Raw genomic sequence first — 144,179 nt, forward strand, 5'->3', positions numbered from 1 at the left:
ATAACAATTTAATACCAATTTCCTTTTAGATACACGTATTTTGTTTTTTAAAGACGAAATCGTCGAGATGTAACCTCCGCGGAATGTAATCTCATGTTGACGATTTGATGAAGTGCTTTCTTTCACGTCCGCATTTTCTATCATGTATGGCATGCCAAGTTAACATTTTACATAATTACTACGGATAGTGTAAATAAATTACAGAACTATGAACAATAACATACATAGAAAATCGTAGGACATAAGAAGAAACCACATGAGAATTTTGATATCATATTGCACAGTGGTTAAATAAGCTTTTCAATATTTCTTTAATTAAAATAAAAATTACGACGCCATGAGAGGGCATGGTGTATTCTGTCCGTGACATTCAACCAGAACTAATATTTGTTTTCAATGAAAACTGAAATAAAGATGAAACAAAGCTATCCTACACAATCATATAGCTTGGGTAACTTCAAATAAATATCTGATATTCACGCGGGATAGCGTGCATAATTGGTCAGAATGCATAAAAGGAGCAATTGTTTTTTAGGTCCCTTTTTGGTGGTCTTGTTTAAATTTGAGTGAGACTATATCCTTCAACTTTACGTTCCGCTATATAGATGATGTTCTCTCACTAAATAATACAAAATTTGGTGGCTATGTTGAACGAATCTATCCCATCGATCTAGAGATAAAGGATACTACAGATACAGTTAAGTCTGCCTCATATCTTGACTTACATCTAGAAATTGACAATGAGGGTCGGTTGAAAACAAAACTTTACGACAAAAGAGATGATTTCAGCTTCCCAATTGTGAAATTTCCATTTCTATGTAGCAACATTCCAGCAGCGCCTGCATACGGAGTATATATCTCCCATTTGATACGATATTCCCGGGCTTGTATTTCCTATCATGATTTCCTTGATAGAGGATTGCTGCTCACAAGGAAGCTATTAAACCAAGAGTTCCAAATGGTGAAGTTGAAATTATCCCTTCGTAAATTTTACGGACGCCATCACGAGTTGGTTGACCGTTATGGAATAACCGTTTCACAGATGATATCAGATATGTTCCTTATGTCGTAACTACAATACCCTTCCCTTTTCACGAATGTGACCTACCGAATAAGACTATTTATTGGATTTGTAATAACATAAGCAACACGACGGGTGCCACATGTGGAGCAGGATCTGCTTACCCTTCCGGAGCACCTGAGATCACCCCCAGTTTTTGGTGGGGTTCGTGTTGCTTAGTCTTTAGTTTTCTATGTTGTGTCATCTGTATTTGTCTGTCTGTCTTTTTATTTTTGGCCATGGCGTTGTCAGTTTGTTTTCGATCTAAGAGTTTGACTGTCCCTCTGGTATCTTTCGTCCCTTTTTTACAAGCGACCAACAAAAATGGCTGCTTACTATGAATGAATTATTTATCAGATAACTTTATATTTCTGGTTTTTCGTTTCTTGTGATGGCCCGAGGTTCGTGTTTAATCTGTAGTTACCTGTTTTTATATTTTATTATTGCTGGGTTTTTTTTGTCGCCTCTATATGTTCATGGTGTTGTATGATTTTATTGGTCTTATGATTTTTTATTGCCTCCCCCCCCCCCCCCCCCCTTTCCTTTTGGAGAATTTTTTCTCTTATGTTCAATGACAACACATGCAATCTCTTGTTTCCTGTTTGAAATAGATTCTCTAAATTGCTTTCCGTTATAAATATGCATGAAGTATATGCCACTGGACGTTCGTCAAACATATATCAATCATATCTCCTCTTAAGTTACAGTACAATAATGACTTTTAACATAATTGAATAAATGATTAAATATTTTAAAATCTTTTTAGAAGATATTTACGCATCTATTATTTCACTTTTTGGGAAAAAAGAAAAAAAAAGAATATTTAATATCAAAGAAACACACCATTTTACTACATGAGTTGTTTGTCTCATGATGATGGATGACTGTTTAACGTCTTGTGGCAAGTTAGATGCATATTCTGGACGAGAACATGTAATTTGCGCACATTGCCTCTATACTCTGGTATCTAGGGTATACAAGACATAATCTGGACAAAACACATGGAGTCCAGAATTGATGAGCTTCTCTTGAAGATGCAGCATTTAACCCACATGCCATGGACGAAAGTGGCAGTGAGCAGAGTGTAGTTGAAGAATAGAATATTAATTTTATCACTGTTATGTAGCTGTCACATTGCATTGACGTTTATCTCAGTATTCCTCTTGCTCATCTTTTCGAAACCTATTTGTTTATATCGTACTTTTTGTAACTAAGCAATCTTTGAAAACTCTTAAAAAAAATTTACAGGTTAATATAACATATCCATGAGAAATAATTCACATTTCATTTCACTTTAAAGGAAACAAACATTGTTGAGAGTTGTCTCATTGGCAATCATACCACATCTCCTTTTTATATATAGACGAAAATAATTGATCTTGTATATCATTATAGTTATAGATAATACATTTCTTGAATGGACGCAGCTTACATACACTTACATCGTTACAATCAACGCCAAATAAAAAAAAACCTGATATTCAAGGATTTCTATTAGTTTTAAAATGAATCCATGCACGTCATTCGGTATCTGGGTTGTAAGTTGTCTTCTTTGCAATAATATTCCATCTTCTTTTTTTCATACGGATTGAGGCATGAATCTGTTTAATTTGACCAAATGATAATAAAGATAATAACAAAGTACACTCGAACTTTTTTCGAGATAAGAATGATAGTTGTATGTGGAATACCGGAACACTTTATAACCACGAGCAAGACTAGTTAAGATTACAAGATAAAAGCTAATTAAGAATAAATTGACTATTGTGAAAACCTTAAAAAAGAATTTCAGTTTAAAACTTTAAGGGGCATTAGCTGTCAAATTCATGTTCACTGATTTGACTCAAATTCTCATATTCGACTTATAACATACTAAAACGTATATCCAAATTAAAAAAAAATATAAAATAGACTCGATAATATGTATCAGCATCTCGTGTGTATTTTAGTCTAGACGCCATCTAATTAACCATCGAGGAGACCTTCTGAAGACTGCCGACGGTCATCTTACCCGATATAAACATAAACAAAGATATAAATAGATAGCAAACTCGTGCAATTAGATTTTTTTTAGGTCTGTTTGATTTGATGTTATAGTTAAATCAATATGTTAATAATCGTTTTTACCTGTATAAGAATAAGTTTTTGTAGATCGAATCAGTCAACCAAATGGTTTACCCTTGTTTCACTTCCAATGTTGACATTCTTTTTCTTTTAATACCTGAACAAGCCTAGTTCATGCGTAACTCATCTCTAGCTAAGAGGTTCAATTGAACTTCACATGAATACGGATTTTATGAGGTCAAATTATTCACTTGCAAGTGAATAATTCATTAGCGATGTTTCCTTGCTTATTTTGACAAAACTGAACCAAACTGTCTGTCTTTAACGAGAACACGAATCATAAAATAATAAAAGTATTTGTTCTTTTAAAACGTAATTGATAGAAACATGCAAAAGTCGGATAGATTTAATTGAATTTAGCTAAATCGCTAAATGAAATCGTCCACAATGGACAACTGAGAATGAGTATTCTGTCAAATTTTTGAGTTTTTTAAACTAAGCAGTGGCTATTTTGCCGCCGCCGGCAAGATAGAAAATATGCTATTTTGTCGTCTTTGATTAAAATATCTTAACTAAAACAAGCAAAATAACATATTTCGATAGCAATGACTATTTTGCCGCCGCCGGCAATATAGTGAATTTGTTATTTTGCCGGTTCTTTGTAAAGAGTGAATTTTAATATTTACTTGTGAAAAATACTATGAAAATGTGCATTGTCGACATAAAAGAATCAAATTATTATTCGACATATAGCTGAATAAAATAAGTGTCACAATATTTGAGATACATATAATCGTTTAAAAACATGCATGAGTCCAAGTGAAAATAAGAATTTGTAAAAAGGAATAAAAACAAAAACTATCCATTTGAAGCAATGAAATCATATAAAAAAATGTAGTTGAAATTACTTCTAATATCAGTCTAATGCTACATGTATGCATAAGAATAAAATCTCAGATTTTTAAACAATGCTGTAAAAAAATGAAAGACAAAATCTCATAGCATATCGATTTGATAAAAACGTTATACAGTCTTAAAAAAATCAATCACATAGCTTCAAAATCAAAAATGTTTAAATTAAATTTAGTTTTGAAATAATAGTCAGTTTTGAATTGCATAGCTGTAAACAAATTTTTTTTTACTGGCATGCTGGCTTCACGGCTTGCTTCCGCTTACCGAGAGTTTGCAAAATAGCATATTTTCAATTTTGGCGGCGCCGGCAAAATAGCCACTGCCTTTAATCTATTACTTTGTCTAGTAAAAAGTTCTGGGAAAATATAAAAAGGATTCATTGAAACATTTGAAAGAATTATATTTCAATTTTTACAGATGACTACATATTTCATGCACTTTAGGTAGAATTAGAGATAGCAGTACTATGTAATGTGGTCAGTGACGTATGAATGGCGGTATTATATGAAAATATTGTTCATTTGTGTGTTTAATTCTGAATGTTGCTTTGAGAGTAAGCATGTAATCCTCCGGAATGAGAATGATGTTTATGAGTGCACGTGTGGTTCTGGTGTCTGATGACGTCTGTACAATTATAATGCGTTCTATGATTATTGAAGTACATGTAATGCTGTGTACTGTCTATACACACTGTTTATCTTTATCTGTGTTTTCATCTTTTACTTCTTTACTAGAGATAAAGATACCAAGATATTTTACAGTTGTCAATCTAAATTCCTTCTGCCCAATAGAAGACATTCATTGCTTATGTTTTAAAAACCTTTATTACTTTTGATTTAATCTATGCTATAGAATTATGTTTGTTTACGTAGTCTCTGCAATTCTATTTCGAGAATATCAATACAGAAAACGAGTATTCTGGCCACTTATACAAAATTTAATTGAAGCGCTTATGTGCATCTTAAACCTTAATATTAGTAAGTTTCTGTTAATAGAGTTTAAAAAAAAAAACAAGATATATGGACGAGATTCAAGAAATATTTTGGAAAACAATTCTTGTGGTAAAATGATTATAATATTACTAGAACGTTAATGAAAACAATTTTAACGTTACGCGCAAATGGCTAAAATACCATTGTACCTTAGTCTTTTCTGACGCCCTGGAAAATTATACAAACACAGTTACAAGTCTAATGGTTATCGTTTTATAAACTACACTAGTTAGTGATCCTTCTGCAGTAATTACGTCAATTTCTGAGACAGGGCCGTTTTTAACCCTTCGTGGCTCTACTCCTTTAAACTAACTTGGCCACAAATTGTCAAATAACCAGGCCTGCAAACCAACATGGCCGCCATGGCTAGAATAGAACATAGGGTAAAAATGCAAGTTTTTTCCCTATGTTTTAACATGAGCAAAAATGTTCAGAATGTTGAGCTCTAATGTCCATACATGTCAAAATTGTCAGACGTCTTCTTAAAGGAGTTATTGCCCTTAAACAAATGTTAAATGACAAATTTTACATATTTTTTTTTCATTTTTGCCTATTATCTTAAAAACTATAATAGATATACAGAAAAACATTAAAATGCAAAAATGATAAGCAAGACAAGTTCTACAAATAAGTTCAATTGTCGAAATCGTCAGACGACTCCTTATTAGAGTTATTGCCCTTGAATGACTACTTTTACCAGTTTTTTTTGGCGTTTTTGCCTTACAAATGTATATCTTAAAAATTATAATAGATAGATAGAAACTTTATTAAGCAAAAATGATCAGCAACACACGATCTACAATTAAAACGATATTGAGGAAATCGTCCGACGTCTCCTTGCCCTTTAATAACGATTTTTATCATGTTTTGTTTTACATGATAAAAATTAAAATAGATAAATAGAAACTTTAAATCACAAAAATGACCGATAAGGCAAGATCTACTAACAAGTCACTTGCATACCCTCTTTTGTGTTTTGAGCAAAAACTAGAGAAGATAGAGAGAAACGAAGCAGACCAAATGATCAGCCATACAAGATCAACAAAGGATACAAATTAGTTCATTTTGGTTAGCGTCGCCTGCCGATGTAAAAGTAAAAAAAACATTTACTGATTACCCCTTGATTTATTTCAAACCAGGGCCATTTACAAAAAGTCTATCAATCTTAAAAATTACTTAGATTCATAGTACCTCATCCCAAAGTGTACACTCTTTAGAGTTTTACAATATGATCACCAACTTATAAACGCCTAAAGATAGCTCAAAATCGGGTTTTTTGCAAATTTTTGCTTTTTATTATTTATTCCTCAAACGGATAAGAAGGTCATCATTAACCAAAACAAAATTTGTGTTAGAAGTAAACCTATCAATTGTCTTTCGGACATTAATTAATTTTGCCTATCGACGGCCTTCGATGCAACATTTGACAAAAACATGTAAAAGCAAATTTGTATCTCCAACAGCATGCATGCATGTAACATGTAATGCTGAATCGCATTTTGAGTTTATTGGAAATTTATGTGTAAAAGTATTAAAATAAAGTTGAGAATTGAAATTTGGAATGTGTCAAAGAGACAACAATCCGACCAATGAGCCAAAAACAGACCAAGGCCGCCAATTGGTTTTCAACACAGCGAGACAAATCCGCACCCGGAGGCGGGCTTCAACTGGCACACAAACAAAAATGTGTACTAGTTCAGTAAAAATGGGCATCACACTAACTCCGAAACATATAAACGAACTAAAATTACTAAAAAGATATTTTAAAGATATAATTTAAACTTTTTAATATAACATTTCAAGTATGATAAAGGTACTATGAAAAACACATTTTGGGCCCTGTGAGTGAAAAAAAAAGTTATTGAGAACTAGGCTCTAACCCTTGGCAATTTTGTATTACAATGCCTTCAACAGAAACATATAGCACTGAATAGTATTTTGATTTCAGGCGAATATGTAAAACATTGTTACAATATATAACGTCATCTTCAATTTTCAACATGCAGACCAATTTTAGATTTTGACCCTATTAGTGAAAGTCCAGGGAAAATTGGCCTCGTCACTTTCAAAGACCCCCTCCCTTCCCTTTTCCTAAAAATTGGAGGACAGCCAAATGTTTCTCAAGTGCCTGTGCTTTTGGCTATTTCTGTGGTTGACCTAACTTGCTATCAATAATTAGGTTTCGTTGCTTTACTGCTTGAAAAAAAAAATGGTTAAACAAGTTCACGGTTATGAATGATTGCAATCACGTAAAGTCGAAACCAACAAAATAAACCACCAATTACTGAGGCAAAATAATAAACTGATCAAACTCAATAAGTCTCACAACCTAATGTTTTGTGATTTGCGAAGTCGTAGCAATTTGATCACATATTTATATTTCTATATAAATCAAGTAAGGCGGTACAATAATGTGCCAAGCATCGTGATAGACATCTTCGTTTGGACTGTTTCCTAGTGACTCATAAGATGGCCTACTAAACCTCGACTCTGAGTGTGAACTTTTTTTGAAAATAATCTAAATAACGTTTACATATTACCGTCTTGAATGTTCGTGTAATATGTCTAATATTGGCTGATTGGCCTCAGTCATCATGCAATTCTAAAAATCTTTGCTAACCAACCTTCAAACTTAAAAGTAAAGATCATGCATCCTTAATTGTTCAGATTGATGAAATCTTTTCCATTCGTCGACATAATCTCCGATTTAAAAATACTATTGATCTGATAACCGCTGTGCATAGGCTAGTTTTATTATCAGATAAGTAGTAACCTCCCTTGTTAATGTGATGTTGTAATCAATCGTATTTTTACAATCTTTATATAATATTTTATTGTATTATTTAAATTTGTGATTGATTTAATATTTAAATATAGTAATTTTATATTTTATTATAGATACAAACAAGGAAATTTGAAAGTCTTTGATTCATTATTTACCTTTGTTCAAATCATAAGTCAGGCGGTCTATTCTGTCTACATTAAGTAGTAAATACACCGGGGTATCATTGGCTATCAAAAAGGGTAGGAAAACATTGTATAACGGAAAACGAGAATTAAATAGAGCAAAATGCAGAAATTGAAGGCAAATGTCGATTCTTTTCTTGTTTAGAGAAATAGAAAAACGAAAAACAAATACACTTTTGATATTCATTTAGTTTTTTGAAAAATCAAAAACGAAAAATGAAAACACTTCCGTTTTCCGTTTTGGTTTTCGAGAAATCAAAAATGAAAAACGAAAACACATTTGTTTTTCATTTTGATTTTTAAGAAATCAAAAACGAAAAATGAAAACACTTTCGTTTTTTGTTTTTGATATTTCAAAACGAATGGACGCAAATATACACGGACTGTATAGCGTATACTACCATTTTTATATTAAAAACATTGTGAATTATATCTTTTATATGATTTTTCAATTTCACATGGGGAATGGTGGTATAAAGGGTTGAAAAATAAAGGGTTTTGATAGAATTCTTTACAGAGAAAGATCGAAATTTAAAATTATCCAGAAGTTTATTAAGGATGTACACCTCTGAGGAGCCAAACATTTCTAGAATTAAACTTTTTTCTTAACCTGATTTTTGGGTTTATATCACTGTAAACAAATAATTGTCGAAGAATAAATGATATGGTGGTGCACTTCTGTTTTTGCTACAGCCATTTGAAAGTACCCAATTTTGATGATTTTCCCATTTTTCATAAATTTTTACCCATTTTTGGGCTATTATTATGAAAAAAATCACAGTTTCACAATTTCTAAAGATGAAATGGACCAATCTGAATAGATTTAACTTAAACAAACGGTTTAAGGGTAGGTGTTAATATAAGAAAGTTTTATTAAAGTTTGTTGCTTTTTCGTATCAAATTAACCATGTTGTCAATTTTGTAAATTTGGGATTTTTCTCTTTTTCTAGAACAAAAAGCATATTATTTTAACCTCTTTGTTATAAAATGATTGACAAAATACATATCTAAGAAATTTGAAAAGAAAATATTGATATGGGATGTACATGTATCTGGTAAAATCATTTCTTCTACCCCTCACCCATTTTCTTAACATGTTGACTAATGAGACTGACTTGATTGGTTATAAAATTTGAAAATTTTATTACTCAAAAACTACTTATTGTAAATACATAATTTTTTCATATAGTTAAGTTTGATTATAAATTTTTTTTTAAATTCATTGATATTTTCTACTTGTATCACATGTTTTGGAAAAAATTCCAGAACGAGATTTCAACGAGACTGAAACGTCAGAAGAAAGCATCCTTAAAGTTTTTTTTATAATCCACATACATGTATGGTTAATACCACTACGCGAGTTAACAGTTTCACAGTATTTACTTGCTGTATTAATCCACCATTTTTTACATAAGGAAATCCCTTTACCAAGTCAGGAATATGACAGTTAATTTCAATTCGTTTGATGTGTTTGAACTTTTTTTTCTATCTGTATTTTGACGTATGAGGGTTAGCTACACTAGTGATTATTATTAGTCGACGGTGGCTAAATATGACTTAAAGCATTTTACAATTGAACTTTTATCTGTAGGCAAATGTGTCATTCATTGGGGGTTCTTTAGCCTAATTCTTAGCTGCTGATATTTCATGAACACATGTTAAATCCAGATTCACTTATTGAATGTCATCTCATATCGATTCAATTTTTGAAGGAGGCTACATATAGAAAATTGAAAAATGTACTATTTTAAGATGTGAGATATCAGAGATTTTATTAAAATGTTATCTCCTTATGTATATTAAAATGGCATATACTTATCAATTAATTTGCGTCTTCTCTGACATACTCTTGGTAAACAAACTTTTTCCATACAAAAAGAATTATAATAGGTATTGAGATGAACCAAATGGTCTTCAGTGTTAATGGTAAAGGGCATCAAACCCGATAAAAATCAAAGCATGCACGTACAATTAGACTTTTTTCTTGATTTCAGAAAATCGGTCATACAAAATTTATGAAATGTAGAAAGATTAATTAGTTCATGTGTAGCTGCCGAATTCCAAAGGCTCGTTATTCTTTAATCATTTTTTACCTTCACATCATTTTCCAATTTCTAAGCAACAGAAAACCTATTCAATAAATAATATTCAAATTAAGTCTATCAAGTATTTGCATAAAAAAAAATATATATATATATATATGTTACGAGTTCATAACCTTAACTTGGATCCGTGACGCCTGAAGTAAAAAAAAAAACCGGTTTATGTGGTTGGACATTTTAAAACGTTAACACACGCAAGTTACTTTCTTCTTACATTTTTATTGTTTGATTCTAAAATTATCATCGATAGTAAATTATACTTTGTTTCATCATAATATTGGAAACAAGTTTCCAACGATCATTTTTAAAAGAACAGTCTTGTTCATGATTAGTCTTTCAGTCAATTTCAGACTTATTCAGTACTGTTCTAAAAACTCAAAATCTGTTTAGTCTATGTTCAGCTAGTTCAGTGGTTGTTATTGACCTGTTGAAAGTAACCACATACTGAATTGTCTGTAATGCTACTGAAAGCAAAATGTATAAAACGAACTAGATTTATAACAACGAAATATCTGAAAAATAACTAAATTCTTAACAAGACTTCTAGACAACATATATGTACGTTTCGGCGATAAGTGTATCAACAAGTTGTAGGTATTCCTATGGGCACTAACTACACCCCTTAAATAGCAGATTTATTCCTGTATTGCTATGAATCTCAGTGTATGACCAAACTCAGTAAAGACACGTCATTGTTACATTTGGTTGATACATTCAACAATACCTTCCGTTATCTAGATGATATGTGTTCGTTAAATAATCCAGAGTTCTTTAAATATACTACCGAAATTTACCCAAAAAAATTACTTAATCTAAATCTAACATAAACAGCAGTAGTTGTCTTTTTCTTGATTTGGACATTTCAATCTCTAAAGGAAAACTCCATTCTAAAATTTACGACAAAAGAGACGACTTTTCATTCCCTATTGTTAATTTTCCTTTTTTAGACGGCGATGTTCCTTTGGCTCCATCATTCGGTGTTTATATATCCCAACTCGTTCGTTATGCCCGTGTGTGTAGTGATGTCATAGATTTTAACGAACGTAATCAATGCATCACTGGTAAATTATTAAGTCGGGGATTTCGTTACCATAAATTACGTAGAACTTTTACTAAATTCTTTCATAGATACAAAGATTTGATTAGTAAATGTGGCTGTACTGTATTTCACATCCTAAATTTTACGGTAATATTGTACTTAAAGCGCGGAAATCACTATATGATCCATGTAAACTCATCGAACCTTTAAACAAACTTATTAGTAGGGGTTATCTTACCAATGTTGTAATTAGATCTTTGAATATAGTTTACATTAGCACTAATATCGATTTTGTCATCAGCAAATTAAAACATAACTAAATTTGTATTCTTTTCAAACGGGATGTATAAAGACACACCCACGTTCATTTTGATCCATAAAGAGGTTAACTCCTAATTATCCTACTGCCTGAGGATACATTTATTTTTGGCATTGCACAAGTCATGTCTTCCTTGACAGTCCATTACGTTAAAATACTAAATCCCTGGGATGTGTTTCAGTTGATTTTAGTCTCTGTTGCATGATTTTTTATTATTAATTGTGTTTGGCTTTTAACTAGCTGTCAGTAACTGCAAGTACTCTCAAATTACTATTATTTTTATTATTATTGACTTTATTTCCTCTTATACAGAGATTATGTCATAACATATATACACATTAGGAACAAAACACATAAAAAACACACATTTAGACAGTTCAAAGTATCAAAGGAACATCAAATTAAGCAATTGTGATTGACGCTAATGACCAGCAATTTATCGATAAAAGAGTTTACATGTGTTGTATACATGCTGGACACAAAGTTTTGAGAATATAATATTCTCGTCGTCATCTAGCAGGTATTTAGTGTCACAGGATAGAAGTGTGGCTGTGAATTCTAGAAATGATAGGCTGTCCATATAGACACTAAACTGGATTGGGTTTATGTTTATAATATCTCTGGACATTTCATTTCTATATTCAAGAACAAAATCACATGAGCATAGTATATGTTCTAAAACGTTTGAAAACAGTTTCCCGCATTTTTTACATAGGAGTTGTTCAACTTCAATACGAACAATAGTACACAGGTCAATAATGTACTTTGAAGCAACCATTAAATCTGGATATCTCTTCGCAATTATCCATGCTTTATGTAACTTAATGAGTGGATGGATAAGCTTGAAAAATTTAAAGTAGCTGTTGTTTGAAATCCTTTCTAACCACTTCAATTGTTCAGTCTTGTGAATGTTTTGCGACACTACATTGTTCCAGACAATTTTTGAAAGAAAAGGTCCTAGTTCAATAATATTAACAATATATTGCAAGAGGTTGTACTTAATAAATAGTCTATAAATATCAGGGATGAAATTAAGCTGATTGTCCACACATTTGTATTTAAACTCTAGCAGTATGACCATCATTATCTGCTTTGGTAGGTGAGCTGAATTCAGTCTACATAATCTGCCGAAAAATAAAAGTTTGCATTTGTCAATATAACACTCAATGCAGAGCCATCCAAGAAGGCTGGTACACTTGTCTGATCTGGACCTTTTAGGTAAGCCTTGTACTGCTTTACATACGAATCTGTGAGCTCGTTCGAACAATAATAATTTAGATTTGGTAAGATTGTTCCACAGTTTTTTAACCATATAATGCCTTTGTATAAGCTAATTGGTTTACAATTTTCAAACATGTAGATGTTTTCAAGATAGCCGGATGAACACCAGAGTTCATAACGGAAATAGTAGTTGCACGTTACATCTCACACGCATTCATCGTTTGTTCCATATAATTAAAGCTACTCTCGAAGAGAATACCGACATGTTTAGTTGATTTGACAATTGGTATTTCTGAACCATATAGCGTTACTTTGGCACTTTCCATACAGTAACACATGACTCTTACTGGTCGAAAACTTTAAGACCCAACGCTCACTGAACGACTGACAAATGTTTATAAGGGTTTGCATTCCTTGGGTTGTAGGAGACATCAGGGCTATATCCGCTTGTACAGAACATGCGACACTTATGTCATAGAGAATTGTACCGTATCTCGTTTTGTTAAATTAAATTAGCAAGTCGTTGATAAAAGCTAAGTAAAGAACGGCTGATAACATACCTCCGTGACGTACTCCTCGTTGTAGTTGAAACCATCTCGACAGTTTATTTTTGAATAAGATTGAGCTTTTCATGCCACGATACATTTCGTCAATCAAAAGCCAAAATTTTCCACAAACACTATATTCTTTTGATTTTAGTAGGTGAGCGTCATGCCACATTGAATCAAATGCTTTCATACTGACCATCAGAACAACGATGACTTTACTGTTGCGTTCGATATAGTGTCTAATTACCTTCTGCATAGTGAAAGATGCATGTGTACTGCATAAAAATATCTGATAAGCCATTTGTGTCGGATGAGGTAAAGACACACCCACGTTCATTTTGATCTATAAAGAGGTTAACTCCTAACTATCCTACTGCCTGTTGATACATTTGTTTTTGGCATTGCACAAGTCATGTCTTCTTTGACTGTCCATGACGTTAAAATACTAAATCTCTGGGATGTGTTTTAGTTGATTTTAGTCTCTGATGCATGTTTTTATATTATTATTTGTTATGGCTTTCTATATTGTGATGTTACACTAATGTTTCAGATAAGGGTGAAGGTTTAGTACCATTAAAACGTTTAAACCGATGCAATTGTTTGCACCTGTCCTAGGTCAGGAATCTGATGTTCAGTAGTTGTCGTTTGTTGATGTGGTTCATAAGTGTTTATCGTTTCTCGTTTTTTATATAGATTAGACCGTTGGTTTTCCCGTTTGAATAGTATTATACTAGTAATTTTTGGGGCCCTTTATAGCTTGCTGTTCGGTGTGAGCTAAGGCTCCATTTTGAAGACCGTACTTTGACCTATAATGGTTTACACTTATACATTTTAAATTGGATGGAGAGTTGTCTCATTGGCACTCATATTCTTATATCTAATAACGTTTTTTTTAAATATAGGCTTTCCGGATAATGATAGGACCATAATGATCGCTTTATACTAATAATTGTTGACTGATGATAAACACTTTCAAAGACAGTTTTTTTTAGAGAAATAGAACGTTTAAGATTACTAAACGTTTCCGACTTACTTTCAAACTTGGTTCTCAAATTGCCATTTATAATGAAGTTTACACTTTTACATAATTTAGTTGTAAACGTCTACCGTCTGTAATTTATTCATTGGAATTGCCAATTAGAGATAAAAAGTAGAATACATAATTTGAAAACTTTTTAAAGAAATTTAGCTTTCACCTAATGTTTATTTTTTCTTTTGTTTTTTTAAAACTCCAACCAAGTTAATAAACATATATTTGCTTACAAAAATATAAGAAATTATTAATAATTAAAATCAAATTCTTCGGTTTTGACTAGCACACAGAATGCTTATTATAAAAAAGTAAGTGGTTTTCTTAAAAAGGGAAACAATAATTCAATGATCTGATATACATGATGCGATTGTATGTTTTTTATCTGTACTCCCCCGTGTTCAGAATTAAACATTAACGACAGGATGTCGCGCTCTAGGGCTTTTTTTTTTATTAATAAATTCATTACCTTGCAATTGTAAAAAATACTTGAAGGGGATATACATATAGGTCACATGAACTAGAAGTACCAAACTGTAGGGAAATGTCTTGATAATCTTTAACTGATGTTGTATGAGAGCGAACACTTTTTATAATAGGAAAAATTATCAATCTTTGAAATGGATGACAATTCGGCATAGTTTGTTCAGAATCACAATGAGCTGTGTTTTAGACACAAAATCTGTTTTTATGTGTCAATGCTTTATCTCAAAAAGGCAAAGATCACCTAGAAGATAGTCAGCATACCGTTTATAATTTGGTTTTTAAAACAATACGTTTGATTCTAGTAATTTTCGGTCATTAAATTGAATTTGCTACTCAAGGAATAGATTACCTTAGCTGCATTTTGGCAAAACCTTCAAATTTTTTTCTTTTTTTGACCTTTTGACTTTTTGTTTATTCAAGCGTCACTGATAAGTCTTGTAGACTAAACTTGCATTCCTATTGGAACGAACTGTGCGCCTCTCCTTGCCGACCTCTTCTTATTTGCATATGAATCGGAGTTCCTTCAGACACTTGTTAAAAATAAGAAGATCAAAGAAGCCAGAATTTTTAATTTCACTTTCAGATATATTGATGATGTTCTTTCCATTAACAATCCGAACTTTTCTGATTGGGTTCCATCAAAATATTCCCCAGAACTAGAAATTTAAGAAACAACACGGCTTCCTCCGCCTCATTTTTTAGACTAATACCTCGAATTTGACATACACAATCATCTCAGTACCAGAATTTATGACTAACGAGACGATTTTAATTTTGAAATTATCAATTTCCCCCACCTTAGTAGCAATATACCAACTTCACCTGCATATGGGATATACATTTCCCAACTTATTCGATATTCAAGAGCTTGCAGCTCCTTCTCAGACTTTGTAAAACGTCACCAGAGTCTGAGCAGAAAGTTGATGAACCAAGGGTATGTCAAAGAACGTCTCGTTCTTTTTCTACAAAAGTTCATCGGAAGGTTCCAAGACCTTGTTTATAAATGTTCCGTATCAACTTCACAAATAATACATGATGGTCTTGATGTATAAATTCTGCGTACTGACGTTGCTTATCATCTTAATAACGTGTTATATTGTTCTTTTATTTGTCTTTGTTCTATTATTAATATTACTTTTACTGTTTGGTCTGTTTTCTATGATATCCATTTGACGTGGCTCGGTACTTATACATCCCGTCAATGTGTTTGTATTGTCTTTCATTTTTGCTGGTGTGTTTAAATTTGCTACTCAAGGAATAGATTACCTTAACTGTATTTGGCAAAAACTTTTAGGAATTTTGGTCATCAATGCTCCCCAACACTTTTTGGCCTTTTTCACTTTTGTGGATTCGAACGTCACTGATGAGTCTTTTGTAGACGAAACGCGCGTCTGACGTATATACAAAATTTAGTCCTGGTATCTATGATGAGTTTATTATACGTGTGACTTAATGTGTTTCTTTGGTACATATGACGTGGCTCTGTACTTTTAAAGATCTCCCCATTTTGTTATTGTTCTATTATAATACCATTATGTTATTGTTCTGTTTTAATTTTGAAAATACTTTGAACGATAAAATTATTTTACTCGCGTAATGGTATTAACCATTTGTGGATTCTTAAAAATTCTGAAGATCTTCTGGATAATTTTAAATCTCGGTCTTTTTCTGAAATTAGTTCTAACAAAAACTTTTGATTTTTCAACCCTGTATACCACCATTCCAAGTGTGATATTATAATTTTGAAAATACTTTGAACGACGAAATTATTTTATATTTCTTCCTGTGTGACGTTTACATTTTCTGGCGTCAAACACGCGACTCTACACTAAGAGTAGATGTAAATGCAGTCATAACACTTTAAATATTTCAATCCTATATGGGTTGAATTAAAATACATATATAAGTAAGCAATGAATGTGGTAATTAAATTTGATAGATGCTTTTTGTGCTTCTTTGTTAGTTTGTTTTGAGATTGTGACACAGTGATGACTGCTGTACCCATATTTTGACAATGTTACCTATTATGTCTGTTTTGTTCACGCATCGTTGTAAATATAATGGGATTTGATGCGACTGTTATACAAGTGAGAGGTTTAGTGCTATAAAACCAGGTTCAATCCACCATTTTCTACATTTGAAAATGCCTGTACCAGGTCAGGAACATGACAGTTCTGGTCCATTCGTTTGATGTGTTTTATCATTTGATTTTGCCATTTTATTAGGGACTTCCGTTTTGAATTTTCCTCGGAGTTCAGTATTTTTGTAATTTTACTCTTTTTTTTGGCGTACAATATTTTCTGTACGGTATCTTTGATTAGTTGGTTTGGTTAAACATAGATCAGATGGATCTAGATTTACAACAGACTAACCAGCGTATTCAAGAATATATTAACAAATCAAAGGCGGAAATCAAACAAATGAAAGTAACGGAAATACAAAAGACGTCAGTTAAGAAACTATCTCTATAGGAGCTGAAAGAAACAAAAGAATGCAATAAAACAACACAAAATAAACACACACACACACACACAGTTGAGGAAATGTAATAAAAAAGGGAAACTTATTCAACTCATTTTAAAAAGCGGACGTTGGAACAATGTTAGAAATAATGATCAAGAACTCATACGAATCAATCTTTTTAAAGAACAAAAGGAAATTTTTTAATCTCAAATAAAATTTAGTATACTTGTTGTAGAACAACCTGGCGATTGAACCTTCAAGTTTCTAAAGTGAAAAAAAGACAGTCAATATTACACAGTTGACAAAACTTGTTATAGATTAAACTAAGTAGAGCATCTGTCGCTTCTCAGGCCTTAGATAAAAAGGAGGTGAGGATTTGAATGATATCTGCAAATTATTTTGTTGACCAACAATACACTGTCTGCAAGTAACGAATAATACATTTTATAAGCCTTTGTTTTACTTTAGATCAGCTTTTGTTTTACATTAGAACAAATTATGTTGATTGCAATGTTTTGAAAGTCACCGAGTTCCTTGTACAGTAAACTTAAATAATAATTTATTGACGAGGATATTCACAAATGAACTACATATTTCAATATGATTACATCATTTATATCGAGTATAATCGAACACACAAAGTTGTATATAGAGGTCTGCAGGCATGGGGCGAATTACATTGCAATGTAATGCATTATATTACAATTACTTTGACCAAACCATGCATTATATTACAATTACAATTACATGCATTTATCAAAGTAATGCATTATATTACAATTACTTTTGCAAAGTAATGCCTTGAATTACACATTACATTTGAAAATTTTATTAGTGAATAGAAAAATTAAACATTTTGAAAAACAACTAGAAGTCACAAAAGATTCTAGCATATGCAGTAACTGTTCCATGAATTGAATATAAGTATACATGTAAAAAGTCTATTTAATTTGACTTTTACAATTTTTAATTATTTTAACTTAATGTTGACTTTACTTTTATAAAATATTTTTGTTGTTGTTTTTTTTTTTTAATTTTAAACGAAATATTTAATGACTGTGAATTACTTCCCTAATTATAAAATAAACATAGACCTTAATTAATGAACAATTGTCAAAATGGTGAAAATATTGATTGTTAAACAAACTAATTAGTGTTTTATAACAAAGTTTAATTATCTTTTATTTAAGCAAAACAAAGATATTCTTTGATCTTATGACAACAATACAGCTAATCTTTTCAAATATCAATCTTTTTATGCAGGAAAATGTATGAAATAAGATGAAATAAAGAATATATTTTAATGATTAACATATTCTTAGTTAATCAAGAAATCTTAAATTTGGTTAAGTTAAAACTCCAACAATATGTTAAAGATGTAGTATGTATGTAAAAAAGTAATGACATGTAATGCCATGTAATGCATGAAATTACACAAATTTTTGCTAAAGTAATGCATTATATTACAATTACATGTAATGCACAAATTGCTGCATTACACATTACATGCAATTACTTGGAAAAATGTAATGCATTACTATGCATTACAATTACAAATTTGCATTACCCCATGCCTGGAGGTCTGCTATGATTTTTAAAACTTTCATATGATTCCCCTAAATTATTGCTTTACACATGTCAAATGCATTTCAATTCATAGATTGTCACTTGAAAATTTATCAAGTAGATAAATTAAGTGTCTACTTATGAATTGAATTGTGTTTAGTTACTTGGTGATTTCACTGATCACTACGGAAACCGATCTCTATCTTCCTACACATGAAATATCAAACGAAATGAAGATTACATGGAAGTGGACAGTGTAGTATTCATTTTATACAGGAAAAGTAACTAGATGGTGTTTCATGTTTTAGTAAAAAAGGATGAATAGATAATTTTAGGATATTTGTCTTCACAGCAATTAAACTTCAGACAAAATGAGAAGATAATAACAATAACAAAATACATAGATAAAAAAGATACGTTTAAAAGGTTAACATTACATGCTATTTTACTCATAACCATTGTGAATCGTACATTGTTTCCCTGAGGGTGTCAACAGCTCAGTAGTTTTTTTTTTATCATATAGCTCTTTATCTGTTTTGGTTCTTATACATTCTTGGCTTTCAAATATTAGGCTTTGGGCATCCCTGATTAAGGTATATCCAGAAAATCGATTCGAAAACATGCAATTTATAACGTGTTGTTTTCATTTTTTGTTTGTTCAAGAAACTACATATTAAACAATACAACAGATAATTAAGGAAGTATAATACTGATTCAATTAATCGAATTTTAAAACATTTCGTTTATTAATACTGTTTTTCCTTTCTGAGTTTCTATGACAAATAGGGTGCATTGCATCTTTAAAAGGTTTTATGTCTAAACAAGTTATATTTCCTGATCCGTTTCTAAACAGGAATCATTTATCGCTTACATGGCTATTGTGACGTCATTTTTTAGAAGGTCTGGTACCCAAGGGTCATACAAGTGGGAGGTTAATCTAGCTATCAAACCAGGTTTAACTCACCATATTCGTTGGAAAATGCCTGTACCAAGTCAGGAATATGGCAGTTATTTTTCACTTGTTCCGTTGATTGACAGCGTTTGTTTTTTTGTCATTTTAATGTTATATTTAACATTGCCAGAAAAGCGGGAGATTTGGTTAGCCACAAAACCAGGTTCAACCCACCATTTTTTCTTTAAATATCCTGTACCAAGTGAGGAAAATGGCAATTGTTATATTATAGTTCGTTTCTGTGTGTGTTGCATTTTAGAGTTGAGTTTCTGTTGTGTCGTTGTTCTCTTACATTTGATGTGTTTTCCTCAGTTTTAGTTTGTAACCCGGATTTGTTTTTTTCTCAATCGATTTATGAATTTCGAATAGCGGTATACTACTGTTGTCTTTATTTATGGACTTCCTCGTTTTGAATTTGCCTTGGAGTCGATAATTTTGTTATACTATTTTACCCGATAAAAGGGTCCGTTTCGGGTTTCAGAATTGACAATAATGGGCAAAAATTCAAGATAAAGGGCAGAATAGTTAGAGAATAAAGAAAAATTGACGAAAAAATAAAAATACGAATAAGTTAGTGCTTAAATGTATGAAACGGAATAGTGGGCAAAATTAATAACGAATAAACATGATAAAGAAACATGGAAGACAAAGTTGAAGAGTAAAGAAATGAAGGACATCCATCCAGACCATCTTATAATATATCAACATGTTGATTAATGTTTATTATCATCTTTTTTGTTGCTATAACATAAAACAATGAATGAGGGTCTGGATGGGGATCCCTTATTTCTGAATTCTTTAATTGTTTAGATTATTTTTCTGTATTTATATTTTTTGCCTATTATTCTCTATTCTTTATATGTTTGCCCTATTTTTCTCTATTCCTACTTTTTTTAGCCCTTTATTCTGCAAATTTTACTTATTTTTCTCTATTCTGTAAATCCCATCCAGACCTTCATGAATGAAGACAATAAAATAACTAGAATTACTTATATCAACAATTTAATAAATCAAGCATGGAGACAGTTATTCATTTATTGGTTTCCATATATCTAATTCAGTCTTAAGTATCAATAATTCATTATTAGCATGCACAAAAATGTGTCTGATTAACGTCATCTTTATCAAAGTCATATCAATCGCGTTTTAGTGATGAATTAATAAAATTCCTGCATTATAAATTTCAGTGAACACAATCGCAGAGGCCTCAGCGGTGAAAAGAAAACGTATACAATCCAATAATTTATGTCAGACTAACATACATGGAAATGAGAATAGTTGGAATGTAAAATAAGTATGTAGGTCGATTAAGATAAGCAATATAAAACTTGTTAAATGATAATTTTAAGATATACAAATTGATTAACCAGATAGAAAAACTATGAACGCGATTATTCTTGCAAATCTGTTGATATCGTATATTTATTTTAAAGAAATACATTCAGAATACGGCAATACATTCACTGCTTGTGCATTACTTTCCTTAAAATCTTTTTGGATATAGTTTTGTGAAATTATGGATTAAAATTAAAAAATGAGAACACTTGGCATTTGCTTAGCACATTATTAAACGTAAATAACGCACATTATGCGTACGATACTGCCTACCAAAATATGACTTTTTCTATCTAATTTAATCAATTTGAAAACAAAGTTGTCTTGTTCAACGTACCGCGATGAACCTCGTTATTCTTCATTGGACAATAAATGAATACAAATTATATTAAGATGATAATAATTATGTTAAAAGTTTTTCAAACTGTCTCAAGTGCTCAAGTTATTACTAAACATATATTTCCTATTTATAATTCGCAATTGAAGTTTGTTGAATCATTGAAACCTGGTGTCTACTTAGAAAATGAAAAATATTTGTATATCGTTTGAATAGAACCACATAACACTAAAGACAAATACGTTTCCTGTCAGTCCGTTTTAATAATTGATAATCAAAATAGTCGAAAAGGAAGTTAACAGTACTTAGCTGCTTTTATACATATAAACAGTAAGTAGTATTTGCTATCATACTTTTTAATATGTACAAAAAATCTTTAAATTTACATATTGCATACGATTTACTGTCTCTACGTCAAAATATTTAAATCACGGAGTAGCCAATTAAGCAGAGTATCCTATTAAGATTCTTAAATAACCTGTATCTAATGCCATAATGATTGTTTTGTTTTTCTTCGTTGATCCTGAACACTATATTTTATCGGATACTTAAAAAGACAGTTCATGTATAATTAGGCATTTCTTTGAACATTACGCTTTTTCAACAATTCAACAATGAATTTAAGGAAAACAGCGTGTATTGCTTCTTCTACATGTTTAAATTATGAAGAATGTTGCATGTTAACACATATAGTTGAAGGCAGAAAATGTATTAAGATTTGATGCACCAGCTTAAATAGGCTTATATAAATATTCTTTACTTATAAAACTCACAATAAAGAAAAATTAAAAGTTCAATGAAAAGTTATTGGATTCAACGTATATAAAAGTTAAACTATACCCAGGTTACACATATATACACATGACTATTTCCTAATAGCTCGAAAAAGAACGCCTATTTGTTAGCTTTAAATAAACACTGTGGGATCGTTTTACATGTTTTGAAAATCGAAGGGGGAGATGTAAAAAACTACTACTTATTAAAATGTTGATCTTTTTTATTTTATAAATAATTCAATTAAAATCATATGCAGATCTTATTTACAACTGACGAATGTATTTTCTGCACAAATGTTTTCTTTGTATATATATATATCTTAATCTGTCGTGTTTTTTTTTCATCTGTATGTAACTTGGAAATAAATTCTTAAGAAAAAAGTAAATAAATCTATCCCTACAGTTATTTTGTAACCAGTTCGTTAATCAACTTCCAATCAAATACACCCAGATTCACAAGGTTCTTCCGAATATCCAGATAAATGACAATTTAAGTTTAGATCAATATATGCATTGTCCAAGCAAACACAAAATTGTTACATTGTTCTGAAGCTTTCCAGCTAAATTGATTTATGAATGAGGACTTTTTTTTGTATACTAGTATTTAACAATGTATGTACGCTTCATTAGATAACACCTTATTTAAACGGTCTAAATGTAAAATACTTAGCACCAAGTAATGCAGGTTTGATTGACTGGATCAAAACGCGAAAAGACGACATATTTTGGCAATGTTGATCATCATACATAAATTGGAATACGATGCACTATTTTGAAAACACATTATCATATTTTTGTCATCCGTCATTGACTTTTCAATTAAGCAAATACTCTTATAATAAACAGTACAATGTAGTAAAAAGAGAGAAAATCAGAACCATTGTAAACTACACTTAAAAAAATAGAGAGTAGTTAACAGTCATATATTGCTTTGACGAGAAATTACTAAAATAAAATAATAATTAAGTTTTTATGATTATCGTGGGATATAAATGGAAATATTATATTACATGTATTTAAAGTGTTCTAGGAATTGAACAAAATCTTATCTTCCTGTACAGTTAAAAAATCATAACTTATGAAGTTGATGTATGAAATCTACGTTGAAGTCGTCAATCGATATCAAAGTGTAGTTTCAGATGATATCATTGAGTTTATACTTCATACCGACTTTAAACTATCATAAGTAGCTTCGTGAATTCAATTAAATTGCTTTTTGCTGTTTTGTTTGTACTTGTGATTTTTAATAGGATTTCTATTTTACCATTACTATATGTCGAATTTCGTGTACTGTTTTTTATTGTATCTACTTCCCATTTGTTAGTCCACAGACCGAGTTTAAAAAGGGGAGTACGAATTGATGCACCACGCATCCAGTCGTCTTGCTGTTGGAATATCTTAGATGGTAATTAATGTTAGATGAACACCTTACTTCTTATCACATTCATTTTGTTAAAGAGAACCTCAAATTAATACCTGTCGCGGGTAAAAAAGTTTTGTAAAACAATTATTTAACTATGGCTACCGAACAGTATAACCAGTTTCGAAAAGAGAGAAGACTACGTCTGTTTTTTTGAATTGGGGTATATATAACTCCCGCTTTTTTATATAACTTCAGCAAGTGAAGGTCGATTCATGTGTCCCGTTAAAACGTTCACGCATCTTTGGAATACATATGATAATATCATGCGCAGGTAATTTTGTTCTTATTGACTAGCCCGATGTCATTGAAGTAAAGTTCCTTATGAAAGCTGTCAACCTATATGACTGAAACTTCAAGGTCAAGCATATGCCTACCGCTTTCAACATGTCTTAAAGTGACATTAAATTGTAATATATGCTTTGACTTTGCAGTATGGGTTTTACTCATTGTTGAAGGCCGTACGGTGACCTATAGTTGTTAATTTCTGGATCAGTTGATCTCTTGTGGAGAGTTGTCTCGTTGGCAATCATACCACATCTTCATATTTTTATACTTATCGTGATTTGCAGTTTTGCATGTTAATGTGGATACATTGTTTATGTTCTCATGTGACAACAATCGTAGATACCTAAACTGTTTTGTACATCCACATTATATGGTTTACAAAATTGACAACATCATGAACATGAAGACGAAACTCAAATTATTTGTCTTTGAAATGAATTTGTTTTTGTTTTAAGTAAAATAACATAGCAAGGCTTACAATTCGGTACGTCAGTCGCTCGTTTTGTCTACATAAGACTCGTCAGTTGAGCTGGAATCAAAACAAATATATCATGTACATATTTAATATATATTTAAGATGTATATAATTATCTGCCTACTCGGATAACTTAAAATTATTTAATTTACCATTGGTGATATCTCTTGTACAAACATGTTAGTTTCAAAGAAAATGTTTTAAACGGTACATTACTACTGATAAACTTTTCTTGCGAATTAGTTAGAACACAGACGGGTATTTTTATGTTTTCTTTTTAATTTCCGGTAAATAGTATCCGTGTCACAAAATATCAATTTATACATATTATATAAACAATTAGTTATTTTATGTCAAAGAATGAATGACTCTTAGACAATGTTTTTACAATGCTTTCCCTTCAAGCCGCTCTTTCTCAAACATAAACATGATAACATAATTATGTATTTTAATGGGTTTTGTTTTTAATTTCATCAATTAAACGATATGCATTTGTATTTCGTGTTTTTTGTTTTGCAGGACAATGGTTCTTTTTATTGTGTTTGCATTATGTAGCGTTATTTTAGCTGCACATTCAATTCAAGCGCAGAGTACGGGTAAGATTTTTTGTTTTGTTTTATATCGTTTATATCTAAAAGATGTAAGTCAAATACCATAATTTTGTTCGATATCGTGGATTTATGTTGATAATTGAAGTGTATCGGTATGTAGTCGTGAAATTTTGACTTTCATATATTCGTAGTTAGACTCATTAGTGACGTAGTTCTACAGCTCTAAATGTTGAATGAAGCATGTTACCAGCATGTTACCAGCATGTTACCAGCATGTTACTAGCATGTTACCAGCATGTTACCAGCATGTTACCAGCATGTTACCAGCATGTTACCAGCATGTTACCAGCAAGTAATAATGTACAAAGAAATGGAAGCAAACATTGAACTAAGCCGATTGAATTCATCAATCTTTCTTTCAGGAGATGTAAGGTTGACCAATTCTAAGAGGCTTGAAATTTACTACAGTGGTGAATGGGGTACAGTTTGTGATGATGAGTTTGATGACAACGACGCTAAAATAGCCTGTAAACAACTTGGATACAGGTTTATAAATACTACACTAGAAATAGTCCGCAAATATTTCCCCATATTAAATACTATAAAAATTTAGCGCATACTCGTAGCTCCCGTTTATGCCAGTAGTTCCCGTAACGGATATAATCAGCGGATATAAAAATATATTACTTTTGTCAAAAGAAACAAAAAGGGTTTTGAAATAGGATTAACGTATTGTGTATCACTTCATGCAAATGGCAGAGTAAAAATATGTAATCTGTTGTAGCAAATACGTGTACTGCTTCATTGTGCAATTTTACAAAGATTTTAGAAAATGCCTTTTTGTGTTCATCTGTCTTCAAAAGTTGACACTAAAGAAATTAGGAAAACAATATTATCTCTCTCTTGCCTTTTTTAAATCTACTGTACCTTTTTAGCTCACCGGGGCCCGAAGGGCCCCATGTGAGCTTATGCCATCACTTGGCGTTCGTCGTCGTCTGTCGTCTGTCGTCGTCTGTCATCGTCGTCTGTCGTCGTCGTCTGTCGTCGTCTGTCGTCGTAAACTATTTAAAAAATCTTCTTCTCTGAAACTACTGGGCCAAATACCTTCAAACTTTAACTAAATGTTCCTTAGGGTATTTAGTTTATAAATTGTATCCGAAGTTTTGATCCATCGACAAACATGGCCGCCATGGCTAAAAATAGAACATAGGGGTCAAATGCAGATTTTGGCATATATCTCAAAAACTAAAGCTTTTAGAGCAAATGTGACATTTGGTAAAATTGTTCAATTGGTCAAGATCTATCAGCTCTGAAATTTTCAGACGAATCGAACAACCCATTGTTGGGTTGTTGCCACCGAATTGGTAGTTTAAACAAAATTTTGCAGTTTTTTGTTATTATTTTGAATATTATTATAGATATATATAAACTGTAAGCAGCAATGATGTTCAGCAAAGTAAGATCTACAAAAAAGTTAATATTACTATAATGATCAATTGACCCCTTAAGGAGTTATTGCCCTTTAAAGACAATTTTACACAATTTGTTCATAAGTTTGCTAACATTTAAAAATTTTCTCCTCTGAAACTACTGGGCCAATTACCTTCAAACTTTAAGTAAATGTTCCTTAGGGTATCTTGTTTATAAATTGTATCCAAAGTTTTGATCCATCGACAAACAGGGCCGCCATGGCTAAAAATAGAACATAAGGGTCAAATGCAGTTTTTGGCTTATATCTCAAAAACTAAATCTTTTAGAGCAAATGTGACATGGGGTAAAATTGTTTAATTGGTCAAGATCTATCTGCCCTGAAATTTTCAGACGAATCGAACAACCCATTGTTGGGTTGCTGCCACCGAATTGGTAGTTTTAACAAAATTTTGCAGGTTTTTGTTATTATTTTGAATATTATTATAGATATATATAAACTGTAAGCAGCAGTAATGTTCAGCAAAGTAAGATCTACAAAAAAGTAGATACGACCATAATTGTCAATTGAACCCTTAAGGAGTTATTGCCCTTTAAAGACAATTTTACACAATTTGTTCATCAAGTTTGCTAACATTTAAAAATCTTCTTCCTGAAACTACTGGGCCAATTACCTTCAAACTTAAAGTAAATGTTCCTTAGGGTATCTTGTTTATAAATTGTATCCGAAGTTTGTATCAATTGACAAACATGGCCGCCATGGCTAAAAATAGAACATAAGGGTCAAATGCAGTTTTTGGCTTATATCTCGAAAACTAAATCTTTTAGAGCAAATGTGACATGGGTTAAAATTGTTTAATTGATCAAGATCTATCGGCCCTGAAATTATCAGACGTATCGAACAACCCATTGTTGGGTTGCTGCCACCGAATTGGTAGTTTTAACACAATTTTGCAGTTTTTAGCTCACCGGCGTCTGAAGGGCCCCATGTGAGCTTATGCCATCACTTCGCGTCCGTCGTCGTCCGTCGTCGTCGTCTGTCGTCGTCTGTCGTCGTCGTCTGTCGTCGTAAACTATTTAAAAAATCTTCTCCTCTGAAACTACTGGGCTAAATACCTTCAAACTTTAACTAAATGTTCCTTAGGGTATCTAGTTTATAAATTGTATCCGAAGTTTTGATCCATCGACAAACATGGCCTCCATGGCTAAAAATAGAACATAGGATCAAATGCAGTTTTTGGCTTTATCTCAAAAACTAAAGCTTTTAGAGCAAATCTGACATGGGATAAAATTGTTAATTTGTCAAGATCTATCAGCTCTGAAATTTTCAGACGAATCAAACAACCCATTGTTGGGTTGCTGCCACCGAATTGGTAGTTTTAACAAAATTTTGCAGTTTTTTGTTATTATTTTGAATATAATTATAGATATATAAAAACTGTAAGCAGCAATCATGTTCAACAAAGTAAGATCTACAAAAAAGTTGATATGACCATAAGTGTCAATTGACCCCTCAAGGAGTTATTGCCCTTTAAAGACAATTTTACACAATTGTTCATCAAGTTTGCTAACATTTAAAAATCTTCCCCTCTGAAACTACTGCGCCAATTACCCTCAACTTTTTACTAAATGTTCCTCAGGGTATCTTGTTTATAAATTGTATCCGAAGTTTTGTATCCATCAACAAACATGGCCGCCATGGCTAAAAATAGAACATAAGGGTCAAATGCAGTTTTTTGGCTTATATCTCAAAAACTAAATCTTTTAGAGCAATTGTGACATGGGGTAACATTGTTCAGTTGGTCAAGATCTATCAGCTCTGAAATTTTCAGACGAATCGAACAACCCATTGTTGGGTTGCTGCCACCGAATTGGTAGTTTTAACAAAATTTTGCAGTATTTGTTATTATTTTGAATATTATTATAGATATATATAAACTGTGAGCAGCAGTAATGTTCAGCAAAGTAAGATCTACAAAAAAGTTAATATGACCAAAATTGTCAATTGACCCTTTAAGGAGTTATTGCCCTTTAAAGACAATTTTACACAATTTGTTCATCAAGTTTGCTAACATTTTAAAATCTTCCCCTCTAAAATGCAGGTGAGCGATTCAGGCTCTTGAGAGCCTCTTGTTTAAGCTTCTATTAGGAAAAGCAGTAAGCTAAGTGTTTGAGAGTTTAAATCGTCAAATGCATTATTGAGCACGGTAATTCGGCAAACAGTGTACTTTTATCAATACTGTAATGCAATACGAGTAAAACATGAACATGAAAAAAGTCATAAAAAATATCTCGGAAAGGTCGACCGTGATTGCACGAGGTTGTTGCTAACGATTCCAACTTAAAGTGACAACATATGTCAAATTCAATCAAAAGGGTTTTACATCCTATTACGTTATAAACGAACGTGTAAGTGTTTAATTGAATGAATAAGGGTAAGACAAATATTATTGCAACGACACGATTGCAGAGTGGTAATCTAAGTAAGCGTCTGGTAAGATTTCTTTTTATCTCTAAGTGGACAAGACATAAAATATTAGTTTTTGAGCCTCAAAAGAACTCCTGATTTTCACTCTTTTTGTCACTTAATTGTAAAACAAACTTAATGCACCTTAGTACATTAGTTCAATTTTGTTTCAATAGCAATGGAAAATCTTTAGGAAATGCAGTAGATGATGGCAGCGGCAAAATATGGCTTGACGACTTAAAATGCACGGGAAGTGAGAGTAAACTACGGTACTGTTATCATGCAGGATGGGGCAAAGAAAATTGCAAGCATGATGAAGATGTGGGAATTCTTTGCGATAACAATAGTCCAGGTACGTCAATATAAGAAAATATTCTGAATTATAAGTATCTATATGCAAAAAACTCAGTAGTTTTTACATTTTACATAATTTCTTATATCATAATTAATTGAACCATTCTTTTTGCACCATATACGCATTTCGACATTCAATGTCTCTTCGGGGATGCTCATCGCGAAATTATTTGAATATTAAAAGACATTGAACACCTATTATTTCACTTTTTTTGCTCAAACATGTTTTATTGTATAACTTTCTAAAGGCAAGCATTAAAGCGTTCAATCAGCACCCTGTAATGCAATGGTTGTTTTTTGTCCTCATCTGAGTTTTTCATTTATTGCTGTAGTGTAAATGGGCCGTTGGTTTTCACTTGTGAAATATTTTACATATGGTGATCTTTTAAACCTTATTATATGGTATGGGTTGTCCTCATTGTTGTTTGAACGTTCTCATTGAGATAACCATTTCCGGAATTGTGTGCGTCCGAAACGCTTTTCTGGACAAAAGTTAGGAGCTACAAATTCAAGAGGACAAACAAAAATTAGAAAATTTCATCTAAGGTTAACTTTAGAACCTAAGTTTCTTAATATCAATTGCTTAATTATTAACGGGGCATTTCAAATAAGTATTTGTTATGAATCATCTCAGTAACATTCTCACCAATATATTGATTACCTACACATCAAGGTAAACACAACCTTAAGGAATTCAATGAAATCTACAATGCGCGAGACATGATGTGTCGACGGGTTAATCTGTGTCATACAAATTCATACTCAGTTAAAATGTTAACAATAGGACACTATCGATACATTTACAAATCAGACGACTATTCTAGTTTCTAAATATATATTAGACTTTAGAAACAGAGAGAACGAGCAGTTGTATTTGCTTGGACATTTAGTATTTTAGTAGTGGTAGAATATATACATTAACGAGTAGTCTATTCAAAGCTAATATAAGTCGTCCAGATATTCGATTCAATTCTACAAGAAGCAATTTTCTAACTCTCTAGAATTTTATATTAGACCTACTGTTTATAAACATTCCATGGTAAAATAAAAATGCTAATACTAACAACATCCGATACGAAAATAAATCCTCTTCTTTCACTTGTTTCATATATGCGAATGTAACATTTTTTCTCTTTGTTTTTGCTGCTCTTTTAATTTTGTTTACATTGCTTAGTTACTTGTGTCATATTTTTGTTTGATCTAAATGAGTTGGCACTATGAATGTAGTACGTAAGGTATAACCACTTAAAAACATCTTAAAAATGACGCAATGAAATTAAATAGATATTGACAAAACATTCCAAAAATATTGGTACAAAAATGTACACTTTTTAGGTCTTATTTTATTATTGTTCCTTTGGTTATTGTTAGTTAATGGTGGCTGGTCAACATGGGCACAATGGACGACATGTAGCAGCAGCTGCAATGGTGGTCTACAGACCAGAACACGTGAATGCAATAACCCTATACCTCAATATGGAGGGACATGCTGTAATGGAGCGTCATCACATACCATAAAATGCAATACTGTATCTTGTCCAGGTACAAATGTCTCAACAACATATCTCCTAAGAAGCAATTGACACATGTTAAATCTGATTTTTGCCTTTATGTTATGCTAATAAGATTCCAGAATTGTCGAATAGACAATTATACAATGTAAATGATATAAAAGTCATCGGAAACTAATCTTAGATACCAAGCTTTTCATTTAAATACGCAAGACGCGTGATTTGACAGTACACGACTAACTAGTTGCACCGAAACAAAATCGTGTAATCAATTGAAAATTATTGTAAACAAAAAGTTCCTTGAAATATCTAAAAGAGGCTTACTCTTCCCATGCTTGGAGACGAAAACCTTAGTGTTCAGAAAATGTTTATGAACAGTTAATCGTTGGAAGAGCAATGAAAACTCGAATATTCTCCAGGACAAGACGTCTTTCAGTGTCATCGTCAAAAATTCCAGACTTGTAAAAGATTTTGGGGCCCTTTATAGCTTGCTGTTCGTTGTGAGCCAGGGCTCCGTGTTGAAGACCGTACTTTGACTTATAATGGTTTACTTTTATTAATTTTGACTTGAATGGAGAGATGTCTCATTGGCACTCATACCACATCTTCTTATACCTATTAAAAGAAAGTTTATATTTAAATAATGCTTCAAATCCTTTTATGAAATGCACAAACTGCAAAAACTGACAAAATTATCCTCATTTTGAGATTTTATCTTTTAGATATGACACAAAGCTGTACCAAATATATTCATCATAGATACCATAACACGTATTAAAATTTTGTACGCGTTTCGTCTACAAAAGACTCATCAGTGATGCTTGAATCAAAAATGATATAACGCCGAATTAAATTACAAAGTTAAAGAACATTGAGCAAAACAGCTACACTATACATTTCATAAAGATGTTAATGTGTTCAAATAACTGGTCTGGTAAGGCTTTGGCTCGTATATATATTGTCATAAAAACTGTTTGCAGAACAGCGATTTTTGAACAATTTGATTATTTTGGCATGATCATGATATCATAGTGACATCAAAAGTGACCTTTTTGTATTTAAGTGTCCAGATTATATAAAGCCGCTAATTTAAAAATAAGATTGATATAACTTTGAAAGTTTAAATAATGTTACTGTTGTTGCAATATCATGAATCTGATCATGCCTCAGCTTGCAAAACGCGTATCCGTTTACAAAAAAACTGATTGATTGGTTGATTAATTATTATTTAACGCCACTTTCAGCACTATTGTGCAATATTGTGGGGGTCAGTTTTCAAGTAAATGAAACCGGAATTCCCGGAGAGAACCACCGACAAAAGACTAATAATTCCACTTCAAATCAAAACAACTAAAACGTCAAATCTGTATCAAGTACTGAGAGCACAACACGTGTTCCTAGATAACACAACGTTGGAAAGCCAAAATTAGCAAACAGCATAAAAAGAACAGCAAGTGTCGCAAACCTTTTACCTAATAAATCTGCTGAATATGTTGCAATAAGATGTAAGGAATTATGGTTGTTTTTGTTATTATTATTCAGCAAGATAATATGAGGGCGAAGTCCTCAAAAACTGTAGAAAATTCAATAAAATGAAGAAAAAAATACTAATGAACTCAAAAACGTTAACTTTTTTTAAAAAAATGTTCAGTCTTCCGTTTTAGTATTTAAAAATGTGAGATAGCGTTTATTTATTTACATTGAACATGAATTCAAAAATTAAATCTATAATAACAGGACCAACATCGGAAAAGATCTGTAGTTCTGTTACTTTTTCAACAAACTTAAAAATATGCTGGGGGGGGGGGACGTTTTGTAACCTGAAAAGGGGTGGAAGGAAATTTTTCCTAACGGAGAGGGGGTGCCCTATTTAATACTTTAGATGGGGGCATCGAAAAATGTTTCCAAAAATTGAGGAATTCTGTATTTCAAACATGCAAACATTATAGCTTATTTGACGAATACACTAAATAAGTATAGCATTATTCATCAGAGGTGTCTAATACTTGATTCAGCTGTCATATTTATATCTCCCGTGTCATCATTTTTGGCTTCAAACTTTATTTCAATGTTTGTTTCATGTGAATCATAACCGTCCTTTGTTTTTTTTTGTTGGACACGAAGAACGATCATATCAGGAACTGATGATTTGATATCTTAGTTTTAGCAGCTTTTCTCGAAGCTTTTGTAACACCACTTTCACATGTTAGGGGAGGGTTGAGCGCTCACAAACAAGTGTACCCCGCCAAATTGTGTGTATGTCTTCTCAAGTCAGGACCACGTAGTGCAGTGGTTGTCGTTTGTTCGGGTCTGTCATATTTGTTTTCGTTAGTCCTCTCTTTAAAACTGTTTCACATTTTTTCATGTCTGGACTTTTTATAGCCGATCAAACCGTAAGAAATTTGTTTTATTGTTGAAGGCCGTACGATGGCTTTCAATTGCTTACAGCCACTTTGTTTAACTCTGTTGGAGAGTTGTCTAATTGGCAATCATACCACATCTCATTTTTATAATTATCCAAATAAAGTTGCATGAAGTCACATACTGATGCAATATTTTATTGAACAAAAATGATATAAATAGAAATTGTAACCATGTATTTTTGTTAAAAAGGATAATAGTATTGACAAACGTTGTGGGAAGGGGGGGGCAGTTTTATGTCTATGTAAGGGAGGGGTCTTGAATTTATTTATTCCCCAATGAAAGAAAATGACAAGCACCTTACGTGTAGTAGTTTAATTTAATTTATACGGACTTCGTCCTCTTTCACAGGTAACACCTGCATCATATTATATACATGAATAAGTATTTTTTGGTAATTTGAATCAATCAGTTAATGGTGGCTAGAGTGAATGGTCCCTATGGAAATTTTGTAATGTTACATGTGGTGATGGGATACGAATGAGATTTCGAAGCTGTGATAGTCATTTTCCAGTATATGGATGCTTCAAATGCGCTTCAATCGATTTCGAATTTCGACAATGCAATGCCACAGAATGTATCAAAGATAAGGCATGTAAGAGACCAAAACATCAACGTATTGGAATGTTTCGCTTTATTTGTTCTCTTTAAATCTGTTGTTGATTTGGCCTTTTAATTGTTTTAATTCAAGCGAAACTGATGTAAACGTTAACGAACGACTGGCGTTACAAAATCTAAGCATGGTATCTTTGATTATTGTTTTGTTTTAGGGATTGGTATCGCCTCTAGATGTAGTTTCTGCAAATGGCTTTGATAGACCATATTTGATTAATCCAAAATAATCAATGAAAAATGTATAAACTAAAATAGATATGTTGTTTGACGATTAAGGGAAAAAAATATAACACTGAACCGAATAAGTATCATTTACAAAGAAATAGGTTAATAGACAAATCACTTGTACATTGTTTGTAATTAAACGTTACAAAATTTCTTTTATATCATATGGTTAAACATAATTTCAATAGCATTGCATTTGCTCGACTTTTGTTCTCCGTTTCATAACGATAGCATCATGACATGATTAGTTTACTTGTCTCTTTATATATACAGCTACATGTTCTATGATTTCATTACGATCTTTCTGGTATTTTAAAGAAGTCGAGATTTCCAATATTAGGTATACTTCACCTGCAGATCGAAAATAAAATTTACATAACGTCAAACGTCTCTACTCAAAAGATAACGGTTTCATCTATCTAGATCTGCATTCAAAACATATTCCATTATTTCACAGATAAATAATTCTGTTAAATTGATTTACAGTAATTGATGGCGGTTGGTCAACGTGGACCAACTGGACGGATTGTAGCAGACTTTGTAATGGTGGGCTAAATGAAAGATCACGTTACTGCGACAGTCCGCCTCCATTTAATGGTGGATTGTATTGTGATGGAACGCCAACCGAAGCACAACTATGCAACACCGTTTCTTGTTCAGGTGAATATAATGGAAATGCAAATTCAAATTTATACCATAAAAATGTGATCAAAATATAAAAAAAACACATATTAAAAGGTTTATGAACGCTTGAGTCCAGAAGTTTAATTTCTTCTCTATGTAGATTATGAGTTGTGATACATTAATGATTTGGTATTTGTTTGTGATTGTTATCGTAATTTTTATATGCATTTACCTTTTTTATGTTATCATGAATGTTTTTTTTTTCTTCAAAAAATCAAAATTTACGAAAAGTGGTAATATAAATTTAGTCTTACGTTTCTATTATTCGGTTAGAACATGATTAAGATTAAATAACATATTTTGCGTTGTCCAAATATAGTATGTATACGACAATAATATTATTAGTAAGTTATTTCCAACATCTCCATTCTATTTAGTTTAGAATAATGTCTGTCCCAATTTGCTGTACTAGAATGACTGAACATCCCAGTGTTTACATGTGAAACATGTATTCATAGGTTCATGTTTATGAATGTAGGTTCTTCACCGTTTGTTCTATATAATGCCTTATATCTTCTTTACAGTTGAAACGTACATGTATATGTGATAATATTATATCATAATGATCCTTCCTGGTTTGGGAACTGCAATATTTCACGTTTAAGATTGGTAACAATAAGTCTTGTATCAAAACAAACAAAGTTAGTATGTGTGTTACTGTGAACCACGTATATGTATAAAAAAATCCTCGTTTTTGTACAATTCTAGAGCTATAAAAATAATCCTATAGCATTATTTCTTTACATTAGGCATAGAGTCAAAAATGGTGCTAGCTTTAATAGTTGGTGGAGTAGCTGTGGGATGCATTTTAATTACAGTTGCTTTGGTGTTGATTTGTAAACATGTGGTTGAAAGCAAGCAAATACAGAAGAAAGGTACACTTATATATATTCGGTTTGAGCGTTCCTGATGAAGGTAAACCAGAAAAGCGCTTCGGACACGTGAAATTATTTAACGTGTTGTTTTTATTTTTTATATGTATCAGCTCATTTAACTACCAAAACACTCAATACGTTTGTTTTCAAATAACGTACCTCCGTACAAGGTAGAATTTTCATAATGTGTATTGCAAATACATGTATCGAAACAAAGAGCTTTTTGTTCATAAAATAAGGTGATGTGGTATGATTGTCAATAACACAACAATCCAACAGTTTCAACTGTAGAAGATTTGAGTTATTATAGGTCATTGTACTGCCTTAAACAGTGAGGAAAACCCATACCTTATAGTCAGCTCAAAAAGGATCTAATCGCTGTTCTTAACAAAATACACAGTCCGATAGTTTCTTCTTCGCTTTTTAAAAAATGTAAGTATCATTAACACTACTTCAATTGTCAATGGTCAATATTTCAGACCTGAAGTGACTCTTGCCCAAACCAAGTAAACAACTATAATACATGTAGCATAGTTGTTTCTTGTAAACGTGTTACTTATCTTTATAATTCCTTAAAATGCATACATTTTACGTAAGGTATAAATCTCGACATCAACTTGATTCAAAACTTCATTCTGTTGTTTTTTGTTTTTTTTTTTGTTTTGCAAATTATTGTTAAAAATATTCTGTAACATGTTTTATTCGAAAATGTATTACAATTTAAGCAAACGTGTAGTTTATTTTGATCATTTACCTTGGTATACATACTTATCAAGAACATTATTTAAAAAAAGAAAACGTTTAACGAAGCTACTTATCACTTTAAGGTTAACTTTGCTTGATTCAAATATGTTGGCTATTAAACCAACATTGTATACGATTCGTATGTTTATTTTTTAGCAGTTGCAAATACGTGCTTTCAAGAAGAAAAGTAAGTTTTATTTGCCTTATTTATAAATATAAGTTATCTTAATTGCCTCTGCGTACCTATACAGATTCCCAGCTTATACGGGTATGTTTGCTCTAAATTTATTATAATGTAGTGTCATCAAGTTGTTCGTGTTTATGTAGGTTTTATTTCTTAACAAGATTGTTTTTTTTATATCAACTGCCATAGGGTGCAATGAGGCAGTTTTAATGGCGTATGAACGGAAGTCAACCCCATCTCCTCCAAAAAAAAACAACAATATTATTCGTTACTACGCTAAACTTAACATAATTTTGGAAAGGTTTTCATGATTAATAAATTATCCTTTAGCTTGAAGTGGCATGTGTAAAATAAACGGCTAAACTTTATGAATAAATAGCGGCAATATGAAAAATATGTAAGGTATTTTAGATAAACGATATATTTCCTTTCCTAAATTCCGGTCTTTTTGTATATCCTATTATGTATTTCCGTTTCCTATAGTGAAAATATTTGTAGTTTCCGTGTGATATTTAAGAGGTATTTTCCATCGTCATTTTATGACAGATACCAAACAATATACTTGTAATTCTGAACAGACTGAAAACTGACAAAATTGTTTGAGTGCATATGATTGAATGAATATCTTCGAAAAATTGTTATTTATTTTTTTTGTCAATTATATCCATTTGCATAATAATACTAAAACAGCTGTAGACATATAATTTTTGATACACTCTTTGAATTTATAATATTGTTTACTATACTAGGGAAGAGTTGTACATATATCAAGAATCAGACCAGCAGGCACAAGGCAATAGGACCTTTCAAGAAGAAACGTGAGTTGCTTTTACCTTACATATATTTTGGAATTTTTCTCCGCAGCGTATAGCTGTGAAATTTACAAGCTCAATCACGATATGTTCGCACTGAGTTAAATAAAATTTAGTGTCATCAAGTTATTCGGTAATGTTATCTGTAGGATATGTTTCTACCAACAGAACATTATAGCAGTAATGTTTAATGTATGAATGGGGGTGGGTCACATTCCAGCCGCACTTCGGTACCCATTTTTAACCGAAAACTGAAGTTATCTCCCCACCCTTTTCATGTTAAATTGATGCGGTTCCCCGGAAGGAAAAGCCCTTGACGTGTAAAAATCTGTTGTTAAATTGCTCAGAGCGTCAAGGGAATCTATTTCATAAAGTGTTTCAGTGTAAGGTCAATATTTTCCTTATCTGCTACGAAATAAAATTCAATTTTGCCGGGCAGACGTGAAATGACGGAAATGATGACGGCACGTAAATTGCAGAGCCGAACGTCGTGAAGGACGGTCGATCCAAACTGGCTTTTTTTCCGATTTTAACCTCCAAATCCCCCCCAAAAGATCTTAAAATGAACACATAAGAAACTACGCTGGTCATTAACCCTTTGTGGTATAAAACAATATTCGTGGATTTTATGTGAAAGAAGAAAACGCGACACCCAATTTCAACTCTGTTCATTTAGTAATATAGATGTTTATTGTAAACCTAACAAATTAGACGTATCACCACATCCGTACGTACATGAGTAACATAGGCGGTGCATCATGTGGAACCAATCGGCTGACGCTTTTGGAACACCTCATATCACATCCCTTCTTGTGGGATTCGCATAGTGCAGTTTTAGTTTTAGATGTTGTTTGTCTTGTGGTCAGTATTTGTTTTTATGTCAAGGCATTGTCACCACGTTTTTGCCTTATGCATAATATGAGTTTGAACATCTTTTTGGTATCGTCCGCTTCTTTCTTGGGTCCTAACTAGAACAAAATAAAACATGTCTCAAATGCAAATTCCGGCGAACACTATAACACTGGTATAAATGATTAAAGATATACAGACAATCAATTATGTCAGACAAAAAAATATTGGAATGAGAATAAACAAATATTTGCGTGTCGATAGGTAAACATCCTAAACAAATTTAAATGAGAATATTAAAGACCGGGTCTGAGGTATAAATAGCAGCCAATAAGAAAAATGTAGGTAAATTCAATATTCTTTGCAGGTTTCATGATTGGGAAGCATTTTTATGTTTTACTAAATAAATAATATGAAATTTAACTTGATATTATTCTCATAAGTGCAGAACATACTTATGAAAAAAATATAAGTTAAAACAAAGTAATTTGATAAATTTGTTTTTATGTAATTGTAAAATAAAATTCAGAAGTGGTCAACATTTTCAAATGGTTTGATTGACTCACTTGAGGCGAAGCCTCCTAATGTTTGTTAACACAACAGCATGCAAATGCTACAGTCTAAAAATACACGAAAACCCTACCTTTTTCTAAGCACAGACAAGATACAATCCTCACAAAGAACTAAGAATATTTGCAACTAGGTTAATTTCTATAAAAATACAGTAGACCTCCTCAGAATATTTATAGTTTAAAAAAATTCTCAAAATATGTTTGAAAATCTGTTAATTGGCTTAATGATATTGTTCACTAATTTAATTTGTATATTTATTATTATATTATTCCCACATGTGGCCCATGTATGGTACATTTGGTAAATTGGGGAACCATGATCTTACTAATTCAATGACACATTTGTCATCAAGTCTCGCCTAGTTCCTTCTTCTTGGATCCTGACGGAGAGCTGCACGTTTTCTTTCTAGATACCTAGGAACCTGCAATACATTTCTATGGAAAAGATTTGTCCAGAAACGTTTTTAGTCCGTTTTTCTCAAGGAAGAATTTCTTATATGTGCTATTTGTGTTTCACTCTCCCACCACATTTGTCTGTTATGTTCATGTGTTATGCACGGTTGTTTGCATAAACAGTACTGACATTCTTCAAAATTATCATTTTGCTCTATCAAAAAATCATCAAAACCTCTTGAATTTCCTGCCCCATTTGTCTCTGTATTTTCATCTTTGTTTTCTTTAATTTCAATTTCTTTATAATACCAGTAATGGTGAGCAAATAAATTATAAATAGTTTCTTTTTGTTCTTCTGTAACCTCAAGAGACACGATAGATTTTCCTTGATTTACACTGTCGTCCACTTTCAGTTGATAGCATAGATATGACCAGAAACTTTGCCCTCCAAAAATGTGAACCAAATGCTCCAAGAGAAATTGAAAATAAAGGGAACTACTGGTAGGGGGGGGAATAGATGGTATTTTAAGTTTAAGGTACTAATTCATGTTTGTAACTGCTCTTTCATTCTGTTTTAGATAAAAAAATATTTTCTAAATAAAAAGTTACTGTTTACTTATGTGTATGTTATGCGTAATATTAAATTTCAGGACAAGTGCAATCTATAAAGAGGGATGGAGAATGTAATCCTATCCTGTTAAATTATTTGTTTTTGTCATTAGTCATTAATACTTTAAAAAAAGAATTCTTATATATGTATCTTTGAACAAAAATATAAAAATTAGATTAAGACATAATCTTTAGATTATAATTATGTTTTTTGTCATATATAATATCTACCACTCCCCTTTCACCAAATTTACAATATAAACTCATCCATAATCTGTATGGGAACTCAACTGTTTAGTCATTTCAATATTAATAAAAATCTATAAAGACAAAAGTATGGCTAGTCCACAAAACAACCGGAAAAGAATGGAGTTTTCAGGAAGCGATGAAAAGAAGGCAGAAATTCTTGGTAAAATACTGGAAATAAGGAATATAATGACTGAAAGGTTAAACAAACCTACAGGAAATTTGCAAGTTTTAGAAACTTTATTGGAGATGTGGTCTAGTCAGGAATTAAACCATTGTGGTGACGTCAGCCTATTCATTTACCGTGGATTCTTTTTCTAGAATCAACGCTTCCTAAATCTGCCGCTGAAATTGACTCACCAAATTATATTCAATTGTTTCCTTTGTGTGCCTAACTTCATTAAGTTTGAATTGGCTAATTTACTGAATTCTGTTCACTAATGGAATTAATTTAAAAACTTACCTTTATTTTTTTGTAATTTTTATATGCCTTCACTGGGGATCGAACACTTCCTTGAAATCTGTTATGTGTGACTGACATCAACACATCGACGAAACCTCTCGGCTACCAATGGGTTACACTATAGATGTCTATTTTATATATTTAAATGAACATCTGATATACATCGGTTCATCGGACACACAGGGCTTGTACCTTTATTTATATATATATATAGACACAATAGGCAGTCGTATAGTATGAGTTGGTAGCCGCGAGGTTAGCATGGTTAAAATCAATTAGTTAAAGATAGGAATTTGTCGGTTTAGGTTCGAATCCCTGTTTTCTCTCGGTTGTTCCAATTCTTAAGTGATCCCTGTTTTTTTCTAATTTTGCATGTTATAGTGGATATTTTTGTAATAATAGCGCGTTTTACCGGGGTTTTTTTTATTATTATTGTCTATTTCACATGTTTGAAACAAAAATGATTATATTCTATTTGTCAGTTTTTGTTTTATAAATATAGTATGATTTCATCTGTTTTACTACATAATTTTACAAAGGTTTGTTCGCAAATTCCTATGCGCGAAAATCGTGATGTGCCTAGAGTGCTAGAAAAATTTCGATAACATACTTATTATATATACTTTATATATGCTTTTTGGTCGGGTTGTTGTCTCTTTGACACGTTCCCCATTTCCATTTTCAATTTTATTAGAAATAATTTCGAATATGTCTTATTTTGTATAACAGATAATATTCATATGTCTGGTAATATAAAGATCTTTAAAGGTAGAAATGTTATATTTGTATTTTGTTAACCAATTAATTGTGATCTGAGATTTATCAATGCATCGTTGGACACGATAACATGGTTATTTAAACTCACTTACAATACCTTCTAATTAAGAAAAGGCTTTAATTTTGAAGAGAAATTAACACAATAGTTTAAGTTATATATACAATGGATAAACGTAGATTCATGAAAAACAAACCATTCGCCCTCCGGGCTCATGGTTTCTTTTTCAAGAATCCACGCTTATCCATTGTATCTATATAACATAGGGAATGCTTCTGATGAACAATCTATACATGTACCAGATCCAATACCAATTACCTAAGTTAAAGCTAGGTAAAAAGATGTAAACCAAAAAATATTCATGTGTGCTGAGAACTCACTAAAACGTTACAAGGAAGTGGTGGAAGCTCATTCCAGATACTGCAAACATAACCTAATTATAGAGAAATTGACAACAAGAGGACATGTTATTATGACAAGAATGAAATGTGAATCCTCCCACACTTTTCTGTGGTCTTCTTCTCCATACATGCAGAACAAGAAATACTTGTTGAATAACAGAGTGCTACATGGTTTAATCTGTAGTGGAACGGTGCCATCACATTCTACCAAGTTTGTAGATGGTGCTGGAGTCGGGAAAATTAATAAGGAAAAAAACAAAATAAGTTCTTCAACTCATATGAAAACCACATTCAAACAGAATACCACAAGTCTACAACAATAGCCTTGCTTGAAGAATCAGCCTCATATTATGATGACAAATTTGGAAAATAGATATTTTAACTGACGCAAGGCATGGCTGGCGTAAAAAACGCTAAAGATGCAAGTATTGTTGCGATTGGTGAGAAAATACACAAAGTTTTAGCTTGTCAACATGTAACCAAAGTTGACGATGTTGTGTCTCAAAGACACGAACGTATCGGTACTGATAGGGTATATAAATATTTGGCTGAAAAGGAGGATGCTGTAGGTGTCCATTGCCATGACAGGAATCTATCTATTAAAAAATACATTCGTGTAGAAACTGATGCAATTATTCAAAATTATACATGGCATTATGTTAAAGCAGTAAAAGCCGATCTAAAAAAAAAATTACATCTGGAACAGCAAAATCTGAAAGATAAACGTGGTCCTTTCAACCAAGTGATAAACTGGAACCTGTATCAACTCATATTCATTGGGCAATCAGAAATTGTAACAATGATCCAGAGAAATTAAAGTCATCAATTCTGAATGTAGTTGACCATTACAAAAACAGACATTTATCTTGTGATCCTTCCTCTAGATGTAAATATGATAAAAATTATGAACCATCATGAATTGTTTTGACTGATCCAGTGGCTGCAAACACTGTTACTTGGAGTACATTTAAATTCCAACATTTTTGAATATCCTCATGATTATGTTTTAAGAAAAGATACATTTTATGTTGAAAGTTTCAACAACGTTATAAATATTTATCAGGATAAGCGAATTGCATTTGTGGACAAAAAGTACAATGCACGTTCAAACTTGGCAGTTTGTCAATGAAATGAAAATGTTGACACGGACTTCACTTATCTTTTAAATTCGCGAAATCCTAGAACCCCTAGAAGTGTAAGAGGCAAGAAAAATTATAAACAGAAAATATTTGAATTTCAAGGAAATATACTGAAAACTTTTGAAAATGTTGTATATTCAAGGAAAAGAACCAGGAGGAATTAGTTCTCAAATATTTATAACTATATCATCAAAATTGCACTTTTAATTTTAAATTTATTTTATTTTCTACTTTTACTTTTAATAACTGGATGATTTTAAGTGTTTATTTTATACCTATTGTCAGTCTGGATTTAACAATAGTACTGCATTAAATGAATGGTTAGTATAAATCTCTTTCTCACTTAATTGAAAAGCAATGTGCTCTGCACATACACAAACTATTTTTAACACAGATTATGATAACACACTGGCAAGCTCCGCCTCATTACCACCTGTTAAAAGTGTTAGGTCAGACCCGGTCTTTAGATATGTTAAGATATATGAACAAGCAACGAACGCGTAAATACTTTTGAATCTGTATGGACTGAAACAACGAAATAAATTAACTCAATGAATCTGAGAGATAGTCATTAATACAAGTTTAATACAGAACAACCGGTTAATACAGAATTTTGATTGGTCTAATTACCGGATTTTATCTTCCGGTATCTGGTACAAAAAGATGTCAGAAAATGGATGTGTGTAATTTCGCGAAATACTAGAAGTATTAGATTTCAACAAGTTTGATGTTACACATGTAAAGTTGTTGTCATTTTTCATATGTTAGAATATTTTTGTTCTCTTTGAGAATATGCACATTTGGACCGTGGAAAGGGCAAATAGCTAGAATTGTCAATTGTAAGAGATTATTTAACTGAGGGACCATCCGATATGAGACAGTTGCAGTCGGAAAGTTGACAATCTTGGATATGCACCGTTTTGAAGGGGCCACATTTGTTTAATTAAAAGAGAGAACAATTGAGAATACATGTTAAAGGAAGTCTTGCATGTCTTACTGTTGTAACACTTACGTCAGGGATTTATTTTGTGTCTTAAATTGTCTCATATATACAACACATAAAGACTTTATATAAGGTAGTGATGGCCATGAAAAGGGTTATTTGTAATTATATCCTCTGCACCAGATGAATTTCAAATTGTTGTTTCTTGTATTTAAATTAAAATTAACCCATGTCTTCCATATTGATTCTGCATGAGCCTACCTACAGTTGTATAAGTCATTGATCACTTTTTCGGGATAATTTTAAGGCATTGATTAATAAAGATGTTATACAATAGGTGTTTTCATATCAATTCTATATTATGTCCTCGTACAGTCGTATTGGGTCTCTATCAGCTGTATTGGCCCTTTGCTATGCCTCGAGCCAATACAGCTAATCTCCACCCAATATGACTATACTTGAACATAAAACAGGACTAATATTATAACACACATTTAATAACACTATAGCACAACATTTAAAAAAAATATGTAATACCGCCTAATACACCATGACATTTTTTGTTTCTTTCTTCCTTTTATTGATTTGAAAATAAATCGATCCTGTTTTGCATACTAAATTGAACAATATTATTCTCCACTTGACAACAATCGAACAGAAAAGGATACGGACAAAGATTAAATTTAGCTCTAAATTTCTCCCAAATACTCAATCAATTACTACCCATACATTTTCTATTCTTAATTGACACTTGAAAGGCGTTAAAGTACCTATATAAATTGTATACTTGAAATATTAAAAATAAGGACAATCATAAACATCTTGTGCTTCATCTTTATTACATGTTGATCAAAATGGTTAACAAGGAAGTGAACGACGAATGCTGCATTTATAAATGAAAACAGTAAATGAAGACGTAAGTTGTTTTTGCTTCATACTTTAATATGTATAACAATTAGTAAAATAAATCAAATCCATAACGTTACAGAAAAACTTATGCTTAAGCGCAGCTATCTCTGATAGTCAATACTCCGATGCGAAACAACTAAGGTTAATGATGTTTCTCTCCTCTTGAACACGCCGAAAAAATAACACCTTCCAGGTCTAACAAAGTAAGTCCATGTGCCATAAATAGTATTTGCTACACATACTCTAAACATGAGGTAGTTTTATATTAAAAATGTTAAATATTGTATATTCTTTGGGTAAAATAAGAATTAAACAAAATTAACCAAAATTAACCAAAATTATAAAATATTTATTCAGAGAAAAAATAAAGGTCTTTCCACCATTGCATTTTTATAAACAGATAACATAATTTGTGTGAAAAATAGCAACTTCTTATTTCTAAAAGTAGCTCCTCGTGTAAGAAGACAACTTTTCTTAAACTGGTTTAAACATTATACTGTTAGTAGTATTTTGTAATGCAAAATGGAAATAAATACATAAATTGATTAAGTCACTTTAATTGCTAAATCTATATGATTTCTATATACTTTTGCATAAGACAGGGAAAATAACTTGCTACTTTCGGTTAACAGAGAATTGTTTCGTCGTTCGAACATTTCTTAAAACAAGACGTATTCATGAAAAGTACGCAAAGCCTGTGTTTAAAAATCCGGTTCGAACGATACAGATTGATAAATCATTAATTGCATATTAAAACGATATTTTAACCAAGGGTTCATTATGTTGCAGTTAGAACTTTTGACCGAAATTCTTATTTTGTCGACAGTTATGAACAATTTGTGTCAAGTTTTACTTATCCTAGGTTCCATCCAATTTTCCTGGATTTTGATAGGTTCAACAGGTCCTGGGTATATTTCCAAAGCACCGGCGTAAACACGCGGTTTTTTTCTTTGACTTATGGTTCTGCTTCTTTATTTGTATGATCTTCTTCTTTTTACTCATTCATTAAATGTATAGTGTTGTACAGGTCTCAAAAGCCTTTTGGGGAACCGTATAGACCGGAAATAGGTTAATTATGAGGGTAATTATTGAGGAAAAAAAAGGAAAATATCAAATGGCAAACATTCAAATGAACAGTTGTAGTGTGTCATTAGTTAACATAGGAATACTTATTTTTCTAATTTTATAAATGAGATAATTAAATCCCTATGCAGACTTTATTTACATCTGACCAAGGAATGTTGTGCCCACGACGTTTTCGTTATATATGTAAGACTCAAATTCATGGCAGGGACCAAATCTATGGTAGATTCAAAATTTTTGGTAAATATAACGTCATGCCATCCCAAATCTATGGCCGTAAGTTTTCGTATGTATGGCGGATTTTCTAGTTTCCGAATCTATGGCAGAATATCTGCAAATAGAGGACCAGTTAGTACATATCTGACCACTGATTTGCCTTAAACAAATGATTTTTCTCAAGAAACTTTACTTTCTCAAACAGTGCCGGTATTCGACATAAATATAGTTTAAAATGATATAGATAGTTGTGCGATTTTTCTTTTTGGTTCCCATATCTCAAGAAAATTGTTTACTACAATAGTACAGGTAGTTGCTGCAATAAAGCTAAAACATGCTGTTAATTATGTTAAAAGAAATTTAAAGAGTACCATAGGGATAAAAAAACCAAGAAACAGCATAGCATAATAAACAATTATGAAAAAAAGCAAAAAGTATACCAGAATCGCGGTAAAAACTCGTACACACAATGGACAAGGCAACACCAGGAACACAGACGAGGACAAGAATACAATGAGCAGAAACAAACACGAAACACAAACACCGAAAACATCAAAAATCAATACATGAATAATGCGAGTTTTTCATAAAAGCGAGAGTAAAATTAGGTCTCCCAGAACAGTAAGCATTTCTTGCTCCGCATGTTGCACCCATCGTAATGAACAAAGGTTAAGAAAAAGTCGATAGCAAGAAGAAGTCTTTATAAGAACAATGGCTTAGAAGTACGACAAAGCGGAAGATATCCATTACCATTTTGGAAATGGACATTCAATAATAGTCAACCAAAAAAACCAACCCATAACAGTAATGAAGTGATTTACACTGGTACAGACTTTAGGAGTGAAATAATGTGCCTCGAGATAATGGTCATATCCTACTATGTGCATGTAAACCATCTGCAAATTGCTCTAGAGGAAAAGCGGAAAGTATTTCCCTGTGTATATATTTGTAAAACTCTGTGAGTTCCGGGTTAATTTCTGTTTTTGATTTACATTCTACACATACAAAAAACATGTATAAAACAACATGTTTAAAACGACATTATATGACATTATAATTTACCCCTTTTTCCGGAAAATTACGCAGTTTCAAAATCGGCCATAGTTTGGAGAAAAAAAAACTGCCATAGATTTATGATTTGTATGGCGTTTTTGACGTCATCTTTGCCGTAGATTAGAAATCTGCAATGTATCTGGAACCCACCATAGATTTGAGACCTACATATATATTTGCAATTTTATTGTTGTTATTTTTTATCAGTAATCAGACAATAAATTCTTAAAATCCAAATTATAAGAAAGTAGAACGTAAATATCTTCCAACAACTAGTTTTTAAACAATTTATTTGACTACAAATCAAATAGACATAGATGCATACGATTTGTCAAAATATTCTTTCTAATAATATACTTTGCCTATAATATGTGTCTTGCTCATACAAATTGATTACAGAGTAACTATGACCGCCTGGTCCAATTGATCTGTCAAACTGATTTTTTTTCTGTTTATCAAAATTAAAACAATGCCTGTAAACGTCGATTAGTGAAACTGTATGCCAACACCCTAAATGTAATATCTTCAGCTTCAAGTAAAGCTAGTTTTAGTGACTTAAAACGAGTACAAACGAGATAATTAAATCAGATTGATCACTATTCCTAAATTGGAAAAGGATGTACTTCATGCAAACACCTATTTTTATCTAATGCATTAGTCATTCACTTTACGGTATAAATTAGGCAAACACCCTTTTAACAGACCGTAATAAGACTGCAAATACGAACGGAATATTACGATACATTTAATATATATAGTAGTGCTTAACCATAAAGTGTTTTGCTAAAAAATAGTTTTAAAAAATCAATACATTTTCCATAACTATTATGTCCTATAAATGGAAACATGACATACTATTGAGTGTTCTAAGTATTGAACTAGATTGTGTCTTCCTCTTACTATTTATATATCAAAATTAATAAAAATAATGTTAGAAATCTTTTCTGAAGTCGACGACCATTGATATTAAAGTGTATTTCTTATGTTGTCATTAGGTACGATACTTTGAACTATTTTTAGTAACTTCATCATCTGCAAAAAAAGTCAACATGATCTGCAAACAAAGTCAACATGACTGCGTTCATAATGCACTTCCGTATAGTGGTCAATGGCCTCAATGAAGATTTCTGTTTTACTCCCTTCCCCTTGTTTTGCTGGATAGGAAATAATGCAATCCATTTTCCGTTACTTTTAAAATGGAGGTTGAGGTAGGCGACAGACTAGTACGTAACAATAATCCGGCAATACTGTTTAGAAATATAGAGATTAAAGACGGTCTTCGATAATATACAATATATTTTATGGTTAATAATGTTAAATTAACTCCTTACTTGATTTGTCTGTGTGGCTTGTTTGCGGTCTCATCAAAGTATGCATCACATCTCCTTTTATTTAAAATAATAGGGTTGACTAGGATATATAAATACTGTCATCCAAGGACTTCTGTCGTATAACAGTTACCCATTGCTCAAGTAGGACCACCGGTTGGCTTAGTTGGATTTATCTATACGTAGCCACGGCCGGTCGTAATTGGGACATTACATAAGATATCTCGTGCAGCAAATGTCGACAAAACTGCAATCCAATAGTAATTCGCTTCCATTAAGGGTCTATTGCTACACAATGACGATGCTGTTTCGGTTTTACTCCCCTTCCTTTAGTTTTGCTGGGTAGGATACAATGTTACCCCTGTTCACAATACAGTTTGAATGATTGTTAAGGTAAAAGAAGGAGCAGTTCGTAGCTTTTATCAGTTATAAAGGTTAATAAACAGGCTTTGGTGATAGACAAGTGTCAATATGTATATTTTACTTGCGTAAACTATTAAAAATCAGAGACTATATAGATATAAGAAGATGTGGTATGAGTGCCAATTAGACAACTCTCCATCCAAGTCACAATTTGTAAAAGTAAACCATTATTTATTAAAGTACGGCCTTCATCACGGAGCTTTGGCTTACACCGAACAGCAAGCTATAAAGGGCCCCACAAATGACTAGTGTAAAATTATTCAAACAGGAAAACCAACGGTCTAATCTATATAATAAACGAGAAACGAGAAACACTTATGAACCACATCTTCAAACGATTTAGTTGTAAACTAACTGGGTTATAATTAAAATTGTAGACAACGTTATCTGACAAAATAAAAATGTAAGGCAAAGACGTTGTTTAAATAGCAAATAGTAGAAACTTGATGGGTAAAAAAATGACTGAAAAATATTTTAAATTCACTCATTTTGAACAAGATGTAACTCCAGGACGAGAACATGATATACAAAAACAGCAGGGTTTCATGAGATATGAGACCCTGCTTTGTACTAGTCTAGACCAACCAGTTACGGCTAAATGAAATCAGCCAAGTTCACGTGTGTCCACGGGAATTTACGAGACTGATATATCCGTCTAGAATATTCCGCCATTTCGTGTGTAAAACACGACTTCAACAGGTTTCATCATACTGCATGAAAACTACGATTATCTACAAAAAAATAACTTTACTATGTTTGATAATTGAATGTTGTTTTCAGTCAATTTTGTTGTCATTTTATAAATTTTAAAAAATGGCATCAATGAGCTCAGATTTTACATGTCAAATTTCTGGTTAATCACTCGTATGGGCTACTGCCTTTGGGAACTAAATTATAGAAAACTATATGGAAGTTTTACATAGTTAAAAGTTTTGACATGAAATGTTGAAAACGTTTTATAATACTCATTTCGACCAAACAGCTGTTTAACCAGCAGAATGAACCTTACTAAAGGTCTTCCTCCTATATGATTTGATAATGCTCCCATTTCTTGGATTGACACACATGATAATACATCAATCCCTCTTCTTTACTGGAAGTTTTTAGTCATTTCACCTTTTTTTTAGAATTTTTACAATAATTGAAAATTCGAAACGAAGTCACCGTCATATTGATTAGTGTGTAATATTCAGCTGAATGGTAAATAATCATGAGAAACCTTTTGTTTAAAATGAGACAACTAGAGACTTTCAAACTTATTTTCAAAAATCATTTTTTGTATCATTTTGTATGTCGAATCCCATGTCATAGAAGTATTTACATCTCTCCTTGTAAAACAAATTCAAACATGTTAAATCTACAATACCTCTGGCTAAAACAATCAAGTATATAAGGATATATTGTTTAGGTAATGAACCATTATAGATAAGTTTCTAAATGTATCTATTTGATTAAATTTCTGCTTTAACGTCTAGTTGCAAATGCATCGTTCATATTCTTGACAATATGCCAGTTGGGTCGATTGGAAACAATTATTCAGAAAATTAAAGTGACAATAAATAAGATGGCTCGTTGGGGAGGCATACATTATGTATCACATTCCAGTAGCATCTGCGTATGGAGTATACATCTCCCGGTTGTTACTATATGCAAGATCTTGCACTTATAATCATCCCCAGTTGTTGGTGGGGTTTGTGTCGCTCAGTCATTTTCGTTTCTATGTTGTGTTTTGTAAACTGTTGTTTGTCTTTAGTTCATTATTGCAATTGCCATTGCGTTGTCAGTTTATTTTGGACTTAAGAGTTTGAATGTCTCTTTGCTTTCTTTCGCCTCTCTTTTAAATGAATAAAGTTAGATAATGACTAACAGAATATGTAGGTTATTCAAATCAACCACAACCCAATTCTTGTAGACAAATACCCGACAACAAACCGAAAACGTTATAACGGCAATGGCAAACGTCTATAAGTCAATAATATTTATGTACTAAAATTGAGTTTGATTATCCCATTAGTATCTTCCACATCTTTTGTATATAAATTCCAATAACAGTTAACATTTTTAGATTTTGAATTTAAACACTTACATCGATTGATTTTTAACTGAAATGATCAACTCAATGCACATGGAATATACTTAAGGCACTTTAAATAAAGCGCAACACACAGGTTGGTGATTTTTTTGTTTGTTTTACAAAATCTTGATTAATCTTCATATAACTACTATTCATGCTTACCATACTTCTTTCTGTTTAAATATACACCGCAATATAACCTTTTTGTGCTGAGGCGGCGTAAATCAATCACCAATCAATCATTCTGTTTAGAAAAATTCCAATACCTGACTTACCTGAGGTTACTAAACATACCGAAATATTGACGTCGGGCGAATGTCTCAAAGCGGTATTTGAAACCATGACATATCAGGGATGGGGTAATCGTAATCTGTAATCGTAATCGATTGTAATTGATTACATTTTTTCCAGTAATCGACAGTAATCTGTAATTGAAGACATTTTCGATTACATGTAATCGTAATTTAATCGATTACAGCAAAAATTGTGATGTAATCATCGATTACTTTTCGATTACATTTCGATTACTTTAGTAAAATAGTTTGATGAAATATAACCTATTCTAAATGAAAGTATGTATGTATTAAACAGAATGTATCAATATGATTTAAGAGTTTATCAACTGCTTTATATCTATCTATTGTCACAAGCTGCAATATGATTAACCAGATCCCCTACCAAATTTTTCTTTATATCTAGCTTTAAAAAAAAAATGGATTTATGTGCTTGTCAATAATTCAAGATCTTATATATTAAAATAAGAAAATTGATTTGAAATAAGAAAATAGAAATAGAATAATTAATGAGTCTTTAGTTAAGAACTGTACTACATTAAAGTAGTAAGCTTATTTGTATTAACATTCTTTAAAGCATAATTTTAAATAAGAGTTTGAATTTTAGATTAGAATAGATAATCAGTTGATTCCTTATAATGTTATGATATAAAAATTAAAAAGTACACAAAATCCTTTCGACAATGAACCATTGGCTATGCACTGAAATTCTTTTGGAGAAATAGATACATGTATCCCATTTTGACACTATGAATATATATTGTTTATAATTTGATTAGAGAATAAAAAAATCTAAACACAATTCTTGTCTTTACTAATCAGATGATAAAAGACTTCTAATAAATAAGATGTACTTTGTTTTCATTTCAATTATGTCTAATTAAGAGGAAGATTTACATTATTTTGCCCCAGGTTATAAATTGTACTCCATTGGCAGTTTTATAACCTGTAATTGGGGTGGTTAACCAAACAAAAGGATTAATTCATGCATGACATTATAATTATAAATATTGATCTTTGAAATTAGTTGAACTAATTAATTATTCTACTTTTTTCAGAGGAAAACTTCCAACATTGCAATAAACTATGTTGAATAAAAATATACCTGTTTTTAATGAGTAAAAACAAAAAAGCTACTCTAAGTCAGTATGAAAGCAAAATTTTTGAAAAAAAACTTGCAATATAAATAAGTGATTGATGCAATGCGATGTCATCTCTCGTTCATGTTGAAAGCCAAATTTCAAGAATGTTTGAATATTTCTGATCCTCAGTAAGAGATTTCATCTAGAAAAAAAATGTCAATTTAAAATTTGAAAACAATGCTCTAAATGCTGTTTTTGGTAAATTTCTAAATATCCACTATACAAACGTTGAGCAACATAATTGTGTTTAACTTTAACTTACTTTATTATTTGTTTTGTAATTTTGTAAAATATAATTGACAGTAATCGAAAAGTAATGTAATTACTTTTGATAAAGTAATCGATTGCAATCGATTACATACAAAAATCAGAGTAATCGATTATTAATCGATTATACAAAAATCCTTCATGTAATCGATTATTAATCGATTACATTTGTCAGTAATCGTGCCCATCCCTGTGACATATTATACATGTTCTAAGGGTTTTTTTTCTTCGTGAAACATTTTTTTCAATCCATACTTACACTGAACTTGCAAACAATGCAATTGAGACATATATATTAAAAACTAAGATTGAGATAGATAACTTAAAATTACAAAAGCCCACGATAATCTCACTGCGCCGGAAAAAACAGTTTCTTCCCTGATACAAAACAAAAAAGTAGTCATTCGAAAAACAGATAAAAATAACACCACTGTGATCTGGGACAAGACAGAATATATAAATGAAGGACTTAGGCAACTAAATAGTGCAACTCACTTCGTGGAAATTGAAAAATTAAATATATTAGAGATCAACCAGAAAAATATTATTATCTTTAAAAGGGGTCATGGATAATTTCACATTTAAATATATTTCTGCTAAGAGAAAACTTGAACCAGGAAGGTTGTATCCTTTGCCTCAATGCACATGGAATATACTTAAGGCACTTTAAATAAAGCGCAACACACAGGTTGGTGATTTTTTTTTTTTTTTACGAAATCTTGATTAATCTTCATATAACTACTATTCATGCTTACCATACTTCTTTCTGTTTAAATATACACCGCAATATAACCTTTTTGTGCTGAGGCGGCGTAAATCAATCACCAATCAATCATTCTGTTTAGAAAAATCCAATACCTGACTTACCTGAGGTTACTAAACATACCGAAATATTGACGTCGGGCGAATGTCTCAAAGCGGTATTTGAAACCATGACATATTATACATGTTCTAAGGGTTTTTTTCTTCGTGAAACATTTTTTTCAATCCATACTTACACTGAACTTGCAAACAATGCAATTGAGCATATATATTAAAAACTAAGATTGAGATAGATAACTTAAAATTACAAAAGCCCACGATAATCTCACTGCGCCGGAAAAAACAGTTTCTTCCCTGAATCAAAACAAAAAAGGAGTCATTCGAAAAACAGATAAAAATAACACCACTGTGATCTGGGACAAGACAAAATATATAAATGAAGGACTTAGGCAACTAAATAGTGCAACTCACTTCGTGGAAATTGAAAAATTAAATATATTAGAGATCAACCAGAAAAATATTATTATCTTTAAAAGGGGTCATGGATAATTTCACATTTAAATATATTTCTGCTAAGAGAAAACTTGAACCAGGAAGGTTGTATCCTTTGCCTAAATTGTACAAACTGGATCCTGAACTAATAGAAAGTGTTCAACAGAATCCTACGCTGTATGGAAATGTCAGAATTTAAAGGAAGCCGATTGTTTCAATAACTGGTACGTTGTAGATATAATAGGAGAGTATTTTGATAAATTCATACTTCCAGCAGTAGTAAAACAAGAAACACATTTCAGGGACTCTTTAAAATGTATAAATATTATTGAGAAATTGCAAGTAAAATCTGACGCCAACTTAGGCAGTTTTGACAAAAAAGAAATGCACAACAATATGTGCCATGCAAAAATGATTGACTCAGTCCAACATGCTTGTTCTACGATAATTAAATGTAAACATGCAATACCATTGCCTCTCCTGCGATACCATTGCCTTTCCTGCGATATATATCGGAATTTCCTAAGATAGTTCTTTAAAATAATGAACGTATGTTCAAATTTACAAAACTTCAACTGGAGTTCCAATGGGAAATACTTTATCACCTTAAATTACCGATCTGAGAGTCTTAAATAGTATTAAGGACTTTCCAACATTGACGGAACATATCGAGCCTCTGTAGGTTTAGGGACGATGGATTTATTTTTTTACAAAAGAGGAACAGATGATGAAATAGCACAATTTTCTGAACATGATAACAGACAGCATGCACTACTAAAAATTCACAAACGAGGATCACAAACTAAATGCTGTTTTTAGATGTACTGCTATTCAAAGGCCCGAGATTTAGAGAAACAGGATTCTTAGACCTATGACATTCAAAGAAAAACAGAGATGAACAAACGATCCGGTAGATTTGCAAACACAATGTGCGTTATTTTCTGAACGCCTTATTAAAAGGGGATATAAAGAAAATGAAGTTAAATCTGTTTTGCAGGAGGTGACTGCAAAACAAAGAAATGATACATTATTAGTTAAACCCAAATATGTTTTACAGTCGCCTCCATAGGTATTCTACCCAGAGTTTTCAAGACAGAAAAGACACTTTAAGAACAATATTTTAAAACACTGGGATAAATTAAAAGATGACAAAGAGGCAAAACTTTTATTTGATAAAAGACCTCTTTTCGGTTTCCGTCGGCATAGAAACTTGAAAGACACAGTAACATCTGCAAATCTTGGTAATCTACATATTACAAATTATGAAAATATATTCTATACTGTATTTGTTAAGTTGATGAACATGGATAGAAAAGAAATAGTATAGAAAAGTATTGGTCAAACAGATGACGAGGTGTCGAGCCCCTTATAAAATTAATAACATGTATAAGATTAAATGTCACTATGCAATGGTCTGGGCTCCTAACGATGGACATGACCATAGACAATTAGTTTATTTTAATTGGTCTAAATAGATGTTTAAAACAACTTGTGATCTATGGAGTTGGGTGCTTGGATAGAATTTGACAACGATTTATTGAAATAAAAGTGAAATATCAATATGATTATATGCAGTAAAGGCGAAACAAAGTTGAATTCAACAGTCTGCAATATTTTTTATAACGTTCATATAATTCCTCTTTACTTTTGCTTTACGTGCATTTCATATTTCTAATTATCACTTCAAAATCGAACAAGGAAGTAAATAGTGTGATTTTTTTTTATACAGGAATAGTGATTAAACATTGCTTTCATATTTTTGAAAAAAAAGATGATAATTTTACTTTTTATTTTCACACTAATTTCCGTTCAGACGAAATGAGACCAGAAAGAAATAACAAAATAAACAAATAAAATAGGATACGTTTCATTGTAAAGTTATCAGCCATTTCAATTTCATTCCCATTGTAAATGTGAAATTGTTAAAAAAAAACTACATAAACAAAACAACGAAAAACTAATGAAAAATAATACTGATTCACTAAAACGAATTTTAAAACATAACGCATTTCTAATTGTTTCAATAAATACCGTTTTCTTCTTCTCCAATTCAATGAACGATAGCGTTCATAACCTCATTTAAATTGTTAGGGATGTTCGCTCCTCTGTTTCAAAATAACAAGCTTGTTAACAGACTGTTATAAATTGATAGTATATAGATAACGGAACTTGAAAAGCAGTAAGAAATTATAGGTACATGCCCTATATTATCAATTGAAATCGTCATCTTCATCGTAGTCATAAAGTGATAGCAATAGACAACTTTCGAGTTCGATGCATTTCCGTCAAAAACTCTGGTTTTAGTGAACATCATTCGTGCGTTTAGGGGCATCGTCACTTCCGTTCCAATGTTGAGCAAGTGGTTGGAAAACTATAATGCTATATTGCACAAATTATTCGGCAAATAAAATTCTCATAATTGACAATCAGCACTACTGTCATTATGGAATTGTGATTAAGTACTTACAAAACAAACATTATTTCTAGTTTATCCTGCACAATGACGATCACTAAGACGCTTGATGAACGTAAATAGTGCCGGGATACAGGCGATCCCCTCTATCTGGTAAATGACGTCATAAAAGCGCGCATAATTGACGAGTTTTTTTCCGGTGAAGGATGAACTCGAAAGAGGTCTATTGATGAATTAAGGTATCTGTTTTGTTCATGTTGCAAACATACTTGTTTGGTTTCAAAATATTTTACCAGATACAGTTTAATATCCAGCACAAACAACTTAAACTTGAAATTTTAAAAATAAAATTTCCATAAAAATGTGTTGCTCTTAAATGTTTTTAAAGTTTTTGGAAATGAAATCCTTTAAAACTTTAAGAGCAAAGATAACTATATTGAATTTGTAAGAACAAGCTGTGTTTGTGTTTTAAATTTTCAAACAAATAAGGTCAATAACCATATATTTGTATTTGACACTTCGGAAGTATTTATGAAAAGCAATTCTCTCATTGAAGTTTAACCAATTCTAGCGATTAATGTTTCCTCAATAAGGAAAATTAAGTTTCTCCTATATAATCCATATAGAATAGCTTCGATTTCGTTAATTTCTATGTGTTTTAACGAAAAAAAACAAGGTCTGTGCCCCTCCGTTTTTATATTGAAATTTGTAAGTACATTAACCCAGAAGTCTTCAACAGAATTTTATGAAAAATCAATCGTCGAACATTTAGACATCCCAGCTACCTTAATACCATTTCTCTAATCCAAATGTCAGTAAAAACAATTGCAAAGGCCTCAGCGGTAAAAGGAATACATTGTATGTAGACAATTACATATGTAGGACGAATAAACATGGAAACGAGAATAGGATAAATATGAGAAAAAAAATCTGTGGGTAGTATTTTAAAAAAAAGTTAATTTAGAATACTGTGATATGTAAAGTTATTAGCTAGATAGAAAAACTATGAACGTGGTCATTCTTCTAAATATGTTTATAGCATATATTAATTTAGCGAAATAAAACGAGAATACGGCTTTAAATACACTGTTTGCGTAATGAGTTCTGTGAAGCGTTTTGGGACATGGTTTTATGAAATTATGGATTGAAATTGAAAAAATAGGAACACATGGCATTTCTTTTACGCAATATTAAATGTACAGAACTCATATAATGCATATCATCATATATGATACAATACCGTCTGGCAAAAAGATCAGTGTTTTTCTTCAAATGTCCTAACAAAGTTGTCTTGTTTAACAAACTGCAATGAAACTCAGTATCTTCCACTGGACAATAAACGAATACAAATCATATTAAGAGGGTTAAAAGTTTGTTTTGAATGTATCAAGTACTCAAATAATTACTAAACAAAGATTTCCAATTTATAATTCGAACTTGAAATTTGCTGAAGTATATTGACATTATAGTGTCTACTTGGATAATGAAAAATTAGTTGTATTTCTATCGGAAAGCACCAGATACCATTAAGGACAAATATGTTTCTTTTCCTTCCGTTTTAATATATTATAATCAAAATAGTTGACCAGGAAGTAAACATTACCAAGCTGCTTCTACACACATAAAAAGTAAGTAATATTTGCTTTCATACTTTAATATGTACAAAAAAACTATAATATTTACATATCGCATAGAATTGCTTGTCGCTTCGGTGAAATGTTTAAATCAGAGAGTATTTAATTAAGATTAAAATATAATCTGTATTGAATGCCTTAATTTTTTTTTTTTTTAATTGGTGCTGGATACTACATTTAATCGGATAATTCAAATAATTTTCAATAATAAAGCATCTCTTTGAACATTTCACTATTTAACAATGAATGTAATGAACACAGCGTGTATTGGTTCTTCTTAAGATTTTATCTTATTAAAATGTATAGTAGCATGTAAACATATATAGTTGAAGGTAGAACATGTACTTACATTTAATGCATCAGCTTGAATATGCCGATATAAATATTCTTTGATTACAAAACTCACAAATAGGTGAAAGAAATAGTTCAATGAAAATTTATTGGATTAAAATTTTATATAATAGATACACAGTACTCAGGCTAAAATATACACATGACTGTTACCTAATAGCTCGAAAAGGACAAAAAAAAAATGACAGCTCTACGATTAAATTATTAAATTATTACTTTGTTAGCCTCAAATAAACACCATTGGATCGATTTATGAACCGAAGGAGGTAGAAAAAATGCTGATTTTTTTCTTTAAAATGAATTTGATTAATATCCTTTGCAGATTCAATTTACAACTGACCAATGAATGTTCTGCACAAAAACTTTTCTTTGTACATATACACATATCCGTCTTTTTTTTAAATCTATAAGTAAATAGAAAATAAATTATTAAAAAGCAGACTATAGGAAATCAGTAAAAACATCTTTCCCACAATATGTTTTTTAAACAAATCTTTATACAACTTCCAATCAAATACACCAATTTTCACGAGGTTCGTCGGAATATTATAAATGAAAATTTGAGTTTTGATAATATGCAAACACAAAATTGTTACATTGCTCTTGAACTGTCAAGCTTAACTGATCTGTAAATGAGGTTTTTTTATTTTATTGAAACAATGTCTGTCCGCTAAAAAAAAAATCATATTAAAACAGTTTAAATACAAAATATTTTAGGTTTGAGTGACTGGCTCAAAACGCGATATATATTTTGGCAAGATTGATCATCATTCATACATTGAAATACAATGTACTTGAAAATACACATTTTAATCATCCGTCATTGACTTTTCAATGAGTCAAACACCCTTAATGAAAATCTACAAAAAAGAGAGTAAATGATAACCACCATAGCAAACTATGTTTAGCAAATAGATAGAAGTGTACAGTCATATATTGTTTTGACAAAAAATAACTAAAATACAATAATATTGAAATGTTTATCATTATCGTGTGATATAAATGGAAATATTACATTATATCAAGTGTTCTAGGAATTGAACAAGATCTTCTCTTCCTGTACAGTTTACATATCATAATTTATTTAACTTTTTACCGATATAATGTATTAATTTTACTGTAAATATACTTTGTATTTAAGTCATTTGCAATTGCCTACCTGTACTATATATGTGCTCTTGTATACAGTTTTTTAGTATATTTTGTTGCTCATCTATTACCCTTTTGCTCATGCATTATTATCTTTTAAAAATGTTCTTTTCTTATTTGTACATGTAGACGAAGAAGGCCACGGATCGGATTAACTGGTTTATTAACTCTGTAACCCTTTGGAAATAAAAAATGTATTATTAGTAAAGCACATGCAATTTCAGAAAACTTTGTGTTATCAAAATTGCAACTATAGCATATAAATCTTCCAAGACAATTCATGGGTTGTCCCAATTAAAGTTTAATTGCAAACTTCACCTCAATTTCACATAACCGCTTAGGACTATCAATGGTCATGCTATTCATTACAATTATTGTAAATTCCGTCCGTTTAAAATATCTGCGATACACGCTTCCTTTTGAATCAGTTTTCCAAATATGAAATTAAAACACGCCTCCTTAGCAAGATCGACAAGAAGGATTTTCGCGAAGTTCCAGTTACGGCTTGCAAAGTAATGTGATAATTATTTTATGAATGAAAACATTATAATCATGTATCTAATTTTATATCATAAAATAGTTTATCAATAAAAAGGGACAAAATACTCGGGCGATTGACAACCAACGAAAGGAAGCGGACAGCGTCGTCACTATGGAGACGCCCCATTGCTTTATAATATTCATCAGCATGTCAAGCGTTATTTCCCCCTGAAAAAAATGCCTAAACATAGACGCGTAAGGTTCCAAATCTTTCGGTCTAAATTAAGATTAGCTTAACATGGCAAATTCTAAGTATTTCCCCTGTAGTCAATAAGCTCGTAACGTTTATTTTTGTTTTTTGGAGATGTTAATGATCACTCAAGTAATGGATTATCTGTCGGTTATAACGAGTATTAAATATCCAAAAGATACTCGACTTATTGGTTTTCTTTTAGAACGTTGTTGCCTTCTTCAAATCAAATAGATTTTCATTGAGATCGCCTCTCGTAAATTTAAAAAAGGTATCTTTAATTGATTAAATTCTAAACATGTTTCGAATTTTTGCGATCAATTTTCATTCAAAATTCCTTAGAACAGAGGTGGGCTACGAACGATATCAACTTTCTTACGCTTATACTTTTGGCTAATCGCGTCTCAGCCATTCTGCCGCATCTGTACCGCTAGAGGAAATTTTTACGTCTGCAGGATAATTAGGTACGTAGAAAAGTTGAGAAACAGACCATGTTCAGAAAGAGTTGACAAGGATAATTCCAAATAATAATATATTCATTGCACCCTGTGCTAACCCTTATGATATTAATTGCAAGTAATGATGAACTTAAAAACTGATCTATATATATTTTTTTGGTTATTAAATTTCATTTTGTTTTCTATAATTGTTACTGTTGTGAAGACAGACATGCAATCTTAAATACTGTAGCCATCCGTAAGTTGTTGCATGTACGTACGGGTAACAAATTATATTTATATTTAGTTGTAAACACTTACCCGTACGTACAAAAATCTGTTACTTCCTTAATAGAATACATTTAAAACTAATTGATTTACAAGGAAGTTGACAGTACAATATTCCTGTTACACAGAAGGTATTTCTGAAACAAAAATGAAATTTAATAAATAAATAAATATATAAAGATCCGTTTTAAAGTGCATCGTTACTTGCAATCAATATTATAATGACTCTTTATTGAAAAACTAGAGGAAACAACAACAACAACAACGAAAAACAACGATTTACTGGTAAAGGGTAACATACATGATATAAAATGGTTCACTAAAAAATGTCGAAACCCAACCGTTTTGAATTTCGTCAAATACAACTGGTATTTTTTTTCTTTTCACTGTCAAGTTTTGAAGTCAACAATTGAATTTGTATGGTAAAATTTACAATATAGTATAACATGTATGCACTGTGGTTTCTACGATGGATACATTGTTTTAGAATCCAGGTTCCGTTCAGACATTCAAATAATGATTTAGAAAGTTTGGATATTTCTTTAAACATGTTAAATGATATGTCTCGAAATTAACAAATTAATTTCTAGTGATTAAGTAACTTTTTTTCTAATATCGTTCGGGCCTCGGTGGCCGACTGTTCTTAGTAGTTCATAGACAGAAATCACTGTATCCTATCAATACTGAAATTGTGAGTTAGAACCCTCGTACGTAGCAGGTGTGTTCAACTCAGAGATAACATAAGTAGGATTGCCAATTTGCACAATGAAATATATTGAGATCGTACTCAGTTGATGTTTATTGAACTTATATTTGCCTTTAGAATTATTATGTCTTACTTTTCTGGTATTTGCTTCAAATTGGAACTATGTACCTCGTAAACCTTTTATATTTGAAAATGAATTAAAGAAATAAGACAGCACCAAACGGACAATCAAAACGACAAGAATATTGACAAAAAAGATAACAAAACAGCATGAACAGTGCAACTCACTAAAAATTTCATAGAGTAGTTAAGATTTCGCAAAAAACAAAAACAAAAACCACAGCGAACTAATGTGCTTTGAACTTAAGAAAAAATGTTTAGTAGGTAGTTCCTGTACCACTAACATCACTCGTCATGTAGTTTATATACGATAATGTTACAAATGAGGACATTACAGTAAGTTTGATGCAACGTACTCGGGGCCATTTTAAAACATATATTCATTTACGTTCTACAAAATCATGATTGAGTACGCAAAACTTTCAATGATAGCACTTCGGAAACCTACTTGTTGAATAGTGTCATTATATCTGTCCTTCGGAGATTAACATTTACGTATCTTTTTTTTTTTTAATTAGAAACTATTTCAAGCGATCGACTACTCAATATCTTCTGATGGTAAATGTGAATATGTTGATGCAATTTTTATGATTTTTAAAGTCATATGAAGCGAGTTTCTTGTTATTTCAATGTTCAGAAAATAATTGAACCAATGCATGCATATATACTAAATTAAGTCCTCTATGCACGTAATTTACATTTATTTCGAATCTATAACGTTTTATCGACAAATAATATTTCATTCAGTGATTGTTAATCGCAAGCTAATTATTTTTCGAGTTTGTTGCCGAAGTTTACCGGACCGTGTCGTTGATAAGACTTCAACAGAAAGTTGTGAAACACGTGCGAAAAATATGAATTGAAAGAGTGATTTAAACATTTTTTTCTCTTTTTATATACATTTTGTATTTTCAATGAGTTCCCATTTGTTAAAAAAAACTTTTTAAAACATTGTTGTTGAATGATTGGTTGTATTTAATTTGGTCTTTTAGAATGAATTATTACTATTTACTTTTCAGTGCACGTTTGTTGACATTCTTTCATCACGGATTTTCCCTCGCACTTGCGCTGTGCGATGGCCGAAGTGTTTAATTTCGTAGTTAAGGTCTATGCATACGGAAACGTATCGGTGAATTAGTGTATGGGAAGATCATTATTCAAAAGGGGTACATTACTGAATATTTTGATAAGAAACTGGATTTTCTTTAACAAAAAAGTTCACGTACACTTGTTTTATAGTAAAACTTCGCAATTCAAGTAAATTAAATAATTGCAACTTTTGTTTTTAAATATAAAGTATCATATGACTTTAACCTTCAATATAAAAATAAGAAGATGTGGCACGATTGCCAATGAGACAACTCTCCACAAGAGACCATGACACATAAATTAACAACTTTAGGTCACCGTACGGCCTTCAACAATGAGCACATCCCATACCGCATAGTCAGCTATAAAAAGACCCTAAATGACAAATGTAAAACCATTCAAACGAAAAACTAACGGCCTAATTTATGTACAGAATAATTAACGAAAAACATATATGTCCATGATGTTTGAATGTCGCAATACATTGACGTTTTTTTTTTAGACTGAAATAACAGTAAAAAGTAAAATTTATATCAATACAATTGGAATTAATGCATAAAGCGAAACCATCAGGCCTAGTGAACAAAAAGAATATAATATATTTTCATTATTTGTTTTTTTAAGTTTACCTACAGTGTATCGTTTTCAGGAAACAGTATGGAACATCTGATTCAACCAATTGTTCAAGCTTTTGTATATCGAAACTAGTTAATTAAGTCAGCAGCTTATCATTTTTGTCTTGCCATTTTTGTATGTCGTTATTGTTTTCTGTTTATTCGAATTACCCACTCAAACAAAAAGAATTCACCTTAAGTTTTCTCAAAACATTTTCTCATAGTTCCTATGGTATGAGTGAGAAGAAAAAAAACAACACTACACTCGAAGACGTATTTCCTTCCCTAAAAACATCTTTAAAAAATTGTTAAATGGAGAACTTAAATTGTACGGTGACTTCTATTCTTAAAATTTTATCACAAATGTTCGTTCTTTAAGACAACATTTTATTTCAGGACATGATATTTATGATCCTGGTTTACGTTATTTTCTCTAAACATCTTATTGAAGCACTTAACAACGGTGAGTTTTATAATGTATCTCGTATAAGTTGTGTATACTTGTGCAATGTTATTTGAATGTCATATTATATAAATTGGCACAAGGACTAATATATTTATTGACTGTTAGTATGTCTCCGTTGTATCATACAAAACTTGCTTTGTTCTTACCTGTACATATCGAATTTAATAATAAAAAAAGATAGTAAGATAACAAGTGGGCAACTAAACAAATATGTCGAAGGACATAGATTATAACATAGTGGGAAAAAAGGCCACATTTTTTAAAACTATACTGATAATACTTAACGTTGAGCAAGACGAACTACCATTAGAAACCGCGAATAACCGCAGGTGCTTTCGAAGCTTGAGAATTTTTTTGCCCCAGTATTGGAGTCTGTGGTGGTGTTAATTGCAAGTTTGAATCCAGTGATATATATTACAGTCGATCAAATCATTATGGCGTCACAAATTCTTTTAAAGAGAAGATTTAAACATTGATGTTAAGACCCCCTGGTTCAATAGCAACCTTGAATGAAGTAACACACAGTCAAGGGAATCTTTGAAAAGCCTCAATGTGAATTTCTCTTCTTATAATTGTACAACCATGTCTATAAGAAAAGAAACACACTAGTTTTTTGTGTGCATTTTGCACAAAAATGGATTACTTTAATTGAAAGTAAAATGTATGGCATTAAGAAAACCCATCATGTGTCTATGAGTTTTAGAGAATATTCTGTTCAAATCGACAAATACTAATTTGCGTTTCTCATATTTGATGCAACATCGCAAAATGAAAAAGATACGTTTACATACTTGCATGATGTTCAAAAGTTTTTTTTCATAAGAGAACAAACTATAATAAAAATACAGACACGTTTCCAAAATTTTAGAAATAATGTGTGAATTCATGATGCATACTAACAGGAATGTGCATTAAATAGATACGAAAGCAGATTAAAAATGAAAACAATTAGCAAAAAAAAATAGAAATCGTTTGCTTATCAATCATGTTATCCCTCTTTATTAACATTCAAAACAAAAACATTTAAAAAAACACCGACATACTCTTCTCTATAGATTTTTATTGTCTGGCTAATCTAAGTAACATGCAAGTTAATTTGTTTAAAAGTTCAATACGACACTTAACATGTAATCCAAGCAGTGTAAAACATAATTCAGATTTAAAAGTAGTAAAACATTAACGATACAAAAATAAAATTACCTATATCAAGCATTAAGTCACACTGAGGACAGTCAAGTTGAAAACAAATGACAGAAAGAGTAATACATTGATATTTATTTTTTAGGTGATCTAAGATTGACCAATTCAATGAGGCTTGAAGTTTACTACAATTATGAATGGGGCACAGTCTGTGATGATGCATTTGATGACAACGCCGCAAAAGTAGCATGTAAACAACTTGGATTCAGGTATTTTAACCAAAAAATATCTCTAAATAAATAGTAGGTATTAAAACAATAAGCAAGTCAAAAACAGATAAACTGTTGAACCCGTGTAAAATATCAGTTATTTGAAGAAAAAAAAAACAGTGACTGTCTGAAGATGTGTGACGTAGGTACATGGAGTTCCTGATCGTTTTGTTTTATTTGTTTTATATCACAGTGTCACATTATTCCCATGTTTTTATGAGCGACTAAATAATGACAAAATGAATTCACTAATGTCACTGGTACTCGTGTGTTGAAAATGACGAAAACGCAGAATTATCTTGGATGTACCTACTCATATAATAGTATTGAGGAAAAAGAAGTTAAAATAACTTTGAGTTGTTTTCTATACACACCATATCATTTCTGCAGAAGATCTTACATCTTGCTAATTGTAATCGCTTACTTACATTGTACTAGGTTAAGTTTTAAATGATAGGTGATGCTCGATATGCGTACATTTTCAATATTATTATAAACTCTGGACTATCATGGACTATCTTTCCTATTACACTGAGTCTAGTTCAAAAATATTGTAAACTGCCAGATGAATTACGTTATTAAATGTATTATATCAATGTGGTTGTACTCTTCATAAATAATGACGTCAGAACTGATGTAGAGTCCGTCATCGGTCCGTGAATATTGGCGTTCATTCGTTTACTTTTTCGAGATATAACTAAAAATATCAAAAAGCAAAGTACACAAATATACACTGACCGGCATCACACAATTACATGTATTTCCTTCATTATTCTTCACTATAGACAAAAACGGATATACTATAATATCGCCTGTGTGATTTCTCGTATAGCAAAACAAAGGACCAGAAAACCAAACGCGTATTGATTTAAGATTAAAACGATCTGGGAAAATTCAAATCGGATTAGAAGTACAAAAAATGACTTGTCAGTCCATTGTCATGTTTATATTTACATCTGCACTAAACCTTCTTATAAAAAAGTAAAAATGAAATGTTTTTCTGTCTTGTATCTTAAAGCATGTCAAATGTCTCTTACTTCATTGATGAATTTGTAATATGTATATCGTTTATAAATGAATTCTAAATATGGCTTGTTCGTAATGTATACCTATACATTACAATTTTAGATCTAACTTAAGAATAAGTCATTTGTGCGTTTTAACCTAGCAGTAATTGAAACAGTAATCAAGTGTTTAGGTTGTTCGAATTTGGTTATGAGAATGATACAGGAACATGTAAGGAAATTGGGCAAGTTTGACTCACCAAGCATTTAATAAAGGAAGATATATGTTTCTAAAGAATAAAAAGTCAAAAGCTGAAAAGTTAAAAAATTTACTTTCAAACACAATATGCCTTAGAGAAAAAAATATGTAGTGAAGAGTTTTCCTTTTTTTCTTATGTCTGTAAGCCCATATTTTGTAAAATGTAAAAGGTCTATTTCAATAAATATTTGTGATTTTCAGGGTCATAAACAATAATTGTTACAGGAATTATCTGAAGGAATTAAACGATCATTATTTTTTCTGGTAAAGTTTCCAAAGAAATGTGTTATCTGAGCTGGCCAGAATTTTCGACTTATTCAATATAAATAAAAGCATTTATTTACATTCAGGCTGCACACATTACCGTGATATTTCATATTTACTTTAAAATATGTTTCTACAACGCATTTAAACAGTCATGGATATTCCTTATGAGAATATGTGAACAAACACAAAATAATATATGCCTACTAGTGTTTTCGACCGTTTTTATCCTAAACATAAAATGCAACGGTGAAGTCCAACTTGACATTGGCAGATGATGCGTTAACCCCTCACTTTTCAACATGTTCAATGGTGTAAATATATATATAAAAATCAAACGAGAGGAAAATTTTGAGGTTTCCAAAGGCTACCCAGTTTAATGGAAGAAGAAATACAACTCAATTTGCCTAACATATTAATCATATCCTTTCGTCACTTGGTATATATATAGAGTATTTCGATTTAGGATTATATGGTTATATCGCTTGTGTTGTTTTTTTTTTTTTTTGTCTATTAGCAATGGAGTTTCTTTAGGAAATTCAGTAGAAGAAGGATCTGGAACCATAATGCTTGACCAGTTGAAGTGCACCGGAAGTGAAAGTAAACTGTACCGTTGTCCAAGTAACGCATGGAAAGAAAATGATTGTAGTCACAGTGAAGATGTCGGAGTTAATTGCAATAACTTAATTCCAGGTTTGAATAGTACTGTTTTAACACAAATCTTTATTGTGTGTTCTAAAAAATAATAAAATAGTATGCTATTCATTTGCTATGAGCATTATGTAATGCAGCATTATTTGTGTATGATATAAAACTCAATAGATATGCATAACATTAAAAGATTAAATTAAATGATATTCTGTGATGAAGTCCTCTGCGTAAATGGCAACGTTATACTTAGGTAAGAGCCTGCAAACGTGTTTTGAAAACGGCATGTTTCGTTCAATAACTTTATAGATTAAGAATAACTTTGATAGCATTAATACTTTGCATAAACATGTTTACAAAGCCAATGCCTGAACAACAATTATCAAAGAATAATTATAACCTGTGGCAATAAGACTCCTACATGTAATTAAAAGAGAACAATTTTAAGGACAATCAAAAACCAATTGTTAAGGAGGCTCGAGGCTATACACACTTTATATAAGAAATTCCTGAAAACTTGATATTTTATCCCTTAAAGTGAGTGGATAGAAATAATTAAATAAAATTGGGGGTCAGCGTTCATTTTAGCGTTTTATAGGCCACCGAAATAAGGAGTTTTTCTTTTGCTGTTTTAAAAAGGAATAATAGGAAAAATTGTTTGTTGACATACACAGATTTTAATAATGGATACAATTTTGTTGAAATTTGTTTTACAACAAGCACAAGTATAGTTTTACATGTACAGCTGACAAAAAAATATATAGGTCACCGTTGGTTTGAGAAAGATATTTCACAGTCTTTGTCCAATTATCTATTTTTGGCGGGAAAAAACTATTAGGGAAAATATCACCTGCATTACCTTCATTCTAAACAAATTAAGGGAACTAAATTACAGATTTCCATTAAACTTTCTATTCCAAGAGAATTATAAGTGAAGTTCATAAAAAGCAACAAAACAAATGGGGACCACTGATCTTTTAAGAGAGATAAATTACTAAAAGGGTGAAACCAAGGCAACAAAAAAAGTCTTTTTTTGATAAAATTCAACTTTTTCTCCCAGTTTTAGCCAAAACTATATGAAATGAAAATCTAATGTTGGTATACAATACCTCGTAGTGATATGTAGGCCCACGTGAAATTTTAGGTCATTTGAAGTGTTTTATATGAGATCATTTGATTAAGTAAATCAAAGTTTACAGATATATTTAAATACATTATATAAACCAAGAAGTGGAAGGTGGAACTAAATGATTATATAATTCAATTGTCAAAGTGACCATTGTTAAAATTGTCAAACTTGGATTATAGGGAACAATCTAGATAATTTTAAATACCAAATGTTTAGAAGGAAAAGTACCAAACTTTTATAGATTATGACCTACTGAGAAAAATGCTCCTTATTAGATCTAATGTCAATAGGAAATACAAATTAACAAGATGTACTAGTCTACTAGATGATTAGATAGATAAAAAAATAATTTCCCCTCTGTTCCTCCAAGTCTGATATGGGAAACCTCAAACATAAATTCCCTCCAAAAATAAAATAGTTGCATAATGGCATTTGGAATTATGATTCTCTGCAAATTTCATGACTTATGTTACACTTTCTAGGTTTTTGTGAAAAAATTAAATGTTTAGGTTAATATGTAGTCTGTGCCTGTACAAAGTCAGGAGACTGTAATTCAGTGGTTGTCATTTGTTGTTGTCATATTTTTAATTCTTATTTTTGTGTTTTGTACATAAATCAGGCTGTTAGTTTTCTTTTTTGAATTGCATTACATTTGTTATTTAGTTTTATAGCTTGCTACAAATGTATGCCGTATGAAGTTGGCTCATTGTTGAAGGCCAATGGATGACCTATAGCTGTTAACTTCTATTTACCATATGTGGATTCTTTAAAATTCTAAAGAACTTCTGGACAATTTTAAATCTCGGTCTATTTCTGAAATTAATTCTAACATAACTTTTGATTTTTTAACCATGTATACCAACATTCCCCATGTGAAATTATAAAATTGTTTTGAATAAACATTGAATGACAAACTTTTTTCTAATGTGACGTTTACATTTTCTGACGTCAGACACGCGAAGCAATGAATGTGGTTTTTAATTTGATAGATGCTTTTGTGCTTTTTTTGTAAATAATTGTTTGTTTTGATATTGTAACACAGTGATGACTGCTGTACCCATATTTTGACTATTTTATTTATAATGTCTGTTTTGTTCAGGCATCGTTGTAAATATAACGGAATTTAATAAGACTGTCGTACAAGTGAGAGGTTTAGCGCTATAAAACCAGGTTCAATCCACCATTTTCTACATTTGAAAATGCCTGTACCAAGTCAGGAATATGACAGTTGTTGTCCATTCGTTTGATGTGTTTTGTCATTTGATTTTGCCATGTGATTAGAGACTTTCCGATTGAATTTTCCTCGGAGTTCAGTATTTTTGTGATTTTACTTTTTTCTAGTTCTGTTGGTCTCTGGTGGAAAGTTTTCTCAGTGGCAATAATGCCGCGTCTCATTGGCAATCATATCACATCTTTTTATATATTTTTGAAATTTTAGACATAATTCTGACAAATACAACACACATCACAGCTTCTATGTTTGTTGTTTAATGAATTATTAGAGGAGCCATTTAAATCTAAGTTTGACATAGACAAATTCTTTTTTCATTTCATAGGAGTACACTTGTTTATGTATTAAAATAAATACATGAGATAGTTGAACATGATACAACAGCCATCTAATCTTTTTTCATATCTGTCAATTTATCCGTTTTATGCTTTTAAAATATCATAGTAATCAAATTGATGATGAGATGTGTGATACTATAAAATAATAATGTAGAGGTGATATATCACTTTAGGTTTCTGGGAAATGAACCTAAACGCAAGACTTAAGCAAATACACTAAAGCATATAGGTCATAGTGACTCAAGTAGTATGTTGTACTACTAGTATACAAGAAGTCTGTGGTGAATAAATATCATCAATATATTACCATACGTTTCTGAGAAATGGGACTAAATGCAAAACTTAACCGGATAGGGATACATACTTATGGACGGACAAGGGTATATCTATATAATCCATCCACATTTGTGGCGCATAATATAAACTAATCTTGGTATCTACTTTAAATATAAATAACAACATGCAGTGTAGGTGACAAAAGTATTCATTATGAGCACATTTAAGTTCCCATACATTACTTATCCAGATTACATAAATTCCAAAAGCAATTAACCAATCAAAAAGTGTTGAAAAGCATGGTTTGATTAGCAACAGGCCAACTTTACAGGCGTATTCCATTCATTTAACCTGATGACTTTTCACAGTCCGCCAGCTTTTTTTTATCATGTTCTGCAAATCATGTTATGCAAATACCTGTATTAAAATAATGTAAAAAATAAACACCCAAGGTTAGACTATTAAAATGGACATATTGTCTATAATAAAGATTGTATTGTCATGAAACTTTGTCAACTGTTTTATAATTCCCTAATCTTAGGTGATGCCAAGTTTAAAAAAAAAGTCTATTCAGTTTGAAAACACAATTAGTTCAAAGCAGAGGAGGATTTGGGGGGGAGGTACATGTATGGTTAATGCATAGCCTTTTTACATATCCCACTTCAAACGTTGCCTAGTCCGGGGGTCCTAGACCCCCCTTTTCCAAAATCCTGGATCCGCATCTGTTAAGTGCATTTCTTTTAGACAATAAATGGGGGGAAAAATCACACTTGCACTGTTTTAATAAGATTTTTATAGTGTAATTTACTATCTGTTCTATTATTTGTCTGTTTGTCTTTTTATTTTTGGCCATGACGTTGTCAGTTTGTTTTCGATCTATGAGTTTGACTGTCCCTCTGGTATCTTTCGTCCCTCTTTTACTACTTTTAGGAAAAATTATATAAAATTTATAGAATAGTCTACCAGCTCTAACACACAATATGGACAATATTATGGTAAGGGTCTGTAATTCAGTTTGACAGCTCCACACATAATTAAAGAAGATGGTTATCTTTCTTTAATGATGTGAATACAGAGAATTATAGTGTTATTTGCATTATACATGTACTTTAAAATTAAATATTAATCTATCAAAATAGAAAGTTATGGTGTGTACTATACTGTTTGCTAAATTAGTGATGCAAGGATCCTTATATTATGCAGATCCATTGTATGATGACATTCGAATGTAGAAATAGGGAAAGATCAAAAACTTTCCATTCCCATATGTTTATTTGTGGATTTATTAATATGTAATAAAAAAATTATAATAGTATCAAAATCAGTGAAATTACATGAATATCCTTTTACATTTTGCCATTGTTATAATAATTATAAGAACTATTATTCAATCCCAACTGATTAAGCATAGCCTGATTATAATTAATCTAAATTTTTAATTCTGTCCATGAAAAGTGTACTGTTCCAGCAAAACACATACTGGTATAACTTTATTAATTAAGGCATTTAACATAAGTTTTTGCATAGAGAACACAATTTTAATCCAATAATAAATTGTTTAAAATATATAGTTTAATATGCAACTTCACCTTATCAATAAATATTCAACACAGCTTGATATGTGCCAAGTTTTACATGAATAATCTACAGGGTCGGATTAAGAGTTTTTGAATAAGGGGGAATATTGGGTTACTCCCCAATAGTTGAATATATACAGCTGAGCAAAATTATTAGTTTTTGGGGATTGGAAATCAAAGTTTTTTCTGTGAACTAGTACATAACCAAATAATGTGTATAAAATGTTGAACATGTTTAAAGAGTTCATATTATTTACCAATTTCCTAAGTTGTATTAAAAAAAATCCTAGTGAGATTACCCAGTAGTAGCAGTACCAACAGGAATTAGTGGGAAAACGAATATGTGACAACAGGAATCGGAGCAAAACGACTCATATTCAAATAAACTAGACTAACAACAGAGTAAATTAAAATTCTGTTTGACAAAGAAACTCCTGCCCTTTTTCCCGATCATCAAATGGTCATTACTTATGGTGTCTGATGTAGACAACACACCTACAAGGCTGGACTGTAAGATCCGCATATACGTAAATGGTGATGTAGTCAACATACCTGGACCCTAAGGTCTGTAAATAATTTGTCAAAACATTTATCCCAAGTACACTGTACCATGAGCTACATGTATTTTACTGTACGTATTGCTGTGTGTTTTCTTATTCCATATTGGCTAGAGGTATAGGGGGAGGTTTAAGATCTCACAAAACATGTTTAACCCCGCCGCAAAATTTTGCGCCTGTCCCAAGTCAGGAACGTCTGGACTTTGTTAGTCTTGTATGTTTTTTTTAATTTTGCTTCATTTATATGTTTAGGAGTTAAGTGTGACATCAATTTTCGCTGAACTAGTATACATTATTGTTTAGGGGCTAACTGGATCCTGCCTCCGGGTGCGGAATTTTCTCTCTGTGTTGAAGACCCATTGGTGGGCTGTTTTCTGCTATTAGGTCGGGTTATTGTCTTGACACTTTCCCCGTTTCCATTCTCAATTTTATATAAATTATAATACACACTGATTTTTTTAGCTGAAAATGATTTCCGTTAATCTTACGCTTTCAAATAGTTTTATGGTCGTGATTCACTTTTGTGCTGGGATCATTTGTAGCAACGATGTTAAATATCCGGCGAATAATCTTCAATAAATGAAGGATCGCTAGAAACTTAAAAAAGAAATACTTACATTACAGATATATTACATACATTTTACACATATTTCCTGGTCCTTTTCTAGTGTAAAACAAGTGTGAACCTGCTTCATAAGCTACTAAAATGAAGATCGTGTTCTATTATTTTCGATCTGCGTTTCAGTATACATGGAAAGCAGCCCACGTGTTCAATTATTATGAATTATCTTGTATTTGTCTCCTCTCACCCGTAAGAACATGCCATTTCCCCCAAAAACGGAAGTGCATATGCAACAATCAAAATTTTTAAATTACAGTTTTCAATTACAACACTCTTTGGTAATATACTGAAGTAAAAAAATTATTTATTATAATCAAAATTAATTGTTATTGCCAATTACGACAACAGATATGACTTATGATATCATTGCGCGACATCCTGCGCAGTAGGCGCGAAAATTTAAACCCGCGAGCCCCTCATTTAAAATAAGAAAATTATGATAACAATATAATTTCTGATGTTAGATAATAACTTATCTAAAAATGAGTCCCAAAATACAATATGTAAGGCTTCATAATCAAGGGATCTTTTTAATGAAATCTGTACAGCAAATGACTACTTCCTGTTTATATCAGGTGACTTCCAAATGACCATTCCAAGTTCATATGTCTACTAAACTAATGCAAAAGGTCATATGGTTTTATAAATTCATTATTGACATTGGCCTCATTTTGTTTTCTTGGTGGACCAAGGAATTCAAATCAAATGACCCTAGGTTTCTATAACTTGTGGTTTTACCAGTTACAAATACATATCACTTTTGTCAAATAAATAAGGGAGAATAACCCTCATAAATGCAGTCTCCAGATCGCTTCTGTCAGAATTTTGTTTGATAACCTGAAGAAATGACGATTAATTTGGCCAAACAAAATTTTTGTTTTTTTTTGTGTTTTTTTTTTTTGCGGTTGCGAAGTAAAAGAGATAAGAAGTAAAACAGTAGGTCTTACAAATAAAAGTGTTTGGTTAAACGGTGTCAGTTTCAAAAGCGTACAATTAGTTCAATATCATATACCAAATATCTAAGCGACATCTTGCGAAACAAAATATCCTTGTAAGAAAAAAAAAATGGCAGAAGAAAGAAATAATAATTTTAAATCGATTTTAGACCAAACGTCTCTCTCTATCAGTTGAGGTTTACCAGTTACAAATACATTTCAATTATATCAAATACATTACGGGGACTAACTGGCATATGGGATCTCCAGACCACTTCGGACACATTGACATTGTTGATAACATTCTGAAAATGAATGATCCTGAAAATGTATGATCGATCACAATAAAAAGTAATTTATGAGAAACAGCAATCCTTTATTCAATGTGTATCAAGTGTTTGTCCCACGATATATTTCACACTTATTTGCAGTGAAAAGATTTTCTTGTTTAATACCTGTTTCTATGATTTTTTTAAGTTGATGGTGGATTGTCTACATGGGAACAATGGACGGCATGTAGCAGCAGCTGTAATGCTGGGCTTCAGACCAGAACACGTGCATGCACTAATCCATCGCCTAAAAATGGAGGGTCATGCTGTCATGGGGAATCATCACAGACAATACAATGCAATGCTATTTCTTGTCCAGGTACATACAGACGTTTTCAAAACAAACTCTCTTGAACAGTAACTAACTTACTGTGGATTTAATGTAAATAACGCATACCCGTTTTCGCGGATTTCTTGGATATAAGTCAATCCCGAATTTGAATATTCAATACACTACAAAAGTCTAAAAGTCTGAAAAGACCAGTTTTTGTCTTAATTTGCATGAACTTTTACACGACATTCTCCAAAAGTATGACTTGTGTCTTAATTTTTCCTGACAAATTCTCATTTATATTAAATTTGTATGAAATTTACTCGACATGTTCTCGACATTCTGAATATGGTCTTAAAATTTCTTGACATTTGAATACTGTCTTGAAATTTCTCGACATATTCTCGACGTTCTTATTTTTTCTCAGTATGGCTTGACATATTCTGAACATTTTGAATCGTGTCTTAAATTTACTTGACAGTTCTGAGTTTTACAAATCATGACCAATATGCATGATATAACTTTAATCTTTATTTCTCTATATATGATATACTGTTGTTTCAAGTTACACTTCTTAACAACAAAAATAAAAGTTGGGCATGTAAAATAATTGAAAATTTGGGTATATAAATATTTTTACAAATGCAAATATGGCTATGAAATCTAAAGTATAAAATAATTCAAATGTGGGTGTGTTGATATAAAACAATTTCAATGTGGGTTTTTAAATAATTACAAATTTGGATTCCTAAAACTTATAAATAAATTAAATGATTCAAACCAATCATACTGTAGACATATTTCATTCTACATTCATAATATTCAATGTTGATATGGTAAATAATTATTATACCAAAATGTGGTTTATATAAATAGCAAATTATGATGATATACAAATCATTCATTTAACAGAAGAAAAATTTGTGTAATGTCATCTGTTGGAATATATATGAAGTATTACACATGGACAGGATGTTCCCCATAAAATTAAGGTATTCCACACCCCAGAGTACACGCAACTGTCAAATAGGAGTTATTGCTTTACGTGTAATCAGCCATACAACTTATCAGTTGACCGACCATGCCACTACAATTTAAAAAGTTTGTTGATAGATGAAAATGAAAATCATCATTTCGATGAAAACAAATTGAATTGAAATGGACTTTCTTCATCAAAATTATGAAGTTAATTATTTTAACATAAAAACAAATTGAATAATTCCCAAAGATTAAAAGAAAATTATTATCTACTCCAGGAATAATAAAAAAAAATGTATTCATAATGGGTCCCATCAATGATTTCTATAGAAATCATCGGTCTTATGAAATGGTTCTCAAACAGACATGCATAATATAGATCTAAACATTTTTTTCTTTTCAGGAAGGAGTTATCACAAATATTTATATTTGATAAAAATTATAAAATTCAACACTCAAATTTGAATAAAAAATGTTTTTGGGTTGTTCTAAAAAATGAATAAGGTTTTTGAATCAAGATGGGAACAAATTCTTTGACCTAAACGAAAGCCTCCCCCCCACCCTCTTTTTTTAGCCACACAAACCCAAAAGATGAATTGTGGGGTCCAAAAGAGATACAAGACACCTATTTTAGTAAAGCAAATTTGACTGGCAGTTTTGCGAACGGCAAAAATCTAAATGCTGTTTGTCAATACCTTCGACTTATATTCAAAGTGAAAACAATTACTTAAATGTTTAATAAAATAAATCAAAATTAAACTACATGGGGGATTATTCAGGGTATTCCAACTTAGTTGCACCAAAAGGGTATCTTACTATAGCAAATTAATCCTTGCTTCTTCAAAGTTTAGTTTAGCCATAATAAAAAGGAGTATATATAACAGCAATAGAATGTCATAAACAGTGCAGAATAAGTCTGTTCACATTTCAGGCGAAATTTATACTGTTGAGATAGTGTCAAGACATATTTAAGACTGTCAAGAATGTGTCGAGACATATTCAGACATTATTTTGAATGTCAAGAATATGTCGAGACATATTCAGACATTATTAAGAATGTCAAGAATATGTCAAGACAGATCGAGACAAATTTAAGACAGTCAAGAATTGGTCGAGACTAATCCAGACTCTTATCAGATGATACAGGAAGTGTCGAGAAATTTTAAGACAATGTTCATACTGTCAAGACACTTGTCAAGAAAAATCAAGAACCTTATTAGACAAATTCATACTATGTCAAGAATTTTTAAAAATTATTCAGACAAATTAAGAATGTCGAGTAAAAATTAATGCAAATTCAGACAAAAACTGGTCTTTTCAGACTTTTTGACTTTTGTAGTGATAATGTGCATCATTTATATAGGTTTGTACGATGACTTGACTTCCTACATTTCATACTTATAATATCAGTTAAGTTATTGAACTATATCATGAATTCTATAGTCTGGGGAAAAACCAGGGTGCATCTAGTTACTTTAAAGTTGATATATTTGAATCAGATGCTAGAAATACTATTTGCGTGTTCTTTGTGTGAGAATTCTTACAATTATATCTTTGTTGTTAACATGTAATACTTTAGCATCGGACAATTTTGTGATAAATCCTTTGGTAGTGCAGTACAAGCACATTGACTTAAATTATCGCAATTTTTCAATAACAGCTCTAGAAAAGTTTAACTTGTGAAATCAAGAAAAGAAAGGCGAAAGATACCAAAGGTACATTCAAACTCATAAGTCGAAAATAAACTGACAACGTCATGGCTAAAACGAACAACAGACAAATAATAGTACACAATACACAACATAGAAAACTAAGGACTGAGCAACACGAACCCAAACAAAACTTAGGGGTGATCTCAGGTGCTCCGGAAGGGTAAGCATATCCTGCTACACATGTGACACCCGTCGTGTTGCTCATGTTAGTAATACGTATAATTCAATAGATTACATTCAGGGAAAAGGGGACGGGATTGTAGCTACGACATTTAAAGCATATCCTCTGTCATCTGTGAAACGGATATTTCATAACAGTCAACTAACTCGTGATGGCGCCCGTAAAATTTACGAAGAGATGATTTCAACTTCACCACTTGGAACTCTTGGTTTAATAGCTTCCTTATGAGCATCAACCCTCTATTGCCGAAAGCATATTAGGAAATACAAGCCCTGGAATATCGTATCAACTGGGAGATATATACTCTGTATGCAGGCGCTTTTTTTGACGAACATTAAAAAGAAATACTGTGGGTTCGTTATTATTCGTGGATTACCATTTTTGTGGATTTTATGGGTTAACGTGATCGACGCATTTAACATGTTTAAAATTTTCAACGAATTATAAATTTTATATAAGCAAAACCACGAAATCAGATATTAAAAAATATATACAAATTTCCCTAAATCCACAAAAATTGGTACCCACGAAAATAAATGAAGTCAGAGTAAGGGAAAGTGAAAGAGAATTAAACAAGAACTTAAAACTTAAAAGGAATGTATTTGTTTCACGTGCAAAGTTAACCACCGAATAAACTCTGCAAGTGAAATCTTTCCAAACCTTATACCCGAAACAGTAAAAGAGAGGCGAAAGATACCAAAGGGACATTCAAACTCATAAGTTGAAAATAAACTGACAGCGCCATGACTAAAAAAGAAACAGAAAATAAAAATCTCTGGGCATTGTGTTATGTGGTTTATTGATTTGCTCACGTATGTTGCTTCAAAGGAGGATCACGACCATCACATAAAGGGAATTTTATCATCAACTTGATAAGCATGTTGCACACTTAACAAAAGTAGTAAACTTTCAAAGCCGTCACCAAAATTACTGAACTAAAGTATTGACCCGTCAGGTTGCAAGGTATCTTTAGACAAAGTGAAAGCTATTGTCGATACGGAAAAGCCAGCTGACATATCAGCAATACGACAATTTTTGGGAATGATGAACCAACTAAACAAGTGTTCACAGCAAGGGGAAATAGCCTATTAAAGCCGCTCGGTGAGCTTCTAGAGATTCACAAGGCTTGCAATTTGTCTAGGGTTCTATATCGTGGAAAATATGTTATCAAAAGTCAGAAACAATTATCCCACGGTCGTTACAAGACAAAATGTTAGAAATATTCCATGATGGAAACGAGAAAATAATTGATGACGAGTCAAATCTTCGTTGAAGTGGCTTGGTCTGAGTTCAACAATAGAAAACATGGTCAAAAGACGTAAAAATGTATCAACAATGTTTAATTTCATGCATTGCCACAGATGTAACCATGACGAAAACAAGCTCCCGACTTGTTTGAATTCGGAATGCAGACGTATTAGTGAATGATTATTTTAAGTGATACATCGAGTTAACAAAATTGACTAGCACAATTTTTTTTCCATCGTTCACCATTTGAAGTTTATTTTTGCGAGTCATGAAATACTAGATACATTTAATTTGGACTTCAATATAATTCTTTCCTATTCAAGCAATTTGCTCAGTCGTATTGTTTTAGACACGTGATGAATAGTCCACCATTACCCAGTATAATGAACTAGCGGAAGGCATAGTAGTAGTCCAAACTGTTATAGACAAACTTAAAAAGGCAAACTATGAATACAATGCTTTGCTTTCGTACTGAACTACTCCGCTTGCTCACGTTTAGAGTCCAGCATACTCTTTGGTAGGGTACAAACTAAAAACATTGTCACAATGCTCCGTAAATCATCGCAGTTTAATATCCTAAAAACAATAGGCGAAAGATACCAAAGTGACATTCAAACTCATAACTTGAAACTAAACTGACAACGTCATGGCAAACAAAAGATCAAAAGACAAATTAGTATATAAAACACAACACATAGACAACAAAAGACTGAGCCATAAGAAGCCACAAAAGTTATGGACGATCTCAGTTGTTCTGAAAGGGTAAGCAGACACTGCTTTACATTATGTACTTGTCGTGTTGCTCGGGTAACTACGAACTCAGTGATAAGTCTAATTCGGTAGGTAATCTTTCGGGGAAAGGAGGACTGGGTTGTGGTTACGACGATTGGAAAATATCCGTCGTCATCTGTTAAACAAATACTCCATAACGGTCAATCAGCTCGTAACGACGTCCGTTAAAGTTTCTTTTCGTAGGAATAATTTCAACTTCACCACTTGGTTCTCTTAGTGTAATACCTTCCATGTGAGCAGCAACAGTATAGTAGGGAAATTATGAACGGAAACGCTAGCCCTGGGATACCTTATTATCTTGGAGATATGAACTCGATATGCATCTATATACTGACGTTTGCGAGGTTTTGAAAAACGGAGATAATTAAAAATTTAAACAAAAACAGACAAAACAGTGCGCGACTATATTCAGATTGAAAAAATATGATCGAGTTTGAGTCATAGATCAGATGAAACAGGGAAAACTTAAAGTGGAATCAAGTGTATTGCTTTCGTATAGCATACACATTGACAGTTAGCATATTCGTATTCATATTTCAACACTTTTCAATTTGCCTCATAGGCCTGAAACTGATATCACGATTTTGTTTAAACAATCCATGATCACATACTGTTTTCAAATAATGAATTCAGAGATAACGTCACAGGTCAATCTGATGAATCTGATTTTTGTTTTAACTAAGTTAAGGAGAATCTCAAAACAACTATGTAGGTTATATCTGTACACATTGGTCAACTGCTAGATGCATATTATCATATATATTATATATAGCAGTAATATAACTTTGCCTCACTAATGTAACATATATGTATAGTGTAAATTAATTCAAACATCATTTTAAATCTCCTTAAAAGCTATCAAGCATGATATAATAAATACTTTACAAAACGTTGACTCATACATTGATGTAAATGTTTTCTGTTGTCAACACCACCCAGTTGATGGTGGCTGGGGTGCATGGACGCTGTGGAACTCTTGCAATGTTACATGTGGTGAAGGAATGCGATTGAGATTTCGTAGTTGCGATTATCCTATTCCAGCATTTGGTGGCCTAAACTGCAACTCAGAGGACTCCGAAATGCAACAATGTTATACTACGGAATGTCTAAGGGGTATTACTCTTTATGAATTTAAAGCAAAGTGGTTTTGATTGGAAATTGTTCTTGTTAAGTTCATTTATTAGGAATTCATTTTTTTTTTCTTTTTATTCCTTTTTAGTCGCTTGCAACATGTTTAACAAACTAAAAAGACAAGCAATTTTGATTTGTTTACAATTACCTTCGTGCGTTATGATGCATTCATGATTATGAAACATTTTATGATAAACTTTTGCTTCATGTTGTGTCTAAAAATAACCATTTAAAACCTTGTTTCGATTCCTGATGAACTATATCATTGCGACAAAATAATGATTAAAATTCAGAAAATAAATTAAAGATTAACAGAACTAAACAGTAGATCTGATAAACTGACAAACGGATTTACATTTTTTTAAAGCCGAAAACCATTGTAATGACTTCATTCAGTGGGTAACGTACCATCTCAATAACTAATTGTCATATAGCTTTTTTACGATTTTCCTCTAGTCAAAAATTATTTATGAGATAGAAGAAGCTGTGGTATGAGTGTCAATGAGACAACTCTCCATCCAAGAAAAAAATTATAAAAGTTAACCATTGTAGGTCAAAGTACAAACTTGTTTGTGTATAATTTAACTTAGTAAATTGAAGAAGAAAAAAGTCAATAATCGATGTTATTTTAGATAGATTACCATTTCTTTCTAACGAATGACTCTGTGAAAATTTATTTACAGCAATTCATGGCGGGTGGTCATCATGGACCAATTGGACGGATTGCAGCAAGCCTTGTAATGGCGGATTAAAGGAAAAATCACGTTATTGCGACAGTCCGGCTCCATCAAATGGTGGTTTATATTGCAATGGAACTGTTAAAGACGTAGCACTATGTAATACATTCTCATGTGCAGGTAAATATAAATCATTGACAGTATGAGGGTTACAAAGCATTACTTTCAAAAATTGCATTTGATTTCAATCTCATTATGCCGTTTATTATTATGATCTCTATTTTGGGCTTACTCTAAATGTATATCTTTAATTTAAATTCAACATTATGACTTGATTGTGTATCAATTAATTTTAAAGAAGATAGTGCGGTAAATATTTCCTTAGAACCATTTTAGTAAATGTTCACTAAGAAATGCTATTTTCTTCAAACGGGAAATTCGATCATAATATCATCTGAACATTCTGAACAATACATTATTCAGCATGTTCAGTCTTTCGGCAATTTTTAGACTAATCCAGAGCAGTATATTCAGTACGGTGCAGGCAGTATGCTGGCAGTTAATCCAGTACTGTTCGTTAGTTTTTTAGGCAAATGATTACACTGTTGTTACATATATGTACATGTTAACTGTTGTGATAGTTATTCAAATCTTCTTTTTTATAATAATGAAACTCAATATAAATTATATACATTCAATATGTGTTGGCTCATATTAGGTATAGAGACACGCATGGCGTTAGCTACCATTGTTGCTGGAGTATCTGTTGGCAGCATTCTAATATCCATAGCCTTTGTGTTGATATGCCGACGTGCTTTTGCAGAAACGTGGACATTAAAAAAAGGTACATTTGTATGTTATAGCTCGATTCAGTACTTTTATTACTACTTTATTGACATTCAGTATATCTTATCTGTATACGTAGTATACGAAAAGTCTATGATTCAAGGATTTGCAAGTCATGTGTAGTTTCATATTACTACTTTTATCTGTTTTCAGCTGCTAGACATCTTTTATTGAATTATTCCCTGAAATTTATAGTTTGCGTCAATATGTGAATGAACATACACCATGCTAAACAACCATTAATTGCTTGAAAGGTATTCAAGTTAGTGTATGATGATAATTGTAAATACATATTCTCCTATTTCGTTGTTTTATAAGTTGTAAAAGAATATGTATATGCTTACAGTGTACTCGATGTGAGATGAAGTCAAAACATCAAATTGTAGGTTTCAAAATACGACAAACTTAACATGCGAGAAACTATTATTTTAAATACTTATTTAAATTTTCTTTAAACTTTTATAATGAAAGAATCTTTTATAGCTTACCATGCGGTATGGGTTTTGCTTGCTGCTAAAGGCGACACGATGACACAGAGTTGCTGACTTCTACGTCAGTTGGTCTCTGGTGGAGAGTAGTCTAATTGGCTATCATAACAAATCTGCTTAATTTATGTTATCGGTAATTTCGTCATCCAACAAACAACATATAAAAAAGAAGATGTGGTAGGATTGCCAATGAGACAACTCTTCACAAAAGACAAAATGACACAGAAATTAACAACTATAGGTCACCATACGGCCTTCAACAATGAGCAAAGCCCATACATGCATGTATTTGTAAGTTGCATTAACGTCGTTATCAAGTGCACACAGGAGTCTCTATAATCAGACTAAAAACGCAATAGCAATTATTTCGAATTATTGAGTGTCATAACATAACATTGCAAATGTACAAACAGAACAAGGGACAATGTTCGTTATGATCATGACTTTGCGAAATACGCATTTTGTTAGACAAAGTGGTATACTAAGCCAGCTTTAAAATTTAAACCTGGTATCTTTGATTTTTTTTTTCATTACGACAAGCTTCCTTCAATTTGCACTGCTCTTTGTAATTTAAACGTTAATGTATTTTGCAAATACCGGTTCAGCATAATATTTACATATTATATCATTTTCAGTGCGCACGAAACACACTACAGCAGGTAAGCTCTTTTCATATACAACATTATGCACGGTTTGTTTGTGAATTAAACGTTGGTTTATTCTGCAAACATCTGGTTTAGCAAAATATCTACAAATTATATCATACGTATGAAACATCCTTCAAATGGCACACTTGTGAACAATACACAAATTGTGAATACCCTCTCCTGGATGGTTAGCTCCTTATTATCTAGAGTACAATGAATCATATCAATAGAACAGAATATATATTTTGTAGCTTTATCATTAAATCAACTGCTGGTGAACTATCAGTTCACGAGGGTATCATCAGCTCAGTAGTCAGTAATTCGGTACTGATATGACTTGTAACAAACCTTTCTAAGATTGTCCGTTGATAATTTTTTGAATTATAAAGAAACTAAGGTTTCAACTTCCTCAGGCAAGGTTAACCTTAGATGGATTTGGCTATTTTTTTAGGTATTTTTTTGGCATATAGCTCTTCAACTGTTTCGGTTCTTATACATCCTCTGCTTTCCAAGAGAGGCGAAAGATATCAGAGGGACATTCAAACTCATAAGTCGAAAATAAACTGACAACGCCATGGCTAAAAAAAGAAAAAGACCGACAGACAAACAGTAGTACACAAAACAAAAAAAAAAAAAAATAAAGACTGAGCAACACGATCCCCACCAAAAACTTGGGGGATCTCAGATGCTCCGGAAGGGTAAGCTGATCCTGCTCAACATGTGGCACCCGTCGTGTTGCTCTTGTTAGTACAACCCCGGTAATAAGTCAATTTTGGTAGGTCATATTCGGGAAAAAGGGGGGACGGGGTTTTAGTTACGACATTAGGAACATATCTACTATCATCTGTGAAACGGATATTCCATAACGGTCAATCAACTCGTGATGGCGTCCGTAAAACTTACGAAGTGATGATTTCATCTCTACAACTTGGAACTCTTGGTTTAATAGCTTCATTGTGAGCAACAACCCTTTATTAAGGAAATCATAATAGGAGATACAATATTTGGCTTTGAGCGTTCCTGTTGAAGGTAATCCAAGAAAGGGCTTCGGACGCATGAAATTATTTAACGTGTTGTTTTCATTTTTGTGTATCACTTTTAAAATCATATGTTTCTTTATAAATTAGTTGTGTTTTATCAGAATTTTAATGCCATTATTTTGACATGCGGTCTTTATCAGTTGCAGATACACCTTTCACAGAGGACGCGTAAGTCATGTCTTATTATTATATATAGAACTTATTTTAATTCAGAATTCACCTTCGCAGAAGAGTTTAAACACAGTGTGCATTGTAAGATAATTGGAAAAAAGTGTTAGCAGATTTCTTGCTACACTTGACTAGCTCTAAATACAGGCCGTATCTTTAAAATCATGATTAGATTGATTTTTCAATTCTTTAGTTTGATAACATGTCTTAAATCCTTGTGGCAAATAGCCAGGTTGTCATTAAAACACCAACACATGTATAGATAGAAATGAAGTAGTAGTTGAAATGTTTTTTTGGCAGATGACTTCTAGGTTCATAAACTACCATCAGACCGAAAATGTCTAGACTCGTTATTTATTAACATACTTGCTATTTATTAAATTGGTTTAACAAAACAAGATGCAAATAATTTCCTTTTAATCATAAAACCATTAGATTCTAGACTTGTTGAAAGACTGTTTTCAATCTATGATCATGCTTTCTTTTCAAGGGACGAAGTTTACATATATCAAGAATCGGATCAATCATCACAAGCATTCAATAATGCTGCTTATAAGAAAAACAAAAAATCAAAGGATGCTGAAAAAGATGTTGATGATTCTGATCAATGTGATATTTATGATATTTGTGAAGAAAACTGTTATGAAAACTTCTGAAACTGAAAATTATGAATACATTTTTTTTTTTCATGTAAAAGCATGACTTCAATTCAGATTTGTGTTCAGCATAGGCAGGTACAAAATGCATTTTACGTTGTAGCTATATCAAAATTTTAAAAGGTTGGGATCATTTAATTTGTGTCTGTTTTTTTTAAGTTTGAGTTTTTTTCATGTACTGGCAACAAAATGCAGTAGGAAAATTCAATTGTTATTTTTGTTCGTTTGCATGTATAAAAGGTTACTCTCAATAAATTAACTAAATTCACATTCACCAAATTAAATTAAATTTCGAAATTATGTAAGACAAATCAAAACAATTTTAATTTGTATTTGTTTCATTTCATGTTAGTAGTTCAAGAGTAACTATTAATCTCTGATAATGCAAAACATATGTTATATTGCTTTCTCTTACTATTAGTACCTTTTTTTTGTTTCAACAATATATAAAAATGTGAAGATATGGTATGATTGCTAATGAGAGATCTTTCCACCAGAGACCAAATGACATAAAAGTTAACAACTAAAGGTCAATATAGTTTATTTTTGTTCCACTAAATATAAAAAAGAAGATGTGGTATGATTGCCTATGAGACAACTCTCTACAAGAGACCAAATGACACAGAAATTAACAAATATAGGTCACCGTGCGGCCTTCAACAAAGAGTAAAGCCCACACCGCACAGTCAGCTATAAAAGGCCCCGAAATGACAATGTAAAACAATTCAAACGAGAAAACTAACTGCCTAATTTATGTACAAAAAATTAGCGAAAAACAAATATGTAACACATAAACAAACGACAACCACTGAATTACAGGCTCCTGACTTAGGACAGGCACATACATACAGAATGATGCGGGGTTAAACATGTTAGCGAGATCCCAATCCTCCCCCTAACCTGGGACAGTGGTGTAACAGTACAACATAAGAACGAACTTTAAAAGTCAATTGAAAGAGGCTTAACTCATCAGATGGATCAAAATACAAATACATTGTACTACAAATACAAGTGAACGTGGCCGGGTACTTGTACATCAAAAACAAAACACACTAAGTACAGATCTGAGAGTACTCGCAGTTACTGACAGCTAGTTCAAAGACACTCACAACTAATAGAAAAAAATCATGCATCTAAGACTAAATTATCAATCCGTACACATCCAACATCCAATGGATTTAGTGTAAAGACGTCATACACAGTCAGAGAAAAACATGACCTTGTGCAATGCCAATATACAGGTATCGACAGATTGTAGATCCATGAATGTGTATATGTATATAACAATAATATTTAGTTTGCTTTTAATTTACTGATAACAAAATCAATATCAGTACCAATAAAAACAAAGTTTAATGATCTAATTACAGTGTTGAATTGGTAACCTTTTAGGAGAAGTTTATATAAAGGATCGATAAGTTTACCAGGATCGTTTCTAAATTTCCGGGCACGGTAAACAATATTGCCGTAAAAATGAGGATGTGCAATCCCGTTTAAAATAAGTTTTCTACCGGTACAACTAAACTTCAAAACCAAATCTTTATATCTGTGGAAGAATTTAGTAAAGGTTTTAAGTAATTTGTGGTAACGAAATCTATGGCTTAATAATTTACCAGTAATACATAGATTACGTTCGTTAAAATCAAAAACGTCACAACAGACACGGGCGAGTTGTGAAATATAAACACCGTAAGATAATGCCAAAGGAACATCACCATCCAAAAAGGGAAAATTAACAATAGGGAACGAAAAATCGTCCCTTTTGTCGTAAATTTTAGTGTGGAGTTTCCCGTGAAAAACCGAAATATGTAAATCTAGGAAAGGACAGTTGTTGCCGTTAAAATAATTGTTAAAGTACATTTTGATATTCATATATATTTTTTGGCATTTTTCTGAATGGCAGAGGTATACCATAGTCACTAGCTGGCCTCTTGAATTGTAAAATATTTAATCCTTTAATTCTGTTTTTATGTGATGATAAAGGAAAAAGATGATATACGTTACGCTAGTGTTTTAAATGTTATTGTGTTATGTTATAATATATCAGAATTTTGAATCGACTTTAATGCACCTCTTGCAAATTTTGAAATTTAAAATTTTCATCAGTGTTTCTCGCATTGAATCAAAAGAGTCTAATAGTATTTATAATTGTATTATGTTTTAGAAACTGAAGTCCTATAAAACTTGCTTATAGTATCCATTGCAACCGTCATTATATATCAAATTTATGAAAATTCAGACGTCCTTTGGGATTATTATCTTGTAAATATACACACTCAAAGATTAACATTACCTTGTACCCAAACTTCCAACCACAGTACTCTAAAAATGACTTCCATTATCTAAGTAGGGTTAACAAAAGGTCAACATGATGCCAGAAAAATCTGTTTGTCCCTTAACAATGTTTGGTTACGTTAATTGATATCATCTTGAAATATTCTGGCAAAATGTAACAGTTATGAAATATACAAGCCACATTATACAGTTTACAGTGTAGACATATAAATCTTCTGTCATGTTCTTTTGTTGGCAGAAAAAAATGATTTGGAATAGATTTTCAGTTGCCTTTTACCAGGTCAGACTTTTATGTGGAATAAGAAAAAACATAAAATGAAAAGACATAGAATATAAATTTATATTCAGTTATTCCTTTAATAGTGATATTTGCAATTGGTCACACGAAAATAATTAACACAATGAAACGTCATCGGTTCCTTTGTTTCTTTCGGTTTTTTTTTTCTTGGTTGCGTGCTTTGGTGTTGTATTTTAATTTTGTTCTTGCTTTTATCTACTTAATATCATGTGTGGTTGAGTCAATGTACGTTATAAGCGTATACCTTGGTATGAATGCAGATACTGTTTTCTTTTTATATACAAGTACAACTTAATTTACGCGCTACAATGTTAAAATATTTCACACTAATCTATGCATGACAAGAACTGCTGAAATAAAATATTTTCATGATTTGATTTGTTGCCGTTTAATATTCATACTGCGCATATCATGACAATGGGGAGATATGGTACGATAAGCAATGAGACAACACACCAATCGAGTAGTAATGACGCGGATTTTAGCAAAAATAGAACAACGTAAAGCCTTCGACAATGATCAAAACCCATACCCAATGTTTGCTACATTGTATTATGCGTATGTAATGCATTGAAAAGGATCATCAGTATGAAAAAGAAAGAAACAGACAAACAAACAACAAAACAGAAACATTTAATAAACCAATTCAAGTTTTGTTTTCATAAACAAGTAATAACGCTAGAGGACGAGGTTAATTCCGGCTGAACGGTATGAAGTATAGGTCAAACATATTGTAAGTTACAAATGTTTGCTACATTGTATTATGCGTATGTAATGCATTGAAAAGGATCATCAGTATGAAAAAGAAAGAAACAGACAAACAAACAACAAAACAGAAACATTTAATAAACCAATTCAAGTTTTGTTTTCATAAACAAGTAATAACGCTAGAGGACGAGGTTAATTCCGGCTGAACGGTATGAAGTATAGGTCAAACATATTGTAAGTTACAAAGTCATAATCGGCATTTTTTGAAGATCTTTGCATGCATATACAGACACAAGGAAGTCGAATAAAAAAGTTATGCTCCATACCAAACGTTTTAAAGCCGTAATATGGACAACAAAAATATTCTAAGCACTAAATTAGCCCCTTAATAAACAGTTCTTTTCAAAATCTCATAACACGCAGGGACGTTAAGGGCGTTTCAAGATCATTCCCATGTTCATACACACCACAATGCATATTGAACTCAAAGTTAGATTTCTCTGCCTAAAGGCCAAACTGCACACCAAAGGCGTAAACAGGTGTAAAAAGGTCTATCCTGGATTCCAAATTTTTATTTATAGAAAAATATAAATACACTGTGTCACGTGACTTCAAACTGAAAGTAAGGACATTTCCCAAAAAAGTTAAAAGGGCAGGTGCAAAACGACATCGGATCGCCCTGGTTTTTGGCTACTTGTATTCAGGGTAACTTATTTTACATGAAAAGTGCTGAACCTAGCTTTTTAATAGGGGTTTTGTAAATAAAAAACGATACAATCTGCAGAATTGTATCGGTTTATCGATTTTTTGGCATTTCAGGTTGTGAAATCTCTTTTATACAAACGCTGTATAACTAGGCACAGCACGTTTTGAAAAATTTGAAATGTGGCCTTTCTACCAGTACCAAAATAAAGTTGGTTAGTATAGCTCTTGCACCTGCCCTTTTCAATTTAATTAACCATGTAGTAGTATAATCGCCTTGAGATGTGGGAGAAAAACGTTTGAGAGACCCTGCAGTAGTCGGATCGGCTGACAGAAAAACTAAGTGTTTTTTCTGTACACACCGTGAGGCGTTTCATGATCTTTCATATATTTAACGACATGCTGGAGCAAATAAACAAATATGCTCTTAATGATTGTCATGCTTGCTCAATTTTATGAAGGATCCAATTCAGAACTGTTTTTTTTTTTCAAAGAATTTTAATTGTGACAGGCTGGATTTTTATACAATAAAATATTTACATCTTCCTCCATTAATTTGCATTCCACCTCTGGTGTATTATCGCAAATGACAGAGGCGGATCAAGTGTGCTCGGGCCCGCTTGTAGAGCAACCATTTTATGGTTAATGCATACACTTTTTACATGTCACACTCCAAACGTCGCTAAGTGTTGGGGGCACCAGCCCCCTTTTTTTCAAAGTCCGGAATTCGGATCTGGGGCCCTAGTGTAGTTCTAATTTTGCAAATGGAAGTTCATTAAACAAATTAATAGCATACTTGGTCTCTCCTAGTGTATGTTTATTGTGAACCATTAATATTTAAAAAAAAAACATGCATTGTCACAAAGAACGCACCAGAATTCATGATTTCAATTGTTTTTTTGTTTTTTTTTGTGCTTCGTCATTGTTAATGTGTAAATAAATTATAAATACAAACTTCCTACCTGCATATAAATATTCAAATTTTACGTGTCTCGAGTGAGAACTGATATCAATTTGTAAATCATGATTGGGAGGTCTTTTTGACATGTTTGAATTTTTTGTGGTGGGGGACAGGGTGATTTTTTTACTCTGAATGTTCTTTTTCACCAGTTGCCGAGCCAGTATTTTGTACGGCTTGCTTTTTTTTTTATTTTGTCTCTAATGAATTCCTGCATTTTGTTGGACAGAAGATTCCTTTTCATCCCATCTGGAGCAGCGATATTTTTCTTATTTTATCACTCTTACTTGGTAAAATTATTCTGCCCTCCTTACTAAATTGTTTGGAATATTCAAAAGCACACAACAACATTAACATGGGGATGCAATTTCTTTTTTCCTAGAATGAGTAACTTTTTATATTTGCGACTTTTTTGGGGTAAGGATCAGCAGCTGAGACATCGAGTAACCTTCCTTAAACAATGTACCTTTAGCGCTTATGCTTTATGCTTACACTATATCATGGAGGGATAAACAGATTTGACAAATATCGGATGCATTTACGACTAATTTTTAATTGCATCTGTGAAAAAAAACCGTCATATATATCATCTTTATTTCTCCAACCTTACAGTATACCTTGAAGCTGGAAATACATTCGTAGTGACCTATATTTTTAGCCGCTCATTACATAGTTCCTCCCTACCCGCGTCCACCAATAAAAATGGACAGCCAAGATTTACCAAAAGTGCTAACGAGACATTCAACACAATCAATCAATTGTTTTTACGTTATAAAGTGCCGTATAATTTTAAGGTTCATCGTTAACCATGTTCAAATCAGAAAACATATTTCTCAACACCTGCTGAGATTGGAGGCAGCTATAGATTATTAAAATTTCTTTTCTGTCAGAATAAAAGAAATTCTAATTTCCGGTATTTCAAGTGAATAAATGATGACATAGGGGAACAGGGCAAAATAGTCAGTATGGAAATGAAAATATATAAATGCTAAGAAAACTACATACTAGTACTGCCTCCTAATATCATTGACAAGGGATTAATCAGTGGTTAATCTTATCCTGACCCAATCACAAAACGTAATATGACTTGATTGTTTATCAAAACGTCATTGGCTTTATACCACATCTTATTTTTATATTAAATTCTAGAGCTGTATTACAAAATTATGTATGCAATTTCATAACTAGAAGAAAACAATTTCTGTCAGTGTTTGGGATCCTGTCTTACGGCCATACATGTATACCCAACATCTTTTGCTAAGCGTGCTACATTGTCAAATGATTGTAGATATAAGAATCTCTTATACTGTGAAAATATTCCATCACAAGTTTCCAAGTTAGGTATCCTTCAAAGATATAACTATTGTAAATTAAGAAATGTTTACGTAAATTTATTATCAAGATAATTATAAAACAATGCCAGGACAAAAAATGTGAGATTTTACAATTATTGCTGTTTCAGAAAATGCTAGATACAAATAATACCATCATTTAAATAAATTTGTTTTTTGCGGAACGTATAACCAATGCCAATTTAGACAAGAAATGAAAACATTGCAAATTTTTCCGATTTCCAAGTATATAGACAAACTAGATACATGTACATAATGTGACTATAAGATGAACAACAACAATTGCAATAAAAACATGTTCTATGCTGATGAACTTTTTGTATACCTATATGCTGTGTTATGAAATGAAATTGAAATATGTCATAATATATGACTATTTGTGGGCTGGTGGAAAGTTGTCTCATTAATCATTATAAAAACTTTTATCAGTCAAGTAAAAAAAACTTTATAAAAATAAGGAGTGTGATATGACTGCCAAAACAACCACCACCAGATTTCAAAAAACAAGTTTAGGAAAAAGGGGCCTTTTATAGCCCACTATACACATAATACAGTATGGGTTTTTCTCAATGTGTAAAGGTCTTACGGTTACCTATAATTGCTTACATCCTCTTCATTTGAACTTTGGTGGATAGTTGTCTCATCGCCAATCATGCCACATCTCCTTATTTCTATGGGACAAAGAATTTGAAGTATGAAAAACTTTATAAATAAAAACTTCCAAAAGGTATATTTATCATTCAAATATAGGAAAACGAAATGAGAATAAAATTTTGATTCAAATATTATCTCTTTAACACGAAGAAATCAGCTCTTGTCTGAGTTTCAAAAAAAGCATGACGGTTTGACAAAATAATTGATATCTTAAAATGTGAATCCTGGACTGTATCTAAATTTTTACAGTAAAAAACATTGAAGTCCGTTTATATTGATTGTATGATTGATTGACAAGTGTCTAACGTTCAAGACTATTGCGCTATTTTGATGTGGCCGTATAGTTCGACTACTTAGACCACTCGGCCACCGAGGCCCCAAGTCCGTTTATTAATCATTACATGGTGGAAAACGGAGAAAAAATCGTTTTTATTTCGTGTGTAGTTGTCACAAACAACTCCTCATTTAGATAAAAATGTAAAAAGTTTGCAAATTCTTTCACTATCAAACAATAAGTGATACATAAAACAGATGCAGCAACTGTGCCAATTTAATCGCACCAGATTTCCGTTCCTACAAGAATTTTTCTTCAGTGATGATCAAGGTAAAAATATTTGAATATCGAAAAATCTTGATTTGCCAAACTCAACATTAAACTGCAACAGTATTTGGAACACTATTGTAGCACCTAGTACCTACAATCTAAGTTTATTTGTTTATCAAAATATTCATTCATAAATATTTGTGGTGAATTTATTTGCAACTAAAATGATACGTTGTTGTTGTTGTTTTGGCTTGATGGAACTGAGACATATTAAGTTATCTATCCTCTCCAGGTTGGAATAATAGTTTTTTTTCACATTTGAGTCAAAAGATACATTTTATGCAAACATACAAGCACACCATTGTTCCTTTCCTATCATAGCATGGATGTTTTACTATTGATGAAGCCGCACGGTTACCTCGAATTGTGTACATCCATTATTTTGTGTTTTTTTATATTTGTCCCACTAGCAATCACACCCACTCTCCATACATTTATAAATTGTACACTATTAGTGCAACTGTTGAAAATTAAAATTGGAATAACAGTGTTTTATCCCAATCAAAAATATTCATAATGCAAAACAATTGAAAGGTAATAATATATCTTCTCCTCATATAAAAAAATGCAACTTGTTTTAGTTTTATATTATTTACCCTTATTCCTCTTCAATTGTTTACATTCCGGGACATCACTGGCTCGAATGTTGCTAGAAAAATTGCCAGCAACATTTTTTATCGCCAGTTGCGAAATAGTTGTGCCAAGTTCCTTGTTCCCCCTCATTTAAAACATGAGTGTTATTTTATTTTGATATGCACTTATATCGATATCATGTGCAATATACACATTGTATACGAAGGTTTCCTTGATCATCATTAAACGTTGCAAAATCCTGTCAAACTAAACTGAACATAGCTTGTTGTTTAAATTGAAAGGAGATACCTTTTAACTTGAAAACAAAACGCTCAAATAAAAAAAAAATGTTTTAAACAGTACTCGAACACCACAAAGTTGTATTCTAATCGTTATTTTATAGTTTCAAGATGAGAATATAAAACTAATAATCATGTGCAGGTACTGATTATCCTTTTTTTAAAGGGTCAGATTTGCAATTGACAGTCAGATGCATTTTTTGGTCAATCAATTGATATTTTTTTTTTAAATAGCTATACGGGCATATCAATGACAGGACTCAGATTGTATGCATATTTACAAGAAATTATGCCAGCTATGGATTCTCCTATTTTTTACAATAGCGTGTTTACGAAATTCTGCAATAAAAACGAACTAATGATTAAAAACAAACTGACTTCTTGACTTTGTACAAATGTAAAGACAGGATAACCATAATAAATCTTGTTCACTGATCGGTGTGCTAAGCTACCAAATTTTATATCAGCTAAATGGCGTTTTAGGAAGAACGAAACAGCTAAAGAATTTCACAATAAAAAAATGTTAACACCACGATCACAGTTTATCTAAAAATGTGCTGACAGAACAGATGTTCAGATCTGTTTCTATTAAAATGCTGAGACAACATGAATGAATTGTTAAGTCGCATTTAGAATTAAATCAGCAACCTATATGATTGGATATTATGCTAAAAAATCAAAAGAACAAACTTATGATAAAAACGCACTTTTCCACTCGGTTTTAGACGTAATTCATGGGACGTATTTATGAAAGTCGGTTACCATAAAAAATGCCCCGAAAAATATATATTTACTAATGTTTTGAAAACTTCAGAATTCAAATGCTGTTTGAAATCTTTTGATGTCCATATACTTTAAACTAAAAACAAAATAGAGAAAATTTAACACAGCAGAAGAAGAGTGTGCTTCTACAGTTTGACATAATGGCCTCTTGACCCAAGACGCACATATAATCGTCGCAGTTGCCTTTAAAAACAAATGATATTTATTTCAGTGTGCATTGTGTGCATGAAGAAATGATCTACATTATTTCATTTGGACTTACAACTGTTTAGATCACAACGTAGAGCGCAATCGACGTGTCGTATGTAGATTAAACGCTATTCTGGTACTAAATTATACGCCTGGTACATTTTGACGAATTTTTTTCGAATTATTTTTAAAGAATAGCATATAAATAATTCTTATGTGATTAGTGGTGTGTAATATCTAGACGACCATCAGGGAAATTATATAAGTTAAAAAAATATTCCATTTTGGAATGGTCTTTCATTCCTTCATTAGCGAGAAATTAACACCAATTAATTCTTTAAAACATAAAACGCAACAAATAATTTCGATGGACATTTTGCCAAAAGAGTCGAAGCGTACAACAAATATACATGGATATGTTAGCTTTTTATACAACTAGCAACGAAATTTGGTATATTGTTTTGGGTTTAAATCCCAGTGTCACTGATTTTAAATTCGTGGTTTACCTTAGCTGTATTTGGCAAAACCTTTAGGAATTTTGGGGCTTCAATGCTCTTCAACTTCTTACTGTATTTAACATTTTTACCTATGATTCGAGCGTCATTGATGAGTCTTTTGTAGACGAAACGCGGGTCTGGCGTACAAATTTTAACCCTGGTAAATATGATGAGTTTATTTACCTTTAATCAGGAAATCAACTAATATTGGTATGAAAATTGAAAATTGCTAACTATATTGTCTTTTATTGTGTTAAATGTCTATTAAGTTTTATACCTGAAATGATTCGCTAATCATTGGTACGTTTTTTCTCAATTTACTACGTCAGATCATTTATATATAGAATCTATGTCAACTTCTACGTTAAACTTTCTACACAATTTCAAAAATAAATAGCTTATAACATTTGTCGCACTGACCAAACAAAAAATGTCTAAGCATATGGTATCTAATTTATTTCAATATGTTTAAAGGTATATACCTGAAAACATTATTTAATTATCGATACTTATTTTCTACAATGACTACGTCAATATAAAAATAATAAACAGTCCATTTTAATATTGAATACATGTCAACTTATACGTTAAACTGTCCAGAATAAATTTAATATACCCTCACACCTCTGTATTTTCGTAATTTAAATGTATTTAATTGGCCAGTTTATGAAATGTGACTATCGGTTACATGTTGTTAGGTAAACTTAGTAGGTACAATGTGTCTATAAACAAGAAAGTTTCATGTGTTAAGTGAAATATTCATCGATTAGCATTCAATGGGCTTTTTTCTTTTAAAGACATTAATGTAAAATCGAGGATTTTTCAACAATATCAGCTCGTTAGAAATGGGAAATGTAACTTACACTGGCCTAATTTACCTATTACGAATGTTTTTTATTCGAATCTTAACATATTGAATCTTGCAATATGCTCTACAACGAATGAATATAGAAGAAAACATTATCCGTTAAAAGAAAAACCTTTATACCTTTTTTTTAGAAAAAATATAATATACAACTATAACAAATACTCAGCATGACAAGCAATTAAATAAACAACCTGTACTCCATAGGGAAAAAATGTATTGAAAATTAATCAGCTGCAAGTCATACAAGCCTTTTTCTGTTATAAAAGAGACAATGTGCTAGCTATAATTAATAAAACTAAGATAAAATATTGTAGGCTGCATGTTTTCTCTTTACATCATCCATGTAGGTTTCTGCAGTATATATAAAATCAAAGGATGAAAAATAGTGACTCCAAAAACCATGACAAAAACGACAAAGGGACAATAAGCAGTCTATAAAACGCTTCATATGAAACTGAGACCGATCAAAACAAAAACCACGGCAATGTATTGTGTCAGGGATTTTGGCACACGAATTGCCTTTAAACTTTCTCTTTATTCTTACATAGATGCCAATATTAGGTTTAGAAGATTTGTTGTACCTGTAGGAACCTCATTACAAATGTACTAACGGGAAACCACTTAATTAATTCTACGGTTATGTTGTTTGAAGAGCCCTTCAATTTAAATACGATTCATGCAAACTTATAGTTTCGTTGAGTAAACTTATAAAATGACTCAATTTAACACTGTAGTTAGATCTTTGAATATTGTTTTCGAATTAGAAAAGTACAAGTTGTAAACTTCTGCTGGTGGACTGTTAGTTCCCAAAGGTATCACTAGCCAAGTAGACGTACTTCTGCACTGGCATGAACATACGGAAATTGTTCTAAAAAAATTTGCTGTTATAAATTTTCAAAAAATTTTATAGAAGGTATCCCCCGGCTCCATGCTTAGCTCTGATTCCTTTTCCTGATTTGATCTTTTTTTTTTTGTCCTTTTTGTTTGGCTTGCTCTTCAACATTTGTATTAGGTGTTAGATTTATAACAAATTCGGCCTCGATCATCACTAAAAAAAAAGTTATTAACATAAACGACGGTTCCAATTTTTCTGCACCAGATGCGCATTTTGACAATTAATACGTATAGTGTGCCATAAAAATGGTACCGTGAATGATAGTGTATAGACGCAGATCTTTTTTTTAAACATGTGATGACCTTACGATGACTTATTTTGTAGTTATTTGATTGACCTTGTGCATCTGCGTTTTTTTCTTCTTCAAGATATTAATATAAAGAAATGCCCGTCAAATATAAACCAAACGCTACGTACTTATATGATCAAATAGATTGTGTGAACAATATAATTAAAGGTGCACTTAGTAGTACATAATAATAAAGAGTATTTAGAATATAAAATTTGAATATATTAGCACTACTTTTAATATAAACAATAAAACTATACAGGTACCACCTGTCAACATTATTGAATGCGTCAACCAATTTTAATGCATTACCTGTGACGTTTACACTTTTTCAATATAGTTAAAGTTTGACAATGGTTAACTTAGTTATTTGCAATCATCTTTGAAAAGTATTGCTCACAACCAAATGCCCTATTAATACCTTGCTACAATCGTTTCTGAATATAACAGGTCACTATTCAAGAAACATATGCAATGCATAAGAAATGCATGACATGTTTGCCACAAATTATGGTTATATGTTTCATTTATAAATTGAAAAAATTTAAACCATTCATATTTTCAAGGTCCAGTCCCAAAGCACTGATAGTGGACACGTATTATCCCTGTACCAAAAAAGAAAAGCACATGGTGTCATTTGAATGACAAATTCTAAAAAACTAATGGCAACACATTTGAAATGACTTTAGACGCTTCAAATTTATCAAATCAATTCCACTCCTGGTAGAGTATTAGTCATGGTTGAAGTCATCAGCTAAGTAGAGGTTACTTACATTATTTATAACATAACTTTTGTTTTTTTTTTTTCATTTGATCAATTTGATATCTTTAGACACTTTATAAACTCTCTCAGGCAACGCTTTTATTAGGAGAACACTGTCTTTTTTTTTTCTATTTTTTCTTAGGGGGGGGGGGCTTTTTTGGAGATATCGCTTTTGTTGTTTTTTAAGTACATATACTTCCTTGGATGTCAAATTGTTAAGTGTCAGCGTTTGTGGTGAAAATTATTTGAAGGTTTTGGTCACTTTTCTCTTCGTAGCTAAAACTTAATATACAAACGACAGTAAATTGAAAAAAAAAATATATTAGCTTGAAAAGGCATAAACCACATTTATTTTATCAAACATAACAAAAAAGATACAAATATCATCACTAATTTACTACCAAAATTATGTTTCAACGATATATTTTTTTGTTGTAGGCCACATGGTCTTTAAAATATGAATTACGCTTACAGGCAACAACAAAGCAAAAATCTTGAACATGCACATTACATATCCCTGTAATAATGAGTGAGAATTATAACTGATTCAAAAATAATTTACAAACTTTATCAAATAGATTAACTGAATATCTTGAAAAACATTTTCCACAAACAATTGCATCTTAACTTATATTTACTTTAATGAAATACATAAGATCCTTCTGTACATTAATTACATCAACGTATGACAACATATACCCTTAAGATGATGGACTACTTTAACTAAACAAAGTCGAACTGTTACACACATTGTAAGTTAGGATCATGAGTCAGTTCTTATTGTATTTGTGATATCCTTTATTTCAAGTTGAAAAAGGGATAAATGCTCAATATATCAACATATTTGCCGAAGTTTTAGAGATGAACCTGAAACCAAACAGCAGTGCAATAATAATTTCGATTGTAATACCTTTCTTGTGAAGTCTATGACATGCACAAGAAAAAAGATGGTTTTCTTTTTAATTTCCGACTTTTTGTTGAAAAGGAGATGCCTTATATTTTCCTTTTCAATTTAAACATTCAAACGTGTTGATTATATCAGTTCCAAAATGCTATGGCAGTTTGCATATCTGTTTACAATATAATTAACGGTAACAATTTTACTCCTCAAGTAGTACGTATGTGTTGACCCTATTTAAAACATAATATTTATATCGAAATTTTGAGCGTTACTCTTTTTTCTATGAAATTTAGCTAATACTAACAAAATGAAAACCACATGTTATAAATTTAATGCGTCCGAAGCGCTTTTCTGGATTTACCTTCGTCACGAACGCCTCAAAGCTAAAGAATAATTGTGTTACATGTATCAAGGGCAGTACGTACTATTATTACTTAATGTACATATAAGTTACCATGTAGGAAAATCTGTATTATTATAAGTTTCTTGAATTGATTCCCTGTTGGATGAAACTGTTTATCTACATTGTTTAGACATTGATAAATAGACAAAGTCAGTTTAAAAAGGACAAGCAATTCATAACAGGCTATCTGTGCTGTATGTCGAAGTTTATACTTTTCTTCACTCCAAACTTTGACTTCTCGAGATCTTTTCCGATGAATGATTTAATTGTTTGTATATATTCCATTGTCTTTACTTAAGAATGATATTTAATGGTCCAAGTATTTGATTAAATATATGAATTGAAAATTACCAAAACAATTTCATTTTATATGTACATTGGCCAAACTCATATAAAAATGTCATGCTTATAATTTAGCACATTAGCACCGTTAATACTTGCAGGTTACATTCGTTTCCATACCGAGATTATGATATAAATCAATCCCTAAAAAAATTATATCTCTAAAATCTACTGAAATACAACATTATGACAACACAACGTTTTGAAAGGCTTCATTTAAAAAAAATTAAATGTTCGGCGAAAGATATCAGAGGGACATTCAAACTCATAAATCGGATACATTCTGACAATATACCATGGTAATATAAAAAAGTTAAACGACAAAAAGACAAACAACAGTTCACAAAACACAACATAGAAAACTTAAGACTGAGCACAACGACCCCCCTCCCCTAAAAAAACAGGGTCACAGGTGCTCCGGAAGGGTAAGCATATCCTGCTCTACATACGACACCCGTCGTGTTACTCATATAAAACACGTTGATATTTTTTTTCAAGTAATTAGGATCACAATACAGCGGATTGGTAATTGCTTCTTATCTAACCATAACACATTAGCAAAGGTATAGACCATCGGTAAATTAGTTGTTTTAACCCTGAAAGAAATATTGTTGCAGTTGTATTACATAAGAGTATATAGTTATATATTCAGACTACCATTAAGATGTAGACTGTTTACAAAACTTTGAATTTTTCGAAAAACTAAGGATTTTCTCGTCCCAGGCATTGATTACCTTAGTGTATTTCGCACAACTTTTCGGAATTTTGGGTCCTCAATGCTCTTCAACTTTGTACTTGTTTGGCTTTATAACTATTTTGATCTGAGCGTCACTGGTGAGTCTTATGTAGACGAAACGCGCGTCTGGCGTATTAAATTATAATCCTGGTACCTTTGATAACTATTATCTTCTTGGGGGTTTCCAGTTGAGAACATGTAAAAAGCTGAGTCCGATTCTAGTCACATTAGAATTCTGCTCTGTATGGCAAATAGATTGGAAATCACAGATTAAATCAATTAGTTTTTCCATTTTATTTTCGTCTTATGATCTGTTATTGTTCCTGTTTAACTTCTGCTTAATTTTAAAGTATAACTTCTGATGAGAATCCTGGTATATTTGGTGTTGTTACTAAACATTTAAATCCAGAGCAATGGAAGGACGACATCGTTAGCAAAAAGATGCCCACATATGACGCAATTGATACACTTGGAGGATGTTGCAGACCACGCAATACAAAATTGTTTGTACAGATTTCAATCTCGTGTTTGTACATGTATCCAGTGGAGTGAGAGAAAGGCAAATTTATATTTGTCTTACATTTCAAAGAAACAAAAACATATCTTGTCAAAAAGAGGATCTGGTACGATCGTCAATGAGACAACCATCCATTAAGAACGCAGGACGAGGGTGTGAACAATTACAGATCAACGTTTGACTTTCTAGAGAGAGTACATGTATGATTGCCAGAAATCAAACCTCGTATGACAAAATGTGGAACATTTCAAAACGGAAAACAACGACCTCATTGACAACCAAGCGATTTCACTCTCCTGGTGGCTTCAATCAATTGCAAATTGTGGCGGGTTTTCAATATGTCTAGTAGCATGCTAGATGTTTGTTCAGGATTTCAACCTTAATCATGTTAATCATGTCAATACGAGTCAAGAGAGTATACATTGGATTCTCAAATGAATAGTTCCCAGTGATATGTAAAAAATATAAAAGTGCAATTTACATATAAAAGAAAGTGAACGCAAATGATCTGCTGACAATAGCATACTGTATAAATGGTAAGATTCATGTGTAGCAACAATACATTATCAGGATATTTTAAGCATAGGCGCTCATAGAAACGTAAAAGGTCATCCAAGATGCCAAGCTGATAATATTTGAGGGTTTTGCTTACATAAAACTCATAAGTTGCGCTCGAATCAAAAATTAGAATGCAAAAGTCAAATAGAAATTAAAGAGCAATATGTGTGTCTGTAACCCATAATCTACTGAGCTATTTTGTGTCTCTTAAATTACAAGGAGTATATAACATCCACATTAATCTTAGTTTTTTTTTTACCAATTCTATAGCGAATGAAAAACGTAGTCTGCATTTCGTGTGTATGTAAAAATCAAAATCTGTACAATAACTTTCTACTTTATTTCGAAGTTTTACCATTTTTTATTCTCATCCAAAAGTTGCATTTCTAAATATTTTTCCAAATAAACATACTTACTTAATAGGAAAGAAAGGATGTGGGTATTCATCCATGCACAGCAAAGTACACATGACATTCAAACTGACTAGGATGATGTAGTTTTTTACTCAAATAATATCATTGATGTTTATATGAACTTTGTCAAAATATTTGTAAATACTGTCAATAGATATATACCTACTAAAACTATTACAGTACGACCAAATGATAAACCATCTATGAACAACTTAATTAAAAACAACGTTATATAAATCATCATAAAGCGAAAACTTCAAATAGTCCAGATCACTGGAAAAAAATTAGAGAAGTTGGTCATGAAGTTATCAGTTTAGTTAGAAATACAACAGATGACTAATAGTGCAAACTCCTTTTTTAGAACATGATGGCCAAATTTAATTCATCCTTTGGACAAATCAGAGATCCCAAACAATAATTTCGCTAGAATAGCTTATTTTGATACGGAACCAGACATTCCTGATAATAACGAGCCTCCTCCGTGTCATTTTAACAAATTCGTCATCACTGAGAAAGAAATGTTAGACCAGTTAAACATTTTGAATATAAATAAACCAACTGGAACTGATGGTATCAGTCCTAGAATTTTAAAAGAGGTTGCTATCTTTATTTGTAAACAAATAACTAAATATGTATCTTTCAGTTAAACAGGTTCTATTGTTATGACAAAAATGCACATGTTAATCTTATTTTAAAGGAAAAGGCAGTCCACGGTCAGCTCTTAACTATCGTCCTATTTCTGTTACTAGTATTGTTTGTAAGATTATGGAAAAGGTTCTTTTTAAACATTTGTATTATTATATGAGGAGTAATAACTTTTTGCCAAATTTTCAATCTGGATTCCAGCCAGGAGACTCTACTGTTAATCAATTAATTGAAATATATCATAAAATTAGCAGTAATATGGATAGTGGGAGGGATGTAAGGTTTGTATTTTGTGATGTATTTAGAGCTTTTGATAAAGTTTGGCATAATAGACTTTTATTTAAACTTACAAAATCTGGCTTAAATGGTCAGCTTTTACCTTGGATAGAAAGTTATCTTTCAGATCGTCAACAAAGAGTAGTTTCAAAAGGCTTTTCATCAACTCTTAGAAGTATACATGCAGGTGTCTCATGTGGATCAGTTTTAAGACCCTTTCTGTTTTCCATTTATATGAATGATAAAGTAAATGGCAATGTTAATGACGTTAGTCTTTTTTTGACACCTCTTTATTTGTTGTAGTAGACGATGACACCTGCATACTTATATAAGTTAGTCCAGACATATTTTCCAAGACAAACCCCTTATACTTTGATGAATGACAATAATACTTTTCCTCCCCAACTCCCTAGAACTAGCTTTTACTTTAATAGTTTCATTCCTTCCACTATGAGAAATCCCCAAGTTTATGTATATGAAGAGGTGGACTGGACAAATTTTATAGGACTGGTGAAATTTTTGAACCTTTCAATTATGGGATACGGAAACATAATATAAGTCATTGTCAACTTAGGAATAATGCTAGCAACTTAAAATCTCATTTGTTTTTAATCAATTCTTATCAGGGAACACTATTTGTTTAAACTGTAATCACCCGGTTGAGGATAACCATAATTTCTTTGGATTTGTCCTAAGAACAATGATGTAAGACAGATCTTACTTGATTCCATTTATTCAATTGTTGATAATGTTTACCCAGATATTGACTTATCATTTTTCGGAAACAGATTATTTTCGTACGTTATGGATATTGCTATATTTAAATCTGTTCAGAAATATAATCGCGACACTGACCGTTTTGTTTGAAATTTTTAAAATTCTTGTTTTATGTAGTGTTTATTTTTTTTTTTTCATTTCTTTCCATTCATTTATCTACTAAGTAAGCTTAGTGTCTCTTCAAAACCTTATATATATATATATATTTCTAATGACTTATAAAGGATATTTACATGTCTCAAGGTACTTGAATAAATAATGATTAATTGCCTATATACTTAAATATACTATACATTTAGTAAGTAACACTGTAAATATATATTTGATTGTGTATGGTAATAAGTAGCATGCATTTTCCACTATACTATACTATTTTGAATACAGTTGTTAATATTCGATTTATACCTTGTACATGTAATATGGAGAGAGCTTTTATAGGCTGTGCCTATTGCTCAATCCTGTTCATATCTTAATAAATAAAATATGTTTAAAATCGAAATTCATAAAACACAGATCAACCCATGTCAATTAGAACGATTCCTGTAAACGTAATGTACATACATCATATCAATGTATAATATAAAAATAAGAAGATGAGGTCTAATTGTCACTGAGACAACTCTCCAGCAGATACCAAATGAGGTAGACGTTAGCTATAGGTCACCGTACGGTCTTCAACAATGAGCAAAACCCATACCGCTTACCAAGCTATAAAAGGCACCGACATGACAAATCTTAAACAGTTCAAACAGAAAACTAGCAGTCTTGTTAATGTACAAAGCCATAAACGAAAACAAATATAGTGTACAGCAACGTAAAACAGGAAATCAATATCCTCAATTGCCAGCTTTGTAGAAAAAACAGTGTTGAGTGATAATTTGCAGTTATGTTAAGTGCTGAATTTCGAAAGTTATAAAATTTTATAAAAATGGTTCTTAAAACTTTTAGGAATCCATATTTGAATAACAACGCTGATTGAGTGAAACTAATCTCACCGTATTTGAAAGACATTTTTTACTGAACAAAAATGGTATTAAAAACCTAAAAAATATATTTTGCAGACCACCTACTAGTTTCTCCAGCTTCTATATTCTTTCGAAGGATATGTTGTAAAATTTTCATATCAAGTCGAATAATCAATCGTTCGTCTTACAGTAATGCAAAAGGAAAGTAGAACGCATTTGTACTTCTAAAATCTTTTTTCCCAAAATAACCAGCAGAACTTACCATACACTCGATATAGAATCATTTTGAGAATGAAACAAATGTTTTGCTAAACCAAAAGATAGTATCGCTTGGAAATGTTTTTAAATGAAGAGTAAAATGTAACAAATAGTTTAGAGAACAAATGAAGATTTATTTAAGTACATTTAGGCGATCCATTTTTACGTGTTTCACTCACGTTTGTAGTCCTAGCATAGGGTTACATACTTCTGCATAGACACGGAGCAGCATGTCTACAGTATATGTAGAAAAATAGTTTAAACTGCATTTTTATACCATATCTAAAAGTTGTTTATTTGATTTGTAACATGCATGTCCGTTACTAGATTAAATAAGAAACGCTTTAAAGATTATTTTAGTTGATATTCAAAACTGTTGTTGCTCCGCTTCTGAAATGACATGAATTTATCGTCCTTATATCGAATTCCGAAAATAAAAGAACATTCAATACAATTAAGTCATGTAGTGTGTAAGGTGGATAATCAATAGTCTCTTTGACATCTTTTCTTTAGTCGGGGTTAATTTAGGGCTTGACATGGTGTTTTGGATATTTCTAATGTCACAAAATGTATTTTTCTTATGTTATCTGAACAACAAATAGTCGAGGCCCTTCGTATTTCTTACTTTTTCTAAAATTATCTGACAAGAAACTAAACAGCTGCAAACAATGAATCAACATGTCATTAATATATGATCAAAACATTTTGCTTAAAATAAAGTTGTAATAAAGTGTATATTTGAACATGGTGTTTGTGTATATTAACACGCAGTTTATTTTATACTAACGATTCGACGTTAGTCTATTAATAAACAATGCAGTGTTATTCACAAACATGATTTTAACATTAGTTTTAAAAGAGAGGCGACAAATATCAACTGTACATTCACACTCGTTAGTCGAAAACAAACTGACAAGGCTATGGCAAAAAAATAAAAACGACCAAACGATAAACAACAATATACATTCACACACCAAAAACCTAAAGCTAAGCAAAGATCCGGGGTAAATTCTTTTCAAGTGAAATAATGTTGTTCACCAGCAAGCGAGAAGCACGTTTAACTAGCAAACAAATTGTTACTGCATTTAGACTTTCAACTTGATTAAGACGTAGCATTAAGTTATACATTGAGCCAAGTGATATTCATGTTATAAATTGAGTCAAGTGATATTCCCGTTATAAATTGTGCCAGGTGATATTCACGTTATATATTGAGCCAAGTGACAGTCACGTTATATATTGAGCCAAGTGATGGTCGCGTTATATTATGAGCTCAATGATATTCACGTTATAAATTGAGCAACATGATATCCGATTGAAAATAAAACGCAAATTGCAGTTAACAATATCGAATTCATCGTTACAAGTATAAGATGTGATCAAACTGATAATTGAAAAGCAATAAAAGGAAAAAAAAAACAACGAACCTGTAGGGTCTTCACTCTTTTAAGGTTTTAAATGGGAGAATATTTAAAAACGTTATTTCAAAATAGTTGTTTATTCACAATATCGTGTACGGAAAAAGCATATGTAACTTGCAGCTGGATGTTAAGCATTCTTCACTAGATGTTAAGCATCCATCAATTTATCAACATATTTATTATTGCAATGAGATCTTATGTACGTGACTAGGTTAGTAAAAATCCATTTTTTTACAACTTCCTGTACACAAGTATCTTTATGTATTTCGGGGTTTATCTTTAAAGGCTGTTATCTTCTTTTTTTTTGATGAATAAAGCAACAAAGTACGGATTATCAGCATACTAAGGTTTCAGTGTATTTATACATCCCTGGCTTTTAAATTTTCATCTTTAAGAGTTCCTGATGAAGGTTAAAACAGAGAAGCGCTTCGAACGAACGCAATGTTTTTAATAAAGTGTTATTTTCATTTAGGAAGTAAATGTCAAAATGTTCATCTGGTGCCAAAAAAAACTTTACTGTCATAATATTGTACAATCGATTATGAAAGAGTTCATGATCAAGTAATAAATCCGTAACAAAACAATATCCGCAAAGACAAATTAAACTTAACAAAGAGATTGAGCAGACAACCTGGAGGGAAAGCATACATAAAAAACTCCAGTAAAATCAGACAACATCTTGACAAAAAAGAAAAAAACTAATAAATACGAAATACTTTAGGTAACTTGCAATTAATTAAAATATGTTCAGTCTATCTTCAGGCTGTTCAGTCGTTACTAAACAATACTGAATTGACTGCAAGAGAAATGTCAGAACAGTGAATAAATCTAAAAGTTGACTGTTAGACTGGACATGACTGAACATCTTATTGATCATACAGATGATGCTCTAACTAAAATGATAGTTTAAGACTAAAATGCGTTTACTGGTGAGTTGTTTAGTTAGACAAGATGACTTCACTAGTTTCATTGTTATGATGTTTAACTTCTGCTAATGATGTATTACCTTAAGTTTAGTTGAAACGGTCATGCGATCTGAATAGTTCTTAAACAACTGAACAATAAATAACGTTTTAGTAATTTTCAGTCTACCAATTCTTTTTTAGACTTATCCACTGCGTTGAATTCAATACTGTTCAGACAATTTGTGTGCAGTCAATAATGATCTGTTCAGTCTATGTTACGATGTTAATACGTTATAAAATTCAAACAGCATTGCAGAAATAAAATGACTGATGTCTCTGTGCATAGATACAAAACTTAACTTTGATGTCCAAAATATGATTGTTAGATATAATCAAGATATTGATTAAACGCAAACATACAATGGAAATTGTATAGTGCTTTCTGGAAAGTTTAGTATTTAGAAAGGTCGGAACGACATTAAATTCAACAAAACAGTATTTAATGAAACATCCTCCATCCGTATTTTTAAGAAATATATGAATGATTTGATTAAAATGATCGCTTAATCAAGCAAAAAGAACTTATTCGGAATAGAAATTAATTTGAACATATATTATTGACCGTTTATCTCAAATATTGTAATTACTATTAAATGTCGAATTGCTTATGTTTGCTCAATAGTAGATATACACATTTTTATGAAATAGCTGGTGCCTCGGTATTATAGTTATAGTTATATGTATCATTCGAATACAACATCACAATTTAAACTAGCGTTTAGTTTACACCTTTATTTACAAACAATCGCCATTATTTATAAAAAGTAATTTTATAGTTTATAGTTGATACGTTTTTATATTGCATACTTCACTTTTTTGTAAAAGTATTTTACTCACCATAGATTGTGTTTCCTCACAAGTACACATACATATATTTCACAAATAATCATTCATCGAAAATTCTTAAGCATTTGAAGCACATGTCGTGTCGATGTCAATATTTAACAGGCATTCAACCGGGAACACAATTTGAATAACAAAAGAATTCATAAGTGGTTGTCTTTTGTTTACACGAGATAAGATTTGAACTTTAAACAGTAAAAATGGTTAGAAGAAACAAAAAATAAACTACTATCTCAATTGTTTGTAAAACAATTGAAAGGTCTTACCTGCAAAAGTGATGTTTTTGTAATGTACTCTTTAAGACCTTTCATTTGATATACGACAAGCATACCTTCTTAAAATTTTCACTTTTTACACTTAATGACCCCATCCGCCTACATTTTTGATATCGGAAGTATGATATATGTAATCTAGACTTGATTATCTTTCATTTGATATGCGACAACGCCATGTTCTAGAAAGTTTGATTTTTGCACTTAATAACCCCATCCAACTCATTTCTAGAGGACAGGAATGATATTTGAAATATACAAGTTACGACTTTTCATTTGAAATACAACAACCTTACCTTAAAAGAAAATTTTAATTTTTGCACTCAATGACCCCACCCAACCCATTTTTTGGGGACGTCAATTTGATATTTGAAATGTACGCTTTATGGACTTTCATTTGATATGCGACAACCTAACCATCTGAGAAGTTTGAATTTTTTGCACTAAATGACCCCATCCTTCCCCCTGGGATGTAAAAGGGGTTTAACATTTTCATTTTAGAGTAGAGCTCGTTAAGACCTTCAATTTGATATATCAAATGACCCCATTTGGCAAAGTGCCAAAAATGATGCAATATCAATTATATAAATAGGAATTGTGACACTTACAAAGTCAATGTAAAAGATGAAAATTTCAAATTAATTTTTTTCTTTAGTTTTTCATTGAAAGTTTTTGGTAATTAGTCAAACATATACCATTGTTACACTTCTAAATTCCTGAAAATTTCAGGTGGAAAGCTGTTGTTGATTCAGAAATACATGCCTCCGCTCGCAAAATTTCAAACTGCATTATCTCTATAACGACAATAGATATCTCAAATCTGTTAAATGATTAATGATTTGCACTTGAAGGACAACATTGTAGACAAAAATTTGGGACAATTCCGAAGTTCATCAAGGTCAAATTGAAGGTCTTAAAATACTGATCGTTTTTCCAATTTATAGTAGGTTGATATCTGTTACCTTTAAAAAGATATACACACAATACTATACTTTTAAGAATTACCTCGTCGTAACTTTTGAACAGACGGTCGGAGAGTTTTGAGCTTGATGTATAAAATGTAGAGCTCGTTGAGAGGAAAATTTTCTACACAGTATGTATGCAGCAAACTCTTATGGTTTTCTTAATATGTAAGCTTGAAATTGCAGCGTAATTTTTTTTTGCACTCAGTGACCTTTCACGTCGGGTGCAAATTAAAGGTCACATGAATTAAAGATTATTGGTGAAGGTCCCAAGTCTCTACGACTTCCGGTTCTCGAAATAGATTTTTTCTTAAATTGTGTATCATTTTGAAAGGGAAATAACTCCTTATAAGGGTTGATAACAAACTAATTGTTTATGTTTATTAACATTGCCATCTGTTCTTGTAGATGCTACCATTTTCAATTCGATTCTATCTCTAATACTTTTTAAGAAAAATGCAAATAAAAGAAATTGCTTCAAGGGGATATAACTCTCAAAGGGGATGATGAAATCCTACGCAGCCTCACATGGTAATACATCATGATGAGATCTACCTATTGTCCCCATAAAGTCATGTTATCTTTTAAAACAACGAGGGGGGGGGGGGGCATGTTGAAAAAAACCAATAAAAGGGAGATAACTTCTAAAGGGGATGATGAAATCCTTAACAGGGTCATCTGGTAATACTTCACGATGAGGTCTATCGATGGTTCATATTTGGTCTTGATAACTTTAACAAAAACGGGGGTAGGGCATGTTTAAAAATGTTGGAAGAAAAAAAAGAAAAAAAAGAAAAAGAAAAAGAAAAAAAAAACATTAGAAAAACAATAAGGTCTTTCCTAACGGAGTGGAAAGACCTTAAAAAGAAAAAAAAAAACATTAGAAAAACAATAAGGTCTTTCCTAACGGAGTGGAAAGACCTTAAAAAGAAAAAAAAAAAACCACTAGTATCTCAATTGTTTGTAAAACAATTGATAGGTCTTTCCTGCAAAAGTGATGTTTTTGTAATCTACTCTTTAAGACCTTTCATTTGATATACGACAAGCATACCTTCTGAAAATTTTCACTTTTTACACTTAATGACCCCATCCGCCTACATTTTTGATATCGGAAGTATGATATATGTAATCTAGATAGATTATCTTTCATTTGATATGCGACAACGCCATGTTCTAGAAAGTTTGATTTTTGCACTTAATAACCCCATCCAACTCATTTCTAGAGGACAGGAATGATATTTGAAATATACAAGTTACGACTTTTCATTTGAAATACAACAACCTTACCTTCAAAGAAAATTTTATTTTTTGCACTCAATGACCCCACCCAACCCATTTTTTGGGGACGTCAATTTGATATTTGAAATGTACGCTTTATGGACTTTCATTTGATATGCGACAACCTAACCATCTGAGAAGTTTGAATTTTTTGCACTAAATGACCCCATCCTTCCCCCTGGGATGTAAAAGGGGTTTAACATTTTCATTTTAGAGTAGAGCTCGTTAAGACCTTCAATTTGATATATCAAATGACCCCATTTGGCAAAGTGCCAAAAATGATGCAATATCAATTATATAAATAGGAATTGTGACACTTACAAAGTCAATGTAAAAGATGAAAATTTCAAATGAATTTTTTTCTTTAGTTTTTCATTGAAAGTTTTTGGTAATTAGTCAAACACATACCATTGTTACACTCTTAAATTCCTGAAAATTTCAGGTGGAAAGCTGTTGTTGATTCAGAAATACATGCCTCCGCTCGCAAAATTTCAAACTGCATTATCTCTATAACGACAATAGATATCTCAAATCTGTTAAATGATTAATGATTTGCACTTGAAGGACAACATTGTAGACAAAAATTTGGGACAATTCCGAAGTTCATCAAGGTCACAATGAATCATCAAATATATGATGCAATACCAAACTTGAGAACAGGAAGTCGTAGAGACATGGGACTACCACCATTCAACTCAGGACCACTTGACCTTTCAAATGTCACAAGGTCAAGGTCATAGTACTCTTTGAAGGTCAAGACAAAATTTCATCATTACCTGATATTGACCTCAAATTGAAGGTCTTAAAATACTGATCATTTTTGCATTTTATAGTAGGTTGATATATGTTACCTTTAAAAAGATATACACACAATACTATACTTTTAAGATTTATCTCGTCGTAACTTTTGAACAGACGGTCGGACAGTTTTGAGCTTTATGTATAAAATGTAGAGCTTGTCGAGAGGAACATTTTATACACAGGATGTATGCAGCAAACTCTTATCGTTTTCGTAATATGTAAGCTTGAAATTGCAGCGTAAATTTTTTTTGCACTCAGTGACCTTTGACCTTGTGTGGAAGTTAAAGGTCACATGAATTAAAGATTATTGTTGAAGGTCCCAAGTCTCTACGACTTCTGGTTCTCGAAATAGAATTTTTCAAAAATTGGGTATAATTTTTCAAGGGAAATAACTCCTTATAAGGGTTGATAACATACTAATTGTTTATGTTTATTAACATTGCCATCTGTTCTTGTATATGCTGCTATTTTCAATTCGATTCTATCTTTAATACTTTTTAAGAAAAATGCAAATAAAAGAAATTGCTTCAAGGGGATATAACTTTCAAATAAGATGATGAAATCCTACGCAGCCTCATATGGTAATACATCATGATTAGATCTACCTATTGTACAAATAAGGTTATGATATCTTTAAAAACAACGAGGGGGGGCCATCTTGAAAAAATCCAATAAAAGGGAGATAACTTCTAAAGTGGATGATGAAATCCTTAACAGGGTCATCTGGTCATACTTCATAATGAGGTCTATCGATGGTCCATATTTGGGCTTGACAACTCCAAAAGAAACTAGGGGCGGGCCTGTCAAAAAAATGTTGGAAGAAAAAAAGGAAAAAAAGAAAAAAAAGAAAAAAAAACATTAGAAAAACTAGTATCTCAATTGTTTGTAAAACAATTGAAAGGTCTTTCCTGTTAAAGTGATGTTTTCGTAATGTACTTTGTACGACCTTTCATTTGATATACGACAAGCATACCTTCTAAAACTTTTCGCTTTTTACACCTAATGACCCCATCCGCCTTAATTTTCGAGATCGGAAGTATGATATATGTAATGTAGACTTGATGATCTTTCATTTGATATGCGACAACGCCATCTTCTAGAAAGTTTGATTTTTGCACTTAATAACCCTATCCAACTAGTTTTTCTAGAACAGGAATTTGATATTTGAAATGTACACGTTATGACCTTTCATTTGATATACAACAACCTTATCTTAAAAGAAAATTTATGTTTTGCACTCAATGACCCCACCCAACTCATTTTTTGGGGACGTCAATTTGATATTTCAGATAACTTTACAAAAAATATAGACAAATGTATAATTAACTATGATAATATTTTATTACTTGGTGACCTAAATTTTGACATGTTAAATAGTAAAAAATGTCAATCTATGAATGACATATGTGATATCTTCAACTTGTCACAATTAATATCAAAACCAACTTGTTTTATGAAAGGGTCTAAACCCTCACTTGTTGATGTTATACTCACAAACAAGGAAAATATGTGTTTTAACACCCACAATTTATCTACAGGTATTAGTGATTGTCATAATCTTATATCAGTTACAATCAAGGGCAAAGTTCATGCCCCAAAACAGCAAAAAATATCATACAGAAGTTATAGAAATTTTGATATAGATAAATTTAACACAGATCTAAACCAAATAAAAATGCCACTTACAGAAAATGTCACAAATTCTGAACAGTTAAACCAGGCATATAATGAATTTGAAGATACATTCACAAATATTCTAAACAAACATGCACCGATCAAAACAAGACAACCAAGAAAACAACCATTACCGTGCATGAATAGTGAACTTAGAAAAGCTGTATATCACAAACACATGCTGTACACACAATTTACAAAGCATAAAGATTCAAAAACATGGGAAAAATATAGGAAACAGCGAAACCTTGTTACAAAACTTAAAAAAGTATCCATGAAAAATTTTTTAGAACGTTGTTCAGGTGGGGCAAAAAACAGTAACTTTTGGACAACTATAAAGCCGTTTTTCTCAAAAAAATGTCACTCAGGGGAACAAAAAATTGTTTTATGTGAAAACAACAAAATCATAAACAACACCAAAGATGTTTCAGAACACTTTAACACATTTTTTTTTCGACAGTTGCAGACAAGATTGGTAGTGACGTGCTATACGACCCACCAACTCATGCCAGTATCTTGCAAATAAAAGATCAAAACTGCACTAACACAAAATTTGATTTTCAGAAAACAACAACAGAAAAAGTAGCAAAAATTATTAATAAAATTAACATTAAAAAAGCTACTGGAGTAGATGGCATACCAGCAAAAGTAGTGAAACATTGTAAACCGATAATTGTGCCACAGTTAACAACACTTATAAATCTATCTGTAGAAACTGGAGTTTTTCCTGATAGACTCAAGCAGGCTCAAGTAACACCACTGCACAAGAAAAACAACCAACTTGACAAAGCCAATTATAGGCCTGTCAGCGTTCTACCAATTTTTTTCTAAAATTTATGAAAAGGTTTTTGAAATTCAACTTGGTGATTTTTTTGAAATTATTTTTCATCCCTATCTGTGTGCTTTTAGACGTGGCCATGGGTGTCAGACCACACTGTTACGACTGCTAGAAGATTGGCGTGCAGCATTAGATAAAAACCAGTATATAGCTGCTGTTTTAATGGACCTATCAAAGGCTTTTGATTGCCTACCACATGAAATTCTGCTTGATAAATTATCAGCATATGGTGTCTCTGTTCATTCTATTTCACTACTTAAATCTTATTTGACAAACAGGAAACAACAAATTAAAATAAATAGTATTCTTAGCAGTTGGGCTGACATTCATAAGGGGGTTCCCCAGGGTTCTATCCTGGGCCCCTTACTATTCAATGTTTTTATCAATGATATATTCTTATTTATAAAAAATGGAACTTTGTATAATTATGCAGATGACAATACTTTATCTTACTGTAGTCCTGATTATGATGTTTTGATTTCTACTTTGGAATCTGAATCACTCAAACTTATTGAGTGGTTCAAAATAAATAAAATGCAGGCAAACCCCGACAAATTTCAGGTCCTAGCAGTTGGGAAAAAGACATATAACAAAAATCCATCTATACGTATCCAAAGTGCTGATCTTTCGTGTGAGTCAACTGTCAAATTACTTGGCATTGACATAGATTATCAGCTAAATTTTGATATTCATATTGGTAAAATATGCAGGAAGGCATCTCAGCAACTAAATATTTTGAAACGTTTGGGAGCTTATCTGAACAAGCTAAGTAAGCTTACTATTTTCCATACATTTATTTTGTCAAACTTCAATTTCTGCCCTTTGGCATGGCATTTTTGTACCGAGAAAAATTCAAAAAAATTAGAAAAAGTGCAAGAAAGAGCACTAAGGTTTGTGTACGAAGACCATTCAAGCTCATATCAACAGTTGCTTGAAAAGGCTAAGATGCCTTCACTGCATATTAAAAGACAAAGATCTATGGCAATTGAAACTTTTAATATAGTCAATAAATTAGCACCTGTCTGTTTACATGATTTATTAAATATAAAAGATTGTAAATATTCTTTCAGATATAGTAATATACTGGATATACCACATGTAAAAACTACACAGTTTGGTAAGAAAAGTTTTAAATTTGCAGCTGCTACTCTGTGGAACAGCCTACCTGACCATTTCAGGACTGAAAACAGTTTTTCTCAATTTAAGAGCCTTATACAGTCTTGGAATGGTTCAAAATGTTGTTGTTCTGCTTGTAGATAAGCTTTATCATATTTTAGAAGTTGCTCTAACATGTTATTATGCCTTAAATTTTTGCATGTGTGCTATATTTTATTTGTGCTTAATTTTAGTTGTGCTTAATTTTTAGTTGTGCTTCAGCTTTGGCTTTAGATATGTATTTTAAAAGTGCTTTGCATGTATTTCGATATGACTGTGCTGTTATATATCCTGTCTGCATGTTGTGTGTTTTAATGTTGTGTTTGTGTTACCTTATATTCGGTAAAAAGCTCTTAAGAGCTTATGTTTGTATTGTTATATGTGAACCGAATCAAAATAAAACTTTCGTATATTTGAAATGTACGCTTTATGGACTTTCATTTGATATGCGACAACCTAACCATCTGAGAAGTTTGAATTGTTTGCACTTAATGACCCCACCCTTACACTGGGATGGAAAAGGGGTTTGAAATTTTCATTTTTGAGTAGAGCTCATTTAGACGTTCAATTTGATATACATAATGACCGCATTTGGCAAAGAGCCAAAAATGATGCAATATCAACTATATAAATAGGACTTATGAAACTTACAAAGTCAATGTAAAAGATGAAAATTTCAAATTGATTTTTTTTTTGAGTTTTTCATTGAAAGTTTGTGGTAATTAGTCAAACATATAACGATGTTAAACTCTTCAATTTCTGAAAATTTCAGGTGGAAAGCTGTTGTTGATTCAGAAATACATGCCTCTGCTCGCAAAACTTCAAACTGCATTATCTCTAAAACGACAATAGATATCTCAAATCTGTTAAATGATAAATGATCTGAAATTAAAGGGCAACGTTGCATAAAAAATTTGGGACAATTCCAAAGTTCATCAAGGTCACAATGAATCATCAAATATATGATGCAATACCAAACTTGAAAACCGGAAGTCGTAGAGACATAAGACTACCACCATTCAACTCAAGACAACTTGACCTTTCAAATATCACAAGGTCAAGGTCATAGTACACTTTGAAGGTCAAGGTAAAATTTCATCATGATCTGACATTGACCTCAAATTGAAGGTCTTACAATACTGATCATTTTTGCAATTTATAGTAGGTTTATATCTGTTACCTTTAAAAAGATATATACACAATACTATACTTTTAAGAATTATCTCGTCGTAACTTTTGAACAGACGGTCGGACATTTTTAAGTTTAATGTATAAAATGTAGAGCTCGTCGAGAGGAACATTTTATACACAGTATGTATGCAGCAAACTCTTATCGTTTTCCTAATATGTAAGCTTGAAATTGCAGCGTAATTTTTTTTTGCACTCGGTGACCTTTGACCTTGGGTGCAAGTTAAAGGTCACATGAATTAAAGATTATTGGTGAAGGTCCCAAGTCTCTACGACTTCCGGTTCTCGAAATACAATTTTTCAAAAATTTAGTAATTTTTTTCAAGGGAAATAACTCCTTTTAAAGATAAATAACATACTAATTGTTTATGTTTATTAACATTGCCCTTTGTTCCTGTAGATGCTGCTATTTTCAATTAGATTCTATCTCTTATACTTTTTAAGAAAAATGCAAATAAAAGAAATTGCTTCAAGGGGATGCAACTCTCAAACGAGCCGATTAAATCCTACGCAGCCTAATTTGGTAATACATCAAGATGAGATCTACCTATAGTACAAATAAGGTCATGATATCTTTAAAAACAACGAGGGGGGACCATGTTGAAAAAACCCAATAAAAGGGAGATAACTTCAAAAGGGGATGATGAAATCCTTAACAGAGTCATCTGGTAATACTTCACAATGAGGTCTATCGATGGTTCAAATTTGGTCTTGATAGCTTTAATAGAAACGAGGGAAGGGCATGTCAAAAAAAATGTTGGAAGAAAAAAAAGACAAAAAAAAAAAAGAACTAGTATCTCAATTGTTTGTAAAACAATTGAAAGGTCTTTCCTGCAAAAGTGATGTTTTTGTAATGTACTCTTTAAGAGCTTTCATTTGATATACGACAAGCATACTTTCTGAAAATTTTCACTTTTTACACTTAATGACCCCATCCGCCTACATTTTTGATATCGGAAGTATGATATATGTAATCTAGACTTGATTATCTTTCATTTGATATGCGACAACGCCATGTTCTAGAAAGTTTGATTTTTGCACTTAATAACCCCATCCAACTAATGTTTTGAGGACGGGAATCTGATATTTGAAATGTACACGGTAAGACCTTTCATTTGATATACAACAACCTTATCTTAAAAGAAAATTTATTTTTTTTGCACTCAATGACCCCAACCAACCCATTTTTTGGGGACGTCAATTTGATATTTGAAATGTACGCTTTATGGACTTTCATTTGATATGCGACAACCTAACCATCTGAGAAGTTTTAATTTTTTGCACTAAATGACCCCACCCTTCCCCCTGGGATGAAAAGGGGGTTTTACATTTTCATTTTTGAGTAGAGCTCGTTAAGACCTTCAATTTGATATATCAAATGACCCCATTTGGCAAAGTGCCATAAATGATGCAATATCAATTATATAAATAGAACTTATGAAACTTACAAAGTCAATGCAAAACATGAAAATTTCAAATTGATTTTTTGGTTTTTTTTTTCATTGAATGTTTTTGGTATTTGGTCAAACATATAACCATGTTAAACTCTTCAATTTCTTATAATTTCAGGTGGTTACCTGTTGTTGATTCAGAAATACATGCCTCCGCTTGCAAAATTTCAAAGTGCATTATCTCTTAAACGACAACAGGTATCTCAAATTTGTTAAAAGAAAAATGATCTACAGTAAAAGGACAACATTTTAGAAAAAAAATTGGACATTTCCAAAGTTCATCAAGGTCACAATGAATTATCAAATATATGATGCAATATCAAACTTGAGAACCGTAAGTCGTAGAGACATAAGACTACCACCATTCAACTCAAGACCACTTGACCTTTCAAATGTCACAAGGTCAAGGTCATAGTACACTCTGAAGGTCAAGGTTAAATTTCATCATGACCTGACATTGACCTCAAATTGAAGGCCTTGAATTACTGATCATCTTTGCAGTTTATAGTAGGTTGATATCTGTTACCTTTTAAAAGATATACATATGTTACTATAGTTTTAAGAATTATGTTAATGTAACTTTTGAACAGACAGTCGGACATTTTTGAGCTTAATGTATAAAATGTAGAGCTCGTCGAGAGGAACATTTTATACACAGTATGTATGCAGCAAACTCTTATGGTTTTCTTAATATGCAAGCTTGAAATTGCAGCGTAAAGTTTTTTTGCACTCTGTGACCTTTGACCTTGGGTGCAAATTGAAGGTCACATGAACTTAAGATTATTGGTGTAGGTCCCAAGTCTCTACGACTTAGGGTTCTCGAAATACAATTTTTCAAAAATTGTGTATATTTTTTTAAGAGAAATAACTCCTTATAAGGGTCAATAACAAAATTATTTTATATGTTCATTAACATTGCCATCAGGTCCTGTATATGTTGCCGTTTTCAAATCGATTCTATCTCTAATACTTTTTGAGAAAAATGCAAAGGAAAGAAATCGCTTCAAGGGGATATAACTCGCATAGGGGATGATGAAATCCTATGCAGTCACATATGGTAGTACATCATGATGAGATCAACCTATTGTCAAAATAAGGTCATGATATCTTCAAAAACAACGAAGGGGGGCCATGTTGAAAAAATCCAATAAAAGGGGGATAACTTCTACAGGGGATGATGAAATCCTTAACAGGGTCATGTGGTAATACTTCATGATGATGTCTATCGATGGTCCATATTTGGTCTTGATAACTTGAACAGAAACGGGGGGAGGGCATTCCCAAAAAAATGTTGGAAGAAAAAAAAGAAAAAAAAAAAAAAACTAGTATCTCAATTGTTTGTAAAACAATTGAAAGGTCTTTCCTGCAAAAGTGATGTTTTTGTAATGTACTCTTTAAGAACTTTCATTTGATATACGATAAGCATACCTTCTGAAAATTTTCACTTTTTACACTTAATGACCCCATCCGCCTACATTTTTGATATCGGAAGTATGATATATGTAATCTAGACTTGATTATCTTTCATTTGATATGCGACAACGTCATGTTCTAGAAAGTTTTATTTTTGCACTTAATAACCCCATCCAACTAATTTTTTGAGGACAAGAATCTGATATTTGAAATGTACACGTTACGACCTTTCATTTGAAATACAACAACCCTACCTTAAATGAAAATTTAATTTTTTGCACTCAATGACCCCACCCAACCCATTTTTGGGGACGTCAATTTGATATTTGAAATGTACGCTTTATGGACTTTCATTTGATATGCGACAACCTAACCATCTGAGAAGTTTGAATTTTTTGCACTAAATGACCCCACCCTTCCCCCTAGGATGAAAAGGGGGTTTAACATTTTCATTTTTGAGTAGAGCTCGTTAAGACCTTCAATTTGATATATCAAATGACCCCATTTGGCAAAGTGCTAAAAATGATGCAATATCAATTATATAAATAGAACTTATGAAACTTACAAAGTAAATGCAAAACATGAAAATTTCAAATTGATTTTTTGGGTTTTTTTTTCATTGAATGTTTTTGGTATTTAGTCAAACATATAACCATGTTGAATTCTTTCATTTCTGAAAATATCAGGTGGTAAACTGTTGTTGATTCAGAAATACATGCCTCCGCTCGAAAAATTTTAAACTGCATTATCTCTTAAACGACAACAGGTATCTCAAATTTGTTAAGTGAAAAATGATCTACAGTAAAAGGACAACATTTAAAAAAAAAATTGGACAATTCCAAAGTTCATCAAGGTCACAATGAATTATCAAATATATGATGCAATATCAAACTTGAGAACCGGAAGTCGTAGAGACATGGGACTACCACCATTCAACTCAGGACCACTTGACCTTTCAAATGTCACAAGGTCAAGGTCATAGTACACTCTGAAGGTCAAGGTTAAATTTCATCATGACCTGACATTGACCTCAAATTGAAGGCCTTGAATTACTGATCATCTTTGCAGTTTGTAGTAGGTTGATATCTGTTACCTTTTAAAAGATATACATATGTTACTTTAGTTTTCAGAATTATGTTAATGTAACTTTTGAACAGACGGTCGGACATTTTTGAGCTTAATGTATAAAATGTAGAGCTCGTCGAGAGGAACATTTTATACACAGTATGTATGCAGCAAACTCTTATCGTTTTCTTAATATGCAAGCTTGAAATTGCAGCGTACATTTTTTTTGCACTCTGTGACCTTTGACCTTGGGTGCAAATTGAAGGTCACATGAACTTAAGATTATTGGTGTAGGTCCCAAGTCTCTACGACTTACGGTTCTCGAAATACAATTTTTCAAAAATAGTGTATATTTTTTTAAGAGAAATAACTCCTTATAAGGGTCAATAACAAAATTATTTTATATGTTCATTAACATTGCCATCTGTTTCTGTATATGTTGCGGTTTTCAAATTGATTCTATCCCTAATACTTTTTGAAAAAAATGCAAAGGACAGAAATTGCTTCAAGGGGATATAACTCGCATAGGGGATGATGAAATCCTATGCAGCCTCATATGGTAGTACATCATGATGAGATCAACCTATTGTCAAAATAAGGTCATGATATCTTTAAAAACAACGAAGGGGGGCCATGTTGAAAAAATCCAATAAAAGGGGGATAACTTCTACAGGGGATGATGAAATCCTTAACAGGGTCATGTGGTATTACTTCATGATAATGTCTATCGATGGTCCATATTTGGTCTTGATAACTTTAACAGAAACGGGGGGAGGGCATTCCCAAAAAAATGTTGGAAGAAAAAAAAGAAAAAAAAAAAAAAAAAAAAAAAAGAAAAAGAAAAAAAAAAAAAAAAAGAAAAAAAAAAAACATTAGAAAAACAATAAGGTCTTTCCTAACGGAGTGGAAAGACCTTAAAAAAAAAAGAAAAAGAAAAAAAAAAAAAAAAAGAAAAAAAAAAAACATTAGAAAAACAATAAGGTCTTTCCTAACGGAGTGGAAAGACCTTAAAAAAAGAACTAGTATCTCAATTGTTTGTAAAACAATTGAAAGGTCTTTCCTGTTAAAGTGAAGTTTTTGTAATGTATTTTGTACGACCTTTCATTTGATATACGACAAGCATACCTTCTGAAACTTTTTGCTTTTTACACTAAATGACCCTATCCGCCTTAATTTTCGAGATCGGAAGTATGATATATGTAATGTAGACTTGATGATCTTTCATTTGATATGCGACAACGCCATGTTCTAGAAAGTTTGATTTTTGCACTTAATAACCCCATCCAACTCATTTTTTGAGGACAGGAATCTGATATTTGAAATGTACACGTTACGACCTTTCATTTGAAATACAACAACCTTACCTTAAAAGAAAATTTTATTTTTTGCACTCAATGACCCCACCCAACACATTTTTTGGGGACGTCAGTTTGATATTTGAAATGTACGCTTTATGGACTTTCATTTGATATGCGACAACCTTACCATCTGAGAAGTTTGAATTTTCTGCACTAAATGACCCCACCCTTCCCCCTGGGATAAAAAAGGGGTTTCACATTTTCATTTTTGAGTAGAGCTCGTTAAGACCTTCAATTTGATATATCAAATGACTCCATTTGGCAAAGTGCCAAAAATGATGCAATATCAATTGTATAAATAGAAATTATAAAACTTACAAAGTAAATGCAAAACATAAAATTTCAAATTGATTTTATGGGTATTTTTTTCATTGAATGTTTTTGGTATTTAATCAAACATATAACCATGATGAACTCTTTAATTTCTGAAAATTTCAGGTGGTAAACTGTTGTTAAATCAGAAATACATGCCTCCGCTCGCAAAATTTCAAACTGCATTATCTCTTAAATGACAACAGATATCTCAAAAGCTGTTAAAAGAAAAATGCTCTGCAGTAAAAGGACAACATTTTAAAAAATTTGAGGACATTTCCAAAGTTCATCAAGGTCACAATGAATTATCAAATATATGATGCAATATCAAACTTGAGAACCGGAAGTCGTAGAGACATGGGACTACCACCATTCAACTCAGGACCACTTGACCTTTCAAATGTCACAAGGTCAAGGTCATGGTACACTCTGAAGGTCAAGATTGAATTTCATCATGACCTGAAATTGACCTCAAATTGAAGGTCTTGAATTACTGATCATCTTTCCAGTTTATAGAAGGTTGATATCTGTTACCTTTAAAAAGATTTGCATATGTTACTATAGTTTTAAGAATTATGTTAATGTAACTTTTGAACAGACGGTCGGAAATTTTTGAGCTTAATGTATAAAATGTAGAGCTCGTCGAGAGGAACATTTTATACACAGTATGTATGCAGCAAACTCTTATGGTTTTCTTAATATGCAAGCTTGAAATTGCAGCGTAAATTTTTTTTGCACTCTTTGACCTTTGACCTTGGGTGCAAATTGAAGGTCACATAAACTTAAGATTATTGGTGTAGGTCCCAAGTCTCTACGACTTACGGTTCTCGAAATACAATTTTTCAAAAATTGTGTATATTTTTTTAAGAGAAATAACTCCTTATAAGGGTCAATAACAAAATTATTTTATATGTTCATTAATATTGCCATCAGTTCCTGTATATGTTGCCGTTTTCAAATCGATTCTATCTCTAATACTTTTTGAGAAAAATGCAAAGGAAAGAAATCGCTTCAAGGGGATATAACTCGCATAGGGGATGATGAAATCCTATGCAGCCTCATATGGTAGTACATCATGATGAGATCAACCTATTGTCAAAATAAGGTCATGATATCTTCAAAAACAACGAAGGGGGGCCATGTTGAAAAAATCCAATAAAAGGGGGATAACTTCTACAGGGGATGATGAAATCCTTAACAAGGTCATGTGGTAATACTTCATGATGATGTCTATCGATGGTCCATATTTGGTCTTGATAACTTTAACAGAAACGGGGGGAGGGCATTCCCAAAAAAATGTTGGAAGAAAAAAAAGAAAAAAAAAAAAAAAAAAAAAAAAAGAAAAAGAAAAAAAAAAAAAAAAGAAAAAAAAAAAACATTAGAAAAACAATAAGGTCTTTCCTAACGGAGTGGAAAGACCTTAAAAAGAAAAAGAAAAAAAAACATTAGAAAAACAATAAGGTCTTTCCTAACGGAGTGGAAAGACCTTAAAAAAACATTAGAAAAACAATAAGGTCTTTCCTAACGGAGTGGAAAGACCTTAAAAAAAACATTAGAAAAACAATAAGGTCTTTCCTAACGGAGTGGAAAGACCTTAAATATAAATCAATTGTAAACGATATTTCCTCTTTGAAACATGATTGATTGCACTGTTTGTTTGTTTGTTTGTTTGTTTGTTTGTCTTGTTTGTTTGTTTGTTTGTTTGTTTTGTTTGTTTGATTCTTTGTTTGTTTATTTGTTTATTTGATTTGTTCAATGGATGTCTTAACTTCTACCAGTCAATTGTTCACATTACAAGGAGAAAAAAAAAAACCACGAGTAAAACACACACAACAGATTTACCGTCCAGTGAGAGGTATTTCTTTATTTATTAGGATATAGTTACAGAAAGAAACAGGTTTGAGTACCCCCCCCCCCCCCCCTAAATTAAAAGAGGGGCGGTACCCAAGTTTACAATTTCATACAGGTGTACGTATCCTTGATTTGGTTAAGTTTCTATATTTAGATTGGAAAGTTTTTATTCTATTTCAGGTCCCGCGCGCATCTCTCGAGCGGATTGTGACGTCACGAGGCTTGTTGATATTAGCGAAAACTTAGCAAATTTCTTTCTTTTTAGGTGGAGATGTTGGACAGACAACATGTATATCGACGGAATAACAAATAACGTATTTCTTTTGTTACTGTAGGTAATTGATGTTTTGATCGGAGTTCACGAGCAGTGCATGCTTTTGATTTATTTTATCCTGTGTACTTTTAAAACACGTTTATCGATTATTTTCATACAATGTACATATTTCAGCAGCAGTTTGTAACACAGATTTGTATTTCAATCTATGAGCAGACATTTTATTGTAGGATTTCACTGATATTTACGGAACTCGAAAGCGATTGCTACGGCATTGACATTTGTTTTCTCTACGAAAATTCTTGGGAGGTAGCTGCACAACGTTGTTATAATTAGATGGAATACATGTATACCCTGTTGGCTTCAAAGTTAGAGGTCAATTGGACATGTAGTTTCAGCGAAGTAGTGTACATAAGAATTTGGTCCGTGTTTTCCGAGAAAAATTGTCATAACAATAATATACGACAGCCTTACCTTAGAAGACAATTTATTTTTGCACTCAATGACCCCACCCAACCAATTTTTGTTGGGGGGGGGGGGGGGGGAAGTAAATTTGATATTTGAAAAATACGCTTTATGGACTTTCATTTGATATGCGACAACCTAACCATGTAAGAAGTTCTATTTTTGCACTAAATGACCCAACCCTTCTAATGGGATGAAAAAGGGGGGTTGAAATTTTCATTTTTGAGTAGAGGACATTTAGACGTTCAATTTGATATACCAAATGACCCCATTTGGCAAAGTAAAAAAATTGATGCAATATCAATTGTATAAATAGAACTTATGAAACTTACAAAGTCAATGTAAAACATGAAAATTTCAAATTGATTTTTTGTTTTTGTTTTTCATTGAATGTTTTTAATAATTAGTGAAACATATAACCATGTTAAACTCTTCAATTTCTGAAAATTTCAGGTGGTAAGCTGTTGTTGATTCAGAAATACATGCCTCCGCTTGCAAAATTTCAAACTGCATTATCTCTAAAACGATAATAGATATCTCAAATCTGTTAAATGATAAATAATCTGCAGTTGAAGAGCAATATTGTATAAAAAAATTCGGACAATTCCAAAGTTCATCAAGGTCACAATGAATCATCAAATATATGATGCAATACCAAACTTGAAAACCGGAAGTCGTAGAGACATGGGACTACCACCATTCAACTCAAGACAACTTGACTTTTCAAATATCACAAGGTCAAGGTCATAGTACACTTTGAAGGTCAAGGTAAAATTTCATCATGACCTGACATTGACCTCAAATTGAAGGTCTTGGATTACTGATCATATTTGCAGTTTATAGTAGGTTGATATCTGTTACCTTTAGAAAGATCTACACACAATACTATACTTTTAAGAATTATCTCGTCGTAACTTTTGAACAGACGGTCGGACAGTTTTGAGTTGAATAAATAAAATGTAGAGCTCGTCGAGGAGAACATTTTATAAACAGTATGTATGCAGCAAACTCTTATCGTTTTCTTAATATGTAAGCTTGAAATTGCAGCGTAATTTTTTTTTGCACTCAGTGACCTTTGACCTTGGGTGCAAATTAAAGGTCACATGAATTAAAGATTATAGGTGAAGGTGCCAAGTCTCTACGACTTCCGGTTCTTGAAATACAATTTTTAAAAAAATGAGTAAATATTTCAAGGGAAATAACTCCGTATAAGGATTGATAACATACTAATTGTTTATATTTATTAACAGTGCCATTTGTTCCTGTAGATGCTGCCATTTTCAATTTGATTCTATCTCTTATACTTTTTAAGAAAAATGCAAATAAAAGAAATTGCTTCAAGGGGATGCAACTCTCAAAGGAGTTAATGAAATCCTACGCAGCCTCATATGGTAGTACATCATGAAGAGATCTACCTATAGTACAAATAAGGTCATGATATCTTTAAAAACAACGAGGGGGGACCATGTTGAAAAAACCCAATAAAAGGGAGATAACTTCCAAAGGGGATGATGAAATCCTTAACAGAGTCATCTGGTAATACTTCACAATGAGGTCTATCGATTGTTAAAATTTTGTCTTGATAACTTTAATAGAAACGAGGGGAGGGCATGTCAAAAAAAATGTTGGAAGAAAAAAAAGAAAAAAAAAAAAAAGAAAAAGAAAAAGAAAAAGAAAAAAAAACATTAGAAAAACAATAAGGTCTTTCCTAACGGAGTGGAAAGACCTTAAAAACATTAGAAAAACAATAAGGTCTTTCCTAACGGAGTAGATAAATGGTAGACGTGATTTAATAAGGATGTCTCCATTTTAACCTTTGGAAAATAATCAACATACTACAGTCCTTCATTAAAGTATGTTTTCCATTTAATGTGTATTGTTTTATGATGACTTGTGTGTTGTTTATGGTGCATCGGGAATGGCGAATGGTCAATGAAGAATGCTCTTGAAAATGTGTTCTTTTACATGGTGCAAATAGTGTATGATTCGATACACTAATCAAATTGGTAATAGGAAAGTGGAAAGACAATAAGTGTATGGTGTATGAGGAATGGTGGATTGTGTATGATTTAATGGTGTATGGTATAATCGGCAGTATACACCATTCAAACAATTGTAATTTAGAAATATAACGTGGAGGACCAATCGCAACAGCAATTTGTTAATCAGTGTTTTGTTGATCGTTTGTCATGTTTATGAAAATAACGGTTTTGTTATCAAGAATTGTTCTTCAAATTTTGTAGCGTCATTTAGTGAGAAAAAAAAAGAAAACATCAAAATGTTTAGGAAAAACTTAACTACTTACCTTTCAAAAGGATTCTTGCTTTCAGACTATTCCGTAAAGGCCAACTAAACCATGATGGCGTCCGAATAACTTTCGAAGGGAAAACATCAACACCACCTCCTGAAACCTTGATTCAAAACTGTCCTTATTATTGACCGTTTATCTCAAATATTGTAATTACTATTAGCATTTAGCATATATCAGGTGGGAAATAATGATAGGAAACTCAAGTCGCGGAATATCGTAATAAACTTGAGATATCTACATGTCCTTATGGAATGTTGCTGCATAGAAGTGTATATTGGATAATTGAAGTCACTTCTGTTGTCGTAAAGTTTCATTAACAGATCAAAGTCAATACAATTTCTAAATAAAAGTAAATGGACTCATTGTACAAACGTTTCGTTTCAATGATAGACGAAAAATACAAAAGGGACATTCACACTCATAAGTCGAAAACTAAACTAAAACGTAATAAAAAAAAAAACGAAAAAAGACAAAAGACCCAAAGACATTATACAAAACAAAACATAGAAAACTAAAGACTGAGCAACACGAACCCAACCAGAAACCGTGGGTGATCTCAGGTGATCCGGGTGGACATCCGTAATGGAAAATATAAAATAAAAGATGATTGTAAGCCTTGAATCACTAAAAATATTTGTATAATTTTGTCATGCGATCAATTTTAGTACTTCACGTGTTTAATAACAATATTCGATGGATAAGTTTGATTAAAAAATGTTTTTCTATTTGTCTAGAAGGTGCTAAATAATGAATTCACGATCTTCTTTGTGTACTCTTGTCAACTTGTCAAGATATCGCTTTTAGGAATTGCTTACCTTTTCGGAGCACCTGCGAGCACCCCCAGTTTTTGGTGGGATTCGTGTTGCTCAGTTTTTGTTTGTTCTATGTTGTTTTGTGTACTGTTGCTTGTCTGTCTTTTTCTTTTTTAGCCATGGCGTTGTTAGTTTATTTTCAACTTTTCGACGAGTTTGAATGTCCTTTTGGTATCTTTCGACTCTCTTGTAAGCCAGTATTTGGTAAAATGTAATCAACAGTAGTTTACTTAATCAAGTTTTCTACATTCTCCCAAAAAATGAAAATTAAGGTAAAAACCATGATAACAAAACTTGAAGTAAAAACCGGTTGCGTTTACAGGGATAACTTGTTATTGTTGATTCAAATGCATATGCTCTTTTGTCAAGCGACATTTTTTACATTGTGAAGTTTTTTCCCAGTTGATATTTTAAAAAGCTGTTATCAAATCACACAATAGTAAATATCAATGGAAACAATACATATTTGTTTTGTAAAAATACATGTTATTGTAACATTTGAAATAAAAATAACACTTCAATGATGCAGAATATAGAATTTAAAAAAAGAATATTAGCCGAGGTAGAATACGAAATGAACAGAATCAATTAGCACATTATAACTATGAATAAGCATCATAACAGAAATTTTAGTATATTAACTTTCAGAACAGACCGTGTGTCTTATTTGAGCCCCATAAGAATTGTGTCATCTAAAGAATCTGATCACCCAACATTGACAACCAAATGCCTTACGCAATTGATAATGTATTTTGATATGTCGTCGAGTTAACTTCGACAAGTGTTGATAAAATAAATACTTTATGAAGCTGTGCGTCCGTAGCGCTTTAAATATCTGGACTTAACTTCTTTAAGAACGCTTCAATCTTAACATTTGAAAAACAGGGATGAGTAAATACACTGAATCGTTAGGAGCCATGTCTAACTATGACGGGGATTAAACTGTATGAGTTACACACGGCATCAATTGCGTACGACGATCTATTAGAATAATCACATTTTGTGTATTACAATGTAGTTATATGCATAGCCATGATGCATTTATACTACTATAATATTCATTCCAGTCCTCGTTTACTAGATTATTACATTCCTAAATTCCTAAATGCGACTTATTACATGTAAAGACGACAGGAGACACTAGTTGAGCAAGATTTGCTAACCCTGCAAGATGGTACAACTAGGTCTTTGTTTGGTGCATGTTGCTCAATCTATAGAGTGTAATGTAGTGCTCTTTAGTAATGTTTGTCTTTTAGTCTTTTCGTCGTTTTTTTTTTTTTTTTTATCAAAGGTGTTGTCTGAATTTATTGCTTTTTCCCCCTTGGAATCTTGTCTGTCTTCATAGCATCAGTCGGTTGTTGTTCAATTATTCAATCCTCAGGTAAAAGTTGAAATATATTTTACTGGACAAGTTGAAATAGTTTCCAATGGACAAGTAAAAAAAATAAGAGGTCACCACAATATGTGATAATCAAATTACAAACGCAACAGTTTTAATAATTAATTCCAAAAAAGACCAACTGTATTGCTAATATCGTAAAGAAATCAGAGCAATGCATGAAAGAAATAGATAACACCAAATATTTAACCAATAACCACAAAATGCGAATGCAATATATTGTAGCTATTTGGAGCTAGACATATAGTACAAAAACCTGCGTAATTTTGATGACTCTAAGTTTGTTTCCATTCACTATATACATTTCTTGCGTTCGAAGAACTGTTTAGGAATAACTTTAATCGAGAACGCTCAAACCAAAATCTTTAATAGCCAGGAATGTGTAAATACTTAAAAACGTAAGCAGGTATTTGACGAAAAAGAACCTCATATGCAATGTAGATGTCGTTTGAAAATTTTGTCGTTAACTACTGTCTCATTCATGCATATCACACATACCACTGTATTCAACAATAAAACCAACATTGTTTTAAGTAGAAGACAACAGGGCTATATGTTTTTGTTTTGTTCGTATCCAGTCTTATCATGATCAATTCTATTTGATCCTTGTTTTCAACTCAACAATGAATAGTCTAAGTCCGGATTTACTTTTTGTAATAAGATTGTACGACACAGTTTAGCAGAAGCTTTAAATATTTGTTGTTCAACATCATTAAAACTGTTTGAAAACAATTTGATTGTTTTTAAATCAATATTTCTTCCCAAGGTTTTTAGTACGACTTTGTTGGAATATATTTTTCTTTTGTTTGTTCTTTTCAAATAAACATTTAATCCTTCAGTTCTAACTGTAAACCACAAAAGAAACTCCAGTAAAACATCAAAACAAAAATTCCAAAATAGACAAATGATTTGAAATCGGTTAAACAAACTAATTTAAAACAAATTGATGTACGGAAATTTTGTTTAAAATAAAGTACAGTTTTATCACCGGATTTGTACTCACATGGACAATACGACGGGGGTCACATGTGGTGCAGGATCTCCTTACCCTTCTAAACCACAGGAAATCCCTCCTCCCTTTTTGGTGTATTCGTGTTGCTCTGTCGTTGGTTTTCTGTGTTGTGTTTTGTATCCTGTTTCTAGTCTTGTGATTGTTTTTTGTTTTGTTTCTTGCCATGGCATTGTCAGCTTCCTCAGCCTCATTTTTAGACTTATACCTCGAATTTGACATAAGCAGTCATCTCGGTACCATAATCTTTGACAAACTAGACGATTTTAATTATGAAATTATCAATTTCCCCCACCTTAGTAGCTGTATATAGATATAGGAAGATGTGGTATGAGTGCCAATGAGACAACTCTCCATCCATGTAACAATTTATAAAAGTAAACCATAATAGGTCAAGGTACAAATTTCACCTGCATATGGGATATACATTTCCTAACTCATTCGGTATTTAAGAGCTTGCATCTGCTACTCATACTATATGAAACGTCACCAGTGTCTGAGCAGAAAGTTGATGAACCAGGGTTATGTCAAAGACGATGGTTTTGAAGTATAGATTCGGTACTGACGTTGTTTATCATTTTATTTACGTGTTATAGTGTTCTTTTATTTGTCTTTGTAAATTATTAACATCACAGTTAAGTCCATTTTTTTTAAATATCCTCTTGGTGAGGCTCGGTACTTATACATCCCGCCATTGTGTTATTGTGCTTTCATAATTTTTTTGTATTTTTGTCTTTCATTTTTGCTTATGTGTTTTGTCTATATGCCATTTTGTTTTTGTTTTTTGACATCTTTGTTTGTTTTTTTATTGATTAAGATTATAACACAATGTTGACTGATGTACCCTTATTTTTGACATGTTTACCTATTATGTCTGTTTGTTTTGTTCACACATTGTTGTCAATATAATGATATTTTATGCGACTGTCATACAAGTGAGAGGTTTAGCTAGCTTTAAAACCAGGTTTAATCCATCATGTTCTACATAAGGAAATGCCTGTACCAAGTCATGATATGACAGTTGTTTTCCATTCGTTTTATGTGTTTGATGTGTTTGAGCTTTTGAATTTGCCACTTGATAAGGGACTTTCTATTTTGAATGTTCCTTGGAGTTCGGTATTTTTGTTACTTTACTTTGTGTCATGTTTGTGTTCGACTAACAAGTTTGAATGTCCCTTTGGTATCGTTCGTCTGTCTAATTAATATACATTAATAATAGTTTGTACGGCATATTTTAAATGTCGTGTTGTTTCATTTAAATTCCATTAATGACAACTCTTGCTATCCTTTTGTTCAGCTCGATAGACATATTATTGTCGTATATTGTACATGTTGTATTCATGTCTTGCGCAGCTTGAACTGACATGGATTTACTTGATTACAATGACTATGTCAAAAGATTTGATTTACAGTTGACTCATGTTACAGAAATACTGCACTCATTAATCATACATACATATCTATGATAAATGACTGAAAGCAACAGCATGTATAAAGGTGTTAACGTGGAGAGAAAAATCAAGCAGTTTTTTTTAGATTATTAAGACACACCACAATGCACTTATAAAAAGGATTTAAAAAGTGGATATTGTATTTTACATGTGACACAAACATTAGAAAATTACATACGTTAACACAAATATACTTCATGGGTATTTTAGTTCAACATATTCGAGTAAACTGCTAGATACAAAGACATATTTATTATGTTTTATTATCATTGTACTTGTAAAAACATAGATCCTATCAAAAATATAATGTGATAAGCTGAACAATCATATACAATTTTCTAAGTATCCACAATTAAACACACTAGATGCCAAGTCTAAGTTACAACCATGCCCGTTCTAAAACATCTATTGATAATTACTTGATGCAAAGTCTATCTTTCATCCATCTTTTGTTCTAATATATCTAATTTTAATTAACAGTTTAAAAATAAATGAATTAGGATATATAGACCTTCTATTTAACTATCAAAACTTCCCCATATTCTCATTTCGTCCGCTCGACTAAGTCTTTTACCTGCTTTTACTGAGTTTGTAAGTCCATGTCGTTTCAGTAATTGAATTATTGATGCTGATCCTGATTTCATAGCGTACATAAGCGCAGTCCGTCCTGCAGTGTCCGTTTCTCTTATATCTACATTATTGTCTAAAAGGCACTTTATAATATCAAAGTCCTTTTTTTCATCAACGTTCATGTGGCAAGCAATCATTAGTGGTGTAAGTCCATTGGAATTTTTACAATTAATAGTAACGCCACCTAATACTAAAATCTTTGCAAGTTTTATATTTCTTGTTGACAATGCTGTAAAAAGTAGAGCTTCGTTTGTCATTTTTGTTATCGACCGGTTGCTTCTTCTAACGCAAAATATATCTACAAAATGAATCAAACCTGTACTTTTATAGATTTGTAAGAGAACAATGTTAACACCTTTAAACAAACACCCTCATATTTTAGCGCCTCCTCTTCATTTTACTAGTTGTGATTCAACAAAATATGTGTGACAAATCAAAGCTATAGTACTATTATGCCAACTATGGATAAACCAGTACAGCCCAGTCCAACGTTTACGAGCATACGAGCACCTTTATATCTAGGATGGTTAGTTTGAGACGAGGTTAAGGAAAGATTCTGTAATAAAATAAAATATTGATAGTGAGAGAATATCAATTGCAATAACCCTTAGCAACAGATTATCAACATTTTCATATTATTGAAAATGGCGTTAAAATGAAACAAGATATTAAACGTCATTGTTTTTTTGTTTTTTGTTTTTTTTATGTGAAAAAGATGTAATACTATCATGACTATGTAGTATTAGTTTAATTAATGTTTAATTTGTAGTTCTGTTAAAATGGTTTAGATTTGAAGATCGACAATCTACCCTTATAAGAATAAGGAGATGTGGTATGATCGCCAATGAGACAACTATTCACCAAAGTTGAGATGAAGTGAATGTAAGCAGTTATAGGAAACTGTACGGCTTCAACAACGAGAAAAAAACATACCTTGTAGTAGGCTATAAAAGGCCCCGACATGAAAAGTATTAAACAATTCAATTGAGAAAACAAACGGCCTTATTTATAACAAAACAACGAAAAAAAGAATTAGACAGACAAGAACGAACGACAACAACTGAACTACAGGCTTCTGGCTTGGGACAGGCACATAACGAATGTGACGGGGATACACATGTGTGTGAGCTCTCAACCCTCTCCCTAACCAGGAAAAGTGGTGTAACAGTACAACATAAGAACAAAGTATAAAATTCAGTTGTCTGTAATTCACACTGTTTATTTTTTTTACCATATGTTGTATTTGTTTGACCTAGGTGGTGTTCTAGCTAACGGTACAATTCACCTTTATTCTATAGAGACAGTTTTCCGAATTAAAAACCATTTTCAAACATATCGAATTACAGTATTATTCAATTTGTTTCAAAATTTTAATAATGACAGAAACAATTTGGAAACAAAATAATTCTTATAGAAAAACCATTTACCAAATATAATAACAATCTTCCTTAAACAAATCAAAACAAGGAAAAGAAATAAAAAAGTGACATAAAAAATAACAAATGAAAAGCAATGATTAAAATTTCAGTTTTTTAAGGAGACACATTCATAATACAAACCTTAACTCATTCAAAACAAGTGGAACCAAGGAAAAAAACAAAGAAATAAATTTAAAATTCGGAATAAGATATTAGTTTAAAGTGACAACGAAAGACGGGATTTTACCAATGACAAACAATAAAAGAAATTCTCAAATCAAAACAGTTAATCCTTGATTTTATCATAAAAGTGTGTAAGTTTTTTTTTTAAATTTATACGACATGAAAACACGTTATGATAACATTTGGCGTGATATCTCAAACTTACAATTTTACTTTTCTTTAAACATTCAATTCTTATTTTTTTAAGATATTCAGGATGATTTTTGTTTTCATAGCATTTACATTTATTTTTCCCTCTAAGCATGTATATTTGTGTCAGAAAGTAATATCTTCAATGTTGGATCATTGTCGAATAATATATATAATACAAATATAATACACCACCTGTACTAAGCAAAATTAACATTTCAGTTAACCTCGAAAGGGGTCTTGATGGACTTGAATTATTGTCTGTTGTTTTATTCCAAAATTACTACGGTTATTTTTTTTAAATATTGAAAAATAGCCTGATCTATTTATATATGTCTTGTGTTAAAATAATATTTTTTTGGTATCAACTGGGCTCTTTTGATCAACTTAGATTTTCAACTTCAGATCTGTCCCTCAACATACAAGCAATCGTTTACAATATGCCCACTAGCCTCCATCTGATAGTATTCTAAATTTGTTTTCATATTTTTGGTCATGTAATTGATTTTTAATATTACCTTTAAACGTATTATATAAATTGACATAACATTATTATTCTGTTTTGACTTTTTAGATTTGTCACAATAAAAACTTTTTTTTTCATTTATTGGTCATTTTGTTTTCCTTCTATTATAAAAATAACTTCATTGAAACAACATTGTGTGTATAATGTTCTGAAGTTCCAATATACAACAAATAATTAAATATCTGCCAAACATTACAGGAGCTTCTTCTGTGGTTCTTGTTTTCGGCGCATAGCCTTATTTAATATTGTAAACCTGTCATACAATACTAGCAGCTTATATTTAAACTTGAAACAGCTTATATTTGCAACTGACATTAATATCATAGTGGATTTCTCTCCTGAAATTTGGTAGTTACAATATTGTTGATACTTGTTTTATTGCTAATACTACCGTTTTAATATTCGATTATTAATTCATTAGCATAAACTTGTTTTAATGTCATATGTTAGGGGACTTGCGTGAAGGCTAAATTTTTTACTTGTTGAACTCTCACATGTGATATAAATTCATATTAACACCTAGTCGACTGTTAATAGCAGGTTTTATTCCACTGGTAATTTAAATCATAAATGACCCCTTTCGGACGATAGTGATACCACAACATCATATTTTGAATGTTAAATTTCAATGTGCATCTATATGATATTTCCTTCTAGATGTTCATTTCAAATTCTTTCAAGCTAAACACATATATTGCAGACTACAACTAAATTGTATAACTGTAAATGGTGTTCTTTCTGCCTTTTTTGGCTGCAGTATAAAAAGAGTTCTTGCTACTTTAGTGAGCGCTATTTTAACTGCTTCCGAAATTATCTTAATTTTTTTACTTTCTTTTCTAACAGTTATTCATTTTGGTTTTAACTGCGTTGTGTATTTGTATTACTGTGTGTTATAATTTTACGGTATATATAGGTATAGTGGTGGTTTTTGCGCACGTTAAACTGATTTAACGCCAGCAAATAGTATGCATATTTCAAGTTAATCGATAACCTGGTTGTGTTTTTTTGTGTAAATCATTGATTTGTTTTTTGAGGATTTGGAGTTGGTGCTTGATGTGGTCTGTTGAACTGTGCATTATTTTTATTGGATTAATGTTAACTATCCTTTGTATTGGCTATGCCTGCTATCGTATTTGTCCTTGTTTATTGTTGTAGTAAATATCAGGCCATTGTTTGATCTTTTCTATTCATTGTTGAAGGTTGTACATGTACGCAGACCTGTATTATTTATTATCTAAGTCATTTGGTCCTCGTGGATAGTTTTCACATTGACAATAAAACAGCATCTCCTTTTGTTTATACTAATTACTTTAACACCAGTCTTTAAATTTTAGAATTCAATCGCATAGAAGTGAGGAGTGGGTGGTAAATGCGACGATCAGACCTTATTCGTAATTTTATGTGACACAAGTATTCTTTCACGGTTAACCAAACCATGATGACATCCGTAAATATGTTATCAACGAAGGAATAACTTCAACATTACCTCTTGGGGCCTTTTACGCAAAATCTGCCTTGTTATAAAGCAGTGATCCTATATTAAGGAAATTATTACAGTAACGCCACCCCTTGAATGTAGTATTCCCTGGGAGATATATACTTCGTAAACAAGAGCTGCTTGAGTGTTGCTACGGAAATGGAAAGCTCATATTTAGATCATTAAAAGCATCTACTTGGTCGAAAAATTTGGTTAACTTTTAACAGACTAAAGTCAATAAAATCTCTAAATATTATTTATTGGAATATTTGTACTAACGCTTTGCGGCAACGGTATACATACAATTCTCAAGTTGAAGACTATTTCTGGATATTCATTATGCAAACTATACATGAAAGATGTTTTTTAAGGCTTTGCATCACGGAAGATATGTGTATATTGCTGTTTTTCGATCAAGTATGGCGCTTCACATGCTTCATAATACTGTGCTCTTGAAAATTTTATAACAAACGTAATCAGTCTTTTTGTCTAGCCAATGCTATATAGTTTATTAACCATTTGTTACCGTTTATGGCTGGCAACATAATTATTTCGACATGTATCCTAAACTAAAATTACTTGGACTTTTTTCTAATTAAAGTTAAGGGTAGGTTTTGAGATGACAATCACATATTTGTTAATCGCTAAGATTTGTTTTTGTTTCAACCCTCGAGCCATATATTTTTTTTCTGTCTTAAAACCACATTGTTGTAATATCTTTAAATTTACTGATTGCGTCATATTTCCCTATGTCACATAATGAATAAGCATGTATTTGCATGTCAGATATACCATGCATGGCAGGAGACTATTACCACGTCAAACCACACAATCCAACATTAAGACCTCATGGGATTCTTGCAAAATATATAGTATTATCTTCATGTGTGTATTATGAACGGTTCTAATATATGTAAATATCGGTGAATTATTGTTGACACCAATGTATGTAAAGACAGTCTTTTAATTTTAAAATTTAAACGCATAGAAGTGAGGAGTGGCTTGTGAATGCAACGATCAGACCTTATTCGTAATTTTATGTGACACAAGTATTCCATCACGGTTAACCAAACCATGATGACATCCATAAATCTGTTATCAACGAATGAATAACTTAAACATTACCTCTCGGGGCCGTTGACGCAAAAGCTGCCTTGTTATAAAGCAGTGACCCTATATTAAGGAAATTATTACAGTAACGCCCTTGAATATAGTATTCCCTCGGAGATATATACTTCGTATGCAAGAGCTGCTTGAGTGTTGCTACACAAAAATGGAAAGCTCATGATTAGATAATTGAAGGCATCTCTTTGGTGGAAAAATTGGTTAACTTTTAACAGACCAAAGTCAATAAAATCTCTAAATATTATTTATCGGAATATTTGTACTAACGCTTTGTAGCAATGATATACATACGATTCTCAAGTTGGAGACTTATTTTTGGATATTAATAATGCAAACTATACATAGAAGATGTTGTTAAAGGCTTTGCATCACGGAAGATATTTGTATATTGCAGTCTTTCGATCAATTATTGCACTTCAAATGTTTAACGAAAAGCAGTTGGAAAAAGCAGGTTCAGAAATAGCATTGATTTTTTCGTCGAGTTGCCAATTTGTGTTCAAAAATATCTACAAGTGAAAGATGACAAGTCAAGTAATGATGTGATGAAGGTAATATACTAGGACACAATTGTCCTAGTCGTTCAATATAATCGTTTTCTTATCAACTTATCAACTTCTCTCGTCAACTTTTCAGGATATCGCTTCAAATTAGAACCAGTATATAATAAATGACAAAAAAAGAAGCTAAAGGCAACAGTAGTTTAAGTCAAGCCTTCTACATTTTCTTAGAACATACATAAAAATGCATGAACAAAACTTGAAGTATTCGTATGAACTACAAACGATATCAACTACTAAAAACTGTTCGTAAAAGGGTTAACCTGTTATTGATGATAAACATGCATGTGTTCTTTTGTCAGTCGTCCTCGTTTACCTTGCAAAGTTATTCAATAGCTGATAATTGAAAATAGACGTAACAAATCACACAATAGTAAATATCAATGGACATATGAGATATATTGTATGTAAAATAACATTATTAAGCATTTATGGCTGCATGCATGTTAAACGTACGTTTAAAAAAAAACCAAAAAACTGAAGCTGAATTAAGAATATAAAAATCACAATCAATGGAAAGAATACGAAATGAACTGAGCAAATTAACAAAGTGAAAATATAAATAAACAGCATAACAGAAATTGCGATATATACAACAAATCGTGTGTTTTATTTCTGCCTAATATAAATTATATCATCTAAACTCTGGAATGACTTGAAATTTACAACCGAAAGACTTAACCGATTGATGATATATTTTGTAATGACGTCGGGTTAACATAGGGAAGCGTAAATGGAAAAAAAAACCACTTTATGAAGTTGTATGCCCAAAGCGCTAAAATCTTTAGATTTAAATTCTACTAAGGCTTAACTTTTGAAAGACAGGACGCGTAAATCACCAAAACGTTAAGCGCTATATGACTAAATAAGACTGACAGAAAACAACCAAATACCAATAAGGTGAACTTTGCCTGAGGTAGTTGGAACCTTAGTTTCTTAATAATTTCTTGAATGAATAACAGGGCATTTTCTGTTATTTACAATCTTTTGACTGTATGATGCTACACATAAGCTTTTGATTTGTGAACGCATTTATTTAAGAGTCGCACCACTGATAAAACGGATAATGAATAAATTGCCGATCGGTCTGGAGCATCTAGGTTTATCCTTGGATTTTTATTGATTCATATTCCCCAACAATTAGATTTCGAGGTTATGTAAAGTGCACTTGATCAACAGTTCGTCTTCTTTATTCTGGCTATGATAATTTTGCATTCAATTTTTGCTGTCTTGATAGTCCCATTTGAACCTACTTATCTCTTGTATATAGTCTCTAAAAAACTAATCGATTTAGCAAATAAACCCCATTGACACTATACAATGCCACATCTAGGTATATTGTATCGACAGAATGTAGGACCATACGTAAACAGAATTAAGTATTTTAAAATGAACTGATGTACACAAAGTGTATTTGCTATTGTACAGTTCTATTACCCCTGATTATTAGTTGGTACGGTATTTTTTTAAATATTATGTTGATACATTTCAGTGCAATTAATCACGACTATTGTCAACGTTTTTTGTTCAGTTCGATAGGCATACAAGTGTTATATATTGTATTTATTTCTTGTGCAGCTTGACCTGATATTGCGTTGTTTATTTAGAATTCATCACAAGATTTCAGTTACAGTTTATTCAAGTTACAGAAATGCATAAATACAGCTCTCACTAGTCATACATATATTTCTATGAAAAATTACTGAAAGCAAGAGCATGTATATAACTGTTAACGTGAGGGAAAAATAAAGCGTTTTTATTTTTTTCAGATTAATATGACTCCCTTCTATAGATATAAGAAGATGTAATATGAGTGCCAATGAGACAACTCTTCATTCAAGTCAAAATTTATAAAAGTAAACCATTATAGGTCAAAATACGGTCTTCGACACGGAGCCTTGGCTCACACCGAACAGCAAGCTATAAAGGGCCCCAAAAATTACTAGTGTATGATCTTTTAAAAAGGATTAACTTTGGAATCGCTGTTGTAGTTTACATGTAGGTGCCATGCATAGAAGAACATTACAAACTTTTACCAATAAATATTTCAAAGATTTATTAACATTGTACATTTGTACATGTAAAACATATATTTTTATCAAAAATATGTTAAGCAAAACAATCATATGGAGTGTTTTGAGTACACATAATTAAACACACTTGATGCAAAGTATAAGTTTCATCCATGCCCGTTCTCAAATATCTTTTAATAATTAACAGTTCAACATTAAATAAATTATATATATATAGACCTTCTATTTATTAAATGTCAAAACTTCCCCATATTCTCATTTCGTCCGCTCGACTAAAACTGTTACCTTCTTTTACTGAGTTTGTAAGTCCATGTCGTTTCAGTAATTGAATTATGGATGCTGATTCTGATTTAATAGCGTACATAAGCGCCGTTCGTCCTGCAGTGTCCGTTTCTCTTATATCTACATTATTGTCTAAAAGGCACTGTGTTATATCAAACTTCTTTAGTTCATCAACGTTCCTGTGACTAGCAATCATTAGTGGTGTAAGTCCATTGAAATTTTTTACAATTAATAGTAACGCCACCAAATACTAAAATCTTCGAAAGTTTTATATTTCTTGTTGACAATGCTGTAAAAAGAAGAGATTCGTTTGTCATTTTTTGTATCGACCAGTTGATTCTTCTAACGCGAGCTAAATCCACACAATGAATCAAACCTGTGTTTTTACCGGTTTGTAAGAGAATAATTTCAACAACTTTACACAAATACCTCCTGGTGTTAGCGCATCCTCTTCATTTTATTTGTTGTCATTCAAAGAAATATGTGTAACAAATTAAAACTGCAATACTATAATACCAAATATGTCTGATCCAGGACAGCTTCTACAAGTCTTACAATTCTACGATTTCCTTCACCTTTATCTTTAGGATGAAAAGTTTACGACAATAGAAAAGAAAGATTTTGTGATAAAATAAAATATTGATAGTAAAAGAATATGAACTGCAAAATAAACCTGTGCGACAGATTATCAACTTATTTGTTTAATTAAAAATTAAGCTCGATTAGTTGTTTGTGTGATGAGTTTTGTGGATTTACTTTTGGGTGTCTTTTTGAATTTTGTTTGCTTGTTTATTTATTGTTATATTGTTTTCATTTTTGGGAGGTGTGGTTTACATGCAATTATGGTATAGGTTGTCGTTCATCCTCTTAGACGTCAATTTGTTACATATATGTCTATGATAAATGAACATGTATGTAACTGTTAACGTGACGAAAAACAATCAAGTTTGTTTTCAGATTATTAAGCATCACTCCAATGCACTTATAAAAAGGAAGTAAAAGTGGAATCGCTGTTGTATTTTGCTTGTATGAGCCATACATAGTAGAACATTACAAATGTGCCATACATATATTGACGACTTTCAAAAACGCAACAGCAGATTGGTTTCTAATTTTCAAAATACAATTCTTGTAAAATAAATGTATAAACATCAATTTCATTCTTTAAATCATTGTCTAAATTAAAGTTTGCAGTTCAAAAGTTGAATTGATTACGTATTGCTTTATGTTCAAATCATGTGGCATGGACTTAAACCGTGGTTTTCCCCTTATCAATTGATCTGTCACCGTCGAATACAATGACTGCTTGTAACCAAAGCCTAAATGATTGACCGAATAATCAACCAAATCTGTTGGAAATGTTTTGAGCTCTGTGTTGTAACTTCTGATTTGGCCTCTGTCCCATACATTACAGTGTGTTTCGGCAATTTTGCTGTTTAAACTTTTGGGCTTTAAATGTTTTCAGCAGTCAATTCTTTGGCATTTCAGTATATGGGAATTATTTATGGCATGAATCTGTCTGTCATGGCATTCTACTATTTGAATAGCAGTTGACGTTGATGTCGTAAGCATGTCTCGCAAATGACGTTGTGTAGTCAATTTTAGTTAACGTGTCGCTGTCACCAAATACTAATTTGGTCATGGGTGATCATCAACACATCCTGCCTGTATCGTTGATGTAAGGACACTAAGAGGAGTGTCTAACGTTAAATTGTCTATCAACAGTACGTTCTAGTATTTTTGATATTCTTATGGCAAGATTCAGATTTTCATTGCTCAGTCTCGGCAATATGGAAATTCAACATTTTTTACTGATTTGAGTTTGGGTATGGGTTGAAAAAATTGCTTCTCGAAGACAAAACCTTACAAAAATCATTTATGGGTTTCAAATATCGCTTTTAGAAAGGCGTGCAACTTCAATAATTCGGTATGTTTAATCACCTCAGGTAAGTCAGGTATTGCATTTTTTCTAAACAGAAAGAAGTATTGTAAGCATGAACAGTAGTTATATGAGGATCAATCATGATTTGGTATAAAAAAAAAACACCGAAATGTGTGTTGCGTTTTTAAAGTCCGTCAGTATAGTAGAACATCATATACGATAACTTAAAATAACTTCGTGACTATTTCTTCGAACTAAATGTTCAAATAAACTATGAGTAGACATCTACAAATTTAACCTTTTTTTCATTTTTATTATCATGCAATTCAAAAGTTGAAATATGATGGTGTGCACTGGATGTGGAGAAAATGCTAAAAACAAATACATATTTCAAAGCTTTATTAACATTGTACATGTAAAACATAATGGTTTATCAAAATTATAATGTGATAAGCAAAACAATCATTTTTAACATTGATGCAAAGTCTTTATATTTTATCCATGCCCGTTCTAGAATATATATTTATAGTTAAAAGTTCAACAATAAATAAATTAGGATATATAACCTTCTATTTAACTGTCAAAACTTCACCATATTCTCATTTAGTCCGCTCGACTAAATCTTTTAATAAGCTTTGGATTTTCAAATATTTTGGCCTCGAGCATCACTGAAGAGACATTGATTGTCGAAATGCGCATCTGGTGCAGAAAAATTGGTACCGTTTATGTTATTATTACCTGCTTTTACTGAATTTGTAAGTCCATGTCGTTTCAGTAATTGAATTATGGATGCTGATCCTGATTTAATAGCCTACATAAGCGCCGTCCGTCCTGCAATGTCTGTTTCTCTTATATCTACATTATTGTCTAAAAGGGACTTTATAATATCAAATTTTGTTTTTTTCATCAACGTTCATGTGGCAAGCAATCATTAGTGGTGTAAGTCCAATTGAATTTTTACAACTAAAAGTAACGCCACCTAATACTAAAAACTTCGCAAGTTTAATATTTCTTGTTGACAATGCTGTAAATAGCAAAGCTTCGTTCGTCATTTTCGTATCGACCAGTTGATTCTTCTAACGCAAGCTAAATCCACAAAATGAAACAAGCCTGTATTTGTAAGGTTTGTAAGAGACCGTTTTTTTTCTGTATCAACCGGTTGCTTCTTCTAAGTTAAAACAAGATATATCCGCAAAATGTATCAATACTGTAGTTGTATCTGTTTGTGAGAGAAAAATGGTAACACCTTTTAACAAAAATCTCCCTACTTTAGCGCTTCCTCTTCATTTAGTAGTTGTCATTCAACGAAATATGTGTGACAAATTTAATCTGTAATATTATAATATACCAAAGATGTCTGATCCAGTACAGCGCAATCCTACGATGTTCGTCACCCTTATTGCTGGGATGGTCAGTTTGAGACGATTACAAGGAAAGATTCTGTAATAAAATCCATTATTGATAGTGAAAGATCATCTAGTGCAACAAACCTGAGCAACAGATTATCAGATGTTAAACATCAAGTTAGATTGCCAACTTCAAATCTGTCCACAAATAGATAAATAATAACAATATGTCCACTAGCCTGCATCTTTGGATTTTTCAGTAATGTCTCAATTTAAACTGTGATTTTTTCCCCTACTATTATAACTATAACTCAATTGAAACGACATTTATTGTATAATGTTCTATACATGCTATAGTTCCAATATGAACATTCTTTCATTCGCTGCTTCTGTGGTTTATGATTTCGGAGAAAACAATTATAAAATATTACCTGTAAAACTATAATACACTGCTTACAGTTGATAATTAAAACTTCAAAGAGCTGATCCTTTACAAATAACATTTGCACAATCATAGTGCATCTTAATTTCTTTCTAGACATTTAGTATTTACAATTTACATGATTTAGTTGATATTTGTTTCATTGCTCATCCTTTCTATTTATTTTATGATTACCAATTGATTAGCATACACTTATTTTAATACCATGCATAGAAGGACTTGCTTGAAGGCTAAATTTCTTACTTACTGAACTGTTATATGTGGTACAATTTCATATTAACACCAAACCCACTGGTATATTGCGGTTGTATCCTATTGCCAGTGATAATTGAAACCATGACTTTCCTATTTCAGGCGATAACGATACCAGAACAACACATTTTTAATCAATAATTTCAATGTGAGAATACATCTATATGAAACATTCTGCGGCTACTAGATTATCTTTTTTAGAATAGTTTTGGGCTAAACACAATAACTATCGACTCCTACTGAATTAAACAACATGAATAATGAGACTATACATCCTGGAATGTGTCCTTTCTTCTTTTTTTTTTCTTTTGACCGCAGTATAAAAAAGGAGCTTTAGCTTTTTTTACGAGCACTATTTAATACTGTTTTCATAATTATGTTTATTGTTTGACTTATTTTTATAATAATTGATCATTCTGGTGCGTTATGTATTTTTACTATTATACTGTGTTTTAATTTGACGGTATAGATAGGTAGTGTGGTTGTTTTTGTGCTCGTACAACTGATTTACCGCCACCAAATTGTGTCAAGCAAATCGATACTTGGACTGTGTGGTTTTTATTGTTGTTTGTGTGTATGCCAGTTATGTGTTTTTGGGGTATTTGGTGATGGTGGTTAATGTTGTCTGTTGTACTGTCTATCATTTTATTTGATAACTGGTATCCTTTATTTGTATTATTCATGCT

At 31.7% G+C, this 144,179-nt stretch overlaps 2 protein-coding genes and 1 long non-coding RNA gene across 3 annotated transcripts; 2 read left to right on the forward strand and 1 right to left on the reverse strand.

Moving 5' to 3' along the window:
• Positions 1-23,499: 23,499 nt before the first annotated feature.
• LOC127723869 (deleted in malignant brain tumors 1 protein-like) lies at positions 23,500-37,233 on the forward strand. Its single transcript, XM_052230587.1, has 9 exons — positions 23,500-23,574; positions 24,872-24,948; positions 25,326-25,449; positions 28,975-29,150; positions 30,524-30,694; positions 34,411-34,584; positions 35,358-35,483; positions 36,384-36,414; positions 37,161-37,233. Exons 2-9 carry the CDS (start codon positions 24,876-24,878, stop codon positions 37,231-37,233), a joined length of 948 nt encoding a protein of 315 aa, XP_052086547.1. The 5' UTR covers positions 23,500-23,574; positions 24,872-24,875.
• A 7,186-nt stretch (positions 37,234-44,419) lies between these two features.
• LOC127723200 (deleted in malignant brain tumors 1 protein-like) lies at positions 44,420-86,113 on the forward strand. The gene is made up of 11 exons (XM_052229725.1): positions 44,420-44,529; positions 63,583-63,649; positions 64,938-65,061; positions 67,106-67,281; positions 74,379-74,549; positions 80,352-80,525; positions 81,227-81,400; positions 81,939-82,064; positions 83,190-83,213; positions 84,382-84,409; positions 84,900-86,113. The coding sequence occupies exons 1-11, from the start codon at positions 44,509-44,511 to the stop codon at positions 85,063-85,065; spliced, it is 1,251 nt and encodes a 416-aa protein (XP_052085685.1). The 5' UTR covers positions 44,420-44,508; the 3' UTR covers positions 85,066-86,113.
• Positions 86,114-109,267: 23,154 nt separating this feature from the next.
• LOC127723205 (uncharacterized) lies at positions 109,268-118,974 on the reverse strand. The gene is made up of 3 exons (XR_007991939.1): positions 118,860-118,974; positions 111,731-112,098; positions 109,268-109,601 (listed from the first exon to the last, which is right to left on the reverse strand). It is a non-coding gene; the product is annotated as an uncharacterized LOC127723205 (long non-coding RNA).
• Positions 118,975-144,179: the final 25,205 nt, after the last annotated feature.

Source organism: Mytilus californianus, unplaced genomic scaffold (genome assembly GCF_021869535.1).
Source record: "Mytilus californianus isolate M0D057914Y unplaced genomic scaffold, xbMytCali1.0.p SCAF_13, whole genome shotgun sequence".
Taxonomy (NCBI): Eukaryota; Metazoa; Mollusca; class Bivalvia; order Mytilida; family Mytilidae; genus Mytilus; species Mytilus californianus.

Excerpts from the sequence above, each read along its gene's own strand:
- LOC127723869 (XM_052230587.1), top strand. The coding sequence starts at position 24,876 with ATGGTTCTTTTTATTGTGTTTGCATTATGTAGCGTTATTTTAGCTGCA. Across the intron at positions 34,585-35,357 it reads CAACACCGTTTCTTGTTCAG|GCATAGAGTCAAAAATGGTG; the intron begins GTGAATATAATG and ends TCTTTACATTAG. Across the intron at positions 36,415-37,160 it reads ACGTGCTTTCAAGAAGAAAA|GGAAGAGTTGTACATATATC; the intron begins GTAAGTTTTATT and ends TTACTATACTAG.
- LOC127723200 (XM_052229725.1), top strand. The coding sequence starts at position 44,509 with ATGAAAACAGTAAATGAAGAC. Across the intron at positions 65,062-67,105 it reads TGTAAACAACTTGGATTCAG|CAATGGAGTTTCTTTAGGAA; the intron begins GTATTTTAACCA and ends TTTGTCTATTAG. Across the intron at positions 82,065-83,189 it reads AACGTGGACATTAAAAAAAG|TGCGCACGAAACACACTACA; the intron begins GTACATTTGTAT and ends TATCATTTTCAG.